Below are 131252 nucleotides of genomic sequence, written 5' to 3'. Positions count from 1 at the left end.
GCATAATTACAGAATCCAATCCAATCCAACTTTATTTGTTGAGCACTTGAAAACATCCACAGAGGACCACAGGATAATAAATAAAAGTACCAGAGACAAAGACACAGCATCAAAAATTACACATATAAAAAAAAAGATAAAATAATCTAACAGGCATATAACATGGGTAAAATAATAGCCGTGCAATAAAAGGAACAATAAAATCAGATAAAAAACTAATCAAATCAAGTCTAATCCAGCCAACGTATAGGGAACAAAGGCCAAGGAGAAGAGGTGGGTTTTAAGAAGAGATTTAAAAACCGGCAGAGACGAGGCCAGCTTAATGTTTTGAGGGAGATCGTTCCATAGTTTTGGAAGCAGCAAATGCACGGTCCCCCCAGAGCTTCAGCTTAGTTTTTGGCACAGTCAGGAACAGCTGATAAGCAGACCTGAGAGTGCGGGTGGGTGTATATGGATGAAGAAGCTCGGAGAGGTAGGACGGGGCAAAAAAAAAGAATCCTAAAATGTATGGGCAGCCAGTGAAGTGAGACTAAAATGGGGGAAATGTGGTCGTGTTTACGTGTGCCAGTTAAAAGACGTGCAGCGGCATTTTGAATCATCTGGAGGCGGGCGATGGATGACCCACTAACCCCCACGTACAGTGTGTTACAGTAATTCAGCCGGGTAGTAACAAATGCATGAATTACTGTCTCAAAGTGCTGTTGTGTAGGCTTTATTTTGGCCAGCTGCCTTAAATGAAAGAAACTTGATTTAACAACTGCCCTGATCTGGCTGTCAAATTTTAGATCAGAGTCAATTTTAACCCCTAGGTTTGTGAGTGGGTTTAATGTACTGGGCCAAGGAACCAAGATCTGCAGGGGGGGTGGGGTCCCGGCGGTACTACCAAACACCATAACTTCAGTTTTATTTTCATTACAATTTAAGAAGTTCAGAGCCATCCATACCTTTATGTCCTCGAGACACTTCAGTAAACCACTGGCCGAGTATGTATCTGTCTTTTTAAGGGGCACATACATCTGACTGTCATCTGCATAAAAATGGAAAGAAATACCATGTTTCCTAAGTATGGAGCCAAGGGGAAGCAAGTAAAGAGAGAAAGGGAGAGGGCCAAGGACTGAGCCCTGTGGTAGAGGGCTGCATTGGGATTGGGTCCCGCCGGGTCCCGCGGGACCCAACCCAAATCTCACGGGAGCGGGCGGTTTGAACTTTTGGGGCTCTTGGGGCGGCAGTGGCTCAGGTGGTAGAGCGGCTCGTCCAATGATCAGAGGGTTGGCGGTTCGAATCCCGCTCTGTCCCGGTTGCTGCCGTAGTGTCCTTGGGCAAGACACCTTACCCACCTTGCTCCTGATGGGTCGTGGTTTGCGCCTTGCATGGTAGCTTCCGCCGTCAGTGTGTGAATGGGTGAATGTACTGTAAAGCGCTTTGGGTATCGTTGAGATGGAAAAGCGCTATATAAATACAGACCATTTACCATTTACCCTGTGGGACCCCACATGAGAGAGGAACAGAAGAGGATACAGAGTCACCAATACATACACAAAAAGTTCGATCTGGCAGGTACGACCTAAACCAATCCAATGCTTTGCCCCGGATGCCAACAAACTGCTCCAAACGAGAGACCAGGATTTCATGATTTACAGTATCAAATGCAGCAGTTAAATCCAAGAGCACAAGGATAAGACAGTCACCTGAGTCAGTGGCTAAAAGAATATCATTAAAAACTCTTAAAAGTGCTGATTCAGTGCTGTGCAGGGTTTTAAAACCAGATTGGAAAGCCTTGAGAATATTATGCTCCTCCAGAAAGGCAGTTAGTTGACTATGAACTATCTTCTCGAGGACTTTGGAGAGGAAAGGTAGTTTAGATATTGGCCTGGAATTAGCAAGGAATACAGAATAATCGCAGCCTGTGCGAGAGGACGCTGTACAAACTGGTCCTGCTGCATTCCTGGCACTCGCAGCATAGCCTACCTGACGCGGTGCGGCACATCTGAAGCTCAGCAGCATACCTGACAGGTAGTAGGCCTTTACTCAACATACATACAACACAATGACTGCGTGTTTTTGTCAGACATATTATGGGAGTCATTTCAGGTCGTCTTTAGTGGGAAACGAAAGTCTAAACCCAGGACTCAACATACCATTGTTGACAACTCCGCCCAAAAAAGCTACAGATATAAATAGATGATCATACACGGTTACATTCAGAAAACTACTGACAACAGCTGGAAGATGAGGTTAGTTGCTGCTTTTTCGTACCTGTACTCAGTGACATCATTGATATTACATTTTCTTTCTTTCTTTCCTTCCATTTTTCCTCTCATTTCACTCATTTTACTCTCTTCACGTCCTTGATTTCAACATCTACCATATCTTCCCTTTTTTTCTCTTATTCCGTAAACCCCTATTTCATTCATTCCTTATTTCCTTCACTCTCAGTCATTTGTTGATACTGAATCTCTTGTTTCTTCTATCTGTACTATTTTTACCCTTGTATTACATTTATTAATCAATTGCCATACTTATATTCCATTCCTTCTTTGTTTCCTTATTCATTTCTAATATTATTAAATCATTACATGTTTTATTTTCCTCCTAATACTTTGTTCTCCTCTTCAGGTTTTCATCTTCCATGTCTTCCACTCTTCTTTACTGTTATACTTCTCTGTTCTGATATTTTCTCCTCTCATGCATGAATTTCTTACTTCATTCCCCCATGAATGAATGAAATTGAATATTCCTCCTTTTGTTCTCCACCAGTTCTGCTCAGAGTGAAACAACACTGAAGGACAGACTGGAGGCCCTGCAGTGCCACTTCACCTGGGGCCTGGAGCCTAAAAGGCACAAACTTTGCAGGCTCAGGGACACTCTGGAAGACATTGGGACTGAGGGGGGACATAGTTGGTTGGGTCACATTTACAACCTGCAAGGGTTCACCCATTACAAGCTGGGGTGCATCGAACAGGCCTGGAGTTTCTTCAGCAGGGCTGCAGAGGCTTTCTGTCAGATGAGAAAATCAGACGAGGGCCCCTGGTTGGTGGTGAACTATGGAAACAAGGCTTGGCTGCACTACCACCAGGGAGAACGAGCTGAGAGCCAGGCTTGTTTGTCAAAGGTTGACGAGCTAATGAACAAGTATCCATCTCCATCACAGGATGAGCTCCACCCAGAGATCTACGCTGAAAAAGGCTGGACTCTGATGAAGTTTGGCTCAGACAACAGGCTGCTGGCTGCAGACTACCTCCAGAGAGCCACCAGGATGCAGCCGGACATGGTGGAGTGGCAGACCAGCCACCTGATGGCACTAGTAAATCCCTTAGATAGGCGCATAAACCTGGGGGATGACATCTTGGAGAAAATGGAAATGGCCAAGCAACAGGACCCAGAGAACCTGTACCTCGCTGCTCTGTACCTTGAAGCTTGTGCCAAGAAGGGTCGAAGAGTTAAAGATGAAGCCCGTGAGCTGGCCACAAAGGTTTTGAGAAACCCAGTTGGCAACTACAGTGGTATCGGACCATTACTGAGGGTCTACAGCAACTACATATCAAAGGATGAGGCTATTAATTTGGTAGAGGGGGCAATGATAGGACACCCAGAGAATCGTTACCTGAAGAGGTGTGCTGCAGTCTGCTACTCAGTCAGGATCTTATCCAACAGTAACGGTCCCCCGATGAACAACATGATCGACAGAGCGATCACTCTCCAAAGGGAAGTGATTTCTCTTTACCCTGATTCTTCACTTAAAAAAAAAATATTCCTTGCAAACATTTGTGCAAGATCAAACCACAACCAAGCTGAGGCTGACCAGATATATGAGGAGCTGCTACAAAGCGTTTCTGATCTAGATCCTAAACGGGCTCAGATGCTCTACAATCACTACGCAAAGCATTTGTATTTCATCCATAATAGGAGCGACGACTCCATAAGATACCACATGAAGGCAGCAAAGATACAGGCTGAATCTTACTTTCGTGGCAACAGCATCAGTATTCTGCGGAGGATTGAAGAAAGAGGGATAGACCGAACAAGTAGACAAATTGAGGATTTTCTTGCAACTTTGCAACTCTAAGAGCCGATAATGAAGAGGAACATGTTATAGCTCAGTTTCACAAATCACCAGTCGGCCTCCAAAGGTTTTAACATCAATCTGAAGACCTTCAATTTAGAGAAAGAGAAAAACATTGAAAGAATAAAAATGATCTTGAAGTGATTATTACCTTTTGAACACAATCAATGATGTGACTAAACCAAATCTTTCTGTGAGCAATTAATAATTATGTTTTAATATGAATAAGTCTTCAAACTAATATGTTTGTAATTGTATTAAACTCTATAACAGGTTTTGTTACTGTATCCTTAATATTATAGCTAGCCTAAGTTATTTTACTCTCCTAATTATTGTATCTTTATTTTTTATTCTATTCTTTTGGAGTTGATGTGACACAATCATTTCCTGCAAAGGATTTATGTTTACAATTCTATTCTACATTTAATGTTGTTTAAACCTCTGCTGTCCATTGAGCTTAAATAATATTGTAATGTTTTGTGTGAGCAAATATCAAATCAAGAGCTTATGAACTGACTGCAGTGAGCAGGTAGTTCAATAATAATAAAACAATAATAAAACACACCTACCCACTGTTTTTTCATTTGAAACAAATATGAGATGTGTCTCAACACAGATAAAAGAAAAACAGATGACACATTGAGAGGACAGGCCTGACACACAACCGACCTGCTGAAGAGCTAAATTTGATTTTACTGTAAAGTAACTTATCATTAAGCTAATGTGAATATCAGACTTTAAAAGATAAAGTGTGCAACGTTTTATGATTGTCTGAGGATGTTTTAGACTCTTAAAAAGACAATTTACTTTCCAGTGCAGTAGAATAATAAACACATCAGTTTCAATATGGTCGTCACAGTTGTTGGTGCACAGTTCATAATAAACCTGGGTTAGCTTTTAAAGCCAACACTTCCTCATACAACAAACCTGTGCAACATCTGATAATTTTGCTTCATGTTTTATCAGTGCATCAAATCACAGGACACACTAACTGCAGTAAAATATCTTCTCCATTCACAGTTAAGAGACAAAAACCCCACCTGTCCCTGTCTCCATAAGGTAGCGTGTTACACAGATCTGTGTGTGGTCAGTGGAGAAAAGAACAGTAAAGCTTTGGTGATCATGTCACCGTACCTACTGATAATTTCTCCCCCTCTCTATTTTTTATTTCTTATATTACAGCTTTAGAAATTAATACAATTTAAGGATTCCGGGTTTTGAAGATGATTTATTAAATGTCAAATGTTGTTGATGTTTGTGGTGAAGCTCTTGGACTAACAAAGTCCCTCTGGTGTAGTCTAATAATCGAAAGTGTTGTGCATTGTGTAACTCAGTTGGTCTGGTTTTCTGCTCAAGTTGAATTATGGACTGTGCTGCCCCCTAGTGAAGGCTTCCCCCTAGTGAAGGCATGTTTCATATTTGAACTCTGGTATTGCAGCAACATCACCGGCCTGTTAGTGGCAAAAATGGTGCTCAAATATTGCCACATTATTTCAAAATGGCTGCCTTCCTGTTGCGTTAAGAGCAGGGCCGCATGTCCATCTGCTCAAAAGTTCTGGCAGCAAATAGTAGAACGTCTCTCTGATGCACTTGGCTTGGAGATCGACCTCTCTCCAAAATGTATGCTGTTAATTGATGATTCCGGGCAAAACTTTAACCATATGCAAAGGTTGCTGTGGCTATCTTCTAGAGATGGGATTTATGGCTCTTTGAGGGGAGCCGGATCTTGGTGAGCCGTTCCTTTCAAAGAGCCGTTCAAAAAACTGGCTCATTTGGCTGATTTTTATATTTATTAAGTTTTAAGAAGCAAGCCTGGTGGTTACTCATTTTATCTTGGAAATAATGGGGTGAGATTTGGAACAAAATAATATAAAATTAGATATCCCACTAATATCTGAGTTTGAATTATTCTGAAATATTGATTATAACCTCATTTGATATGTGTGGACTAGATTTTAACGTCTGAAATGGATTCATTGTAAATATAAAGACCGCTGTTCTATGTAGTTTTTACCTGTTGGAGGGCTGCATAGCGGCGCATTGAGGAAATAAAATAGACCAGCTGTGCAAAACAACAACGCCCGCGCGGGTGCACGCCACTCACGTGGCCGGTGGAGCAGCTTCAATTGATAGCTTTCATGTGACGTCACGGCCCGTATGGAACGCCCCCCTGGCGGTCAAAACAATCCACTTCCCCGCTGTCCGCTGGTTAGGACAAGGCAGAAAAACACACACTGCTCCCTGCTGCTTCAAAAATACCGGTGTTATGGCCCAACTGGTGTCTGATTTAACTGGTTACCGTACAGAACAACAGCTGTGCTGCACTTCCGTCCGCAGATTTGTCACAAATTCACAAATCAAGCCGCAGTTCACATGTTACTGCAGCGAATATGCTTCTGTGAGTGAACCTGTTCAGGCAACCTACAGTCAGTCAGCGCCACACTACTCTCACTCTGCACAACACTGCACACTATGACAAAGCCTGTCATGTTAAAGTTACGAACTAATGGAAAACACTCTGAAAATACAATAACAACATCGTCCTCGCCGCGCCGCGGTCGGTCCCGACCCCCGTTACCGTGTCGCTGCCGCCGCGGGCGGTGCTGTTGCCGTGTCCGGTGGCGGGCGGTCCCGCCGGGTTACCGCCGCCGCCGCCGCCGCCGGTCCCGCTGCTATCGGACCGCCGTCATCGTTGCCGTCGGTAGCGGTGCGTAGCAAAGCTCCGGGGGGTAAAGGGGGGGCAGCTGGTCACCGTGCAGCCCAGCTAAGGGCTCTGGTTTGTGGGTGAGAGGAGCAGGGAGCCTGGGCTCAGTGGGCTGGAGCTCAGACTGTGGAGCTCAGTGGAGCTGCGGTACCAGGACGGTGTTCCCACACAGGAAAGTTACAGGTACATTTCTACCACTTCAACGAGTTCAGAAACATTATTTTAAGATCAAAAAACTACAAAATGGGGCTTTTAATCAGACACCAGTTGAGCCATAACACCGGAAATATTGTTTGCAAGCGGTGGAGGATGATGGATTCTCCACCAGGTAAATGTAAACATCGCCCAACTCGAGCTTCGGCAGGGAACTGGTCATTTTAAACAGCTGGTATACAGCAGCTGGTGTTGAATATGGGTCACAAGTGCCCAAAACTTCAAAGCTGTTTTTATATCTTTCTTTCTCGGCTGCTGGCAGATGATTTAAGTCATTACTCGGTTGTTTGTCCATAGAAAGTCCATTGCGGGGCCACTTTGGAATGTTGCTTTTGACCGCCAGGTCCCTGGGAAGTGACGTCACTGAAAGCTATCAATTGACTGCTATGAACACACAGAGATGTAAAAAAGAAAAAAGAAAAAAAAGAACAGTTCCCAGCTGCGAGTCGGTTCCCATCGTTCATGTTAACGAGCCGTTCAATAGAATCGGTTCATTCGTGAACGTCACAACACTACTATCTTCATGTACAGTAGCTAAAAAGATGTTGGCAGTTAGGTGGCAACCAACACACTTACTTGCCATGCAGCAATGGATTTACTCTTTAATAGAGATGTTATCTCTGGAGCTCTCAGTTGCCAAGATGAATGGAGCAGGCCAGTGTGTGCTCAAAGCTCAAGGAGGCACTCGATGTAGCTCGATCTATGATTTAACCATTTTTTAAAAATTATTATTTTCTATTTTTATGTATTTATCTGAAATATCAAGCATGTTATGATATTTGGAGAAGGATCTGTGTGAGGTGGGGTAAAGGGGGTAAAAAAAAAAAAAAAAGAGCAGGGCCGCAAGAGATTTTTTTTTTGAGATTTTGCCACATTTCATGTACGGACTGGTTTTCATGCATGGAGGTGAAACTACGGTGGCCTAGAGCAGGGGTCATCAACTATATTTGTCAAAGGGCCAGAATCTTTCTCAACAGACACCTTGGGGGCCGGACATTCAAATAGGCCGAGATTGAAATTAAATTCACCCTTTTGCCTAATAATGTATTTGTTTATATTCTATTTTACCTGTAAACTCATATTTATTGATACATATCTTTGGTGTTTGGTATGATATAAAATGAAAAATCTTGACAGCTGGACTTTCAGATCCTCCCACATGCTGGAGCTTTACACTGCTGACTTGCCCTGTGATTTTCAGCCTAAATATGAAAGGAGGCTGACAATCTGTTCTGATGATACAAGTCAGTAGTCCTGAGTAGTCAGTAGTGTTTCTCTTCTATAATACACATTCTACATCTCGGAGACGACGTTTTTCCACACACAGTCAGAGCTCAGTGGGAAACAGTAGGAGAGACACAGGCCGAGGGGGAACCGGGACAATTGCCCCTCGGGGATAAATAAAGTTTTTTGAATTGAATTGAACACCGGAGGGAGAAGCAGGTCCGTGCAGCTGTGCGCCACGGACGTGCACAAAAAAACAACAACCGAGTGGCATCAAACACGCGCTGCTACCGCATCGTTTTTGGGTTGTGAACGTGCATGACACGCATCTACACTGAATGGGTTTGAGTGCGCAAAAGACGCTACATGGCCCGCCCGTGCACACCCGGTTTAACCAAGGTGGCGGCAGCTCGCCTCTGCAGGCTGGGAAACCCTGCAGTCCAGCCAGCTCCCTAAACTTTCATGCACGGGGCTTTGGTTACCGCGGCGTTTCCTTATCCCAGCACATTGACTTACAGGCGCACACTTTGAGCGTGTCCGTGTCCCAGCGCATTGACTTACAGGCACACACAAACAGAGACCGAGAAATAATAGCTACTTTTTAACTATTAGAACTTAGTCGCGGGCCGCATTGGAAGGTTCGGCGGGCCGGATTCGGCCCGCGGGCCGCCAGTTGATGATCACTGGCCTAGAGGCTCAACGTACAGTAATTTAAGGAAATTCATACTTTTCTACAAATTCAGAAGAAAATCTCATCAATTTGACAACACATGTTTTAAATACAAACACAACAAAAATGCATCAGGGAACACAAAAAAGTGACGCACTCAGATAAAAAACTAAGCAGGAGTGGACTGGCCATCTGGAATACTGTCCCGGTCGGCTGAAGCCTAATATGGACGGCTAGTTGTGTGTCCAATTGGCCAGTTACTGTATGTGGCTGACTGGCCAGCAGTGGTGTAAAGTACAAGTACTCAGTTACTGTACTGGGCGGCATGGTGGCACAGTGGTTAGCACTGTTGCCTCACAGCAAGAAGGTCCTGGGTTCGAATCCCGGGCCGCCCAGGTCCTTTCTGTGTGGAGTTTGCATGTTCTCCCCGTGTCTGCGTGGGTTTCCTCCGGGTGCTCCGGTTTCCCCCACCACTAAAAACATGTCGGCTAGCCTGATCCTCCAGTCAGTGCCCCTGGCTCATAATCTGGAGTTGGTCCCCGGGCGCTGCACCGCGGCTGCCCACTGCTCCTCAGGGATGGGTTAAATGCAGAGAAAGAATTTCACTGTACTAGCTGTATATGTGACCAATAAAGTACCTTTACCTTTACCTTACTGTGATGGAGAAACTGATGGTCTGTCATCACCAGGAGTTCTTGGTTTAAGCCGGTTGAATGAGGAGTTTTCACATCTAAACCTGAGTCCAAAAAGTTTCTATTTGACGAAATTGAAAGAGACTTGCACCTCGACTCATTTGATTACAACGTGTAGCATGAGTCAGGACTGCACTTGGACTTCAGCGTTTTGGCATCTGCTGAAAACTCAGATTCGCACATTCAAAGATTAAATAATGGACTTTGGATTCATTGGTCATTGACAGATGCCAGAAATCCAGTTATCTGATCTCAGATCTGTTGAGCTCTGACAGGCGTTTCCCTGATTGTTTCTAGTGAAATGTTATTTTCCAGCTTTAATTGTTCATTTACATTTTAATATTTGCCAAATTCATCTCAAAAGGTTATTCAAGTATTTATTTATTTATTTATTTATTTTTTTTACATTTTTACATGTATTTTCTCTTCATGCAAAACAATGTAATGTATCGTTTTATGTGCCGCCTGGATGACTCGGGGAACAGCATTATTGGGGCTTTGACTAGCCCTAATAGGAGCTGCTATCATCCAGGCTTAGAAAACACTGGTGGGATAGCCTGCTTATGAATTATGTGTAGAGTTGATAATTGATTCTCTCTCTCTGTGTCTGTTTTATCATGTTTGTTGTTGTTGATATGGACCGCTGATTGTGTCTGCAATAAAGATGAATAATAATAATAATTTCAACAGCTTTATGACTCATCATGGTGTCAACAAATTCCTCCCCAGCTTCGTGTTTTTACATATGACATGACAGGAGCCGTTTCAGGGCATCTTTAGTAGGAAACGAAAGTCTAAACCCAGGACTCAACATTGTTTACAACTCCATAAAAGTTGAACATTAATGATTTTATGGGGCTACGCCCAAAACAGCAGCAGATATAAAGAGCTGAGCATAGAGGTTTATACATTCAGAAAACTACTGACAACAGCTGGAAGATGAGGTACCTGTACTCAGTGACATCATTGATATTACATTTTGTTGTTTTCTTTCTTTCTTTCTTTCTTTCTTTCTTTCTTTCTTTCTTTCTTTCTTTCTTTCTTTCTTTTTCCTTTTATTCATCTTATTTCACAAATTTTACTTTCTCCACGTCCTTCCTTTCTACTTCCACCATATCTTCCTTTTTTTATCTCTTATTCTGTAAACCCCTCTTTCATTCATTCCTTATTTTCTTCCCTCTCATTCATGTGTTGATACTGAATCTCTTGTTTATTCTGTCCTATTTTTTACCCTTGTATTACATTTCTGAATCAATTCCCATACTTATATTCCATTCCTTCTTTGTTTCCTTATTCATTTCTAATATTATTAAATCTCTGAATGTTTTATCTTCCTCCTTCAGTCATTAATACTTTTTTCTCCTCTTCAATTTTTCCTCTTTCATGTCTTTCGCTCATCTTATATCTCTCTGTTCTGATATTTTCTAATCTCATGCATTAATTCCTTCAGTTTTTTCTTCCATGAATGAATGAAATAAATAATATTCCTCCTTTTGTTCTCCACCAGTTCTGCTCAGAGTGAAACAACACTGAAGGCCAGACTGGAGGCCCTGCAGTGCCACTTCACCTGGGACATCGAGCCTGAAAAGCACAAACTTTACATTCTCAGGGACACTCTGGAAGACATTGGGACTGAGGGGGGACGTAGTTGGTTGGGTCACATTTACAACCTGCAAGGGTTCATCCATTACAAGCTGGGGTGCATCGAACAGGCCTGGAGTTTCTTCAGCAGGGCTGCAGAGGCTTTCTGTCAGATGAGAAACTCAGACGAGGGCCCCTGGTTGGTGGTGAACTATGGAAACAAGGCTTGGCTGCACTACCACCAGGGAGAACGAGCTGAGAGCCAGGCTTGTTTGTCAAAGGTTGACGAGCTAATGAACAAATATCCATCTCCATCACAGGATGAGCTCCACCCAGAGATCTACGCTGAAAAAGGCTGGACTCTGATGAAGTTTGGCCCAGGCGACAGGCTACGGGCTGAAGAATGCTTCCAGAGAGCCACCAAGATGCAGCCGGATATGGTGGAGTGTAAGACCAGCCATGTGTTGGCGCTAGTAGATACCGAGGATATGCGCATGAACCTGGGGGATGACATCTTGGAGAAAATGAAAATTGCTACGCAACAGGACCCAGAGAACCTGTACCTCGCTGCTCTGTACCTTCAAGCTTGTGCCAAGAACGGTCAGAGAGTTGAAGATGAAGCCCGTGAGCTGGCCACAAAGGTTTTGAGAAACCCGGTTAGCAGCTACAGTGGTATCGAACCATTACTGAGGGTTTACAGAGACTACATATCTAAGGATGAGGCTATTAACTTGGTAGATGGGGCAATGAAAGGACACCCAGAGAATCGTTACCTGAAGAAGCGTGCTGCGATCTGCTACTCAGTCAGGATCTTCTCCCAAAGCGGCAGTCCCCCGATGAACAGCACGATCAACAGAGCGATCACTCTCTACAAACAAGTGATTTCTCTTTACCCTGATACTTCACTTAAAGAAAAATTATCCCTTGCAAACATTTGTGCAAAATCAAACCACAACCAAGCTGAGGCTGACCAGATATACAAGAAGCTGCTACAAAGTGTTTCTGCTCTAGATCCTAAAGGGGCTCAGATGCTCTACAATCACTATGCAAAGTATTTGTATTTTGTCCATAAAAGGAGCGACGACTCCATAAGATACCACATGATGGCAGTAGAGATACAGGCTGAATCTTACTACCGTGACAACAGCATCAGTATTCTGCAGAAGATTAAAGAAAGAGGGAGAGACCCAATGTGTGGAGAAATCAGGGATTTTCTTGCAACTTTTCAACCCTAAGAGCCGATAATGAAGAGGAACATGTTATAGCTCAGTTTCACAAACCACCAGTCGGCTTCCAAAGGTTTTAACATCAATCTGAAGATCCTCAATTTAGAGAAAGAGAAAAACATTGAAAGAATAAAAATGATCTTGAAGTGATTATTACCTTTTGAACACAATCAATGTTGTGACTAAACCAAATCTTTCTGTGAGCAATTAATAATTATGTTTTAATATGAATAAGTCTTCAAACTGATATGTTTGTAATTGTATTAAACTCTATAACAGGTTTTGGTACTGTATCCTTAATATTATAGCTAGCCTAAGTTATTTTACTCTCCTAATTATTGTATCTTTATTTTTTATTCTACTCTTTTGGAGCTGCTGTGAAACAATCATTTCCTGCAAAGGATTTATAAAGTACAAGTCTATTCTACATTTAATGTTGTTTAAACCTCTGCTGTCCATTGAGCTTAAATAATATTGTAATTGTAATGTTTTGTGTGAGCAAATATCAAATCAAGAGCTTATGAACTGACTGCAGTGATCAGGTAGTTCAATAATAATAAAACAATAATAAAACACACCTACCCACTATTTTTTCATTTGAAACAAATATGAGGTGTGTCTCAACACAGATAAAAGAAAAACAGATGACACATTGAGAGGACAGGCCTGACACACAACCGACCTGCTGAAGAGCTACATTTGATTTTACTGTAAAGTAACTTATTAAGCTAATGTGAATATCAGACTTTAAAAGATAAAGTGTGCAACGTTTTATGATTGTCTGAGGATGTTTTAGACTCTTAAAAAGACAATTTACTTTCCAGTGCAGTAGAATAATAAACACATCAGTTTCAATATGGTCGTCACAGTTGTTGGTGCACAGTTCATAATAAACCTGGGTTATCTTTTAAAGCCAACACTTCCTCATACAACAAACCTGTGCAACATCTGATAATTTTGCTTCATGTTTTATCAGTGCATCAAATCACAGGACACACTGACTGTAGTAAAATATCTTCTCCATTCACAGTTAAGAGACAAAAACCCCACCTGTCCCCGTCTCCAAAAGGTAGCGTGTTACACAGATCTGTGTGTGGTCAGTGGAGGAGAAAACAGGAAAGCTTTGGTGATCATGTTACTGTTAATACTCATAATTTCTCCCCCTCTCTATTTTTTTATTTCTTTTATTACAGCTTAAGAAATAGGATACAATTTAAGGATTCTGGGTTCTGAAGATGATTTATTAAATGTCAAAAGTTGTTGATGTTTGTGGTGAAGCTCTTGGACTAACAAAGTCCCTCTGTCTAATAATCGAAAGTGTTGTGCATTGTGTAACTCAGTCGGTCTGGTTTTCTGCTCAAGTTGAATTATGGACTTTGCTGCCCCCTAGTGAAGGCATTGGTGAACTGCATGTTTCATATTTGAACACTGGTATTGCAGCAACATCACCGGCCTGTTAGTGGCAAAAATGGTGCTCAAATATTGCCACATTATTTCAAAATGGCTGCCTTCCTGTTGTGTTAAGAGCAGGGCCGCATGTCCATCTGCTCAAAAGTTCTGGCAGCAAATAGTAGAACGTCTCTCTGATGCACTTGGCTTGGAGATCGACCTCTCTCCAAAATGTATTGTGACAGCCCGGCTGTCCACGCCCTCATGTCCGCCCTCTGTGCGTTGTGCGGCGCCGATTCGTCCCGACACTAATGGCGCCGGTCTTTTAAATCTCCGCCTCTGCCACTGTGCGGGTTGGATGACAGAGAGTGGGTCGGTTGCGTCAGAGCTCCTATGCTCGGTAGAAATAAAGTGAGCTGTTAATCCTCGCCGCATTACCTGCATGGAGCCCTTCTCCGCCGTCAACACCGACATCCCGTCTTCCGGATCTCTGGATCTCCTCCCGTTAACGTGAGCGTTAATCCTCACCACCGCGGCCTGAGCGGATTCCTTCCTCCACCGTCAACACCGGCAGCCCGTCGCCTGGAACCCTCCTCCCGGCGCGGAGGCTTCACCCCGACAGACAGACAGACAGACAAACCCGACTAGACTGACTGTCCGCCCAGGTACCGAGTCGTTTTTTCCCTCCTGCGTTAACAGGGGTTTTTTTTGCTTCCTTATACTCGGCCTGTGGTTTTGTGTTGTTGTTGAGTTTTTTTCTTCTTCTTTTTTTTCCCTTTCAAAATAAAAGACTGAACATTGATTATTGAACTGATTTTGCGTTGGACTTGATTATTGGATTGCTGCATTGCAAAGATTGTTTTTGTTGTATATGTTGATCAAGTGCTGGTTTTTGGTTGATTAATTGAGCTGTACACTGTGTGTGTATTGCTTTTGTGGGGTTTTGGGTATATGTGTGTGGTATAAAGTGTGTTAGGTCAAAAACAAAATAATATAAAAAATCTTACGTACCAGGAGAGAGACTTGGTTGGCACCCCAACCATAAACCTAAACGCACCCTCACACTGAAACCGTCACATAAAAAATGGCACCCCAGATGGGACCATAAAAATAAATATCAAACCGGAACCTTGTGCTTAAAGGATCGACCAAACCAAAAACAAAGAAACAAAAGCAACTGTGGCAATTGTGGGAAAATTTATTTTGGAGACAAAGGAGGAAAAACAAAACAAAATGGCCACTCAATATCAAATCTTGTCAGAAATGGAGGAATCAGTGGAGATCAAATCTGCACAGGAGTTGCCTCTCACTTCACATTCATTGCTGGATATGGACATGGACCTCACCATACATCCTGACCTCGCAACTCTCCTCATTCCTCAAAATATGGCACACGCAGATGCAGGGAGAGAGGAACCTCAGGCTGTCATTTCCCCTCCTCTGGACCAAGCCTCTAGGGTTGGGATTCAGCAGCAGCTGAAAACCCTGTCAGAGGATGAACGTCGCCACCAACAGGAGCTCAAGGAAAACCTGAAACAAATGACAAAACAAATCACCTCTCACACTGACAAAGTAACAGAAGCACTGACTGGTCACCTACATGAGCAACAAAATAAGGTTTGCAAATACATGGAGCACCAGTTTGAATATATGAGAACACAATTTAACGCAGCACTTGGATGGAGGTTGAAGCATCATCACACTGAACTGCTCAAAGATCTTCACTCTACATTCACCCCAGTAGCAGAGGCCATAACTCACCTGCAGGGGGAGCTCTCCTCTTGTAAGGAAACAATGAAAACCCTGTCAGAGGAGGTGAGCACAGTAAAAATGGCTACCACCTTTGGGCATGCAAGCGTTCAGACCCAACCACAGGCACCACCACTGCTCATCTCACACCGACATAGATTGCACTCCACTGCACATCCCGACCCGCAAGAAGTTCATTTTGGATCGCCTGGAGGATCCACCATACATGATGAAATCAAAAGCAGATTCATTGGAAAAGTGAGCCCTGTAAAGCTTCTGTTTCCCACATTTGGAAAAGTGGATGATACACCGGACCCACTTCAATATTTGGAAAGGTGCGAGGATTTCCTGGCTCTCAATCCGCTTTCTGATGAGGAGCTCATCGCTACCCTGCGTAACGTTTTGCATGGTACTGCAAGAGATTGGTGGGATGTAGCACGCCATAAAGTCAATACTTGGAAGGAATTTCATGAACAGTTTCGTGCCGCCTTCCTGTCGGAGGATTACGAGGACGAACTGGCCGAAAGGATGCGCAACCGAGTGCAAGGTGAAGGGGAAAGCATCAGAGATTTTGCCTATATGTACCAGTCATTATGCAAACGATGGAAACCAAATATTGAAGAAGAGGAAATCATAAAATTGACCTTGAAAAATATAAATCCTCAACTGGCCAGTCAGCTGAGAAGTAGCAGAGTTACCACCGTTGATGGACTTGTGCGCCTCGGTCAGCAATTGGAACGGGACCGGGATAATCAACTGCAGTACGAGCAGAGAAAAAGCCTGCTAAAGAAATCCTCTAAGTCTGGTCCACCTGAGTCCGCTGTTCCACTTCCTAACAGGGAAAACCCTGGTCGTCCTAACCAGCCTGCGCATCACCGGCCACCTCCAGCGTTCTGTTGGCGCTGCAAGGGAAATCATGCACCCGCTTCCTGTCCCCAGTGGAATTCCAATCGAGGTAATAGCGCCTCTTCTCCCAGACCACCTCACCCAGCTACAAGACCTTCTCATCCTCAAGAGGGCCACGCTACCCTGGGGTCCCTCACTCAAACGGGATACCCAGAAGCAACGAGCTCCTTTAAACCACGGTCATGTCCACTCCCCTGCCAGTTGCTGGTACCATTGGACATCGGCCCATGGAAGGGAATCGCCATCCTGGACACTGGATCTTCATATACGCTGGTTAACGAAGATGTGTGGACCGGAGTAAAAGGCCAGCGCGATGTGCTGAAACCCTGGACCAGGGGACCTCTATACCTGGCGGATGGAGAAGGACGACAACCGTTAGGATGGAGTGATTTGACCCTAATCTTACAAACCCAAACAATAACCTTACCCTGCGTCATCATGCCCACTGGCAGTCTGGCTTTCCCTGCTGTGGTTGGACTTAACTACATTTGTTTAGCTGGTCTACAGTTTGACGTCTCTGAGAACTGTTACTGGTTCAAGTCCAACAGGAAACGCAGATACCCGTTTTTGCCAGAAGCTGCGGTGACGTCAAGTGCTTGTGTTTCGCCCCAGCTGTCTTTCTTCTCTGCAGTCACTCCAGCGCGCCTGGCACCTCCGTCTCCAGGTCAAACTCTCTTACAAGCTGCCACAAGCGACGCTCACCTGGATGAGTTTGGGAAGAGACAGCTGTTATATCAACTCAAGGAGAACTCAGATGTCTGCACAGAGAAGCTAGGCTGTACTGGAGTTTTACAACACAAAATATTCCTCACTCATCAGCTACCCATTAAGCAAAAACCTTACCGTGTCTCCCCTTCCAAACTCCAGGTAATCAAAGAACATGTAGAGGAAATGCTGGAAAAAGACATCATCGAGCCATCCATCTCTCCATATGCTGCTCCAGTGGTCTTGGTCCCTAAGAAAAACACCCTGAAACTCAGGTTTTGTGTGGATTACAGGAAACTCAATACTGTCACACACACGGATGCTTATCCATTACCCAACTTACAGGAAATATTGGAATCTCTGGCCGGAGCAACAGTATTCACCACACTCGATCTCAACAGTGGGTACTGGCAGGTTCAGATGGATGAAGACAGCCGAGAAACAACTGCTTTCATCTGTCCCCTTGGCCTATATCAGTTTAAGGTAATGCCTTTCGGGTTGAAAAACGCCCCAGCAACCTTCCAACGGCTGATGGAGCTTGTGCTTGGAGACCTGCGAGGGAAGATCTGTTTTGTCTACTTGGACGACATCATCATCTACTCTGCTACCAATGAGCAACACAGTTTCCACATCCAAGCAGTTCTGGACAGGTTACGCAAGGCTAACCTCACTGTAAACATGAAAAAGAGTCAATTCTTCAGAACCTCACTCAAGTTCCTGGGACATGTCGTTTCTTCTGCTGGAGTGGAGGTGGACCCGGAAAAGACAAAAGCAGTACAAGACTTTCCTGTTCCCAGGAACATCAAGGAGCTCCAAAGATTTCTGGGTATGGCTGGCTGGTACCATCGCTTTGTGCCCCGATTCTCCCAGCTGACAGAACCACTCAACGCTCTGAAACGAAAGGGGGCTAAGTTCATTTGGACACCATCCTGCCAGGCAGCTTTTGAAGCGTTGAAACAACATCTGGTTTCTTCACCAGTGCTGGGTCATCCCGACTTCACCCTCCCTTTCGTTGTATACACCGATGCCAGTGACGTTGGCGTGGGGGCTGTTTTGGCTCAGCAAACTGGATTGGGTGCAGAGCAGGTCCTCGCCTTTGCCAGCCGGGTCCTGAATCAGGCGGAACGCAACTACTCCACCACGGAACAGGAGTGTCTCGCTGTTGTCTGGGCTCTGGAGAAATGGAGGTACTATTTGGAAGGCAGACCCTTTACCGTGGTAACTGATCATTCGTCTCTGGTGTGGGTTTTTAAAACCCCAAAGCCTAGCAGTCGGCTTATTCGGTGGGCACTGCGTCTCCAAGAGTTCTCTTTTACGGTGGAATACCGTAAAGGCAAGTACAACACCGTACCAGATGCTTTGTCACGAGCACCAGTGGATGATACTCACAACCAGCCTGTCACTTGTGCTGTTGTCCTACGGTCCAAGAGAGACACCTCCAAAACCCTCCACATCACAGTAGATCTAATGGCCAGCTCCACTGGTAACCTTTACCTCATTGTGTTCGTAGACTACTTCACCAGATGGGTCGAACTGTTCCCACTTCGGAAAGCTACTGCGGAGACAGTATCCCAGGTTCTCAGGAAGGAGATTCTGACTCGCTGGGGGGTTCCCACCTTCATCCTGTCCGACCAAGGTCCACAGTTTGTGTCTTCTGTCTTCGAGGAAACCTGTGAGCGCTGGAACCTCAAGTGGAAAAGGACCTCGCCTTACCATCCTCAGACGAATCTGACGGAGAGGATAAACCGCAACCTCAAGGCCATGATCGCTTCTTATGTGGGGACAAAACACAAAAGTTGGGACAAACATCTACCTGAATTCCGTTTCGCACTAAACTCAGCAGTGCACGAAGCAACAGGAGTCACCCCCGCAGAGCTCAACCTCAGCCGTCGTCTGAAGGGTCCTATGGATGCTGAGTCCCCAGTTGTGTGATCCGGACTCCCCTGCTTACACCACCGCAAACCAGATTGTTGAGCTCCGGGAACTTGTAAAAAACAACCTGGAAAAGGCAAGGAAAAGACAGAAACAAAACTATGACAAAGGGAGAAGAGAAGGAAGTTTCACTGAGAGTGATCGTGTCTGGCTACGTACTCACCCTTATTCGAAGGCTGATAAATCATTTACAGCCAAGCTGGCTCCGCGATGGAAAGGTCCATATCGGGTGATCAGAAGAGTTGGACCTCTAACCTACGAGGTTGTCCTGGAGGACACGGGAGAGGACCTCCGCGTTGTTAATATGGCCCAGCTTAAGCCATGCTTCCCCACCGCTGAGGAGCTGGATAGGAAGCAGCGGGAAAGGATCCTCGAAATATTCCAGGAAGACAGTGACGAAGAGGATTTTCTTGGTTTCTCCACCTCCATTGTGTACAAGGGAGGGAAGGAAAAATAAGCCTTCCTATGTGCAGGCTTCTCTCAGGGGGGGAGGAGCCCAGATGGGACGTCGGGAGGAGGGTTCCAGGCGACGGGCTGCCGGTGTTGACGGTGGAGGAAGGAATCCGCTCAGGCCGCGGTGGTGAGGATTAACGCTCACGTTAACGGGAGGAGATCCAGAGATCCGGAAGACGGGATGTCGGTGTTGATGGCGGAGAAGGGCTCCATGCAGGTAATGTGGCGAGGATTAACGGCTCACTTTATTTCTACCGAGCATAGGAGCTCCGACGCAACCGACCCACTCTCTGTCATCCAACCCACACAGTGGCAGAGGCGGAGATTTAAAAGACCGGCGCCATTAGGGGCTGTGTCCACCAGACGCGTTTTCAGCTCTGACAGCGCTCTCAGCGCTGCTTTCCCAGCGCTTAGCGCTCTCTCTCCCTCGTCAGAACGCCGCTGTTGCTAGGTTACAAAACGAGTCCTCTGACACTTCCGTGTTCCGGCCTTGTTTAATGTAAACACTACAACGAGTGTCAGAAATACACAATAGCATTAGCGGCAGCTTTTGACATGGACCCTGAGGTCGGCCTACCTTCAACACAAGTGTGGGTCATGATATAAACCGAGCCACGTCTCCGGTTGTGTTGCTGTCGGTAACGTATGTCCCGCAACTTCTTGATTCTGATTGGTCAGTGCGGTGAAAAGTGACATTGACGAGCGCGGCGCTGTTCTAAAAGTTGAACAGATTTCAACTCAAAGCGCTCTGAGCGCCGCGACAAAAAGAAGCAAGCGCCCAGGGCGTTTTACCGCCGAGGGCGCTGAGCGCTGTGAGCGCCCAACTCAATAGGGTTTGAATGTAAAATAGACGCCCAGAGCGCTGAAAACGCGTCTGGTGGACACGGCCCCTTAGTGTCGGGACGAATCGGCGCCACACAACGCACAGAGGGCGGACATGAGGGAGTGGACAGCCGGGCTGTCACAGTATGCTGTTAATTGATGATTCCGGGCAAAACTTTAACCATATGCAAAGGTTGCTGTGGCTATCTTCATGTACAGTAGCTAAAAAGATGTTGGCAGTTAGGTGGCAACCAACACACTTACTTGCCATGCAGCAATGGATTTACTCTTTAATAGAGATGTTATCTCTGGAGCTCTCAGTTGCCAAGATGAATGGAGCAGGCCAGTGTGTGCTCAAAGCTAGGAAGGAGGCACTCGATGTAGCTCGATCTATGATTTAACCATTTTTTTAAATTATTATTTTCTATTTTTATGTATTTATCTGAAATATCAAGCATGTTATGATATTTGGAGAAGGATCTGTGGGGTGAGGTGGGGTAAAGGGGGTAAAAAAAAAAAAAAGAGCAGGGCCGCAAGAGATTTTTTTTTTGAGATTTTGCCACATTTCATGTACGGACTGGTTTTCATGCATGGAGGTGAAACTACGGTGGCCTGGAGGCTCAACGTACAGTAATTTAAGGAAATTCATACTTTTCTACAAATTCAGAAGAAAATCTCATCAATTTGACACCACATGTTTTAAATACAAACACAACAAAAATGCATCAGGGAACACAAAAAAGTGACGCACTCAGATAAAAAACTAAGCAGGAGTGGACTGGCCATCTGGAATACTGTCCCGGTCGGCTGAAGCCTAATATGGACGACTAGTTGTGTGTCCAATTGGCCAGTTACTGTATGTGGCTGACTGGCCAGCAGTGGTGTAAAGTACAAGTACTCAGTTACTGTACTGGGCGGCATGGTGGCACAGTGGTTAGCACTGTTGCCTCACAGCAAGAAGGTCCTGGGTTCGAATCCCGGGCCGCCCAGGTCCTTTCTGTGTGGAGTTTGCATGTTCTCCCCGTGTCTGCGTGGGTTTCCTCCGGGTGCTCCGGTTTCCCCCACCACTAAAAACATGTCGGCTAGCCTGATCCTCCAGTCAGTGCCCCTGGCTCATAATCTGGAGTTGGTCCCCGGGCGCTGCACCGCGGCTGCCCACTGCTCCTCAGGGATGGGTTAAATGCAGAGAAAGAATTTCACTGTACTAGCTGTATATGTGACCAATAAAGTACCTTTACCTTTACCTTACTGTGATGGAGAAACTGATGGTCTGTCATCACCAGGAGTTCTTGGTTTAAGCCGGTTGAATGAGGAGTTTTCACATCTAAACCTGAGTCCAAAAAGATTCTATTTGACAAAATTGAAAGAGACTTGCACCTCGACTCATTTGATTACAACGTGTAGCATGAGTCAGGACTGCACTTGGACTTCAGCGTTTTGGCATCAGCTGAAAACTCAGATTTGCACATTCAAAGATTAAATAATGGACTTTGGATTCATTGGTCATTGACAGATGCCAGAAATCCAGTTATCTGAGCTCAGATCTGTTGAGCTCTGACAGGCGTTTCCCTGATTGTTTCTAGTGAAATGTTATTTTCCAGCTTTAATTGTTCATTTACATTTTAATATTTGCCAAATTCATCTCAAAAGGTTATTCAAGAATTTATTTATTTACATTTTTACATGTATTTTCTCTTCCTTCAAAACAATGTGATGTATCGTTTTATGTGCCGCCTGGATGACTCGGGGAACAGCATTATTGGGGCTTTGACTAGCCCTGATAGGAGCTGCTATCATCCAGGCTTAGAAAACACTGGTGGGATTAGCCTGCTTATGAATTATGTGTAGAGTTGATAATTGATTCTCTCTCTCTGTGTCTGTTTTATCATGTTTGTTGTTGTTGATATGGACCGCTTATTGTGTCTGCAATAAAGATGAATAATAATAATAATTTCAACAGCTTTATGACTCATCATGGTGTCAACAAATTCCTCCCCAGCTTCGTGTTTTTACATATGACATGACAGGAGCCGTTTCAGGGCATCTTTAGTAGGAAACGAAAGTCTAAACCCAGGCCTCAACATTGTTTACAACTCCATAAAAGTTGAACATTAATGATTTTATGGGGCTACGCCCAAAACAGCAGCAGATATAAAGAGCTGATCATAGAGGGTTATACATTCAGAAAACTACTGACAACAGCTGGAAGATGAGGTACCTGTACTCAGTGACATCATTGATATTACATTTTGTTCTTTCTTTCTCTCCTTTTATTCATTTTATTTCACTCATTTTACTTTCTTCACGTCCTTCTTTTCTACTTACACCATATCTTCCTTTTTTTCTCTTATTCTGTAAACCCCTCTTTCATTCATTCCTTATTTTCTTCCCTCTCATTCATGTGTTGATACTGAATCTCTTGTTTCTTCTGTCTGTACTATTTTTACCCATGTGTTACATTTCTTAATCAGTTTCCATACTGTACATGTATTCCATTCCTTCTTTGTTTCCTTATTCATTTCTAATATTATTAAATCTTTAAATGTTTTATTTTCCTCCTAATACTTTTTTCTCCTCTTGACTTTTTCATCTTTCATGTCTTCCACTCTTCTTTACTGTTGTACTTCTCTGTTCTGATATTTCCTCATTAATTCCTTCCTTTATTCATCCATGAATTAATGAATTAAATTAATAATATTCCTCCTTTTGTTCTCCACCAGTTCACTGAAGGACAGACTGAAGGCCCTGCAGTGCCACTTCACCTGGGACATCGAGCCTGAAGGGTACAGACTTTACAGGCTCAGGGACAATCTAGAAGACATTGGGACTGAGGGGGGACGTAGTTGGTTGGGTCACATTTACAACCTGCAAGGGTTCATCCATTACAAGCTGGGGTGCATCGAACAGGCCAGGAGTTTCTTCAGCAGGGCTGCAGAGGCTTTCTGTCAGATGAGAAACTCAGACGAGGGCCCCTGGTTGGTGGTGAACTATGGAAACAAGGCTTGGCTGCACGACCACAAGGGAGAACGAGCTGAGAGCCAGGCTTGTTTGTCAAAGGTTGACGAGCTAATGAACAAGTATCCATCTCCATCACAGGATGAGCTCCATCCAGAGATCTACGCTGAAAAAGGCTGGACTCTGATGAAGTTTGGCTCAGACAACAGGCTGCTGGCTGCAGACTACCTCCAGAGAGCCACCAGGATGCAGCCGGACATGGTGGAGTGGCAGACCAGCCACCTGATGGCGCTAGTAGATAGGAGCGACATCTTAGAGCAGATGGAAATTGCCACGCAACAGGACCCAGAGAACCTGTACCTCGCTGCTCTGTACCTTGAAGCTTGTGCCAAGAACGGTCAGAGAGTTGAAGATGAAGCCCGTGAGCTGGCCACAAAGGTTTTGAGAAACCCAGTTAGCAGCTACAGTGGTATCGAACCATTACTGAAGGTCTACAGAGACTACATATCAAAGGATGAGGCTATTAATTTGGCAGAGGAGGCAATGAAAGGACACCCAGAGAATCGTTACCTGAAGAGGCGTGCTGCAGTCTGCTACAAAATCAGGATCTTCAACAGCGACAGTCCCCCGATGAACAGCACGATCGACAGAGCGATCACTCTGCACAGAGAAGTGATTTCTCTTTACCCTGATATTTCGCTTAAAAGAGAAATATTCCTTGCAAACATTTGTGCAAAATCAAACCACAACCAAGCTGAGGCTGACCAGATATATGAGGAGCTGCTACAAAGCGTTTCTGATCCTAAAGCGGTTCAGATGCTCTACAATTACTATGCAAAGCATTTGTATTTCATCCATAAAAGGAGCGACGACTCCATAAGATACCACATGATGGCAGTAGAGATACCGGCCCAATCTTTCTTCCGTGACAACAGCATCAGTGCTCTGCGGAGGATTGAAGAAAGAGGGAGAGACCGAATGTGTGGAGAAATCAGGGATTTTCTTGCAACTCTGCAACTCTAAGAGCCGATAATGAAGAGGAACATGTTATAGCTCAGTTTCATAAACCACCAGTTGGCCTCCAAAGGTTTTAACATCAATCTGAAGACCCTTAATTTAGAGAAAGAGAACAATAGTGAAAGAATAAAAATGATCTTGAAGTGATTATCACCTTTTGAACACAATCAATGTTGTGACTAAACCAAATCTTTCTGTTAACAATTAAAAACTACATTTTAATATGAATAAGTCTTCAAACTGATATAAACAGATTTTGTAATTGTACTAAACTGTATATTTAATTTTGTTTAAACCTCTGCTGTTCATTGAGCTTAAATTGTATTTGTAATGTTTTGTGTGCAAATATCAAATCAAGAGCTTACAGTATGAACTGACTGCAGTGAGCAGGTAGTTCAATAACAATAAAACAATAATAAAACACACCCAGCCACTGTTTTTTCATTTTAAACAAATATGAGATGTGTCTCATGCTTATGTGAATATCAGACTTTAAAAGATAAAGTGTGCAACTTTTTATGATTGTCTGAGGATGTTTTAGAGTAAACTCTTAAAAAGAAAATTTATTTTCCAGTGCAGTAGAGAAATAAACACTTCAGTTTCAATAATATGGCCGTCACAGTTGTTGGTGCACAGTTCGTAATAAACCTGGGTTATCTTTTGAAGCCAATCGGTACATCTCCTGCCTCTGTGTGCCATATGACAGCTGCACCTGATTGGCCAAACACTGAACCTGGTGGACGGTCTGGGGCCACGAGATGTTAAGATGGAACCAGAGGAAAGATGCACAAATATCTTTGACGGTGGACAGAGTTCCTACATTAAATATTGAATCATTGTCAGTGGAAAATGGGGGGGCTATTTATCCTGCCTGGTTCCCGCCTTCGCTCTCTCTCCCTCCCTCATCCCCAACCAAGGCCTGATGTGTGAACTAGTGTCTCTGCAACCTTTTGTTAAAACCTTGTGTTAATTGTTACCGTAGCCCGTAGGAATGAGAAGCCCTTTCCTGTAACCCTTTTTCTCCTGTTTTTCGTCTGTTTTTCGTCTGAGTTTGGTTAGATACCTGTGTTTTGGTTTTCTTTGTTTTGAGTAGGACAGATCAGGGAGAACTGAGATTTTGTTTGTTGTTTTGGGCAGGATTCTCATCTCCGAGCAAAATAAAGGCTACTGTTTAAATTGAAAACCCTGCTCTTGGCCACTTTTCTTGGGGATGGGAGGAGCGAGGGGGCTCAAGTCATGTTGCACATCCAGTTCCCCTCGGCTGGGACGTAACACTCAAACCAAGATGGTCAAGTGCACTCACAGACTGGGCTCAGTAGTAAGGAAAAAAACAAGTAGATACAATAAATAAATAAAATAGTATATTATCATCCATTCATCGTCTCATCCATTCAGTCACATTCATGCTATCATACACCATACCATTTACTCAGTGTCATTGTATGCATTAAAAACAATCAAATATAAATTGCAGTGCATTGCATGAGGTATTAATATTAATGAGTCATGTTGACAGATATAAGTGGGTTTGTTTTCAAGAGGTAAAACGAAATCTCTAAATTCAGACGCTGCTGGTGTACAGTGCTGAAATATCAGGTGTCATTGTTTGCTACCTGCAGAGTGAAGTCCCTGTACCACTGAGTCTTTCTCCAGAGTCAGTCTGATTCTGATCTAAAACCATTTTCTGCTCAAGTTGAATGTGGGACTTTGCTGCCCTCTAGTGAAGGCATCATTGAACTGCATGTTTTATATATGAGCTCTGGCACTGCAGCGACATCACCAACCTGTTAGTGGCAAAAATGGTGCTAAAAAAATTGCCACATTATTTAAAAATGGCTGCCTTCTTGTTGTGTTAAGAGCAGGGGCGCAAGAGACTTGTTTTGTAGATTTTGCCACATTTCATTCATGCATGTAGGTGAAACTACGGTGGCCTGGAGGCTCAAAGGACAGTAACTTAAGGAAATTCATACTACAAATGCTCTACAAATTCAAAAAAAGTCTCATCAATTTGACAACGCATGTTTTAAATACAAACACAGCAAAAATGCATCAGGGGACACAAATAAGTGACGCACTCAGATAAAAACTAAGCAGGGGTGGACTGGCCATCTGGAATACTGATGGTCTGAGGCCTAATATGGACGGCTAGTTGTGTGGCCAATTGGCCAGTTTCTGTATGTGGCTGACTGGCCAGCAGTGGTGTAAAGTAGGAGTTACTATGATGGAGAAACTGATGGTCTGTCATCACCAGGAGTTCAGTTAAAGGTTTAGGCTGGTTGAGTGAGGAGTTTTCGCATCTAGACCTGAGTCCAAAAAGTTTCTATTTGACGAAATTGAAAGGGGCTTGCAGCTCACAACGTGTAGCATGAGTCAGGACTGCACTTGGACTTCAGTGTTTTGACTTTTGCTTAGCAACAGCTGAAAACTCAGATTGGCACATTCAAAGATTAAATAATGGACTTTGGATTCATTGGTCATTGACTCAGGACGTCAGAAACCCAAATATCTGAGCACAGATCTGTTGAGCTCTGACTCAGTCCTTTTCTTGTGGGACAGACGTGTCCCAGAATGTTTCTAATAAAATGTTATTAATTGTTCATCTGCATGTTGATATTTGCCAAATTCATCTCAAAAAGTTATTTAAGTTTTTTTGTTGTTGTTGCATTGTTACATTAAAATCCATGTATTTTATCTTCCTGGAAAACAATTTCAACAGCTTTATGACTCATCATGGTGTCAACAAATTCCTCCCCAGCTTCTTGTTTTTACCAGATATATGACATGACGGTAACCGTTTCAGGGCATCTTTAGTGGGAAACGAAAGTCTAAACCCGGGACTCAACATACCATTGTTTACAACTCCATAAAAGTTGAACATTAATAATTTAATGGGGCAGCAGATATAAAGAGCTGATCATAGAGGGTTATACATTCAGAAAACTATTGACAACAGCTGGAAGATGAGGTTTGTTGCTGCTTTTTCGTACCTGTGTGACATCATTAATTCTTTCTTTCTTTCTTTCCATTTCCTCCCTTCTCTCTTTTATTCCCCTTATTTTCTCATTTTACTCTCTTCATGTCCTTGATTTCTACTTCTGCTATATCTTCCCTTTTTTCTCTTATTCTGTAAACCCCCTATTTTATTAATTCCTTATTTCCTTCCCTTTCATTCATGTGTTGATACTGAATCTCTTGTTTCTTCTGTCTGTACTATTTTTACTCATGTATTACATTTCTTAATCAGTTTCCATACATGTATTCCATTCCTTCTTTGTTTCCTTATTCATTTCTAATACAGTATTATTAAATCTTTAAATCTTTAATTTTCCTTCCTACTTTTTTCTCCTCTTCAGTTTTTCATCTTTATGTCTTCCACTCTTCTTTACTGTTGTACTTCTCTGTTCTGATATCCCCTCATTAATTGGTTCCTTTATTCCTTGAATGAATTAAATTACTGTACTGTAATAATATTCCTCCTTTTGTTCTCCACCAGTTCTGCTCAGAGTGAAACAACACTGAAGGCCAGACTGGAGGCACTGCAGTGCCACTTCACCTGGGTCATCGAGCCTGAAAGGCACAAACTTTGCAGGCTCAGGGACACTCTGGAAGACATTGGGACTGAGGGGGGACATAGTTGGTTGGGTCACATTTACAACCTGCAAGGGTTCATCCATTACAAGCTGGGGTTCATCGAACAGGCCTGGAGTTTCTTCAGCAGGGCTGCAGAGGCTTTCTGTCAGACGAGAAACTCAGACGAGGGCCCCTGGTTGGTGGTGAACTATGGAAACAAGGCTTGGCTGCACTACCACCAGGGAGAACGAGCTGAGAGCCAGGCTTGTTTGTCAAAGGTTGACGAGCTAATGAACAAGTATCCATCTCCATCACAGGATGAGCTCCACCCAGAGATCTACGCTGAAAAAGGCTGGACTCTGATGAAGTTTGGCTCAGACAACAGGCTGCTGGCTGCAGACTACCTCCAGAGAGCCACCAGGATGCAGCCAGACATGGTGGAGTGGCAGACCAGCCATGTGATGGCGCTAGTAAATCCCTTAGATAGGCGCATAAACCTGGGGGATGACATCTTGGAGAAAATGGAAATTGCCAAGCAACAGGACCCAGAGAACCTGTACCTCGCTGCTCTGTACCTTGAAGCTTGTGCCAAGAACGGTCGAAGAGTTAAAGATGAAGCCCGTGAGCTGGCCACAAGGGTTTTGAGAAACCCGGTTAGCAGCTACAGTGGTATTGAACCATTACTGAGGGTCTACAGAGACTACATATCTAAGGATGAGGCTATTAAATTGGTAGAGGAGGCAATGAAAGGACACCCAGAGAATCGTTACCTGAAGAGGTGTGCTGCAGTCTGCTATGCAATCAGGATCCTCTCCGAAAAAGACAGTCCCCCGATGAACAGCACGATCGACAGAGCGATCACTCTGCACAGAGAAGTGATTTCTCTTTACCCTGAAACTTCGCTTAAAAAAAAAATATCCCTTGCAAACATTTGTGCAAAATCAAACCACAACCAAGCTGAGGCTGACCAGATATATGAGGAGCTGCTACAAAGAGATCCTGATCTAGATCCTAAAGGGGCTCAGATGCTCTACAATTACTATGCAAAGCATTTGTATTTCATCCATAAAAGGAGCGACGACTCCATAAGATACCACATGATGGCAGTAGAGATACCGGCCCAATCTTTCTTCCGTGACAACAGCATCAGTGCTCTGCGGAGGATTGAAGAAAGAGGGAGAGACCGAATGTGTGGAGAAATCAGGGATTTTCTTGCAACTCTGCAACTCTAAGAGCCGATAATGAAGAGGAACATGTTATAGCTCAGTTTCATAAACCACCAGTTGGCCTCGAAGGTTTTAACATCAATCTGAAGACCCTTAATTTAGAGAAAGAGAACAATAGTGAAAGAATAAAAATGATCTTGAAGTGATCATCACCTTTTGAACACAATCAATGTTGTGACTAAACCAAATCTTTCTGTTAACAATTAAAAACTACATTTTAATATGAATAATTCTTCAAACTGATATAAACGGATTTTGTAATTGTACTAAACTGTATATTTAATTTTGTTTAAACCTCTGCTGTTCATTGAGCTTAAATTGTATTTGTAATGTTTTGTGTGCAAATATCAAATCAAGAGCTTACAGTATGAACTGACTGCAGTGAGCAGGTAGTTCAATAACAATAAAACAATAATAAAACACACCCAGCCACTGTTTTTTCATTTTAAACAAATATGAGATGTGTCTCATGCTTATGTGAATATCAGACTTTAAAAGATAAAGTGTGCAACTTTTTATGATTGTCTGAGGATGTTTTAGAGTAAACTCTTAAAAAGAAAATTTATTTTCCAGTGCAGTAGAGAAATAAACACTTCAGTTTCAATAATATGGCCGTCACAGTTGTTGGTGCACAGTTCGTAATAAACCTGGGTTATCTTTTGAAGCCAATCGGTACATCTCCTGCCTCTGTGTGCCATATGACAGCTGCACCTGATTGGCCAAACACTGAAACACTGAACCTGGTGGACGGTCTGGGGCCATGAGATGTTAAGATGGAACCAGAGGAAAGATGCACAAATATCTTTGACGGTGGACAGAGTTCCTACATTAAATATTGAATCATTGTCAGTGGAAAATGGGGGGGCTATTTATCCTGCCTGGTTCCCGCCTTCGCTCTCTCTCCCTCCCTCATCCCCAACCAAGGCCTGATGTGTGAACTAGTGTCTCTGCAACCTTTTGTTAAAACCTTGTGTTAATTGTTACCGTAGCCCGTAGGAATGAGAAGCCCTTTCCTGTAACCCTTTTTCTCCTGTTTTTCGTCTGTTTTTCGTCTGAGTTTGGTTAGATACCTGTGTTTTGGTTTTCTTTGTTTTGAGTAGGACAGATCAGGGAGAACTGAGATTTTGTTTGTTGTTTTGAGCAGGATTCTCATCTCCGAGCAAAATAAAGGCTACTGTTTAAATTGAAAACCCTGCTCTTGGCCACTTTTCTTGGGGATGGGAGGAGCGAGGGGGCTCAAGTCATGTTGCGCATCCAGTTCCCCTAGGCTGGGACGTAACACTCAAACCAAGATGGTCAAGTGCACTCACGGACTGGGCTCAGTAGTAAGGAAAAAAACAAGTAGATAAATAAATAAATAAAATAGTATATTATCATCCATTCATCGTCTCATCCATTCAGTCACATTCATGCTATCATACACCATACCATTTACTCAGTGTCATTGTATGCATTAAAAACAATCAAATATAAATTGCAGTGCATTGCATGAGGTATTAATATTAATGAGTCATGTTGACAGATATAAGTGGGTTTGTTTTCAAGAGGTAAAACGAAATCTCTAAATTCAGACGCTGCTGGTGTACAGTGCTGAAATATCAGGTGTCATTGTTTGCTACCTGCAGAGTGAAGTCCCTGTACCACTGAGTCTTTCTCCAGAGTCAGTCTGATTCTGATCTAAAACCATTTTCTGCTCAAGTTGAATGTGGGACTTTGCTGCCCTCTAGTGAAGGCTTCATTGAACTGCATGTTTTATATAAGAGCTCTGGCACTGCAGCGACATCACCAACCTGTTAGTGGCAAAAATGGTGCTAAAAAAATTGCCACATTATTTAAAAATGGCTGCCTTCCTGTTGCGTTAAGAGCAGGGGCGCAAGAGGCTATTTTTGTAGATTTTGCCACATTTCATGTACCAACTGGTCTTCATGCATGCAGGTGAAACTACGGTGGCCTGGAGGCTCAAAGGACAGAAACTTAAGGAAATTCATACTACAAATGGTCTACAAATTCAGAAAAAAATCTCATCAATTTGACAACGCATGTTTTAAATACAAACACAGCAAAAATGCATCAGGGGACACAAATAAGTGACACACTCAGCAAAAAACTAAGCAGGGGTGGACTGGCCATCTGGAATACTGATGGTCTGAGGCCTAATATGGACGGCTAGTTATGTGGCCAATTGGCCAGTTTCTGTATGTGGCTGACTGGCCAACAGTGGTGTAAAGTAGGAGTTACTTTGATGGAGAAACTGATGGTCTGTCATCACCAGGAGTTCAGTTAAAGGTTTAGGCTGGTTGAGTGAGGAGTTTTCACATCTAGACCTGAGTCCAAAAAGTTTCTATTTGACGAAATTGAAAGGGGCTTGCAGCTCACAACGTGTAGCATGAGTCAGGACTGCACTTGGACTTCAGTGTTTTGACTTTTGGTTAGCAACAGCTGAAAACTCACATTGGCACGTTCAAAGATTAGATAATGGACTTTGGATTCATTGGTCATTGACTCAGGGCGTCAGAAACCCAAATATCTGAGCTCAGATCTGTTGAGCTCTGACTCAGTCCTTTTCTTGTGGGACAGACGTGTCCCTGAGTGTTTCTAGTAAAATGTTATTAATTGTTCATCTGCATGTTGATATTTGCCAAATTCATCTCAAAAAGTTATTTAAGTTTTTTTTGTTGTTGTTGCATTGTTACATTAAAATCCATGTATTTTATCTTCCTGGAAAACAATTTCAACAGCTTTATGACTCATCATGGTGTCAACAAATTCCTCCCCAGCTTCTTGGTTTTACCTGATAGCCTATATGACATGACGGGAACCGTTTCAGGGCATCTTTAGTGAGAAACTAAAGTCTAAACCCAGGACTCAACATACCATTGTTTACAACGCCATAAAAGTTAAACATTAATAATTTAATGGGGCAGCAGATATAAAGAGCTGATCATAACATTCAGAAAACTATTGACAACAGCTGGAAGATGAGGTTTGTTGCTGCTTTTTCATAGCTACCTGTACTCAGTGACATCATTAATATTCTCTTTCTTTCTTTCTTTCTATCTGTCTTTCTTTCTTTCTATTTCCTCCCTTCTCTCTTTTATTCCCCTTATTTTCTCATTTTACTCTCTTCATTTTTGCTGCGTCTCTCACCTCAGACCACATCGCTCTGGTTTTGCTGTAATTCACTGATCTACTGACACTGTGATTGTAATAAGATGTAGAAATATTATTGTTTTTAGAAAGTTAAGAGTTTAATTCTAATGTGAATTCATGATAATGTAATCTGAGACAGAAGAACTGGTTCTTTTTTACAAATACTGTCCATGTTGTGACACTTTAATGAATCTGTAACGCACAAATCCTCCTTGGTTTTATCACTCTGAACACATTAGCAACTTGGAAATTCAAGATGGCCGCCATTTTAGGCAAGGACATTTTTATTTTTTCATGATGAAGAAAGTGAAATTTTGTGTAAAAGAAGCAAAAATATTAGTCACAAAACATCCTGCTAACTAGCCTAGCGCTCACTGGTTAGCTTCGTGTTCGCAAATTAACTTAGCACTTGCAAATTAGCATAGCGTAGGTGAGTTAGCTGAGCGAATATGTTTCCTGTGTGACTTTTCAAATTAAAAGTCCTCAGAGGGATAAACACACCTTTTTTTTTTTTTTTAGTTTTTATATTAGAGCAGTTGACTGTTTTAAAAAAAGAAAAGAAAAGATTGTTCTCTCCCTTTTTTCAGTTGTTTGACAATAAAAACATCTACAACAAGGTTTTTTATTTTTTTATTTTGACAAACTCGTGAGCAGCAACGTCTCCTAGACTTTTGGTTGTCATGGTTGCTATAACAATGGACATAGATAGTTGGCTTTAGGAAAAGTTTTAGGCTATTAGTATTGTTCTTCCTCAACATTAGATAACCTTCATTGTCATAGTTTTTCATAATAACGTGGTTGTGAATAATTAGAAAAACACATGGCCTCTTTGTCTTAAGTTTCACTCCTGTAATAATCACCACGACCACTAGATGTCGCCTAGCAACAAAGTATCACAATAAGCTTTTTTTTATACTGGTAGTCGTATAAAACAAACAAACAAACAAACCTTTGTACTATCAGTTCCACTGCCACTGTTTTAATTCAGACGATCTGTGTCTCTGGAGATTCCTCACCACTTTTTTTTTTTTTTTTTTACCATTTAGGCCTACTGTATTTTTCTTTTTGATTGGCATCTCATTTTCTGCAGCTGTACAATGTTCCCTTCATTTGTGCATTGCATTGTGGGACGACCAGGGCCGTTGCTAGGAATTCTGGGCCCCCTTGAAGAATACTAAAGTGGGCCCCTCCCCCTAACTTTTCCTTTTTTTTTTTCTTAGACTACGTATGTATTATCGTTTTTTATTTAGCCTTCTTTGTTTTGATGCTAATGCAGCATTACACTGCAAAAACTCAAGTATCTTAGCAAGAATATTTGTCTTATTTCTAGTCAAAATGTCATTTCTAGTCAAAACAAATCTCATTCTACTTAAAATAAGACTCATCACATTAAAAGTAGCTTGTTTTTCGACACTTTTTACTTCTTTCAAGCATATTTTCACTTGGAATAAGTAGAAAAAATCTGATAGTGGAGCAAGTTTTTCTTCCTTATTACAAGCACAAAAAACTTACTTTCACAGGCAGATTTTTCTATTTATTGTGAATTTAAGTGAAAATTATCTAAAAACAAGTTAATTTTTAGGTTATGAGTCTTATTTTAAGTGGAAAGAGATTAGTTTTGACTAGAAATGAGACATTTGGACAAGAAATAAGACAAATATTCTTGGAAAGATGTTGAGTTTTTACAGTGTACTATGAGTATTAGTCAGGGTCTTACACAGAATAAATCAGTCATACAAAGATTAGACTACTGGGGTTTTTTATGGGCCCCACTGGGCGCTGGGCCCCTAGAGTTATCATCACCTTTCTCCCCTATACAACGGCCCTGGGGACGACTGCCTAAAACCACTGCCACAGCTTCATTTGTTCTGTTTATATGATCGATAAATCTCAATAATAACTAGAAAATTTCCTCTCGGGAAATTTTGAATGGGCCACGGGAGCTACTGCGGGTTGTGCCATCTCTGTCAACATGGGAATCAAACCCACGATCTTAAGGTGAAGACAGAGCTGATCAGACAGACATGATCATCTTTCTATAAGCACTGATATGGAGGAGCTGTAACCACATTAGGTTAACTGTGTGTGTGTGTGTGTGTGTGTGTGTGTGTGTGTGTGTGTGTGTGTGTGTGTGTGTGTGTGTGTGTGTGTGTGTGTGTGTGTGTGTGTGTGTGTGTGTGTGTGTGTAACTGTAATCACATGAAGCTGGCTCTAGAGTCTGTGTGTGTGTTGTAGTTAGTTAGTAGCTGCATCCTGTGTCAGTCTGATTTAGCTGTGTCTGTGTTTATAAACATTTAAACGAGCGCCAGGTGGATTGTTTATGAAGTTAACGAGCTCTGGCCTGAGGATCAAAGAGGTTACCACGGCGATAGGGGCCCCCGCAGGCTGAGACAGACAGAAACGTGGAGAAAAAAAGCCATTTTCTGCCTCTAAACCGGTCTCACAATTAGGCTCAGCATGACAAAACGGTAACTCCTATCAGAACAAAACACAGATCAACGTTGCTCTAAGGACTTACTGAAAATTTCGGTACGATTTGGTGTTTCTACAGTAAATATTTTGGCGACGCTGGCAGTTTTAAAACATTAGGCCGTTCTGCTCCTCTCAGAAAATATTTGTATTGGACTCAATGAGGAGCAGGGACAGACGTGGCCGCACTCAGAGGCTGATTCTGTAAGTTCTGTAAGTCTCTCTGATATTTTGAGCACATGACATGAGAGATAACAAGTTTGTCTTACAAATTCTGAAAAAATTATGTCTGTAGAGTGTAAATTGTGGCCGTGCTCACAGTTTATCCAGAAAAAATACAGAATGTTTCTTCACTCTCTCCCACTCTAACTGATGATGTCACGCACTCTGACACGAACATTCTATGCAATACACACCCATTATAAACTCATAATTTCTCCAAAAATGATCATGGTCATTGATCAGGGATTGATCAAAAACTATATGACCTATCAAAACGTGGAGTAATACGACAATACACAAGACTTGTGTCTACTGTTTAAAGTTTAAATGGAGTCTCTAGGTGAAAGTATGCCTGAGCAGTAGACTTTTGTTAAACTCCAATGATTGGTCTTTTTCGCTCTTTTTTTCCCGCCCGTCCCATTGACTTACATGCAAAAATTTTGCGCAGTAAATCGCGACTTACGTCGCGAATAATTCGTACACTGTTGAGAAAAGTAATAGCACACCGATCCCGATCAGGACGCACATTTTGATATATAATTTGTCCTGCAACTCTTCGAGTTGCAGGACTAGTAGCGAACCGAAAGTTGGCCGGAAGTGGAAAAATAACTAGGAAAAAATCCACACAATAACAGTAGTGCCCGGGCTTCGCCCGGGCACTGGTCCCTGCAGCTATTTCATAGCTGTAGGGATCAGTGCCCGGTGCGATTGCCCGTGGCCCTAATAACTCTCCTTTATTTCTTCTGCTTCTGTTGAACATAGAGACTCTGAAAATGTTTTATGTGTTTTAATGTTGTGACTCTTCTCAGTTGATGCCCCTCCCACCTCTCAGTCTGAGGATGTTTCTGTTGCTCTCGCTCAACAGCTGGAAATGTCACTTTTGAACTGTGTAAATGTGTAAAGCTGCAGTAAGGTTGTTTGTTTGCAGCTGAATTTGACATCAGACTCATAAACACACATTAATCAGAGGGATTTACTTTTCTGTTGCTTCTGTTTTTCCAGCAAATCCAGTTTACTTTGATGTAGCACTTCAAGAATCAGGTCACAGAGAGTATATTGATTATTGATCACTCTGTATCCGTTTTTAAGCCTCCAGGTTGTCGGTTTGTGTCATTCTTCTGGACACAATGTCTCTGCAACACTGCCCAGTCACATTTGGCACAAACTGAGGGACGGATTGATTAGATTTTGGTCGTCAAAGAACTCATGTGATGTGTTAGGAAACGTTCAGAGGGAGTTTCTTTACTTCTATCACAGACATTTTGACCTCATAAAATCAATGTTTTGCTCATGAAACATTAATTTTGACACAGTTTCACTCAAACGTGCATTAGGATAAAATGAAGTGCGGTGACAGTTTGTATCCAAATGGTCAGAGGTCAGTGATTATCCAACTCTGTAACGCTCCAAGAAGAGATCATGACCATATTTCCTGCAGCTTGACAAACAAACATGTGATGGTGAACATGTGACGACCTCAGTGTGACTGTTTCCAATCCAGAAAATATCTAACCAGTATTAAAACTTGTACTTCAATGTTTACAAACTACAAACTAAAGAATAAAATAAGCCTGATTGATTATGTATCTGTTAGAGCAGGGAAGCTGCAGTGACTCTCTGGTTCTGTGTGGTGCGGATCTATGTTTTTTTGTTTTTAATTCTATTTACGCAACCAACATAAAAATAAACAGATAAAACAAAAACTATACATATATAGCCTATACACACATCTGTTTATTAAAATGGAAATGAAAAATGAGGGGCAGCAAGCAATTCATTTTTTTCTTTATTTCATTATTTTATTTTTGTTTGTACTTGTTTCACATAGCCTACAAATTGCAGCGCTTCAACAAAATGCATTTCACATTTACAATCTACACCAGGGAGGAAAGAGTTTACAGTAGTAGTATAATACTGTATAATCATTCACAGATATTAACTGTTTTGATCGCTTTTTGGTCTAAATTAATTTAATAGAATCGATTTACTGCTTGAGCTCATTGTAAAAAGCAACAAAAGAAGGTTTTCTTTGTGTAAACTTACATTTATGAATATGAAATTTTGCCATCAGTATGAGGAGGTTGATAATATAGGCTATGTTTCACTGGGCTTTTACTTATTTTTTTATTTTTATTTTTTATAAGAGTCCAAACAGCACGTCCCTCCAAAACAACCTAAATTCTTTATCAACATTGTTAGAAATAAAGTTAGAAATGTAAATCCACAGACTTTTTTTAATTTATTTTTTATTAAACATTTATATAGGCTACAAACATACAAATATTCAAACAATAAACATACAATGAACAGACAAACAAAAAATATATACATACATGTATATACACTGAAAAGGGTACCAACACTATATTATATACTGTATTATATATTATAGGTATTATTAAATAGTTGTTTGCAATAATTTATAATATTCTAAGGTTTTTATAGCTTTTCTGTCTTTCATATTTTGTAATAGCTGCATGTAATATCTGATTTCTATTTTAAACTCATAAAAATGTGTTTTTTTGGATGACCATTTACATGTATGGATATAATATTTTCCTTGTAAAATAAAAAGATTAAATCCACAGACTTTTTTTTTTTTTCAACTTTATTATTGCTTTACAAAATACATAAACAGTGCATAAAACCATATGAGCATCATATTAATAGCAATTGGATAACAAATAGATGTGACAATAAAATAAATACATACATAAATAGAAATAAATAATAGTAAAAAAATAAATAAAATAAAATAAAAAGGAGAAGAAAAAAAGTAAGACACACCAGGGGATATGAGCAATGGAAATTAAATTGAATTAAAGATATTAAAGTGGGAGCACAGATTTATAGTTTTGATAGCTTTCTTGTTATTAGCAGAGGGAACTGACTTGAAATACACCTTGAGTTCTTTCATGAAAACACAAAAAATGGGTTTTACTTTGGCAAATTTACACTTGTGGATATAAAACTTTGCAAGAATTAAAATGAGATTAATTAAAAAATATTCTTTTTCAGCTGGAGCGTCACTCTATATAAATCCAAAAAGGACATTTTGCCAGAGGAGCTCAAAATCACAGCAGATATTATCTAAAATGAATCTACAAATATCTTGCCACAGTTTATATTCACATTTCCAAAACAGATGAATAACAGTCTCCGTATGGGAGTCACAAAAGGCACACTTCAGATCTAGGTCAATAAATTTGAATTTGATAAAGAAGGATTTAACTGGGTAACATCTATGAATAATTTTAAATGACACTTCTTTCACCTTATTAACCACAAAAAATAATCCATAGACTTTGAGCTGAGCTGATCTACACGTCACAGATCTATGACGCTGCGATGACGCACGGGTCTAAACAGGAAGTGGACGCGGAGCACGCTTCATTTCTGTCCCCACATGATCATCGCACGTTTCAGCCGCTGTCTGTCACCAACATAAATGCCGGTGAGTTGATTTACAGCATTTACAGCTTTAATATAACATGTTTCCATTGCTACAGTAGCGGAGCTTTTCCACCGTCAGCAGCAGCGGTGCTTCAGCCTCCTCTGTGTCCGAAAACAGCGCTGCTGCGGCGGCTACAGTGTTAGCATCCACCGGTCCCATAAAACACAGTTTACCATGTTTAAACCTGAACTCTTTCCTCCCAGAGCTCAACTCTAACTCTTTAACTCATCACTACCACCACGGTGTTTATTCGGCTTGTGATTCTTTTTGCAAATTAAACGCATTTATATTTTAAAATAAGATAATTAATTAGGAGTTTTTATATGGACGCAGTGTTAAAAGTTGATAGTATGTTACTGTGGATCAGCTCTGCACCATCGACATTTGTGACTTTATTTCTAACAATGTTGATAAAGAATTTAAGTTAAAATAGAAATAAGGAAAAGCCCAGTGAAACATTTATTATCAACCTCATACGGTACTCCTACATAATTCATAAATGTAAGTTTACATGAAGAAAACTCTCTTTAGTTGCTTTTTACATTGAGCTCTAGCAGTACAGCGATTCTGTTAAATTCTCTAAGAACCAAAAAGCATCAAAACTACTGTGAATGATTTAAAAAACTACTGTAAACTCTTTCCTCCTGTTTGTTGAAGCTCTGCATTTTGTAAGCTTCCTGTGTCTATAATACAAGTTCTAATATAGTTTTTTTTTTTAAATTAAGAAAATTTGAATTGCTAGCCACCTCTGATTTTTCATTTGCCTTTTTCATAAACAGACGATATGTATATGTATAGTTTTATCTGGTTTGTTTGTTTACTTTTCTGTTGGGTGTGTAAATAGACTTAAAGAGATGTAGATCAGCAGAGTCACTACAGCTTCCATCCTCATCTAACATCAATCAGGCTTATTTTATTCTTTAATCAATTAACTTTTCAACACATGAATCCACATTTAGATTGTTTTGCACATGTACGGTAACTAAAATATTAAATATGGTGCAGTCTCATCACTGTGTCTTTTATGTGCATTTTAATTTTCCACAAAAAAAATAGAGAGTGTAGATTATATATGCATATGTTTTGTTGAAGCTCTGCATTTTGTGAGCTTCCTGTGTAGCCTATATGAAACAAGTTCTGATAAAGGTGGAAAAAGGACAAAAAAAGAAAAGAAGCTCTGAACTGGAAACAAGAATAAACTCTGTAAAGTCAGATTTACATGTGTAACGTCTGAGTGTGATTGTCGGCTGATTGTCTGTCCTCTGATCAATAACGACCGTGCACCCTGACCTCTGACCTCTGACCTCTGACCTTTGACCTGTGAGCAGCTCTGAGCCGGCGCGATGGCAGCAGCAGCAGCAGCAGCAGCAGCATCGGGCGGCAGCGGGCTGAGCTTCAGGGGCATCACCGCTCTGGCCCCCATGGTCCGGGTCGGCACGCTGCCCATGAGGCTGCTGGCGCTGGACTACGGAGCGGACGTGGTTTACTGCGAGGTGAGGAGGAGGAGGTTAACGGGATAGTTCACTCAAAATTGAAATTTCCCTCATTATCTCCTCCCCCTCATGTGGACTAAGGGCTGGGAGAAGTTTCAGAGTCACAGGGGGTCTTGGCGTAGCAGTATTTGTCCATATGATGGTTGCAAATGGATACCACTTTTCTTCGTAACAAAAAGACACACCAAAAAACATCCAAATACCTCCATGCTGCTCGTATGTAATGTCCCTCTTGTATTGAAGCCCCGACATGAGAAATTGTTCTGAAAAAAATTAAATAAGTCTATATTTTAAGCTTGTTTGTAGCGGAAGCTCCCAGTGTCTCAGTTCACTGCTCTTCCTGTGTCTGTGCAAATCTCGTGTGATTTGCACAGACCGGCTGAATAATTTCTCATGTTGGGGCTTCAATACAAGAGGGACATTATAGACGAGCACTATGGAGGTATTTGGATGTTTTTTTGGTGTGTCTTTTTGGACGAAGAAAAGTGAGCTCCGTTCTCAACCGTCATATGGACATGCAGTGCTGCACGGAGCCCCGCTGTAACTCAGAGAAGCCACGGAGGACTCTGAAATTTCAATTTTGGGTGAACTATCCCTTTAAACTGAGCTCAGGGTTCATGTCAGTGCTGTGAACTGTGTCTGTGTGTTGTTTGTTCCAGGAGCTGATCGACATCAAGATGGCCCAGTGTCACAGGGTGGTGAACGGTAAGACCAAGACAAGTCCAAAAACCTACTGAATATACGAAGATAAGACAAAAAAGCCACCCCCAAATACAAAGAAAAGAACTTTAAAGGTACATTGTGTAGGAATTCCTCCCATCTAGCGTTACGGTTGTAGATCGCAAGCAACTCAGTCGTATTTTTCATGCTGCATTCACCTGAAATCGGGCAGAGGGCAGACGGACGACAGCCACTGCACGTAGCGGCATAAACAAGCCTCTATGTAAACAAGTGGTCCGTCAGCACGAGGCAAAACAATACACGTGACAGTGTGTTGTCATGGCGATGTCGTATTGTTTTACCGGCTTTCTCTGGACTTCTGTGACTAAAATTACATCTGGTTCGTTAGCGACGGCCGTCTGCCCGACTGCAGGTGAATGCAGCATCAGTGTAACGCTCCATTCCTCCTCCTCACTGCACCGCACGGGAGAAGTTACACAACGTCCCTTTAAAACTTTATTGTTACTGTAGGGAAACTCATTTTGGACTCAGCTGCTGCACACGACTGTCTCCGCGATACAAGACGAGACAGAAAAATCTGTATAAATGCAATGTCAAGTCTAAAAAAACAAATAAAAATACGAAGACAGGGTTAAAAACTGACTAAACATATAAAGATAAGACAAAAAAATGTAATAAAAGTGTAAAGATCAGACAAAAAAAATAACAAAAAACACAAAGACAAGACTGAAAAACAACTTAAAACACTAAACACCCAGAAACACTGATGATGTTGAACAAACCCCCGAGGCTTCATGTGACATCGTGTAAAAGCTTCAATAATCTGAAATGAAGCAGCGTCTTTGTCTGACTCACACACACACACACACACACACACACACACACACACACACACACACACACACACACACACACACACACACACACTGCACATCATCAGTGTGTTTTCACTGTGTGTTTTACCAGAGGTGCTGCAGACGGTGGACTTCGTCGCCCCTGACGACCGAGTGATGTTCAGGACGTGCGAGAGGGAGAAGGACCGAGTCGTCTTCCAGATGGTGAGACAGGAAACGTCCTCGTCGTTATGGAGACAGAGACAGAGAGATGGAGAGAGAGACGGAGTGAGAGAGTGAAGCTGTGTTGTGTTTTTTCAGGGAACAGCTGATCCGGACCGAGCGCTGACCGTTGCACGACTCGTGTGAGTACAACTAGTTACCAACTGGTTTAATAACTAGTTACCAACCAGTTCAACAACCAATTGCCAACCAGTTACCAACTTGTTACCAACAAATTCAACAACCAGTTACCAACTAGTTACCAACCGGTTTAATAACTAGTTACCAACTAGTTAAACAACCAGTTACCAACTAGTTATCAACTGGTTTAATAACTAGTTACCAACCAGTTCAACAACCAGTTACCAACTAGTTACCAACTGGTTTAATAACTAGTTACCAACTAGTTAAACAACCAGTTACCAACTAGTTTAATAACTAGTTACCAACCAGTTCAACAACCAATTGCCAACCAGTTACCAACTTGTTACCAACAAATTCAACAACCAGTTACCAACTAGTTACCAACAAATTCAACAACCAGTTACCAACCGGTTTAATAACTAGTTACCAACCAGTTCAACAACCAGTTACCAACTAGTTATCAACTGGTTTAATAACTAGTTTAATAACTAGTTACCAACCAGTTACCAACCGGTTCAACAACCAATTACGAACGAGTTACCAACCAATTCTATAACCAGTCACCAACCGGTTTAATAACCATTTACCAACTAGTTATCAACTGGTTTAATAACTAGTTACCAACCGGTTCAACAACCAGTTACCAACTAGTTACCAACCGGTTTAATAACCAGTTATCAGCTAGTTACCAACCAGTTCTACTACCAACCGGTTTAATAACTAATTACCAACTAGTTCAACAACTGGTTACCAACCAATTACCAACTAGTTACCAACCAGTTCAACAACCAGTTATCAGCTAGTTACCAACCAGTTCAACAACCAATTACCAACTAGTTACCAACTAGTTACAACCAGTTCAACAACCAATTACCAACTAGTTACCAACCAGTTCAACAACCAATTACCAACCAGTTACCAACCAGTTCTACTACCAGTTACCAACCGGTTTAATAACTAATTACCAACTAGTTCAACAACCAATTACCAACTAGTTACCAACCAGTTACCAACCAGTTCTACAACCAGTTACCAACCGGTTTAATAACTAACCACCAACTAGTTCAACAATCAGTTACTAACTAGTTCAACAACCAGTTACCAACTGGTACCAACCAGTTATCAATTAGTTACCAACCTTTTTAATAACTAGTTACCAACCAGTTCAACAACCAATTAACCAGTTCAACAACTAGTTAACAACCAGTTTCCAAACAGTTCACCAACCAATTACCAACTAGTTGAACAACCAGTTCAATAACCAGCTATCGGCTAGTTATCAACTGGTTATAACTAGATACCAACCAGTTCAACAACTAGTTACCAACTAGTTACCAACTAGTTACCAACCAGTTACCAACCAGTTCAACAACCAGTTTCCAACTAGTTACCAACCAGTTTAATAACTAATCACCAACTAGTTCAACAACCAGTTACTAACCCGATCAACAACTAGTTAACAACCAGTTTCCAAACAGTTCACCAACCAATAACCAACCAGTTGAACAACTAGTTAAACAACCCGTTCAATAACCAGCTCAACACCCAGTTAGAAGATGCATTAGCACATAAACAAATAAATGACATCATCCTTACATCTGGGAGGAGCCAACCAATCAGCTGTCGTCCTGCCGGCCCTTTAAGAAACATCAGAGTGTGAGGTGATATGGATTTCCCATGATGCTCTCTGACTCTGTGTGTGTGTGTTGCTCAGGGAGAAGGACGTGGCCGCTGTCGACGTGAACATGGGCTGTCCGAAGGAATACTCCACTAAGGTGAGTTTACCTGTCGCTGCTGCAGCTGATCTGACCTTTGACCTCTGTTTGACCTCTGACCTCTGCCATCTGCCATCTCCCAGGGCGGGATGGGAGCTGCTCTCCTGTCCGATCCCGACAAGATCGAGGCCGTGAGTGTGTTGTGTTTTATATTTGATTATTGAATATTAATGATGTTGACCATATATGGGCGTAGACAGTGGTTTTAGCTCCGCCCCCTCCTCCTCTCTCTCTGTAGATCCTCAGGAAACTCGTCACCGGAGTCTCGATCCCAGTGACGTGTAAGATCCGGATCCTGCCGTCGGTAAAACCAGAACTCTTCTCCTTCACCAGATTCTGTTTCTCATCTTTATTGAATTTTATTTTATTTCTTTATTCCTTCCTCCTTCCCTCCGCCATCTTGTTTCCATTTCATTCTAGTGGTCAAAGGTTTAGCCACTAACTCTAATCAGGTCACAGTGAAGAAAAACCCTAAATTTAAAATTGAAATAGGAAATTTATCAAAATGATACGACGGAGTATTAGGGCCACATTGACAAATAAAAAAAATCACAAACTTCAAGAATAAAGTCGTAAATTTACGACTTTATTCTCGTAGATTTACGACTTTATTCTTGTAATAGTATTACTTTTTTTGCGTAGGAAATGTATGACTTTATTCTCGCAAATTTACGACTTTATTCTCGTAAATTTACGACTTTATTCTCGTAATGTTATGACTTTTTCTCGTAGGAAATGTACGACTTTATTCTCGCAAATTTACGACTTTATTCTCGTAAATTTACGACTTTATTCTCGTAATATTATGACTTTTTTTCTCGTAGGAAATGTACGACTTTATTTTTGAAAATTTACGACTTTATTCTTGTAAATTTATGACTTTATTCTCGTAAATTTTACTACTTTATTCTCGTAAATTTACAACTTCATTCTCGTAAATATATGACTTTATTCTCAAAGTCTGTGTTTTTCTCAATGTGGCCCTAATACTTGGTCGTACAAAATGATGAACTGATTTAAGTAGAAATAAATATTGTAACTAGTTAAAATTTCAAAATAAAAGCCTCGGCACAGCTGTGTTTGCGTCTCCCAGTTTCCTCCTCTGACTGGTTTCTTGTTCTCCACTGGTTCCAGCTAGAGGAAACCATCAGTCTGGTCCAGAGGATCGAGAAGACGGGCGTCGCCGCCATCGCCGTCCACGGCCGGTAAACGCCTCGTTAACCGCCACCTCGTTAACGTCTGTTGTTGTTGTTAATTCTGATGACTTCTACTCTGTCGTGCTGCAGGTTTAAGGACGAGCGACCTCGACATCCCGTCCACTGCGACTACATCCAGGCCGTCACTCGAGCCGTCGCCGTCCCCGTCATCGCCAAGTAAACAACATCAACAACACTGTTCCTGTTTTATTTATGGTGCCATGTTGCCCTCAGGCAGCAACATACCACTTTTTGGCCTGTCACATCTCCACAATTCATCCCATTTAAAGCTGTAATACTTTAAAAAAGAGAGGAGACCTTAGAGAACCAATAACAATGCTTTAATTTATCACATGACTTTCAGGAAGCCACTGAAACCCTTTTTTGCAGACTTTTTCAAAGGAAACAGGTTTGCCATTTTGCTCCACTGAAAACATACAGTAACTTCCTGGCTCTTTTTCATCTGGAAAAAAATATATTTACACTAATAGATTAGTAAAGTTACATTTTTAATAGTTCCATGCAATTTATTTACTTGGAAACTTGTTAAAATGCACCTGTTGCCCGAAAGCAACAACGTACCATTATAGAAAGTTGCAATGTTGCCTTGAGGCGACAGTGGAACATTATGGAATCAATTATGAGTCTATGGTAGAGTGTGTTTAGGTGTCAATATAATGTTCAAAAACATATAATTCATCATCATTTTGTTTTTTATCCTTAATAAATTAGATTTTGGATGCAGTAAAGTAAACATCAGGCTATTATGACGATGATGAGGAAGATGAGGATGAGGATGAGGCCAGTGAAGGTGAAAGTCTACAGAGACTGCTGTTTCTAATACAGTAGATGATGAACCGTAATGGTACAATGTTGCCTACAGGAAACAAATCCCCAAAACTTCCAAAAATAAATAATTTTAAAAATGTCTTTAGATTATGTTTATTTAGTCTATTTTGAGACATAAAAACACTCCAAACATTTTTTCCCCCCCTGGCATCATAATGCAGTGTACCATAGAGGGTTAAAACACCAGAGAGGTCAAAGGTCATAATAACACTGTGTGTTTGATTCCTCCCCTCGCTGCTGCAGCGGCGGATCTCTGGACCTGGTGAAGACGAACGCCGACGTGGACGAGTTCCGGACGGCGACCGGAGCGTCGTCCGTCATGTTGGCGCGAGCCGCCATGTGGAACGCCTCGGTGTTCAGCCGCCAGCCGCTTCCTGTGGAGACGGTGATGGAGGACTACCTCAGATACGTGAGTGATGACGTCATCGATACTGACACTGTCTTTAGAGTCTGTTAAAGGAGATCTTTATAAGCTGCTACTAACAATTACTTTACATCATTGATCAATCTATTGATAATTACTGAATAATCAATTAATTTTAGTTTATAAAGGGTAAAAAAAAAAAAGTTCTATTTTATAAATTCTCTAAAAACATTAACTGCTGAAAAACACTCAATTTAATATCTGCTTTTGATAAAGTTCAGCACTTGTATCAATTTAACCGTAATTGCGTATATATTTTTATATAACTTTCCATCCAAACAATGTCACACAAAGTGTTGTGCGGAATAAAAATTATAAATATGACTCACATTTACACACAGGAATAAATGATTCATGAATAAAAAGTCATATAGAAGAGAATAATATAAGAATAAAGTTGGAAGGAAAATAAATGTAGAATAATAAATGCGGAGTCAAATAAAATAAATAAAAATGTATTCGAAATGTCAAAGATAAAGTGATGGAATACTCAAACTGAGGATGTGGGAGTGAAATAAAAGTAGAAAAGAAAAATAAAGTTGTCATAGAACAAAAAGAAAAAACAAAGAAACGGCTTAAAATGAATAAATAGATAAAACTGAATCAATATTCAGACTGAAAATGAAGATGTTGGGTTTGTTTTGTCAGTTTTAAATCTGTTCTTAGGTTTTATTTCATCTCCATGTTATGACACATGTTTTACTGTAATTCCACCAAAAGGCAAGGCATCTTTATTTATATAGCGCATTTCATACCAAGGCAACTCAATGTGCTTTACATAAAGACAAAAAAAAAAAAAAGAGAAGCATGAAAATAGAATAAAAACAAACAAACACTAAAAACAGAGTTAAAAGCAAGAGTAAAATTGTAAAAGAAAATAGATAAAGTTTTAAGTTCTTAGAAGAGCTCAGCTATAAGCACATGAAAAGAGAAATGTTTTTAACCTGGATTTAAAAGTGCTTACAGTTACAGTTACAAAAGACTTTATCCCCAGGGGGAAATTAACCGCACATTGGCAGCAGCATCAATATCAAAAGGTGTAGAATAAACAATATACAACTATGTAGAAAAATATACAAACTAAATGATAAATATATATATTGTACAGTGATCAATAATAATAATCCTAATGAATAACGGATGAAGTGACGGTGGCTGTGATCGACAGGCGATCCGGTACGAGAACCACGCCTTCAACACCAAGTACTGTCTGTGTCAGATGCTGCGGGACAAAGTGGAGTCTCCGCTGGGGAAGCAGCTGCAGGCGGCGCAGACCACCGCGGAGATCAGGTACACACACACACACACACACACACACACATTTTAAATATTTATTTATGCCCACATAATAAAGAAGTACAAGGGTTCTTGCACAAGGGACATAAACACTGCCAGTGCAGTTGACAATGGAAGACGGTCAGACACAAAGCGCCTGGGCAGCTGAACACAGTTACATACATGATGACCTACAGGTCAGATAGAAAACAGACATTCAAGGATACAAAAAACAACGTCTCCTCCAGATTGAGCGGCTACCAATAATAACTGAGACTGAGCAGCACCTGGCCAACTGTTTAGCTCTTCTTTTAGGGGGGCCGGCCATCTGAAGGCCCCTCACAACCAACTTATGCGCATGCCCCAGACTACCAAATATAAAGACTAGAAGTTTACATCTGTAGCCCAGCTGAGAGATGGTCTGCTTCAGCTGCTGATATTTCAGCACTTTGGTGAGAAAGGCCTCCTCTAGGCTGTAATCAAAGGTACAGCCGACCTCCAGAATGAATCAACACCTCTCTGTGCTTTTCATTAACAACAACAACATCAGGAGTATTAGCTGTTACATTAGAGAACATTGAGACTAGGGCTGCACGATTATGGCCAAAATGATAATCACGATTATTTTTGTCGATATTGAAATCACGATTATTAATCACGATTATACATTATGTTAGATAAAACATGTTTTTATTGCACTTTCTATTTGAAACAAACAATAGGCTATGTGAACAAGGCTTTCAGTTCAAAATAAAACGTAAAATAAAAATAAATAATAGCCTAAAATAAAATTTACCCAAGACAAAGGGCTAGCGAAAAATAAATGCCATTGCAGAGTGCAGAGGTGTCATTCTGTACAGTAGCGTACAGATACTTGTGTAAAAAACAAAAAATAAAAAATAAATCTGGTAGAAGTAGCTGCTGATTCAACTCCTTTACTCAAATAAAAGTAAGAAAGTACAGGCTCTGAAATGTAATTTCAAAGTAGGCTATAGGTAAAAATTAATTTTTGCCATCAATGATACACAGAGATGTGTGGGCAAGAGTCTGTCTAGCATGGACCAAAGCACAGCACGGGTGGTTCAGCAGCAATTTGGAACGAATTAAAAACATTTAATGAACAGACCAAGTGTTTTCACACAGGCAGCGTCCAGCAGGTCGGCCTAGCGCAACTGTGCTGCCACCAAAACGGCCATAGATCGCCGTTACCGGCCGTTATGATCACGGTCGGAACGTTTTAATTACACAATGTAATATGTAATTAACACCAAAACGGCCGCGTGGGGTGACGGGGTCTCGGTCCAGCTTCGAGACCACCCCGCAGCCCGACCTCGATCCGATCCAGAGCGAGACGGCGACAGTAGACAGCCTGAGGTGCTGACTGACCAGACACACGTCATGTCTACTGTCACCGTCTGCTGCCGACATCGTCTCACTCTCACTGCAGAGTGAGATCCATACAGTCTGAGTGAGACGTAACACCGGGCGCAGAAGGTGACAGCTACAGCAGCATTTGAAGGCGCAGACCGGCCGGGACACACACTCTGGACTGTAAACAACATGTAAAGGGAGGATGCGCTCGCTTGTTAGTTAGGCAGCTTCATGGAGCCCTGACCTCTCGTTCGCCCCCTGGTGGTTGGCGGACTATTGGTTGAAAAAGCACTTGATTTGATATGCAGCACAGCCCGTTTTTTTACATGTTAATAATCGTGACGATCATCTTAATTTAATCGTGGCAGCCAAAATCGTGATCGTGATTAAAATTCGATTAATTGTGCAGCCCTAATTGAGACATCGTTACACAGGCTGAACATACTCGGCTTCACAGTAGAATGTTTATACAGCATGATGGAAGACCTGAAGATAGAAGAGATATCTGCTGATATCAAATCCACAATTCTGTCACACACACACACACACACACCATAGCATGTGTGGTGTCAGGTGATGACGTCCTGCTGTCGTGCTGCAGCGAGGCGTACGGGCTGCAGCCGTTCTACCAGCAGGTGCAGCAGCAGCTGCAGGGCCGGAGAGACGCTCTGCAGAGCAGCAGCACCACGGACCGACCCGTCGTCGACGGAGACGTCACCACCATGGCCCTCAAGTTTGAACGGTCAGTACATCTGGATTAAAACATCTGGATTAAAAACATCTGGATAAAAACACCTGATTAATAAATGTGTTAAATGTGTTAAAACGTCTTTAAGCTACAGGATTCATGTTTTTATCTCTGGTGCTTTTGAACGACGGGAAGTTGTTTCTGGAGGACACAATAAAGTGACGGACCAGGATGACACTGAGCGACCAAAGCGTCCAAAGCTTCACCAGACCAGAAGTTGAGCCCTGGTTAACTTTAGGGTAATTAGTTATGATGCGGTTCAGCAGCTACCTAGAGACGTCCTCTGTGTGGTAGCGTTGTGTTACTATCTCATAGCGTGGTGAATGTGCAGGTCACAACTTGTCCACCAGAGCGTTGTGGAGTTGTTGGATTGTGTATTTGATGAGTTTGATGATGAGGGAAACCAAGAAATCCCATAATGAGCCTCCGTAGCGTAGCTCTGAGCAGCTCACGGCTCTGCTCCGCCGTTCTAAAAAACAGCTTGCACCGACAATTAAAGGTAACAAACCTACTGCTATGACTATAGGGATTATGGCAATGGGCCAATTTGCCAAAATGTTGAACTATCCCTTTAAAATCACGGATAATTTTAATCATGTACTTTTTTAAAATAAGAGTAACATTATGCAAATAGTTAAATAGCTACATACTGATTTATTTTTCAGAGTTATGAGTAGTTTTTTTAGTGCAGATGACTGGATCACCATCTACTGCTCTGTTACGTAACTGCAGCAGAGTCAGAGTGAGTTGCCCCTTCCAATATGGCCGACTGTGAGTTACGCCTGCGTGTAGTCCGATCCACCTACTTGGTTTCAGGCGCCAGAAGGTCCGTTGCTTTATCGTGTCCCCAGAAACACTTCCTGGTGTTTTGACGGCCAGAACTTCATCGTAATACAGAATAAGACAACACGTGTGTTTGTGTTGTGTGTGTTGTGTTGTGTTGTGTGTGTGTGTAGGAGGGAGTATCCTCCTCACATCACTCCCAAGATGTTCCTGCTGGAGTGGAGCCGCAGAGAGAAGCTGCAGCAGCCGCTCTACCACACGGTAGGAGAGAGAGACTGACCTGCTTAATGATATCTACACTGTTTGTTCATTAGTATCATCTTTATTATTATATTATCTGTTTATTTATTTATGTTGCATGTGTTATTTTACCATTTTTGTAACGCTTTGGCAATATTGTAATGACAGTCATGCCAATAAAGCTTGTGAAATTGAATTGAGAGAGAGAGTGACCGTCGTCATGGAAACGCTCAAGTTCACACCTGTTACCTGTCGCTTTGTGTGTGTGTGTGTGTGTGTGTTGTGTTCAGGTGCAGCGTTCTCAGGACCGAGGCTTCCAGTCGACGGTGACGGTGGCGGAGAAGAAGTACAGACCCTCACTCTGGTCAGACACACACACACTCTCTACTCCTCCTTCTCTCTCTATCTCTCTCTCTCTCTACCAGAGGTGTGGACTTGGACTCGAGTCCCGATTTTGATGACTTACGACTCGCTTGATCAAATCAAAAAAAGACTTGGACTCGCTTGGGGGGGGGTACACGTGCTTTTGTTGTGGTTTATTAACGCCGCTGTCGGCACGAGCGGACGAGGCAGCACGCATTCGGTTTCTTTTCTTTTTTTTTTCTTCCGTGCATGTCCGCGTCCTCTACGGAGAATGCAGCCATTGCATCCACCTGTTTTGCCCTTTTTGCGGAGCCGGACTCGTCATCAACAGCACCATCACCTAGACTGCAGGGAGCCCGGACAGCTGATCTCTTGACTCTGTGGCCTGTCAGCATGCAGCGCACGCTCCCGTCACATGTGAAGCAGAATGAGGGTCAAGTAGCTATCCCGTTTAGAAAAAGTGGATTTGTTTTATTTAAAATATTTTATTTCATTAGGGGAAAAGTGGCACTTTCTGCTGTTTATTTGAACAGGAAATATTGAAAGACAAAATGCAATTTACACATGGAAATCCCACAAGCCCCGCCCCCTCGACATTTCGACACTCCATTATTTTTGTCGAGGGGAGCATGTGTCGATTTTTTGTCGATTTGTCGACAAACAGTCCCATCCCTACTTGGGACTTGATGCCAAAGACTTGAGACTCTACTTGGACTTAACCCTCTTGACTTGAATTCAAGTCAAGTCACATGCAGCTAGCACAAATATTAAATAATTTTTAAAAAGTGTCACATCAATGTTACTGTAGCAGCCAGTCAGAGACGTTCTATATAGAGCCCACTCCTGTTATCAGTCTTGGCTGTGTAGGCTATAATTAATGCCAACACACTAATTCCTACCACACACATAAAGATAATCGGGCTGATTTTGCCCCGATTTTCCCCCTTCTGACCAAAGACAAAAATCGCCCGATTATCTTAGGCTCTTGAGATTATTTTATGAGATTCTCCTGTGGTGTGTGGTGTGTTCAGAGTTAGGCTAAATGTGGGGGAACACGACAATCCTGAGTCACCGTCTCCGCAGAATGTGACGTGAAATTGAATGTAACCAATAAAGAAGCAGCTGACTGCAGCACACGTAGCATAACAAACCAGTGTGGCTAACGTCTCCATGGCTACCACCAACAGAGTACGTCACGCGAGGTTTCTGGCGTGTTGCTGTACGTCAATATTAAATATCTTTATTGGCATGAGAAGGCAGTGCTTATATTGACAAGGCATATTACAGAATAGAATATTAATAAAAATAAACAGATGACTAAGTGACAGAACATTAACAATAAAATATAAACAACTTAACCCTCTATGGTACGCTGCATTATGATGCCAGTGGGGGAAAAAATATTTGGAGTGTTTTTATGTCTCAAAATAGACTAAATAAACATAATCTAAAGACATTTTTAAAAATTATTTATTTTTGGAAGTTTTGGGGATGTTTTGCCTGTAGGCAACATTGTACCATTATGGTTCATCATCTACTGTATTAGAAACAGCAGTCTCTGTAGACTTTCACCTTCACTGGCCTCATCCTCATCCACATTCTCATCTTCCTCATCATCATCATAATAGCCTGATGTTTAGTTTAGTTAGTTATCAAATTTATTAAGGATAAAAAACAAAATTATGATGAATTATGTTTTTGAACATTATATTTACACCTAAACACACACTACCATAGTCTCATAATGCAATTTTGATTCCATAATGGTCCACTGTCGCCTCAAGGCAACGTTGCAATTTTCTATAATGGTACGTTGTTGCTTTCTGGCAACAGGTGCATTTTAACAAGTTTCCATTATTTAATAAGTAAATAAATTGCATGGAACTATTAAAAATTAAACTTTACTAATCTATTAGTGTAAATATATTTTTTTCCAGATGAAAAAGGGCCAGGAAGTTACTGTATGTTTTCAGACCGTTTTAGTGGAGCAAAATAGCAAACCTGTTTCCTTTGAAAAAGTCTGCAAAAAAGGGTTTCAGAATGGGTTCTTGAAAGTCATGTGATAAATTAAAGCATTGCTATTGGTTCTCTAAGGTCTCTTCTCTTTTTTAAAGTATTACAGCATTAAATGGGATGAATTGTGGAGATGTGACAGGCCAAAAAGTGGTATGTTGCTGCCTGAGGGCAACATGGTACCATAGAGGGTTAACAATTGAGGCGTGGTCATGATCTTTATGTATCATGTGTATCATAATCGATTCGTTTGGGACTCGAAACAAAAATCTTAGGACTTGGACTTGACTTGGGACTTGAGAGCAAAGACTTGAGACTCTACTTGGACTTGCAACATAGGGACTTTCTCCCACCTCTGCTCTCTACTCCCCCCTTTTCTCTCTCTACACCCCTCCCCCCTCCCTCCCCTGTCATTTCATCATTCTGTCTGTCTGTGTTTTTGTTTCCAGGGAGAAGTCGAAGAAGTTTGCGGAGCAGGCGGCGGCCGTCGTGTGCCTGCGCGTCCTCGGCGTCCCCGAAGGCCGCATCGGCGAGGAAGACTCCGGTCTGGTGTGCAAGAGGAAGAGGGAGATGGACAGAGAGATGAAGGAGAAGGAGAAAGAGAAGGAGAAGAAGGAGGAGGAAGGGAGGAGGATGGAGAACGGCACCAACACCATAGAAGAGGAAGAAGAGGAGGAAGAGGAGGAAGTCGAGACGAGCAGGAAACGACACGTAGCTGAAATCAAACAGGAAACCTCACAGACGGCCGCGGTTTCCAACGGCGACCGTCCTCAACCAGAGCAACCATAGATGATGATGATGATGATGAAGATGAAGATGAACACTACGTTTAGAGAAGCTGCTGTTCGCTGCTGCTGCTTTCACATGTCTGGACTTTGTTTTCATTTTATTTTATTTTTGGTAACACTTTACTTGAATAGGTCATAAATAATTCATAAAACAGACATAACAGCTGTCATAACCATGAATGAATACTTCTGACAGCTGTGGTTAAGTGTCATTCGGTAAGTTATGTTACTTTTGATGCAAATTGATTTATCAGAGGATAAGAGTCCATGGTAAGATGATGACCCTGTAGGAGAGTGTAAAAGTTCAGATGAGGAAGAGCCAGATGAGGGAGATCAAGACACAGAGCTGACGTGGTGCACCATTGGTTTCTATGGGCTGAAACCAAAACATAGGGTTTTGAGGTTTTAAATCAGTGCAAAATGAATGCCCATGGAAATATACTCCAGAAAACAGGTACCTTGATTTTGTTCTTGACTCTAAATAATGATTAATCAATGAAAACTGTTCATGGATGGACAACAAGCCTTTTGTTGAGGCATTAATCATAATAGCATAAGATCCAACCTGTTTGTCTTTTGCTCTAAAACGTCTGAATGGTCCTACCATCTCTAATGATGAAATCACAAAGATAAAAAGTGTAGTTGATGAAAAAGAATGAAAACCCTATAATTGACATTAGTTTTTATAATATATTACTGTATTTTACATGATAATTCTAGTTTTTCCATGTACATTATAAGCATCAAAATATTACACGTTTGAGAACAATATAGTCCTGTTGTACACTACAGTGCACAGGTTATAAAATTCAAATAAAATTAAAATTTCAGATTTTTTTCTTTGCAATTTGTTCTTTACCATCCCAACACTTAATTTATGTAAAAAAAAATCAATTTTTTTCCCTGGGTCTCAGGAGGTTATATGAGATGTCCTTGTTATGAGAACTTGACATAATTTTTAAAGTTTGGCAATTAGGTCTGCTATGACAGTTTAAATTGTCTTTATGTCAAGTTGTCAGAACAAAAACATCTAAAATAATGTCAACTTTGCATTAAAAGTGACATAACTTACTGAATGACACTTAACGACAGCTGTCAGAAGTATTCATTGATGGTTATGACAGCTGTTATGTCAATATTATGAATACCTATTCAAGTAAAGGGTTACCTTATTTTTCAACTTTTCATTTCTGTTCCAACTGGAAACTTCCACTGGTCCAAACGGGGACGAAGGAGGAGGAGGAGGAGGTGATGAAGAGGAGGAGCCAGCAGGGGGCAGCACCGCTCTCTCACATTAAGACGTCTTAATGTCTCATATGTCAGAAAAAAACATGGTTACTTCTTTTTTTTTTTAACCCCGGTGCCTTAAAGAGGAACTTAAGTTTAGTTCATTTTAAGAAATTTAGATTTTTCCTTTTTTTTTTGGTGGTCCTTGAACTCATCATGTGTTTCTGTGCCCAAGAGGCTGTAAATCAGATTAATTAAATGAGTTTAACTGTGTTTGTCCTCACCACCGTTTGATTATCTCCTATTTCTGCTGCCAAACGATCTTATTTTCATGTATTCAATCAACCTGTTCTTTTATTTTTATTCCTTTTTAATTATTGGTGAAAGTTTTGAGCTGAGAAACGTTACAAAAAAAATGTATTTTTCATTTTCAAACGTGTCAGGTTTTATTATTATTTTTATTTTCATTTTAATTTGACATAAATATCATTTTTAAAAAGGTGGATTAACCCTTTCAGAGCCGCAGTGGCGCTCATTCATCGTCACCACCTGTTGTAAACGCAACACTGGAGATGATGATGCGTTCAGGTGCCTCGATCCTAAACTGGGACAAACAAAACTCCAGTTGTAGGATGAATAATCACATTCACCTGCTCGGGTATTTTTTTTTTTTTTTTTTAAGGTTTAATAAGTTTTTAAAATCCTGAACTGAACCTGAGAGACGGAGAGTGAGACACCCGCCGGCTGACGTCATCACCGGGCCGGCTGATGGTGCGTTCAGGTGCAATGGGGAAAAAACAAGACAGTTGTACTTAATCACTGTGTGAAACGGTTTAATGCAACTTTTTTTGGTTTTGTTTTGTTTTAATTCCAAAAATAAACTTAATGCAACACACAGAGTGGTTACAGATGTTCACTTTTTATTTAGTTTGTGTCGTTTTTTTCTTTTTCTTATTATTTTTTAACAAAATTAAACCAAAAATCAATAATCATAAGTGTAGTTTTCTGTATTTTTGTGATCGATTAAATCCAGATGTTGCTCTTGAACTTTAAACTTTATGTCTGAAGGTGTCACCTTGAGCTGTGGGAATTTACACCGGCCACAGCGTGTGTTGTTGCCATCGAGGTATGAAACACCGTAGAAGAGCTTCATCTGAAGTTAGTTAGTACATCAGAGATTTGAAGCTGTGACACAAAGAGCTGATGGAGGAGACACGTAAAAACAGTTGTGAATGATGCCTTCAGGTGCTTCTACATCACATACATACAAACTGAACCTAAATCTAAAAAAAAATACTGCAGTGCAAGTAAAAACCCTGTAGACAAACTCTCAAGAAAATTTACTTTTCAAAGCAAAAGTATTGGGTAAAGGTTGTCCAAAGTGCCACCAGATAAAATTCAAAAAAGCTTTTTTTTTTTTGCATGAAATATTTATTTATTTAGTTAGTTTTAATTGATTGGTATAGAAATGGTGAAGGATGAAATCTTGTTTAAGTCAACTTTTAATCTGAAACAGGTGCAAGAGGTCACATAACAAAACAGTTTTGTATTTTTATACTTAATATAGTTAAAGCAGAAGTAAGCGATCCGGTCGTTTTGGCTAATGCTGCGTTCCAGGCAGGCTATTGAAACCGTAAGTTACAGCTTCAAGTCACAACTTACGACTTTGTAGCGTTCCAGGCAACACACTCGTGTTTTTCCGACCTGTTTTACCTGTGAAAGTCACTATAACGGCCACTCATAATTTCCGACCCGTGAAGTCGTACCAGATCGAACTGGTACGACTTCACAGGTCGGAAAAACACGAGTTACGGGCTGCCTTGAATGCACCATAACGTCTTGTCAGCCGATGGAGTTAGCAGCCCCCGCCCTCGTCATGGATCTATTGGTCCTCGTCCCTACGTCACCACATTCAGGCGCATCCCTTGGCTGCACACACAGAGAGGACTGCCCCTTTATGCCGTTCTCTCTCCTCATTGGATAAAACTTGTAGGATACGAGAAATGTTTTCTCCTCGGCTCAGAGCAGAGCAGAGGGACTGACAGACCCGTGTTTCGGTCCAAACACTCTATGTAAGTGATTGCTGTCGGAAGATATAACTATTTAAGACTTATATTAACACAAATATATCGCTTACTTCTGCTTTAAGACTTATACTAACACAAATACTCCGCTTACTTCTGCTTTAATGTATTTAACAAAGATCTTTATTTTGGGGCTCCATGATGAAATATTTTGAGTAATTTTAGTGTCACTTTTAATTTTTGGTAACACTTTACAATAAGGGTCCCTTAATTAAAGGGACAACGAGGAGTTTTGGAAAAGCGAAGCGTTTTCACACTACATTTATGAGCCTCCGCGCGCACCGTAAAATTCTTTTGACCGGCGCAAGACAGACTCATGTTTTCATTCATCAAGAATTAAAGTCAGAGGTTCAAAGAGGTTCAGATACCACCGTAGTTCCGACCATAAACGGCGATTCAGCTACGTTATTCTCATGACTCGTTGCGAAACCGAAAGTAAAGAAACGCTGGTCGGCTCGCCCAGCATCTCCGCCACCACTAATAATAACAAAATAACCATAGAGACAGAATGATATATTTATCGAAAATGGAGCCATTAACAAGTGTGGGTAGCGGAGATTCATCCACCACATTAACGTGAGACTTTTTTATAACCGATTAGAAACTCCTCGTTGTCCCTTTAACGTTAGTTAGTACATTGAAACAGGAGAATATTTCCATCTATAATAAGAGAATAAAGTAGCATAAATGTGATTATATAATTATACTTCAGAGTTGTTGTTATTGTTTTATTTTCATTAGTTTCCTCAACGTGGCTCTCATCAATGTGAAGCTGAAGTGTCCGAGGCGGCCGTGAACGCAGCAGCAGGCAGGATCAACCTGGAGAGGAGTCAGTCGAACTCAAACCGCGAACACACACACACACACACACACACAGCGACTCAACTCCAACAACAACAACATGGCTACAACAACTCCGCTGCCCGCGAGGAGCCACGGCGCGCGGGACCGTTTCATAATGAGCGCGTGGATGTCGGTGAACAACTTTTAGCGTCGACGTGTGTGTGTGTTTCTGTGTGTTTCTATGTGTGTGTTGTTGTCAGTTGAGAACAGTTGAGTTGTTCTGCTTTCGGTCGGTCGGATGGAAGAAGAAGCAGCGCGTGAGACAGGTCAGCGTTAAGCAGACAGACAGGTTAACTTAACGGCTGCTCCTCGCGGGAGTTTCCGTCCCCCGGGCCAGATGTCGGCGCTGAACCGCTGCGCCGCCGCCGAGGAGCTGGACTTCAGACTCATGTTCGAGGACGACGGCGGCGGCAGCGGCTTCACAGGTACGTACGTGTCATTTTGGCGACGTCAGTTTAGCGCCAAGCTCGCGACAGGCAGCGCAGCCAGCGGCCGGCGGCTGCACGGGCGAACCGGAAGTAAGTAGAGCTGTCAAAATAAAACGCTCAACCATCATAGCATAATATAAACCACATGGACAAACTAACTGGTTCCTTGTACGGTTTATTATAGAGCCTAAAGTTTGACAACACTTACTACAACTGTTAGAATTTAGTCTCTTTGTAAAATTACACATTTAAATATAAAATATGGTTTGTATGATGTAAATATAGTCCAACAGTGCCTAAAGTTAGACCCAGAAAACAAAACTTACTACAGGAGATAGATGTTAAAGCAGAAGTAAGCGGAATGTTTGTGTTAATAGTTTGTGTTAAAAGTCTTAAAGGTTATAGCTACAACTTTTTCATCAAAAGGATTAATTTTTCAAAAATCATGCATCCACAGAAAGTCTAGAGGGGAGCAGAATAAAAGTATTACTAATTTTACAGATTTAAAAAAAAAAAGGTATACAAATAATTGTTTAATAAATTTTGGCGGGTCCGAAATATGTAAATATTTACATCTGGTTACGTTGGCAACGTTGGCATAGACACAGTCGGCAAGCAAGGAAACGTCACTTCCGGTTAGGGCCGTGGGGGAAAACAAACCGTTTTCCCCATACACACTCATGCAAAAAGGCGGCATTTTAAACCTTTGTCAAACGCTTGTTCGCCGTCCTGTCTTAGTTTTAATCACATGTATATGCTGACAAAGAGCTATATATTAGAAAACTCATCACGATCTGGGTCGATTGCTGTCCGTACATCTTAAAATATAAAGTTTTCACAGCCATAGCCTACACCGAGTCAGCAGGGTCGGCAACCTTCACTTCCGGTCAGAGCGTTACACGTTTGGAGAAGATGAGCGAAGTTCCGATATAAAAGTTCAGGTTGTGGTTTTTGAATTTATTTGCGGTGCAAAATAATACACAATAACTCAGGCAGTGTCTACGAGTGTCTAGAGCCGGCCGGCGGCGACTAAGAGAGCGTCAGAGCCGTGGGGGAAGACAAATATGACTGACTGTGAAATACCTAATATTTTTAAATGTACGGACAACAATCGACCCAGATCGTGATGAGTTTCTAAAAATATAGCTCTCTGTCAGCATATACATGTGATTAAAACTAAGACAGGACGGCGAAAAAGCCTTTGACAAAGGTTTAAAATGCCGCGTTTTTGCATGAGTGTGTATGGGGGACACGGTTTGTTTTCCCCCACGGCCCTAACCGGAAGTGACGTTTCCTTGTTTGCCGACTGTGTCTATGGAATGATCTCTGACGTGTCATTTTGGCGACGTCACGTCAGCGATTTGTCGGGCGCCGCCAATAAGCTTGCAACAGGCAGCGCAGCCAGCGGCAGCACGGGTGAACCAGAAGTAAGTAGAGCTGTCAAAATAAAAGGCTCAACCATCATAGAGTGCCGAAGCAGAAGCAGGAAGTAACGGCCCCATGGGTCCTCAATTCTAAAAAAATCTCCATACAAATGAATGGGAGTCCAAGTTTTATTTCGTGATCCGTTTGAATTGTGCCATGACAAAAAAATATGTCCTCTACCTGTTTAAAACATCACGTTTCATGAAGAGAAATCAGCAGTTTGTTGTAAAACTATTGTAAAATAAAATTCCGATGAGTCCATAACCAGAAAGACTACAAGTCGCGTAGGTGACGTCACCATGGCGACCACATGGCGTCCTTTCCCGTGTCAGTTGGTGACGGATTTTTTGTGGGACACCAGATCTGTAGTCCGTAGAGCGTTGTCACACAAAATACATTCTTCTGTTGCCGTTTTACGACAAACTGCTGATTTCTCAGCATGAAACGTGATGTTTTAAACAGGTAGAGGACATATTTTTTTCTCATGGCACAATTCAAACGGATCACGAAACAAAACTTGGACTCCCGTTCATTTACATGGAGACTTTTTTCGATTTGAGGACCCATGGCGCCGTTACTTCCTGCTTCCGCTTCGGCACTCTATAGCATAAACATAGACAAACTGGTTCCTTGTACGGTTTTATAGAGCCTAAAGTTTGACAACACTTAGTGCAACTACGTACTAATTTAATCTTTGTAAAATTACACATTTAAATATAAAATATGGTTTGTATGATGTAAATAGTCCAACAGTGCCTAAAGTTAGACCCAGAAAACAAAACTTACTACAGGAGATAGATGTTAAAGCAGAAGTAAGCAGAATGTTTGTGTTAATATAAGTCTTAAATAGTTGTATCTTCCGACAGCAATCACTTATATAGAGTGTTTGGTCTGAAACACGGGTCTGTCAGTCACTCTGCTCTGCTGTAAGCCGAGGAGAAAACTTTCCTTGTATCCTACAACCTTTATCCAATGAGGAGAGGGAACGGCATAAAGGGGCGGTCCTCTCTGTGTGTGCAGCCAAGGGATGCGCGTGAATGTGGTGACGTAGGGACGAGGGCGGGGACTGCTAACTCCATCTGCTGGCAGGAAGTTAGCCAAAACCACCGGATCACTTACTTCTGCTTTAAATATAAAATAAAGATAAACATAGTAGTTTGTATGATGTAAATATAGTCCAATATTGTGTAAAGTTAGACCCAGAAAACAAAACGTAGGCCTACTACAGCTGTTAGAAACTACGTACTAATTTGGTTTCTTTGATTATGTATTGTAAAATTACACATTTAAATATAAAAGAAAGATAAACATAGTAGTTTGTATGATGTAAATCTCATAGTGCCTAAAGTTAGACCCAACAAAACTTACTACAGGAGTCAGGAGATAGATGTTAACAGTTAGAAACTATGTTTTTAATTTCAACTTAACAATATGAAATATATGAAATATGTAGTGGTATGTATAATGTAAATAGTTCAAAAGTAAAGTTTGACCTAGTAATACAAGTTGACAAACTTGACTTGGACAGCAAACAGTTTTAAAGAACTATAAATAATACAAAAGTTTGACCCAATTACAAAACTATTACACAGCAAACAAATGTTAGAAGTTATATTTTAATCTTATCACTTGGTTTCTACACTGTAAAATTACTGCTTCAGCCTAAACTAAAATAAAAAACAGTATTATATATGGTACAAATAGCCCTCAAGCGCAAATGTTTGACCCAGTTACTCAACTTTCTGCAGCAAACATGTTAAAAATAAAGAATTCACTTGTTTATTTACTGTAAAATTACTGCTTCAATCAAAACTAAAATGAAAAACAGTGGGTTTTTATGGTACAAATAGTCCAGAAGTGCATAAGTTTGACCAAGTTACAAAACTATGATTATGCTTTTATTTTATAAAGTGCTTCATTTACATTTATTGTAAAAGATAAAACTATAAATATAGATATATAGGTCATAAATTTGATCTGGTCTCTGTCACAAGTAAAGACAGACACGATGTGCTTTAGGACGGTGGGTGTGTCTTTATTGAACGCAGCTATTAAACAGGAAGGAAGCTTCAGATTTGATTATCAGCTGAACCCTCAGGGAGGAGGGGGAGGAGGGGAGGAGGGGTGGAGGTAAAACATTAAAACATCAGAGACACCCTGGCTTCATCCTGATGTTACACCTGACTCTCCAGATGTTCCCTCCCCCTGGCTTCACCTTTTCCCAGATGTTTTCAGTCATGTTCCTTAAAAACATTCACTCTCAGTCTCATTAAGTCCATGAAACACTTTATTTTTTAATGAACATTAGATTGTGTTTGTTCGTTAATGTCACTGAGACAAAGATTAGATAATTTTTAGGTTGAATAAATGAAGATACAAATGCAAAGGGTTCAAATATTAGGCTATTCCTTAGCACATCTGTAAACGACTGACTGATGGAGTTCAGGGATGAAGCCACACCATTGGTTGGCCAGACTTGTGGGTCTTTTCCCATTGGCCCGTTCAAAATGATGGTGATAGTTTATTTCTGGAATGAAATAAAGAAACGAAGACCAAAATACATTTTATGAAGTATTTAAAATTTTAATATAAAATGTTAATTTCTTTTATCAACTTTAGTGCTCAAAATTATGCACATAACACAACCAAACAATTTTACGCAAAGATTTTATCATTAAAATAATTCAACTAATGGATGGAACAGATATTGATGAACTAATGTTACAAGAAAACCAGAAGAAGCTTCATGTTATTAAGATTTAATTATAGGATGAGGTATAATAAATGTGGTAATTATACCAAATGGCACATCATGGTGGTTTTCAGTCATAAATAAATATTATATGTTTGACGTCAGTGTTTACATTTAAAGTATCTGTTGTATATTTCTAACCTCCTGTCAGTCTAAATTTAGACGAGTGGTTTTTAAACGTGGTAAAAAGATGCGTAGCGGATGTGACTCGTACAGTACAAACCATCGACAGGTTCATTTACCAGCGTCTGGTGACGTCTATTAATAACCAACTGTTACGTGACTAATGCTGATTTTCATTTCCACCTGACGTCCTGTTGGACTGACACTGATTTTATTCACCAGTCAGTTCCTGTTCGCAGCCCCAAACCAATCAGATACCGTATATCCATTGGAATTAAAGGGATAGTTCACCCAAAATTCAAATTTCACTCATTATCTACCTACAGCGGGGCTCCGTGCAGCACTGCATGTCCATATGACGGTTGAGAACGGAGCTCACTTTTCTTCGTCCAAAAAGACACACCAAAAAAACATCCAAATACCTCCATAGTGCTCGTCTGTAATGTCCCTCTTGTATTGAAGCCCCGACATGAGAAATTGTTCCAAAACAAATTAAATAAGTCTATGTTTTAAGCTTGTTTGTAGCGGAAGCTCCCAGTGTTGCTTCCGCTACAAAATAGCTTAAAACATAGACTTGTTTAATTTTTTTCGGAACAATGTCTCATGTTGGGGCTTCAATACAAGAGGGACATTACTAGAGCTGACCCAAAAAATTCGAAGCTTCGAAGCTTCGTTCGTTGCCATGGTAATCGATCATGAAAGTCTGTGATCGATTTTTTTTTTTTCCCTCCTATTTCCCTTTTTGACACCAGTTCTCATCGGCAATTGTTACATTAAAATGAGTAGGCCACTTGGCATCCTGGAAACCTGCCTGATTTTGGAGAGATGCAGTGTTTGTTTGCCATTACTTTCATTATTTCCACTCGCGCACCCCTCCCCACCCCCCCAAAGACGTTACGATCACGCACCCCGCCGGCTGCCGTAGCTTCGATTAAAATCGATTTTATGTCCGCGAAGCTTCGATTATCAAAATATGATAATCGGGTCAGCCATAGACATTACAGACGAGCACTAGGTATTTGGATGTTTTTTGGTGTGTCTTTTTGGACAAAGAAAAGTGAGGCCCATTCACAACCGTCATATGGACATGCAGTGCTGCACGAAGCCCCGCTGTAACTCAGAGAAGCCACGGAGGACTCTGAAACTTCTCCCAGCCCTTAGTCCACATGAGGGGGAGTAGATAATGAGTGAAATTTCAATTTTGGGTGAACTATCCCTTTAAACGTTATATAATTTCACAACTCTCATGTGAATATGAATTAATTATGCTCAATTTTTGCATTTTTAAGCATCGTATATGCAGTTGTATGGCCTCTTACTTTGAAAGTCCCAACAGGAAGTCGTGTTGTCTTATTTTGCAGAATTTAAAAATGTGGATCGGTCAAGTCGGTCAAGAAGTGAATAAATCTATCGTCGTCCAAGCGGGACCAGCCGATCGCCACGGAGACGATCAGCTGATCAGAGTTATCGATCAGGAGGCTGAAGTAGTGTTTTAAAGTATTGATCGGGACGTGTTGCTGCTGCTCAGCTGATTAGCTTCAACTAAAACACTGTGACACCAGCTGAGTCCCGACCACATGCTCTTACATAAGGAGTGTTATACTTATTGATTAATCGATTGGATTGATTGTTTCTTCTATACAAGTAAGAAACTAGAGAGACTTTGAGGATCTGAAACCAAAATATTATCAGTTTTATATCAACGAATAAACTGGTGAATATTCATGTCTCAGAAACTGCAACTGAGGGTCAAGTGAGAAGTTGATTAAACGATCGGAAATTGATCAATCAACTGATGGCGTGTTTGTCATAAAATCAGTCAGATTATCAGAAAATTATACAGCAAATATTTGAATTCCCTGTTAATCAATAAAGACATTTGATAGTTCCAGTTTATATTAGAGAAGTCATTGTTGATCAGTTGATAATGAAAATAATTGATTTGATAGATTCAGTCTTGGTTTGAATCGGTGATTTGATTCATTTATTTTTTTTAATCAGTCGATCAATAAATGATAAAATGCTTTGATCAGTGATCAATGGATCCACTGGTTGTTGTGGCTGTGAGGGATCTGTTGTTGTTGTCGATCAGTGTTTACTGTGTAGTTACAATGATGAAGTTCTTTTACTGTGGTAGTATAACTAAAGGAAGTACTTTTACTTTGAAACTTGGGATGGATGGATGGATGGATGGATGGATGGATGGATTGGTTAATGGATGGATGGATTGATTGATTGATTGATGGATTGATTGATTGATTATTGGATGGATGGATGGATGGATGGATTGATTGTTTGATTATTGGATGGATTGGTTAATGGATGGATGGAGAATGGATGAATGGTTAATGGATGGATAGATGGATGAATTGATGGATGGATGGATGGATGGATTGATTGATTAATGAATGGATGATGGATTGATTGATTGATGGATGGATTGATTGATTGATTAATGGATGATTAATGAATGGATGGATGGATTGATTAATGGATGCATGGATGAATGATTAGAGGGTGGATGAATGATTAATAGTTGGATGGATGGATGGATGCATGATTATTGAATGTATTGATTGATAAATGGATGGATGGATTGATTGATTGATTGATTGATTGATTATTGGATGGATTGATTGTTTGATTATTGGATGGATGGATTGATTAATGGATGGATGGATGGATGGGTTGATTGTTTGATTATTGGAGGGATGGATGGATGGATGGATGGATGGATTGGTTAATGGATGGATGGATGGATTGATTGATTGATTGATTGATTAATGGATGGATGGAAGAATGGATGAATGGTTAATGGATGGATAGATGGATGAATTGATTGATGGATGGATGGATGGATTGATTGATTAATGAATGGATGATGGATTGATTGATGGATGGATTGATTGATTAATGGATGGATGGATGAATGATTGATGGATGGATGGATGGATGGATGCATGATTAATGAATGTATTGATTGATAAATGGATGGATGGATTGATTGATTGATTGATTGATTGATTGATTAATGATGGTTGGATTGGTTGATTGATTAATGATGGATGGATGGACAGATGGATGGATGTATCGATTAACGGATAGGTGGATGGATTAATGTTTAATTAATGGACGGATGATTATTTGATGGATAATTAGTGGATGGATGTATTGATTAACAGATGGATAGATGGATAAAGGTGTTCAGGCTGTGTGTGTGTCAGACTTTCTGTTGCCCTGTGTGTGTGTGTGTGTGTGTGTGTGTTGGCAGGTTGTACTTCCTGGTTTTCTAACTGCCCCCTCCCCCCACCCCCCGCCCCTACGCCCCCGCCCCTACGCCCCCTCCCCCTCCGGGTTATGACATCATCACCGGCCGTTTGCCTCCGTTCCCTCGTGAAGGTTTTTATTTGCACAGAAGCAGCGAGTGGAGGTGGCGAAGCAAATCGCAGCAGCTGCCGCTCCGACGCCTGCTTTGCATGTTGCGTGCAAAGTGTGTGTGTGTGTGTGATATTAATAGTGAGGCTGTGGTTAGGTGTGTGTGTGTGTGTGTGTAGGTGTGTGTGTGTGTGTGCAGCTGTGAATGAACTTACTGAACTGTTGAAGTTCATCTGTCACTATAATAAGTCCAGTAAGCTGAAACAGTGTGTGACGGTTCATCATCCACTCTACTGTACATGTCACTACACAGACAGACACATACAGTATACACAATTCAATCGATACATGTTATTGATGATTATATTAATAATATTATTATAATTAATAATCAGATCGGTGCTGTCAATCAACCGGTCAGTGAATCTGAACAAACTGTTTTGGTTTAAATAGAAGAAGCTGAAGAATAAGAGGAAGAAAGACGTTTCCTGTCGACGCCGGGAAACAGAACAGGGATGAAAGGCAGTCGGACGCTTTGAAGAGCATCATCTACTCTGTGTGTGTGTGTGTGCACGTATAATATGTGTGTGTGTGTGTGTGTGTGTTGGTGAGAGATAGATTTTCACTTCCTGGTTTTTTCGTTGAGTTCAAGTCTATTAAAACGCCTCGACTCTTCGGACTGAGCTGAAATAAAACACAGAATTAGAGAAATTCTCACTTCATACATAAATACCAACATAGTATTTTCTCTGTTTGCTTTGTAGTTATGTCATAAACCAAATTATTATTATTATTGTATAAAACACACAATACAAGAGCAGGGATATAACAACTAAACTAAACTAAACTGAACTGAACCGCCCAGGAAATGACTCATTTAACTACAAACAACAAATATCTGACACTGTGTCGAAATTTCGGGTTCAGTTATCAACATTTTTTTTTTTTTACTAATTTCATGTTTCCAGATGAGAAGACGGTAAATATCTGAACTATTATAAGAAACCTCACAGGTCCAACAGGAAACGGAGAAAATCTGCAAATCTGAACCAGTCGCTGAGTCAGAATGAACTCGACCGAAAACAAACAAGTTTTACACCAGAGAGAGAAAACAGTGTTTCTATTAATAAAACTCCTTCAAAATAAAGGTAGATGTTTGTGTTAAAGCTCCTTCAAAAATAAAAGTAGATGTTTGTGTTAAAGCTCCATACAGTATAAAGGTAGATGTTTGTATTAAAGCTCCATACAGTATAAAGGTAGATGTTTGTATTAAAGCTCCATACAGTATAAAGGTAGACGTTTGTGTTAAAGCTCCATACAGTATAAAGGTAGATGTTTGTGTTAAAGCTCCATACAGTATAAAGGTAGATGTTTGTATTAAAGCTCCATACAGTATAAAGGTAGATGTCCATGTGTAGTGTGATTATAAAGCAGCTCTAGGTTCTATATTAATACTGTGAAAGTATCAAAGCCTCAGTCCACAGAGAAATGCACACAGCCTGTATTCAGAAACTGAGCCTTAAAACCAGCCGTCAGGACTTCCTGTCACTTTGTGATGTCACAACTAAGCCCCGCCCCCTCACCTCCTGGACAACACCATCCATCCAACAACAACTTGCAGGATTTGGTTTCTCTGAGTGTTTTATTCTGAAATCTGCTCTGTTTTTTTTATTGGATCATTTTAGAAAACAGTCAGCCAATCAGAAGAGATGCTCAGAGCCTCCTGCTCTCTTCTGATTGGCTGACAACCGACCTGTTGTTACTAGAGCTCCAGAGAGAAGCTGAGAGAGAGAGGAGATGGAAAACTACACTGAGATTTTATGCATCAATCCTTCAAAATAAAACACCAGTTCCCTTTCATGTGTCTCTGAGCTTCTGTTAATGTTTGATTTAGTCTCGTGTTGATGATGTCACAGCAGGTGGGTGTCACTTCCTGTTGGGTGTAACTGATAATAACTGATTGTTAACTGCTGCTGCCGCCGCTGCTGCAACAATAAACCTCTCGCTGCGTTTGCAATGCAAATGTTCTCACATCCCTCAGTACATGTACATGCAGAGCTTAATCCAGCTCTGCTCAAAGTCGGACTTCTGTCCTTGTCTCAGTTTACATGCAACTGAGAAAACCGAATAACTGACGGGGTCCATCGCCCCCTCATGCGGCGTCACCCGTTGCTTCAGCGGGTTAATACGCCCCCTGTCCTGTTGACTTCTCTGTCACCTCGTAAAAAACTGAATATAAACAACGTAGTAAGCTTAATAATAAATTCTCAACTGCAGTTCCCGACCAGACGCACCAGTCTGGGCCGGATTCGCGCTGAGAATAGGATACGGGCTTCCTTCCTTTCTCTCTCTCTCTCTCTCTCTCTCTCTTTTTTATTTTATTTTTTTAATAAAACACTCTTGCTGGTCGCGCTGTGTGAAATGCATTGAATCTGCGCTGACGTTGGGTTTTTTTTTCTTTACTTTGCCGGGTTCAGGCGGCTTCTCTGTTCCACTTGGTGCCGTCTCTACTGTTGTGGAGCATGCGCTCATGTGTTATCCAGTTATACTCCGACTAAGGTGTGTACATGATGGAGAAAATCGAATTCCAATCGCATTATCTGGGTGTCTTAATGTCTCCGAGTTCAGTCAGACTAACGTGTTTATATGCACTTAAGTTGTCCAGTTATAGTCGGATTAAAGCAGAAGTAAGCGATCCGGTCGTTTTCGCTAATGCTGCGTTCCAGGCCGGCTTTTGAAACCGTAAATTACAGCTTCAAGTCACAACTTACGACTTTGTAGCGTTCCAGGCAACCCACTCGTGTTTTTCCGACCTGTTTTACCGGTGAAAGTCACTATAACGGCCACTCGTAACTTCTGACCCATGAACTCGTACCAGATCGAACTGGTATGACTTCACAGGTCGGAAAAACACGAGTTACGAGTTGCCTTGAACGCACCATAGCGTCTTGTCAGCCGATGGAGTTAGCAGTCCCCGCCCTCGTCCCTACGTCACCACATTCACGCGCATCCCTTGGCTGCACACACAGAGAGGACTGCCCCTTTATGTCGTTCTCTCTCCTCATTGGATAAAACTTGTAGGATACAAGAAAAGTTTTCTCCTCGGCTCAGAGCAGAGTGACTGAGAGACCCGTGTTTCGGTCCAAACACTGTAAGTGATTGCTGTCGGAAGATATAACTATTTAAGACTTATATTAACACAAAAATATCGCTTACTTCTGCTTTAAGGCAATAATTCGTTTTTTTCAAGTGTCATGTAAACGTACTGACTGATTTACATGTCATCTCCTCCTCCTCCTCGTCCTCAGGTCCAGACCTCAACGTGAGGACGCACCCCCACCCCTCCTCATCTGCCGCCGCCGCTCAGGCTCCGCCCCTCGCCCCCCAGGAGCTGCTGTTCTACCCCCCCACAGCCACAGACTCCTACCAGCACCAGCACCAGCACCAGCACGCCGCCTGCCTTCTGCCCCCCCAGTACGGCGCCCAGAGGAACCCCCGGGCCTTCGACTGCCCCAGCATCCAGATCACCTCCATCGCGCCCAACAGCAGCCATGTCGGACACGAAGTAGGGCTGGGACGATACGCTTTTCTCCCGATTCGATTCTTCTACGATTTTTTTGGATGGCGATTCGATTTAAATTGCGATTCTACAATATTATTGCCGATTCTCTTGATTTTTAGTCTTTAGCATTTTTAACATTTATCTGCACACTAATAACCCTAACCCTAGCCTATAAATTAACATACTCCATTATAAAGTGAACTTAAACCCTTTTCAAAACCTGTACTCTCTGTATGTAAAAAAGCGCGCGAACAAATGCACATTGCACAATATTTAAAGGGATAGTTCAACATTTTGGCAAATTGGCCCATTGCCATAATCGCTATAGTCATAGCAGTAGGTTTGTTACCTTTAATTGTCGGTGCAAGCTATTTTTAGAACGGCGGAGCAGAGCCGCGAGCTGCTCAGAGCTACGCTACAGAGGCTCACAGGATTTCTTGGTTTTCCTCATCAAACTCATCAAATACACAATCCAACAACTCCACAACGCTCTGGTGGACAAGTTGTGAGCTGCACATTCACCACGCTATGAGATAATAACACAACGTTACCACACAGAGTTGTTTTAGAGGGAAATACATCCAAAACCGCTGATGTGTGTTGCGTTCAGGGACAGTTTTTCAGCAAGCAGACTCTGTATTTACCTTGAAAACGGCTCAGTTTCGTAATGTTCCATTGTTATCTCATAGCGTGGTGAATGTGCAGGTCACAACTTGTCCACCAGAGCGTTGTGGAGTTGTTGGATTGTGTATTTGATGAGTTTGATGAGGGAAACCAAGAAATCCCATGAGCCTCCGTAGCGTAGCTCTGAACAGCTCACGGCTCTGCTCCGACGTTCTAAAAATAGCTTGCACCGACAATTAAAGGTAACGAACCTACTGCTATGACTATAGCGATTATGGCAATGGGCCAATTTGCCAAAATGTTGAACTATTCCCAAAATCGATTTTTGAAAAAAAAAAAAAAAATCGACCCAAAAAGATACCGCAATATTTATGTGAATCGATTTTTTCTCCCACCTCTAACAGGAAGCGTTGGCGTCCGGCGGGGCGGAGAGAGGCGGCGGTTACCCAGACACGGCAGCGGCGGCGGCCTCCTCCTCATGGTCGCGGGGGCAGCTCTACCTGCCCCTGGACCCGTGCTACCGCGACCCGGCGCTCTGCCCGAGCCCCTGCAGCAGCCTCTCGTCCCGCAGCTGGATGTCCGACGTCTCGTCCTGCGAGTCCTTCTCCCACGCCGCCGCCGCCGCCGCCGGGGCCGGGGCCGCTGGCGCCGCCGGTTACTACGACGACGACCACGAGCTGTCGGACGCGGCGCGGCTCGCCCTGGGCTGCTCGCCCGTCGGCTCGCCGCTGGGCTCGCCGGGCTGCGGCGGCGGGGCGTTCGGGGTCGAGCTGTGGCAGCAGAAATACCAGCACCCGTCGCCCTTCAGCCCGGCGCTGTCGCCGCATCAGTCGCCGCGCCAGTCGCCGCGGCAGTCGCCGTGCCACTCGCCTCGCACCAGCGTCACCGAGGAGACGTGGCTGAGCCGCCGGCCCACGTCCAGGTATGACATCACCACACACACACACACACACACACACACACCTGATGAATGAACGTTTATCTGAACACAGAATAAAAGAAGAACAAAAATAGAAGAGGAAAAACGCAAAATAAACTATTATTTATTGAAAAGGAGCAGGAAGAAGCCAACGCTTATTAAATCCAAGTTAATTCGAGTATATAGAATAATAAGATATAAAATAGTAACAATAGTGTGATAATATAAATACGTATGTATATAAATTTGCTGAATGAAATGCTAAATCTTTTCTTATTTATACGTATTCTGATGACTTTTACGTTATTTTACCCCATTAATTGATGATCCCCATCTCGACCCTTGAAGAAGTTCTGTATATTAGCCTATATTATTTGGTAGTAGTATAAGTTATTAGCTACCAAATAATATAATATATTATTTGTGCTGTTTGAATTTACCGCTGCCTTTAAATTAATTTAACATTTAATTAAATTTTTATTGTAAGAAAAGTGAGTATGTTCCAAGCAGCCTGCATTTTGAAGAATAAGTAGTGGTTTAATTGAACTCATATAATTATTGCCCCATATCTCTGTTCAGTAATTGAAATATGGTCATATTATATTGTCAACCAGTGTTTCCTAAACCACCAGACGACGTCCTCAAATGTCTTGTTTTGTCCACAAACCAAAGAGAGACTCAGTTTATTGTCATAAAGGAACAAAGAAACCAGAAATATTCACATTTAAGAAGCTGCAATCAGAGAATTTTGACTTTTTTTTTCTTAAAGGGACAAACTTCTCCCGTTGATGCTGCATTCACCTGCAGTCGGGCAGACGGCCGTCGGTAACAAACCAGATGTCATTTTAGTCACAGAAGTCCAGAGAAAGCCGGTAAAACAATACCACATCACCATGACAACATATTGTCACGTGTATTGTTTTGCCTCGTGCTGACCACTTGTTTACATAGAGGCTTGTTTATGCCGTTACGTGCAGTGGCTGTCGTCCGTCTGCCCAATTTCACGTGAATGCAGCATGAAAAATACGACTGAGTTGCTTGAGATATACAACTGCAACGCTAGATGGGAGGAATTCCTACACAATGTCCCTTTAAAGAGCTGTTCAAACTGATTATTCGATTATCAAAATAGTTGACGATTAACTTAAAGGGATAGTTCAACATTTTGGCAGATGGGACCATTGCCATAATCCCTATAGTCATAGCAGTAGGTTCGTTACCTTTAATTATTGGTGCAAGCTATTTTTAGAACGGCGGAGCAGAGCCGTGAGCTGCTCAGAGCTACGCTACGGAGGCTCATGGGATTTCTTGGTTTCCCTCATCAAACTCATCAAATACACAATCCAACAACTCCACAACGCTCTGGTGGACAAGTTGTGACCTGCACATTCACCACGCTATGAGATAATAACACAACGTTACCAGACAGAGTTGTTTTAGAGGGAAATTCATGCAAAACCGCTGATGCACGTTGCCTTCAGGGACAGTTTTTCATCAAGCAGTCTCTGTATTTCCCTCTTAAACAACTCTGTGTGGTAACGTTGTGTTATTATCTCATAACATCCGTAGCGTAGCTCTGAGCAGCTCACGGCTCTGCTCCGCCGTTCTAAAAATAGCTTGCACCGACAGTTAAAGGTATAACAAACCTACTGCTATGACTATAGGGACATCATTTGCCAAAATGTTGAACTATCCCTTTAATAATCGATTATTGTTCGATTGATCAATTAATTGTTGCAGCTCTAAGTGAAATATGGTAATACAATGGTCTAGAACCTGTTTTGCTTGAGAATACTGATTAAATGACGTCATCCTTGTTTTAACTTCCTGTGACTTCCTCCTCTTCAGGCCGTCGTCCAGACCGACCTCCCCGTGCGGGAAGAGACGCCACTCCGGCGCCGACCCTCACGCCCGCTCGCCGTCGCCTCACCACTCGCCCAGCCCGACGCCGAACGCCTCGCCACGGGGCAGCGTGACCGACGACACCTGGGTGGGGAGCCCCGCCAACGTCTCGGGGGGCCTCGGCGCTCTGCTGATGTCCGGCTACACGGAGCTGGACGTCCCCTCCAAGACCAGGAGGACGTCGGGGAGCCAGCTGGGCGGCGGCTTCCTGCCCGGCCAGCCCGACGCCGCCGCCGCCGCGCTCGACCAGTACCAGGACTCGCCCGGCGGCGGCGAGGACGGGCGCGACCAGGACGGGCTGGAAGAGCTCTTCCTGCAGGTCCCCTCGCACTTCAGCTGGAACAAACCCAAACCAGGAAACCCCCCGCTGTTCAGGTCTGTTAGTGCTGCATCACACGTTTTCACAGAATCGGAAAGTCGGAAAAAAACGAGCTCCAAGTTGTAGAAAATTAATTGAACGGCATCGTACTCGGAAATTGCGGGTCGGAAACTCGAGTATTATTTCAGAGCTCCGACTTTCCGACTTGACGTCACAACAACATCAAAACTTAAACTTAAAAGTTCTTTATTGTCTTTAAAGCAGAAGTAAGCGATATATTTGTGTTAATATAAGTCTTAAATAGTTCTATCTTCCGACAGCAATCACTTATATAGAGTGTTTGGTCTGAAACACGGGTCTGTCAGTCACTCTGCTCTGCTCTGAGCCGAGGAGAAAACTTTCCTTGTATCCTACAACCTTTATCCAATGAGGAGAGAGAACGGCATAAAGGGGCAGTCCTCTCTGTGTGTGCAGCCAAGGGATGCGCGTGAATGTGGTGACGTAACTAACTCCATCGGCTGACAAGAAGTTAGCTAAAACGACCGGATCGCTTACTTCTGCTTTAATGGAAAACATGGCGCCGGCGGCTAACTCTGAAACATCCCAGAAAGACATTACTATCCGATCACAGAGCGCCTGCTCTCCCCGCCATAGAAACAAACACTTTTTCCTTGTTGTGATGATTTCTTTACAAAAATAAACGGTGGAGCAGAGCAGTGGTAATGTCCAAAATATCTCCGACCGTTTATTTTTGATCGGTTAGTAATGTCTTTCCAGGATGTTTCAGAGTTCGGCTATCTGAGGTGAGTGACTACATGCAAAAACACAAAGTTTATACTGTTCACTATATGAGTTCAGTGGTGTCTCTAAGGATTCCAGTCATGTACCAGAGATATTTGATTGTTTTTTGAGTGTTTGTTGTGGTTGAAAAAATTGCCCCCATGCGTTGTCGCTATCCCTAGCGCCGGGTAGCCATGGTGTAACTCTGGTTTGTCTGCATCAATTTTAGTCGCGTTTTTTGCATCAGGACAACGATTTAGGGGTCAAAAATAACCGGAATTCTCCTTTAATCGAAACACAAACACTAGTGAAGGTGTGTTTACAGCAGAGTCTGACCATGATGCATCTTGTCCTGTCTCCCTGCAGCGCCGGCGCCCCCCCGCCCCTGGACTGGCCGCTCCCCAGCCGCTACGACCAGTGCGAGCTGAAGCTGGAGGTGCAGCCCAAGTCGTACCACCGGGCGCACTACGAGACCGAGGGCAGCCGGGGCTCCATCAAGTCGGTCGTGGGAGGGCATCCCGTGGTGAAGGTACGACGACACGACACGACAACATCCCATAATTGAGATTTGAGATTTATTTATTTTTGTAAAAATGGGAACAGTAGGCTACATATTGATGGACATTGACATGTAAATATGTGGGATTGTAGCCAAGAAGTGGCTAATTTCCATCCCCAGTCCCATTGGCAGGTTGATGTTAGACATAAAAAACAATGACGATAAAAGGTACAAAAAGTAAAAAGTACAAGAGGCAGGACTAGGACAACAAAACACCTTGACATCTTACACAAAACATATATGAACGACATACATAAACCACCAGTTAACTGACCAAAAATGGTTAAAATAGTGGGTAAGGGGACCAGAAGATTACTGAGAAGTTATAAAGTGCTATTTAAAGTTTTAAAGTTTTTATTTAAGTGCTAGTTAAAGTGCTATGTGCTAAAGTGCTGTTTGCTAAAGTGACGAGTGCATAAGTGCAAGATTGAATTGAATTTGATTGCACGATGCCCCAATAAAGTGCAGGATCATCCCATAGCACACGATTGCACATGCAGATGTGTGTCCAATATTGCACAAAGTTTGTATACATAAATGTATTATGTACACACCATTGTATGAAATTGAGATATATATGTTTATGTATACACAATACAGAAAAAAAATAAAAAAATAAAAAATAATAATCACCACCCGTCCCTCTGGCCAGATGTGTCTCTATGTCATCTGTGACGTAGAAGAACAGACACAGAGAGAGAGAGAGAGAGAAACTGAGGTGTGAGGGTGTGAAGTGAGAATCAGTTTGAACAGGAAGTGAGTGAAGCTGCAGCAGCTTTGATGTTAAAGCCCCAGTGTTTTAACTTAATTTGGATTTTTTATTAGCAAAAATCAAATATTGCTTTGTTCTTTGTTCTTTTTATTTTGCACAATTTAAAATAATACAACATAAAACATAATTGATGATAATGAAACACGTTGGGCTTATCTGAAGCCTCCACTGGCACCTTTTAATAATATTAATGATAGAATTTAATGTACAAAAGCACAAGATAACATGAAAAAAATGATAAAAATAATAGTGACTAACAACAATAATATAGAAAAAGAAACAAAATTTAAAAAAACAGAACTTTCATAAATCCGTATTTCACTGAAGGTGAATCACAGCTGCATACAAATGAAAGCTTTCTACCTTAGAATGAGTTGTTACAAGTCGTTACAAATACATAAGTGGGCGACGCACCGAACCGAGGCGGCCATGTTGCATGTTGGACCACTTGTTTACATAGACGCTTGTTTATCCTGTCCAGGGTTCCTACGCAAGTATGGAAAGTATGGAAAAGTATGGAAAATGGAAACTATTGTATGGAAATATATTTATTTTATTTATCTTATCTTGGTTTGGTCTTATCTGAAGTTATTTGGGTTAACTATTTTGTATGTGCTATTGTACTTAGCTACAATCTTCTGGAAATTACAGTATTTGGTTGCATAATGCCATACACATTCAGAATAATGAAAACAAGATAAATTGCATGCTTTTTTTATATTATGCACATCTATTTACTTAAATATCACAAATTATTTGAATTTTTTTACAGAGAAGTCTGGAAATTAGGGTCTGGAAAAAGTATGGAATTTGGAAATTTGTAGGAACCCTGTGTTACATGCAGCGTCTGTTGTCTGTCTGACGTCTGCCCGATTTCACGTGAATGCAACATCGAGAATACGTTCAGATATGCAACCGCACCTACGCATTACACCTTTAAAGAGTAAAATACTGATTACCTATCAATATGTGATGACATCATCGTTATCAATGGTTCAATCAATGATGATGTCAGATACAGTCAGTGTTGTTGGATGTTGGATAAACAACAAACAGAAACATGGTCCGTGTCACACACACACACTGGGCCAAAGCAGCAGGTGTGTATGTGTGTGTGTGTGTGTGTGTGTGTGTGTCCGTCAAGGCCTCCCGTGTAACGGACACCAGCAGCTTCTATTCTGGGCGCCACATTTTCACGCGGCCGCTGAAGCCAGACGGGTTTCTGTCTGAGAGAGAGAGAGAGAGAGAGAGAGAGAGAGAGGTGTTGCTGCTGCACAGGAACTGAAAATCACACTCATGTTTTCTGCACCGTGAACAACATCATCGTAACTAGTAGCAGTCGTTGTTGTTGTTGTTTTAATTCACCTAACGCAGCAAATCTGACTTCACTCAACTTTTATTTTAGAGCGATGAAAACAAAACTCTGCTAATTACCATGAAAAGTAACTATTGTGTTACTTAAAAAATAAAAAAAAAAGCTCAAAGATGTAGGTAGGAACACTGAGTGAGTTGGTTAGTTCCAGTTAAACGCCTTTTTCCCGACCAGTTGGACTGAAAACAAAAAAGTCAGTGTAAATGTCCTACACTTAAAGGGATAGTTCAACATTTTGGCAAATTGGCCCATTGCCATAATCGCTATAGTGATAGCAGTAGGTTTGTTACCTTTAATTGTTGGTGCAAGCTGTTTTTAGAACGGCGGAGCAGAGCCGTGAGCTGCTCAGAGCTATGCTACGGAGGCTCATTATGGGATTTCTTGGTTTCCCTCATCAAACTCATCAAATACACAATCCAACAACTCCACAACGCTCTGGTGGACAAGTTGTGACCTGCACATTCACCACGCTATGAGATAATAACACAACGTTACCACACAGAGTTGTTTTAGAGGGAAATACAGAGACTGATGATGAAAAACTGTCCCTGAAGGCAACGCGCATCAGTGGTTTTGCATGAATTTCCCTCTAAAACAACTCCACTGTGTGGTAACGTTGTGTTATTATCTCATAGTGTGGTGAATGTGCAGGTCACAACTTGTCCACCAGAGCGTTGTGGAGTTGTTGGATTGTGTATTTGATGAGTTTGATGAGGGAAACCAAGAAATCCCATAATGAGCCTCCATTGCGTAAAATAAAAACAGCTTGCACCGACAAATAAAGGTAACGAACCTACTGCTATGACTATAGGGATTATGGCAATGGGCCAATCTGCCAAAATGTTGAACTATCCCTTTAAATTTGTTGGTTGTGGTCTTTTTTTTTCCAGTTTATTTCTGCTTTTTATGTTTATTTGTTCAATTAATCAATCATCATTGTCTCTCCCTGTGACCCTGCAGCTGAGCGGTTACAGCGAGCAGCCCGTCAGTCTGCTGCTGTTCATCGGTACGGCCGACGACCGCTACCTGCGGCCGCACGCCTTCTACCAGGTTCACCGCGTGACGGGGAAGACGGTCACCACCACCTGCCACGAGAAGATAATGGGCTACACCAAGGTGCTGGAGATCCCGCTGCTCCCTGAAGGCAACATGTCCGCCAGGTACGGTACAGTACAGTAACCCAGGGCAACGCTTTTACCGATAGCGAGTCGCTTTAGCGCCCAGTTTTGTTTTTATAACCTGTCAGCTGTTTAGTCTGTTTTAGAAACCTGTGTAGTTTACATCTTCCTCCGTTTTCTTTCTTCTCCTTTGTTGCTGCTTTTTAGATTTATTTATTTATTTATTTTTAAATTTTATTTTGATCAGGGAGAAACATACAAAGTCATTTCAGTACCATTACACTCATACAGAGCAAAACAAAAACATGTATTTGGACAATTTTGTTAACATTTTCTCCAAGCTATTACTCCCCCTTTCATTTTACAATGTTTTAAATAAGAACATTTGAACAAAAGAAGTCACATTTACTCATTTTTCCATTTAGATTTATTTTATTTAGGTTATTGTCAGTTTAATCTGTCAGTTTTTTCCCACAGTTTGGATAATAACAGGATGATAATAGTATTTATAATAATAATTAAACATTTTCTGTATCTATCCAGCACCTTTCTAAGAACAAACTGACAACAACAAAACCAAATGTGGTGTAAAAACCTGACGTAAAAACAACAAACTCTACTGTGTAAAGCTCAACGAAGAACATAATTATAACCTTTATTTAGGTAGTAACCTCATTTAAGTAGCAGAAGATCACATAAGAAACAAATTAACCATTAGCAAGATAGTTTTTTAGTTTAGTGTGTTTATTTTGGACTTGTAAAACCAAGTGCAATAGACAAATCTAAAAGTATAGATAAAAAACAAAACACTTTGACTGAAAGGGTGTAGGCTGAAGCATTATGAAGATTATTTTGCCGACCCTTCTTAAATTAACATTTTCCGTTCACTCATTTTAAACACTTTGACAGAACAAAAAACCTGTGTATTCTACATACAGCAGTGTATGAGCACAAATTCAGTTTAATATTTATTAATAATATTATTTTTAAATACGTTTTTGAATATGTTAAGTGTACCACACAGTTTGATTTCTAATTCTAGATTATTCCATTGATTGACTCCTTTAATTGATATACATATTTGTTTCACATTTGTTCGTTTACCTTTGCTTTTGTATACACATAAATCCCTCTTAGTGCATATCTACTGGTTCAAGTCTGAAACATCCTCTGGACACCTTCTGGAAGCATATTATTATTTACTTTATACGTAATTTGAGCAGTTTTATAGTCCGCAAGATCATTGATCAATTGATCAATTTTACAGTCTGTAGGTTTATGCAGCAACTGGAGGTAAAATAAATATGATAAATTATGGATTTAAATGGCGCTAATGATAAATATGAGGTAAGTTTTAGATTGTTCTGCATAGTGTTACAAGCTGCAGATGCACAGTATAATAAAAAACTAGACTTTTTCCAAGTTCAGTGAAAAACAAACAAACAGCTGAGACCTGCAGTGTAATCCACATCGACAGGACAAACACCAAAGAGTTGATATAAGACGGTAAAAGACCAGTGATGGCTTTAAAAAATGAACATGTAGGATCAAACCCACTAGTAATTATGCATTTTCTAGATCCAGCAACTTTTCTAAACAAACTTACAACAACAAAATCAAACACGGAGTGAAAGCGTGACTTGACAACAACCAGTTTCCAGTGTGAAAAGCTCAACGTTCAACAATATAACATGTAGATTCAACTGCAGAGAGGCCGAGCTGAGATGACTGTTGAGATCACAGGTGGATAAGACGATGAGGTTTTATTTTGGAGTTGCTTTCAGGAAGTACAGGATTGCACAACTGTTTTATTTAGATACAAAACTACCAAGTGTGCAGGAAACACACATTAACGCTAAACTTAAACTTCTGCTCCTCTTTTTAGAAGGTTTAATCTGCAACGATTGATTTCTAATAATGATTTTTACATGCAAAACCGCTGATGCACGTTGCCTTCAGGGACAGTTTTTCATCAAGCAGTCTCTGCATTTCCCTCTAAAACAACTCTGTCTGATAACGTTGTGTTATTATCTCATAGCGTGGTGAATGTGCAGCTCACAACTTGTCCACCAGAGCGTTGTGGAGTTGTTGGATTGTGTATTTGATGAGTTTGATGAGGGAAACCAAACAATCCCATGAGCCTCCGTAGCGTAGCTCTGAGCAGCTCATGGCTCTGCTCCGCCGTTCTAGAAATAGCTTGCACCGACAATTAAAGGTAACAAACCTACTGCTATGACTATAGGGATTATGGCAATGGGCCAATTTGCTGAAAAAACTGAAATGGCAGCACTCACAAACTAAACTTGAAATATTTATTTAACGCACAGCAGTGCGTTTCAGCCCTTGGCTTTCTTCAGCGTGGGCCAATTTGCCAAAAATGTTGAACTATCCCTTTAAAACAAACAAAAGAAGGGATAAAAGCAAGGATACATTAAAACGGGGGAATAAAAATGGAAAAGGAAAACAGTAAGAGGATAAAAAGAAGAGGATGACATCACATAATTTGGTTTTTAAGAATGTTTTAGCAAAGATTAATAACTCTTTATTGGATCTGTTCGTCTTTATCTTTCATTTTGTTTGTAAACTGCTTTTGCTTTTTGTTAACCTAACCTAAAACTAAAGAACCAAGCCGTCCCGCTCTCTGCTCCTCCGCAGCATCGACTGCGCCGGCATCCTGAAGCTGAGGAACGCCGACATCGAGCTGAAGAAGGGAGAGACCGACATCGGGCGGAAGAACACCAGGGTCCGTGTTGTGTTCAGGGTCGCCGTGCCTCAGCCGGACGGACGGATGCTGTGGCTGCAGACGACCTCGGTTCCCGTGGAGTGCTGTAAGTGTCCCTGTGTCATTATTAAAGGGATACGCCAACATTCTTGCCTCACTCCCGAGTCCATGACCAGCAGATAGACACCATCCTTTCGACTGTGTGTGCAGTAACAAGGGAGATAGAGCCGTATCACCCGTAATTAGCTTAGCTCAAACACTGGAAGTGTATAGGTAGTGTTAGCCTGCCTCCACCTAAAGTCATCAGAGAAACTCTTCAGCAACTCTAAACGGAAACCGGCGGGCCGATCTTCGTCTCAGAGCCAACAAAACTCTCCGGTAAGGCATCTTGAGTGGTCAAATGCCGCTAACGGGGTGAGATCGGTCAAAACGGAGGGTTCAAGCTAAGACGGTTTATTTTGGTTCAAGCTACATCGAGGGTAGGTTAGCTTCCTATTTCAAAGTAAAAGCACAAATCGTCATGGTTTTCTGTATGTAAAGGGCAATGGGTGTTTTATTTTGTGAAAGTAACCGGAAGTGCGTTGGTCTAGCTAGCTAGCTTGAGTAGCGCTGAATTCGTCCGAACAAAATTGTAAACGTACAAATTAACGACACACTGCTGATCTAAACGGCTACTTTCTCGCCTAAACATGTTTGAAATGTTGATAAAGTGATATATTTACAGAGTTTAGTGCTAAAATTAGCTTGGGTAGGAGGCAGGCTAACTCTACCCATACACTTCCAGTGTTTGAGCTAAGCTACCGTATTTTCCGCACTATAAGGCGCACCGGATTATAAGACGCACCTTCAATGAATGGCCTATTTTAGAACTGTTTTCATATATAGGGCGCACCGGATTATAAGGCGCATACCGTAGATGACCATTTAGTAGCCCGGGCGTTTATAAGAACCAGGCGCGTATTTGCAACAGGCTACAATTTATTTTTGCAATGAGCAGCACCAGACCATCATGCAAAGAACAAGGTGGTCACCCGCTGGAACAAAACTACTCCCGACATCGTTATTGACATCAAACAACAAAGACTGTGTTACCGCGACACAGGGAGCTGATCATATCAGTGTTATGAACGATAGCGGGAGGGGGGGTCGATCGCAGTAATTTCAACATAGCGCATTTATCTATTTGTCTTTGTCTATTAGTAGTCCAGCGCGACCTATCCCGCTGGCGCACCTGTGTTTGTGTGTCTGTGTGTGTGTGTGTGTGCGCCTGCATGCGAGAGAGAGCGAGAGGAGGGGCTGACTGATAGAAGAGGTGAGAGCCGGTGATACGCTGTTAAAAAAACTGCGGCTGTTAGAGCACAGGCGCGTATTTGCACGCGGGCGAATATTTGGTCATCTACGGTAGAATAGAAGATACTGCAGTCAAACTGGGGTTACGTTATGCATCCCCTAGATGGAGCTGAGTATGAATCAACCAATTAACCAAATGATCCATATATAAGGCGCTCCGTATTATAAGGCGCACTGTCGTTTTTTGAAAAAAATTAAAGGCTTTTAAGTGCGCCTTATAGTGCGGAAAATACGGTAATTACGGGCGATACGGCTCTATCTCCCTCGTTACTGCACGCACAGTCGAAAGGATGGTGTCTATCTGCTGGTCATGGACTCGGGAGTGAGGCAAGACACGTAAAAAAAAAAGTTGGCGTATTGCTTTAAACACACAGACAGAGAGAGACAGAGATGAGACATGAGATGAGAATCTGCAGAACGAGCCGAGCAGGAAACAGAAGGGAAGTGAGATATTAGTTAAGAACTGGTGCTAAAAGTTGATCAACACAGATCATAATCAGTGTGAGGTTTTAGTTTCTTCTTCTTCTTCTTCTTCCTGTGTAAAAAGTGAACGCCTGAACATTAGTTTTATGTTTATGTTTATGTTTATGTTTATTAAGATCCCCATTAGCATCCACTATTCTGGACATTATAGACCAGGGATGGACCGATTATCGGCAGAAGCAGATAATATCGGCTGTTTTTCCACTAATAACCAATAAAGTAAATGTATTTTGGCTCTAATGCAGCCGTCTCTCTGAGCCTGAAAGTCATGACTCTTTGCTGTGTAACAACGTCCCGCCCACTGAACCAAGATCTGTGATGTGTTTGGAGTTTAAGTGTCAAAATTTAAGGTCTTTTCATCACAGATTTTCACAGCGTACAAAAAATGTCTAATCCCAGGTGTGTTATTCTAAATTCTGACACCAATATTTTCATTTTTACTGTAAATGAATATTGTTCTAAATATCGGTTTCCTTAATTACTAATAATCGGTATCGGTATCGGTAATGAGACAAGACAGCTCCGACTGAGTTTTTATAATATAATGATAACTTTACTGTATATCAAGGAAAACATCTTAATTAGCAAAAGTTCTTCTTTAAATAATGTTCCTTTAGAGCTTTTTTACAAGCATATAAACTATTGTGTTGTTTAATGTACTCTCTGGTACTTGCATTGTTCTGTACATGAATGTGTTTATAGTTGAAGTAGTTTTATTATGGTAAAGTAAAACAACCGTCAGCTACAGTTAGTCTGCACTAACAGACAGTTAATGGCATGCATACTTAAAAAGATCAATCCAAGGATTTTATGAATCGATATCAGATCTTTCTAATAAAGATCGATATTAACCAGAAAATCTACTTTTTAAACCCAGCCCTAGGAAATATATGGACTCTTTGTGGTTATGACAGTTCTTAAGAAAATCATTAAGGAGTACAAAAGTCTATTTTTCCACATCAAACCAAGAACAAGAGTCATGTTTTTTTTTTTTTTTTTGTATATTTTTCGGCTTTTTGCCTTTATTTGATAGTGATGACAGTAGAGATAGACAGGAAATGGGGAGGTAGAGAGAGGGGGAATGACACGCAGGAAAGGTCTGCCCGACGCGGGATTCGAACCGGGGACGCCTGCGGCGAGGACTGTAGCCTCTACATGGGGCGGCCGCTCTACCCACTGCGCCACACACCGCCCCAGAGTCATGTTTTAATCACAACAACAACAACAACAACAACAACAGTGTGAATGTAGAATGAATGTAGAATGAATGGATAATGGTTTCTGTACACAATTTGGGTATCGGATATCAATAGTAAAGCGCTATATAAATGTAAACCATTATTATTATTATTGTTATTATTATTATTATTATAATTATTAACGGCTCTCCCCTGCCTGCGCCTGCAGCCCAGCGCTCGGGGCAGGAGCTGCCCCACGTCGACAGCTTCAGCCCGGCCAGCGGCTCCACGGACGGAGGAGACGAGCTGCTCATCACCGGCTCCAACATCTCCACGCAGTCCAGGGTGGTGTTCATGGAGAAGGGGCCCGGTACGACCACATCGCCTCTTCATCATCATCATCATCATCAATCCGTGTATCATTCGTTCATTCGTTTTTCAAAATAAAACCAAAAATAAGAAAGCGAAAAAAACAACTCTTTTTCTCAGTATTCGTTTCCAAAACTGAAATGAAAAACGCACAGCGACTTGTTTTTTCAGTTTTCGATTTTATACTCAAATGAATAATGGAAAAAAACGGATAACAAGCGTTTCTCGTTTCATGTTTCATGCAATTTTGATCTGAAGCAAGTTCGATGAACCGTGTAATAAGCAGGATAATGTATAGTTGGTCGGTTGTTATGGAGAAATAAACCCCTTCAGGTTCTGAACTATACATTATCCTTTACTTTGCGGGCTCTAGCAGTAAAGGCAGAGACGGTCACTTCCGGATCACGGTCATTTCCGGCTCATTGAACTTGCTTCAGATCAAAATTGCATGAAACATGAAACGAGAAACGTTTGTTATCCGTTTTTTTTCGATTATTCATTTGAGCATAAAATTGAAAACTGAAAAAACAAGTCGTTATCCGTTTTTCATTTTAGTTTTGGAAACGAATACTGAGAAAAAGAGTTGTTTTTTCGTTTTCTTATTTTTGGTTGTTGTATTCAAAACGAATGAACGAATGATACACGGATTATCATCATCAGTCACATGTTCATTTGTGTCGTTTTGAACCCGAATGACAAAAGTTTTTTCTGTTGCTCCTCAGACGGACGGTCGCTGTGGGAGGTGGAGGCCAGAGTGGTGCCGGAGAAAAGCAGCGGAGTGAGTATCATAAACATAAACAATAATATGTAGATTAAATATGTTATAAAAAGTCACGTTTCGCCCTGAAAATCATTGAACACTACAAACGATTTGATATTCGGACATGTTTCTCTTTGGTTTGTGAAGGAGCAACACCAAAAAAACAGAGGGAAAAAAGAAAAATCTAATCAAATCAATGACATTTTACACACAAAACTCCTAAAATGGACAGAGAAAATGATTGGCACCTGTTAAAAACTGAAAGAAATCATTGGGTTTCAAGCTTTTTAACTGACCTACAGGGAATCACACTTGCAATCAAGGTTTCTTTGTGTAAAATGTCAAATGTTTTGTGTTTTTCCACCTCAAACTAAACAAATACAAGTCTGAGGACCAACACATTTCTATCTTACAGTGATCTTCAGGGAGAAATTGGGGCAATATCTTTAAAAAAAAGTGCAGGAGTGCCAATATTGTTGTCCATGACTGTATAAAAGTATGCTTTACATTTAAAAACGTCGCTGATTACATATAAAATGAACAAGAGGAGGGTGTGTGGAGAGGAGGAATAAAATAATAATGTGAAAACACTGGTTCTAAATGACGGCAGCTGTTAATTAACAATATAAACAATAATAATCATTAAATGAAAGAATATTAGTCAGTCCGAACAGCAACAGGAAACTGACTCTTAGTGAAAGTAGGTCACCACCAAACTCCAGGTCAACGCCAGTTCACCGTCTCTGCTCCAATCAGATCAACCACAGATAAAATGAGTGTGAAAGTTTGAAAGGAGGAAGAAGAGGAGGAGGAGGAGGAAAATGATAAACCCAGATGATGTGAGTGGGAGGAAGAAGAGAAGGAGGAGGAGCTAAACACAGACTTTAAAGGTTGGGTCTGGAGTTGTGTCCAAAAATAAACACTAGACTTCTACAAATGAAATCCGTCTTAATCGTCACCTATGGGCCGTTATAGCCAAAGCAGCTCTCTTCCATGAGTCCAGTGTAGAGCTTTTAGCTTTGTTCACCCGTGCTGTAGAAAGGTCTAACATGACCACATCCTGAAAGTATTCCAGCCATTTCCCAGCATGTAGGTTGTGAGGAGCTAGCCAACGTTGTAGGCCTACTATTAGCTTTTTGGCAGCCGTCAAACCAGCCGGCCAAACTTTGCGTTGTTTCTCATTCAGCCCCAACTGTGAATCATCATTGAGCAAGAGGATAGTCGGCTCCAGAGGTACAGGTTTATCAATCATATTAGATAAAGTCACTGTTACCTTCCTCCAAAAGCCATAGACCTCTGGGCCGTCCCATAGCCTACCATATGTTTAAATATTCCTGGTGTATTCAAGGAGCACATGCCACAGTTTGGGCTGGTTGACAGCTTCATATGAAATCTCACAACTTAGTGGCGTCAGATAGGCTTTCTGACACAGCTTATAATGAATCAGCTGGTGATTAGGGTTCTTGGACGAGTGAAGTGTGTTCTTCCAGACACTTGCCCAGTTTATGTCCTCTTCCGCAACAGCCAAGTCTCTGGACCATGCCTTGGCCAAGGGTAGCTCTTTCTGTGTATGTGTTTGAAGTCGTGAGTACACAACTGATACGAGTCCTCTAGTGTTCGTTGTGGATAGCCAGAGAGAGCATATAGATATCTATGGTGAGAGAGTCGGTGTTTTCTCTCCAGCCAATGACGGAGCTCAGGTGAAGCTACGTGCAGCAGAGTAGAGGAGGGCTCAGGGCTGTTAGCCGCACTAGCTGTCTGATGCTACCAAAGATATTCAATATGGAAAGATACTCCATGAGAGGCTGCTCCAGTGATAGAAATGGTTACACTTCCTGTCTCTCTAAATGGGCGTGGCCAACCGTCACCACCTCGTCTGTGAACGTGTGTGTGGATTTATACAATTTGTAGGTAGATGAAAGTGAGATGTTTATATTTTCTTATGATAACATTAAATATTTACACCACTAACAGTCATATTTAGCGTGACGAAAACAATTTAAATCATTTTCACAGGAGTTCGATCGCGGCCGTTTGTTTGACGTTGCCTAGGAGATCTGTGCCAAATCTGGCGAGAGTGTGTCGTAGAGACAGAGACAGGTCTGGAACAAAGTGGATTTTCTCCGGATCTCTCCGTCTGAAAGTTGACATTTTCGTGTCAAACTGTTCAGAAGAGATGTGGCTTGTGAAAAATGAGTCCAAAATTTACTTCAGTGACTGTGGGGAGAAAGAATCGACCATAATCTGTGTTCACGATTCCCCGACCGTCACCGACACTGGTAACAAGTAGGGGGCCGTTGTAGTGAGCTAGCTCGATGCTAACTTCGACTAGCGGTAGCGGTTAGCATCCGCCGCCGTATATTGTTGTCAGCAGCTCATCAACGCTGGTGTCTCTTATTTGTGGCGGCTGCCAGCGCCACACGGGCTTTGTCTTTCAGCGATCAAGCGCTGCCTTCGTCTTTGTTAAAAACGGTAACAGCAACAGCGGTAGCAGCTGAGATCGCTGTGCTGTCACCATAAGAACGCAAGACGCTTACGTCCATCTTCCTCAAAGTGAAGTCTCACGGGGCGAGAATTAGAGACTAGATTACGGCTCATTCGTAAAACACCTTTCAGCGGAAACACCCGCAAATAGCAATTGCACTTTTTCGAAGTTTCAGAAATATCGCTTTTATTTTGTGAAAATCTGTAAATTGAAACGGACCTATAGTAATGCCCAATCCCTACTTATTTTTTATTACTAGTTTAGCTTAGTTTTTTTATTCATATTTATTCTAGATTGGTATTTTAGATTCACAGATTGTTTTATTGTTTTTAAATGTTTATTGTCTGTCGGTCTACTGTCTGCACCGAGGGTCTAAGAGTAACACAATTTCGATTCTCTTATGTCCCGTACATATTGTGGAATTGACAATCAAGCGAACTTTGAACTATGTTTGTAGCTGCAGCTCAGTGGGAACCGGGATGAGTTTGTGACTTTGTGAAAACAAACCAAATTTACCTGAGGGTATAAATAAAGTAACCAAGACAGAAGAGGCATAATATTGTTGAAATTGCACACATCTTTGTAAAATAATAGTAATACAGAACTGTAAATGTCTTATACTTGTGCTTCTTTGCACTAAAACAAAGGGAAACATTTAGACATCTCGTTATTTATAGGTTATTATTCTGTTTTTATAATCGTCCGACCCACTTGAGATTGAATTGTGCCGGAACTAAAATGAGTCTTGACATATTCACATATTGTGTGATTACCTGCGATACATTTCTTACATATAACCAACGGTTCTTCTGATTGTCAGATGTAGACGACGGAGCAGAAACACCTCGAACCTGGTTTCAGACTGTCAGGTGTGAAATCGCCCTGAATCTGTTAAAAAAGTTTAAAAAGTTCGTATATGCAGCTTTAATTTTGCTTTTTTTTTGTCGTTTATGTGTCGCGTGACGTTCATTCATTGTGTTGAGGTGCGTTCAGGGTCGAGTCGAGTCGAGTCGAGTCGTCCCACCCTGAGTTGAATCTCACCCCAAAAAAAAAAAAAAACCCCAGTCTGGTTTTTTGAAGCTCGTTTCAAGATGGCGGCGAGGATTCCCACAAGAGGAAGCACAAAGAGGAAACTGAAGAGAGCTTGTTAAAACCACAGAGTCTTAGACCGTGTGTGTGTGCAGCGTTCATCACGTCATCGTTTAAAAAAAAAAAAAAAAGTCAGTTTAGTCTTTTTCTTTTTTTAGAGTTTCAGGTTAGACTCTGATTTAAGGTGGAATTCGATGATGTGTGTGTGTGTGTGTGTTTCTGTCAGATTTAAGTGGAGTGTTTTTTGTTTTGTTTCATGTTTGGTTTTGTTCCTGTTGTCGTGAAGATATTCTGCTGACACATGTGGCACTCAGGGGTTAAACATGGCAGAGGATGTTTCAAACCACAGTGCTGTGTGTTCTTCAGACTTGATGCAGCCGTCAGTCAGTCAAAGTTTTATGTTTTTACACCTTCAACTGTTCGTTCTGCTGTTTTTCTGTCCAGACTAAACATGAATATCATCAGGTAGAAAACTCATCAACTTACGTAAAGGCTAAAACAAGATGTTAAATAAACAATCATCTACCTTTATTCTGAAGGAGTTTTAATACAAACATCTACCTTTATTTTGAAGGAGCTTTTTACATAAACATGTACCTTTATTCTGAAGGAGCTTTAACAAAAACATGTACCTTTATTCTGAAGGAGTTATAATAGTAATATCTACCTTTATTCTGAAGGAGCTTTAACACAAACATGTACCTTTATTTTGAAGGAGCTCTAACAGAAACATCTACCTTTATTCTGAAGGAGATTTAATACAAACATCTACCTTTATTCTGAAGGAGCTTTAATACAAACATCTACCTTTATTCTGAAGGAGATTTAATACAAACATCTACCTTTATTCTGAAGGAGCTTTAATACAAACATCTACCTTTATTCTGAAGGAGCTTTAATAGTGACATCTGCCTTTATTCTGAATGAGTTATAATAGTAATATCTACCTTTATTCTGAAGGAGCTCTAACAGAAACATCTACCTTTATACTGAAGCAGCTTTAAAACAAACATGTACCTTTATTTTCAAGGAGCTTTAATACAAACAGGAGCTTTAATAGTGACATCTACCTTTATTCTGAAGGAGTTTTAACACAAACATCTACCTTTATTCTGAAGGAGTTTTAACACAAACAACTACCTTTATTCTGAAGGAGTTTTAACACAAACATCTACCTTTATTCTGAAGGAGCTTTAACACAAACATCTACCTTTATTCTGAAGGAGCTTTAATACAAACATGTACCTTTATTGTGAAGGAGCTCTAACAGCCCCTGTGTCTCCGTGTCTCAGTCCAGCCTCGTGGTCGACGTTCCTCCGTACAACAAGAAGGCGTCCGGTCCGGTCCAGGTCCAGTTCTACGTCTCCAACGGGAAGAGGAAGAGGAGCCTGACGCAGAGCTTCACCTTCCTGCCCGGAGTTCGACGACGAGGAGGAGCAGGAGGAGCAGGAGGAGGAGGAGGAGGAGGAGGAGGAGCAGGAGGAGGAGGAGGAGCAGCACATCTGGTCAAACAGGAACCGTGGGAGCTGGACCACATCTCCCACAATGCACCTGCTGGGTTCAGCCCCGATTTGTCTTACTACGACTCCTGCGACCTCCTCCTCCCGGTGCATTGTGGTCCTCCTCCTGCTCCTCTTCCTCCTCCTCCTCTTCCTCCTCCTTCTCTTCAGACCTCCTTGATGTTTCCTCACTCCTCCTCCCTCCCTCGACTCTCCTCCTCTCCCTCCCCCTCCCCCTCCTCCTCCTCCTCCCTGATTCCTCTTCAGACCTTCACCATCCCTCCCCACCTCGCCTCTTCTTGCTCCTCCTCTTCTCCTTCTTCCTCTTCTCTCCCCCTTCACACCTTCTCCCACATCCCCCCTCAGACCTCCCCCTCCCACTCCCTCTCCTCCCCCTCCTCCCCCGTCGTGGTCGTGGTCGGGCCTCAGAGGGATCCCTCTCCGAGCCGAGGCTTTGTGGCGCCGGCCGACCTGAACATCAAGCAGGAGCCGGAGGAGCGGCCGAACCTCGGCTCGCTGGGCCTCCAGGAGATCACGCTGGACGACGGTGAGCACACGGGGTTTTAATTTTTGTTTATTTTATTTTATTTAAAGCAGAAGTAAGCAGAATGTTTGTGTTAATCTAAGTCTTAAATAGTTGTATCTTCCGACAGCAATCACTTCTATAGAGTGTTTGGTCTGAAACACGGGTCTGTCAGTAGTTGGGTTTCCATCCACCTTTTCTTATGCGCATTTTGTGAAAATGCGCATAAATACTTGAATGGAAACGCCAGAAATTCGAATAAAGGCAGTAAATGCGCATAAAAGTTTATACGCTTGGAGGGGGTGGATTTGTCAGCGTATCGATTAAAGGAAATGCGACTTTTTGTGATGGAAACAGAAGATGCGAATTGAGGCAAAGTTTGTGGGTGAAGCTGCTGGACTTCACCCAGCGACGCCCCGGTGTCCCAGCTCTCCTCTCTGCACCCCGCGACACAAACGCGCTCCGTAACCCATAATCTTTTGTTTATGACGGTTAAGACGACACAATCACACGCCGTAACATCGTTATGTAACTTATTGATTTTTCACCGGCTTCGTATGTAAACAGATGCACATGGAGGAGAAGAGCATAACCAAAACAGCGGAAAAGCGAGCGGACTGCCACAGTTCCTACTGTCTTTCTGTGTAAATATCTCATGTTACAACATGAAAACCTGCAGCTTATATTCAAGTGCGGCCTATACCGTATATGTATTTTCTTTTAAAATGTAGCTGGTGCGGCTTATACAGGTGCGTCTATAGTCCGGAAAGTACGTAAATTGTCCATGATGTTGAGTGTCAGCTGAGTGTCAACTGTTGGATACATTCACGCTCTCTTATGACGTAATCTCACGGTGCACTCCTCCTAATCGCAAAACACTAATGAATGGAAACGTTCATAAATTCGCTTTGCTTTTTGCGCATTTTCACAAAATCCGCTTTTAAATTCGATACGACTTGGATGGAAACCCAGCTAGTCACTCTGCTCTGCTCTGAGCCGAGGAGAAAACTTTCCTTGTATCCTACAACCTTTATCCAATGAGGAGAGAGAACGGCATAAAGGGGCAGTCCTATCTGTGTGTGCAGCCGAGGGATGCGCGTGAATGTGGTGACGTAGGGACGAGGGCGGGGACCATCTGCTGACAGGAAGTTAGCTAAAACGACCGGATCGCTTACTGAAGCTTTAATAACAAAAAGAAACAAAAAAATAGACAACGACTGACAACAAGGAACAAGGAAAACAAACAAAAAAGAAAAAGAAGTCGACCACTTTAAAGGGACAACGAGGAGTTTTGGAAAAGCGAAGTGTTTTCTCACTACATTTATGAGCCTCCGCGCACCGTGAAATTCTTTGACCGGCGCAAGACAGACTCATGTTTTCATTCATCAAGAATTAAAGTCAGAGGTTGGAAGACGATCACATACCGTCGTAGTTCCCACCATAAACGCAGATTAGGCGGCGTTATTCTCATGACTCGCCGCAAAACCGAAAGTAAAGAAACGCTGGTCGGCTCGCCCAGCATTTCCACCACCACTAATAATAACAAAATAACCATAGAGACAAAACGATATATTTATCGAAAATGGAGCCATTAAAGGGACAATGAGGAGTTTCTATTTGGTTATAAAAAAGTCTCACGTTAATGTGGATGAATCTACGTTACCACTTGTTAATGGGCCCATTTTAGATAAATATATCTAAGAAGAAATAAAAGAATTTCACGGTGCGGAGGCTCATAAATGTAGTGTGAAAACGCTTTGCTTTTCCAAAACTCCTCGTTGTCCCTTTAATGACAAAAATAGACAACAAATGATGTTAACAGGAAAAAAAGGGGAAAAAAAGAAAGAAGTCGACCACTTTTAATCTGAAAAATCTGTCAGCAGCTTTCTCCTGCGACAGGAAGTGACAAATGAGAGACTATAACGATATGAAAACTTTTATTGTGACACTCTAACGACAGGAAGTTGATCAAACGTGAATCTATAACCGCAGGAAGTACTTTAACTGTGATACTTTAGATGCAGAAAGTACTTTTACTATGACGATTAATCACATCAAGTGCCTTTATTGTGACAATTTGTGACAGGAAGTACTTTTCCTGTTATAATGAATGACAGGAAGTACTTTTATTGTGATACATCAGTTTCAGGAAACAAAAAGAAAGAGAAAAGGGCAACGACTGATAATTACAGAAAATAAAAAAAAGAAGTCGTCCACTTTTAATCTGAAAAATCAGTCAGCAGCTTCCTCCTGCAACAGGAAGTGACAACAGATGCTTTTACTGTGGTAACTGCAGGAAGTGTGACACTGTGACACCAAGAAGTACTTTCACTGAGAATCTACAACCTAAGGAAAACTTTTATTGTGATACTGCAACGACAGGAAGTTCATTAAACATTAACCTATAACTACAGGAAGTACTTTAACTGACAATTAATGACAGGAAGTACTTTTATTGTGATAATTAATGACAGGAAGTACTTTTACTGTGTCAATTCATGATGGGAAGTACTTTTACTGTGATAATTAATGAAAGGAAGTACTTTAATTGTGATAATTAATGACAGGAAGTACTTTAATTGTGATAATTAATGACAGGAAGTAATTTAACTGTGATAATTAATGAAAGGAAGTACTTTTACTGTGTTAATTCATTATAGGAAGTACCTTTACTGAGTTAATTCATGACAGGAAGTACTTTTATTGCGATTATTAATGACAGGAAGTACTTTTACTGTGATAATTAATGACAGGAAGTACTTTTACTGTGTTAATTCATGACGGGAAGTACTTTTACTGTGATAATTCATTATAGGAAGTACTTTTACTGAGTTAATTCATGACAGGAAGTACTTTTATTGCGATTATTAATGACAGGAAGTACTTTTACTGTGATAATTAATGACATGAAGTACTTTTACTGTGTTAATTCATGACGGGAAGTACTTTTACTGTGATAATTAATGACAGGAAGTACTTTTACTGTGATAATTAATGACAGGAAGTAATTTAACTGTGATAATTAATGACAGGAAGTACTTTTACTGTGTTAATTCATGACAAGAAGTACTTTCACTGTGATAATTAATGACAGGAAGTACTTAAATTGTGATAATTAATGACAGGAAGTACTTAAATTGTGATAATTAATGACAGGAAGTACTTTAATTGTGATAATTAATGACAGGAAGTAATTTAACTGTGATAATTAATGAAAGGAAGTACTTTTACTGTGTTAATTCATTATAGGAAGTACCTTTACTGAGTTAATTCATGACAGGTAGTACTTTTATTGCGATTATTAATGACAGGAAGTACTTTTACTGTGATAATTAATGACAGGAAGTACTTTCACTGTGATAATTAATGACAGGAAGTACTTAAATTGTGATAATTAATGACAGGAAGTACTTTCACTGTGTTAATTCATGACAGGAAGTACTTTTACTGTGTTAATTCATGACAAGAAGTACTTTAACTGTGATAATTAATGACAGGAAGTACTTTAACTGTGATAATTAATGACAGGAAGTACTTTTACTGTGGTAATTAATGACAGGAAGTACTTTTACTGTGGTAATTAATGACAGGAAGTACTTTTACTGTGGTAATTAATGAAAGGAAGTACTTTAATTGTGATAATTAATGACAGGAAGTAATTTAACTGTGATAATTAATGAAAGGAAGTACTTTTACTGTGTTAATTCATTATAGGAAGTACTTTTATTGCGATTATTAATGACAGGAAGTACTTTTACTGTGATAATTAATGACAGTAAGTACTTTTATTGTGATAATTAATGAAAGGAAGTACTTTTATTGTGATAATTAATGACAGGAAGTACTTTTATTGTGATAATTAATGAAAGGAAGTACTTTTATTGTGATAATTAATGACAGGAAGTACTTTTACTGTGGTAATTAATGAAAGGAAGTACTTTAATTGTGATAATTAATGACAGGAAGTACTTTAATTGTGATAATTAATGACAGGAAGTAATTTAACTGTGATAATTAATGAAAGGAAGTACTTTTACTGTGTTAATTCATTATAGGAAGTACCTTTACTGAGTTAATTCATGACAGGAAGTACTTTTATTGCGATTATTAATGACAGGAAGTACTTTTACTGTGATAATTAATGACAGGAAGTACTTTTACTGTGATAATTAATGACAGGAAGTAATTTAACTGTGATAATTAATGACAGGAAGTACTTTTACTGTGTTAATTCATGACAGGAAGTACTTTTATTGTGATACTTCAGCTGCAGGAACTACAGGAAGTGATTTAAGCATTTTTTTACAGCATTTTTTTTTCTCATGCTGTGCTTTTACTTTGGAAGGGTGTGAATGCAGGGCTGCCATTGGTCCAGACCTGGAGTGACTCTGATTCATTGATAAAAACAAACAGTGTATTGATCTTTAAAAATCATTAGTTGAGACTCAGACTGGTTCTGAATCAGTTTCTACTGGACAGCTGTGTGTGTGTGTGTGTGTGTGTGTGTGTGTGTGTGTGTGTGTGTGTGTTTACACTCTGTTGCTCTGTGATGCTGGTTATTTATATGTCGTGTGTGTGTGTGTGTGTGTGTGAGGGCTATTCTTAGCTGTGTGTGCTGGTTGCTGCTCTGAATGATGCAGACGGAGTTAATTTAGAGTCTCAGTCGGCAGCAGCTGTCGTCGGCCGCCGACCCTCCATCTCCATCTCCGCCTCCTCACACACACACACACACACACAGACACACACACACACACACACACACACACACACACACACACACACACACTCTTTGACTTTGGCCGTGAACCGCCGCTCGATCGTCTGTGGATAAATGTCACGGAGGCCGCGGGCGGCAGCTGTGATAGGACGATGGAGGATCCTTCATGACATCACAGAGTAGAAATACAACGTTACAATAAAACAACCAGAGCTGGTGTTGACGTTGATCAATAACCGATCAATAACCGTACAGATGAGATAGTGATTAACGATTTTATCATCATCATAGTTTAATGACACACATACACCTGAAGAAGAAGAAGAAGAAAAGACATTTATTGGCTTAAAACATTGAGAGAGGGGGGGGGACTTGTTATAATGAGCTGTGTGTGTGTCTTTAAATCAGGTGACGCAGCAGATTTACTGTAAAATTCGGAATATAAGTCGCAGTTTATTCTTGAGGGTCTCAAACTGGGAAAACAAGGTTTTCTATTCCTTTTTTTTTTTATAAAAACGTTATACAAGTTATTCCACAAGTCTACAACATGAAGTTTCTGTGCTGTATTGTTGCTCACGTTATTTTAAATTTAAAAAGAAAAAAGAGATTGCGGGGTAATTTGAATACTGTACATTTAGCGCGATATAGTGTGTGTGTGTGTGTGTGTGTGCCGGTACGTTAGAGAGAGGCCGAGTCCAGCAGGAGGAGGGGCTGACTGACGGTGAAACGCTGTTAAAAAAACATGACAATAAAGCCGTTTTCCCACTAAAATTAGCGGGTCGACGCAGGTTTCGACGCAGGTTTGTATGACGGACGTCCGCGGCACAACACGTCACTTTAAAACAGACTGTCGCTTCTTTTTTTTTTCAATCGTTTTTGGTCAGTGTTCTGTGATCTTTTAATAAGGTCCACTCCAGGTTGTAAAAAACGGAAATGATCCTTTAAATGGGTTTTTTGGCCAGTGAGAAAGGGGTATGAGATTATTTTCTGTGAGAGACTATGGCGGACCCAAGCGAGTCTTGTTAATTAATCAGACGCTCCCGTCACATGTGAAGTCGAGTGAGGGTCAAGTAGCTATCCCATTTAGAAAAAGTGGATTTGTTTTATTTAAAAAAATGTATTTCATTAGGGGAAAAGTGGCACTTTCTGCTGTTTATTTGAATAGGAAATATTGAAAGACAAAATGCAATTTACACATGGACATCCCACAAGCCCCGCCCCCTTGACATGTCGACACTCTATTTTTTTTGTCGAGGGGAGCTTGTGTCGAATGTCGGTCGTTTTGTCGACAAAAAGTCCCATCCCTAGTTTACACCGGTCACAACGCGGGTGGTTTGGCCGATCGGATCACTGTACTTTCATGTGGTCAAGCTCCATCTGATGGCTGAAAACGCACCGGTGTGTAACCCGCACCCAACTTTTTGGATGAAAAAAAAGGGGGAAAAAAGTGTACACCGAATTTTACGGTACACGTTTATTCATCGGAAACATTCAAACCCGATGAACTGACCTGAGTTTGGTGTTTAAAGGTCAAAGGTCACTGTCTGTGTGCTCAAACACACACACACACACACACACCTGGAGTTTGAGTTGTGCGTGTCCAGATGCAGGTGTACTGTGTGTATGTGTGTGTGTTTGATGGACTCCCTGCTGCTGCTGATGGTTATCACTGTGTGTGTGTGTGTGTGTGTGTGTGTCAGGTTTCACAGCAGCTATGAATAGACTGAATGAAGTGTGTGTTCTGCTGTAAATAGACGAGGAGCTGAGCAGCTTCTACTACTACGACCACACACACACACACACACACACACACACACACACACACACACACACACACACACACACAGCCAGACACACACACACACACACACAGCCAGACTCCCATCGATCGATCAGGTCGTTAATCATCAGTTAATGGATCAATGAGTCACGGAGAGGAAACAGTTTCCATGAAGCTTCCTCTTCCTCTTCAGATGAAACAGTGAGTGCAGCAGCTGCTCCCTCTGGTGGCCGAGCACAGAACTGCACCGATCAGCTTTCTGTTGTTATTATTATTATTGACGAGTTATTGATCCATCTGCCTGCAGGGACTCTGACCTGGTTTTACACAGCACAGACCAGGAAGTAATAAAACACACAGAAACATAACAACAACAGCTAAATATAAATACATTATTATGTTTTTATCTACAGTTTTTTAAGGGGAGACACTACAGGTGAATAGAAAAAAATAACAGATATCACCATGAAACTTCCCAAGTTCATCACTCACATTAAGACAAATATTTTTTTGTATTACACGTTTTGTCAAATTTTATGTTTAAATATGTAAATGAGGTCATATCTAATGAAATATGCACTAATTTGCATACATTTTCTAGAACAGAAATCTGACCAATGGATAAAGCTACTTTCAAAATTCTTGTTTTATTTTGTTGACATACTAGAGTCAGAAGTTTTTACAGAGGAGGATTTTGGATATCTCTTTTTAACACTCTGTAAATGAGGAAAATACTGTCACCAGCCCTAAAAAGAATCCAATTTCCCCATGTTTTTAGGAATAAAATGTTGTATAAATCAGGCTGTGGATGATATATTAACAATCCCCTCTGTAAAAACCTTCAGAATATAGAAAGGGATCAGACTGGAAGGTTTGGTGTCTGTAAGTGCTGCTGAAGTGGAGATTTCTAGCTCAGAGTCTGAGTCTGAAAAACACTTTTTGAGAAAACGGCCTTTAAAGACTTGTACTGTAAAATTCCAGATTGTTATTGTCAATCTACTTTTACAATTTGTTGCTGATACGGAGGAAATGACAATTTTTAGAGCCCATATTATTGTTCAGGAGAGAGAGAGCTTTACAATGATACCTGACATGACATGGGTCAGACTAACTTTTGGTGAATTTAGTAGAAATCTACTGACGAAAGAGACAAAATGAAGTAAAATAAAAACCTTCATGTGGATTTTCTACCATTTATTTTGACTTTTCTGAAAGAAGACATGTTAAGGAAGAGAAATAGCCCAAAATCTCAAAATGGATCAAAACCTGGCTGTAGTGTCTCGCCTGCCGACCTCTGATCTAGATCTAGATAAATTGTTGTATATTGTAACAAGATTGAATCAGCGATGCATCATTTTGCTTCAGTTACAGCAACACAACATGTATTATTGTGCTTAGTGATTTACAAAGTTCTTACAAAAAATACATTTTACTGTAAATACGTAAAGAAAAAAAAAGCATCACAAAACCACAAAACATCTTCACCGCCTCTCTTCTGCATCTGGCCACGTTTGGTTGAATACCACATTATAAAAACAATGTGTTGTGTTTCTTCCTCAGCCGTTTTACTTTTTCATATTTTCATATAATTTTTTATTTTCAATACTTTTTCATATTTCATTTTACATATTGTCAGTATTTTGATTTGAAAATCCGTTGACTTCAACATGGCTGCAGCAGAAATGCACAATGTATTTGTTTTTTGTTTTTTTACCATTTTGAACCAACGAGTGTGTTAGCATTTGGAGAACGAGCCGTAAAAGTACAGTGTTTCTCAGGTTGTGTGAAGAGTTTTCTTCTCGGTGTAAAAATAAATACGTTTAAGTTTAAGTTTAAAGGTTGACTATGTAGAATTACAAGAACAACAACAGAAAAAGAATTCCAGCAGTCGATTGCCAGACCGTTGCTAGGTAAAACGGGCCGTTGCTAGGGACTCCGCTCTGATCAGAGGACAGCAGAAGAGGAGGACTAAGCAGGAAATTTACCTTATGTTTCATTTTTACCGTCATTAACAGCATAATAAATGACTTGTAGCTTGTTACAGGGAGAGTGGAGACTCTCTGCCTTCACACCGCTGCTGCTCAGAGCCTCAGAGCCTCCGCAGTCACTGCTCTCCTCAAGTTGGAAAAAAAAAAAAAAAAAAAGGAGCTCCGTGGCACCGAAAGTCCGCGACGATAAACGTGTTTATGACAGATAAGACTACACAAATACACCCATCCAAACAAGTATATGATAATCCATTGATCCACCGATTGATTATTAAAAAGGCTTGGTTGGAAACAAACGCATCCGACCGGGAGGAGGCAGGAAAACAGCGGAGAACTGAGCCACATGTCGGCTACAGGCAGGTACGAATGTAAACAGAACGTTGACAGAAAGTCATTGTCGAGCCCGTCAAAAAAATTAAAAATAATAATTCAGACTAAAAAAAATTTTTTTGTGGAAAAGCAATACTTTCATTCTTTACCCCTCTAAAGGCCCCATGGATGTATTATTTTTGAAAAAATATAGCTTTTAATAAATATTCTACATATTCAACCTTTAATTTATTTATATAGCACCTTTAAAAGCAAAGAGCATTTGCACCAAAGTGCTTCACAGACAGCAGGTCACAGGATAAAACAACATCAATGCAACACAATATGATATACTTCAATTAATCAAAGGAAGAGATACAAATTATTAAATCCCAGCATTATATAAAAAACAAAACAAAAAACAAACAAACAAACAGATGAAGTGCTAGTTAAAAGCCAAAACATAGAAATGGGTCTTAAGGAGCTTCTTGAAAGCCTCAACAGAGTCGCCTTTTCTAATGGCTTCTGGTGGGCTGTTCCAGAGTCGAGGGGCTGCAGCAGAAAAGGCCCGGTCCCCTGACTTTTTTTTTCTGTGAACGAGGCACAGCCAACATGCCACGATCTGAGGATCTGAGGGTTCTGGTGGCAGTGGAGGGGGTAAGAAGTTCGGAGATATATGAAGGGGCGAGGCCATGAAGGGATTTGTAGACGATCAAAAGAATTTTGAAGTGTATTGTGAAGTGAACAGGGAGCCAGTGTAATGATGCCAGAATGGGAGTCATATAACCGAGCTTCTGTTTCCTGTTTGTTTGTGTTGCAGTGAACGAGATCATCGACAGAGACATCTGCAGCCTGAGCGCCGTCGCCGTGGGCAACCAGCCCGACCAGTTTGACCAGTACCACCAGTACATCGGAAGAGGAGGAGGAGGAGGAAGAGGAGGAGGAGGAGGAGGAGGAGGAGCAGCTCCGTAGCTGCTGCTGCTTCCTTAGGAGACGACCGCCGTGTTGCTGCTTCTTCCTCTCCTCCTTCTTTTTCTTCTCATTTTCTATTTTTTCTCCTCTTTTTCGTCTCCTTTTTCCCTTGCCCTTCTTCTCCTTTTCCCCTCTTTTTCTTCTTCTTTTTCCTTCCTCTCCTCCTCCTTTCTAATTATTCTCCTTTTATCTCCTCATCCTCCTTTTTCTTCCTCTTCTTCTCCTTGTTTTTTCTCCTCCTTCTCTTTCTTTTTTTCCCCTTCTTCTTCTACCCCTTCTCATCATCTTCTTCTCCTCCCTTTTCTTTCCCTTCTCCTCTTCTTCCCCTTCTCTTTCTTCTTCTCCTTCCCTTATTTTTCTTTCCCTCCTTCCTTCTCCTCCTCCTCCTTCTCTTTCTTCTTCTTCCTCTTCTTCTCCTTTCTTCTTTTTCTTCCTCTCCTTTTCTTTCTCCTTCTCCATTGTTCTTCTTCTCCCTCACCATCTTTTTCTACCCCTTCTTCTCCTCCTCCTTTTTCTTCCCCTTCTTCTCCTCTTCTTTTCTTTCTCCTTCTTCTCCTTCTCCCTGTTATTTTTCTCTCCTTCCTCTTCCTCCTCCTCCTTCGTCTTCTATTGTTTGCTGTTTGGACAAAGACGGTCGAACTCATCTCCAAGTGCCTGGAAAAAAAAAAGACAAAAAAAACAAAAACCGACAAACCAAAAACGAACCAATCAGCAGCCAGGACGGGTCCACTCAGGCTCCGCCCATCAGGGTCATTACGTCACGTCTCCGTCGCCGTCTCAGGAATCTTCGACTTCGACTCGTACCTCACGACAGAAACCAAAGAGTTTTTTTTCTGTTTGTTTCTTTGTTTGTTTTTTTTAGATTTTCTCGATAAATTGGACAAAAAGAAAAACGACAACGAAGGGCTGAAAATCACAAAAAAACTTAAAAAAAAAAACTTTGACGTTGACACAATCAGGACGTTAAACAACATAAAATCATCCTGTTGATATTTCATCGGCCAGTTCATTCAGAAGAAATCTATTTTTGATACTTTGGATCAAGTCCATGTGAAAAAAAAAAAAAACGTCCTTCAGCTCATCATTTACATTTATGTTTTGTTTGTTTTTATAGCTGGTTTTACTCTGTTTACATTTTCTTTCTTCCGCTGAGTTTTTGTTGTTATTATAATTATAATTATTATTATTTCTGCTGTTCAACCTGGACTGAGTTGGTGTGAGTGAGTTTCATTATTAATGTATCGCAAAGGTTGAAGTAAAAACAAAAACAAACGTCTGAGCTGTGTGTTTGATGAAAATAACAACTAGAAATTGTATTTCCTGAAGGAAATGCGTGTGAATGTTGAAAGCAGCTGAGCGCCATTGCTGAAATAGCAAACGCAATTGACAAATAGTGCAAGTAGTGATCAACATGCAAAGGTACGACCAAGGGAGGAATCGAACCCACGAACTCATGGTCAGTAGACATTTAGGATCATCAGCCCAGTGATCTAACCACTTGACTACAGTTGCATTCAATGAGAGGCAGGTAAAAGAAACCCCTGTATAAGAGGCTCACTGACTTCTGCTTAAAAAAAGAAAGAAAGAAAAGTGTAGATAGAAAGAGGTAAAGATAAAAGGTGGTGGGGGCATATGCATTATCAAGGTTGCTCATGCATCACATAATATGCAGAGTTTCTCACTGCCATGAATTATTGACTGTGGAATGATAGCTGAATGGTAGAAGGTTTTCAATGAGTCTCTTAACAAACACCTGTAGCTAATTGAAAGCTGGGGAGAAGAGGTGAATTCTGTCTGTGACGTCCACTAGTGGGCAGCGCAGGACAAGAAATGATGGATACAAATCATTCAAGACTTTTGCTTTGTCTCTGCTGCTTTCTTGGTTTTCACAGTTACAGTGCATTTAAATCTTAAAGTAGCGGTATAAACAAGAAACATGTTAACACAAACCAAGATAGAAAGAGGTAAAGAGGAAAGGTGGGGGTGGGGGGGGCATACGCATTATCAAGGTTGCTCATGCAAGCTCAAGATTTAAAAATAAGCCAGACCAAGTGGTATTAGTTAAAGTTCAAAGAGGCTGACACACTAACAAGACTGCTCAGACGGGATTTAAACCAGTGACCTTGGGGTTGGCTTTATTCACACTAATAATAATGATAATAATGAGACGAGACCAAGTTGTCAAAGGAAAAATAACTTTAATTCTAGTAACGATGAACTGTTTAGTTTTAAGGCACAATAAGGAGCAGCGTTATGTGATCACAGGGAAACGAACTTTGTTGTTCAGAGCTTCTTCAGATTTTTCACACAAATTATTCAAAATATTTCATATGATTCTGTAGAAACAGGATTTTTTAAATGTGAATTTTTTGTAATTTATGGGTCATGTGACGTCTAATTTGTCCAATATTTTTGATACTTTGGATCAATGCCATCAAACACCAGAGAGACGTCTCTACAACATCTGATATTGAATCTCCCATGTTTTATTCAGTTCAGTTTTCTCAAAACTTTGGGTCTCATTCTGTTTTCAGGCTTTTTTTGTTTTGTTTTCCAGGCTCCAGGGACTAAAACTCTGGTTTAATTAGTTTGGATCTGAATCTGAAAAACTGGAACCAGCCACTAAAAATCTTCCTCAACTCATTCATCCTCACAAAAATCAACCTTATTAACCTTTTAAATCACTGTTTGGAAATGATTCAGATTTGACCTGAGAGACTCTGGTTTAAATGTGAATTTTTATAATTTATGGGTCATGTGACGTCTAATTTGTCCAATAAGAAACAAACCTGTGGTAGAATTTCAGAAACAAGACGCCAACATGACGTCTGATGTTGAATTTTCGTGTTTTGTTTAGTTTTTCCATCTGATCAGTTCAGTTTGCTGTGAATGTTTTCTCCAAACTTTAGGTGTCGTGCTGTTTCCAGGTTCCAAGGACTAAAACTCTGGTTTAATTCGTTTAGATTTGAGTCTAAAATCTTCCTCACCTCACTCATCCTCAGTGTGAGTAACACCTTGATCAGAAAAAATAACCTAAAATGAACCTTTTAAATCACAGTTTGGAGTTATGATTATAATCTATGACATATGTCATGTTTTTAAGCCTCAACTCAAGACTTCACACAACAATTTCACACAAATGGTTCAAATTTTATAGGATTCTGTTGAACAGGATTTGACCTGAGAGACTCTGGTTTAAATGTCAATTTTTTATTATAATTTATCATGTGACGTCTCATTTGTCCAATAAGAAACAAACCTGTAGCAGAATTTCAGAAACAAGACGTCTGATGTTGAATCTTCATGTTTTGTTTCCAGGCTCCAAGAACTAAAAATCTGGTTGAATTAGTCCAGATATGAGTCTAAATAACATGAACCAGCCTCTAAAAATCTTCCTCAACTCTCTCATGATCACAAAAATTAACCGATGAACCTTTTAAATCACAGAATTATGATTATAATATATGATATAGATATAAATATATATATATATATATATATATATATATATATATATACACACTATATCATATGTTTGACACAAGAATTAAGACTAAATTTTACACAAATGGCTTCAGTTTTATATGATTTGATTTGACCTGAGAGGCAGAGACTGTAGTTTAAATGTGAATTTATAATTTATGAGTTGTGTGACGTTTAATTCGTCCAATAGAGCTCCGGACCCCACGTGACCTCCAGCGTTCGAGCGGCCATTTTGGCAGGAAACTGGCCAGCTCCGAAGCATTGACTGTAAGCGCCGAAGCCGTCTGAGTTCACATGATCTCACTTTAATTCCAACACATTGGACTTAATATAAAAAAAACTAAATGGATTAAATATTACCGACCCTTATAATGCCCCCGGGGTGCTTTTCAAAAATATTTTTGCCGAACAAGACGTCCTAGATCTGCAGTATCTGGACACAGCTACCTGATCAACTACTCTACAAGCATACACAAGCCGGCTTTATGCTCTTTGTGCTCCACAAAATGACACAAGCAGGAAAGACGGTGACAAAAAGAAAAGAAAGAGGCAAACACATATAAGATGTGAGTCTCCTTCGCCTCCAGCCTTTCCAAGCTGACCCAGAGCCGGTCGCAGCGCACCGCCGCATCCGCCGCGGGCTGATCAGCACCGGGGAGAGCTCCCGGTCGGCACCCCGACAGCACCCCGGACAGCTACGAGCTAACGTTAGCCATGCTACACTGCATTAACTGGGATGATACGACACTTACCCTTCTAGTGAGGATACAGCAGGTTTCTGCTGGTAGATTCCACAGCTGGACGTTCATCACAAAGCCAGACTGCGTCCATGTGTAACCCTCCAGGCTTCTGTATGCTTTTAGAGCAGCGCGATGCAAAGTTGATCAGGTAGCCTAACTTAGCTGTGTCCGCATACGGCACGTCTGGGACGTCCGCCGGCGGCCGGAGATACTTTTGAAAAGCGCCCCGGGGGCATTATAAGGGTCGGTAATATTTAATCTATTTAGTTTTTATATATATTAAGTCCAATGTGTTGGAATTAAAGTGAGATCATGTGAACAGACGGCTTAAAATCTTCCATTTTACTGCCTAATGTTATGCAGCTGTTCTCCTGGTCCACCGATCCACGTCTGTCCTCCCGCACTATCTACATATACAGTCACATTGTTTACGTTACGTTGTGTATTTTAATTAATCCTGTAACACACAGTGTGATCGCGGTACCGACAGAGTGACAGGCAGGTTCATTGTCAATGTGCAGAGGGATGAAATGACAGCTGTTACTCCCCACAGTGACTCCCCTCACTTAAACCTAGTTGCTTCTATACTGAAAAACCCTGACATGTCAAGCTTTAGGGTGTGTTAGAGGACTAATTTATCCGTCTAACCCACAGTCTATGGTCTAACCATCATAACTATGACACCTGAAACGGTAAACACAGCTGATCGATCGAAAAAAATTACGCCGGAGTGAGTTTTTCTGTCACTGAAAACGGCTGGTTCTTGAACGTAACTCGGTCAAAGTAAGACGTATCCTCAATATGTTTAGCAGTTCTGTTAGGTCATACTTCATGCTGACAAAGTTATACATGTGAAACTTGTATGAGCTCGGAGAAAATCGCTTTGTTACTCTCGTTCCGCACCAGGCTCTCCCCTGTATCTACTCTACGAAAATCTGCTGATTCCTGCCAAAATGGCGTCGCTGTCAGTTTCGGGGCTGCGTGACGTCAGCGTGACGTCAGCTCCCGGAGCTCTATAAGAAACAAACTGTAGCAGGATTTCAGAAAGACCGATGCAACCCAACACCAGAGAGACGTCTCTCAAACATCTGATGTTGTGTTATCTTCATGTTTTGTTTTGGTTTTCCCATCGGTTCAGTTCAGTTTGGTGTGACAGTTTTCTCCAAACTTTAAGTCTCGTGCTGTTTCCAGGCTCCAAGGAACTAAAACTCTGGTTTAATTCATCAGATTTCAGTTCAGGTCCAACAACAACAACAACAACATCTCTTCTCCTTCTCTTTCTCTGCTTCCAAAGTCTCAGGTGGGAAACACATGAAGCCACGCCCACCGATGATGTCATGATGATGTCATTTGAACAGCTGCTGGTCCGGGTCGCCCTGCACCAAGCAGAACTCCTGCAGCGCCGACCGCGACCCGGCCGTCCAGCAGCTGTTCATACAGGTGTAGACCAGAACCGTCCCGAACTCCAGCTGCTGCTCCTCCTGCTCCTCTTCTGTACCTCCTCCTTCTCCTCCTTCTCCTCCTCCTCCTCCTCCTCCGTCCTCCGTCCTCCTCCTCTTCCTCCTCTGCAGCTGACTGACCAGCGCCGGCATCAGCTGCAGCTCGAAGGCGCGCGCTCCTCCGCAGGCGCCGCACGCCGGCACCGCCCGCGCCATGTCTGCCGGCGGCTCGGAGATGAAGCGCGGGTTGCCGTGGTGACAGTACCTGTGTATCACAGTAGGGATGTCACAGTTATAGACGATTTATTGTCAGAGGAAATAACCACATATATTACGATCATCACGATTATTATGAATGTGTAAATGTGTGTTTATTGTCATGAAGGAGCAAAGAAACCAGAAATATTCACATTTAAGAAGCTGAAATCAGAGAATCTGGACTTTTTCTCTTAAAAAAACTACTCAAACCGATTATTAGATGATCAAAATAGTTGACGATTCATTTAATAATCGATTATTGTTCACTTAATTGATTACTTGTTGCAGCTCTAATTACGAGCTGCAACAAGTCAATTATTATACATGACTTAATTTTACAACAATGTGTAAAATCAAATATAGTTTATATATATATATATATATATATAGTAACTATTAATATAGGACCAATAATTAATCCTCCAGGGTTTTTTAAATTACAAATGACAAGCTAACATTTAAATTCAGTATTCATACCGGTGTGAATGTGTATGAATGAATAATGGTTACTGTACGCGCTTTGGGTATCGGGTAACGGTAGAAAAGCGCTATATAAATGTAATTCATTATTATTATTATTATTATTATTATTATTATTATTATTATTATTATTATTATTATTATTATTACGTTAAAGGGATAGTTCAACATTTTGGCAAATTGGCGTAGTGTAGCTCTGAGCAGCTCACGGCTCTGCTCTGCCGTTCTAAAAACAGCTTGCACCGACAATTAAAGGTAACGAACCTACTGCTATGACTGTAGGGATTATGGCAATGGGGCCAATTTGCCAAAATGTTTAACTATCTCTTTAAGTAAATGGACCAGTATCTGTGCATTTACTTTTATAATCTTGTGTAACCAGGTAACCATGGTGACGTGACGTGTCCGTACCTGAGGACTTGCCGCGGACACAGAGACAGCTGCTTCATGAACCTGGAGAACACCTGGTCTCCGTGTCTCGCTCGGCTCTTCTCGTACTTCTCCTCCTCTCCTCCTCCTCCTCCTCCTCCTATCGTCATGGCCACCGCCCCCTCCCGGCTCTCGTAGTCCCTCAGCAGCTCCTTCACGTGCTCCTCCTCCTCCTCCTCCGCCGATCGCAGGTCCGACTCCTCCGCCACGCTGATGAAGAACGGACAGAAGACCGGAACGCCGACCGGAACGCCGTCCTCGGACCGACCCAGGCTGAGGTCCTGGAGGCGGCTGCTGACGTCCGGCTCCACGGGACGCTCTGAGGGAGGACCCAAACCTCATTTAGCTGAAAGGGTTATGTCATTAAAGGGATAGTTCAACATTTTTTGCAAATTCGCCTATTGCTATAATCCATATTGATAGATATTTTTGGAGCAATGAAAGTCCATCCATCCATTTTCATCCGCTTGATCCGGAGTCGGGTCGCGGGGGCAGCAGTCGGAGCAGGGATCCCCAGACTTCCCTCTCCCCGGACACTTCCTCCAGCTCTTCCGGGGGGACCCCAAGGCGTTCCCAGGCCAGCCGAGTGACGTAGTCACTCCAGCGTGTCCTGGGTCTTCCTCGGGGCCTCCTCCCGGTGGGACATGCCCGGAACACCTCACGAGGGAGGCGTCCAGGGGGCATCCGGTACAGGTGCCCGAGCCACCTCAGCTGGCTCCTCTCGATGTGGAGGAGCAGCGGCTCTACTCCGAGCTCCTCCCGGGTGACAGAGCTCCTCACCCTATCTCTAAGGGAGCGCCCTGCCACCCTGCGGAGGAAACTCATTTCCGATCCGCCTGTCGGTCTCGCGCTCCGTTCTCCCCTCACTCGTGAACAAGACCCCAAGATACTTAAACTCCTCCACCTGAGGCAGGAACTCTCCCCCGACCTGGAGGGTGCAAGCCACCTTTTTCCGGTCGAGAACCATGGCCTCGGACTTAGAGGTGCTGATTCTCATCCCAGCTGCTTCACACTCGGCTGCAAACTGCCCAGTGCGTGCTGAAGGTCCTGGCTCGAGGGAGCCAACAAGACAACATCATCTGCAAAAAGCAGAGATGAAATCAAGTGGCTCCCGAACCGTACCCCCTCCGGCCCTTGGCTGCGCCTAGAAATTCGGTCCATATAAATAATGAACAGAACCGGTGACAAAGGGCAGCCCTGCCGGAGTCCAACACGCACCGGGAACAGGTCTGACTTACTGCCGGCAATGCGAACCAAGCTCCTGCTCCGGTCATACAGGGACTGTACAGCCCTCAGCAGAGGGCCTCCGACCCCATACTCCCGGAGCACCTCCCACAGGATGCCACGTGGGACTAGGTCGAAAGCCTTCTCCAAGTCCACAAAACACATGTGGACTGGTTGGGCAAACTCCCATGCACCCTCGAGCACCGTGCGGAGGGTGTAGAGCTGGTCCAGCGTTCCACGGCCAGGACGAAAACCGCATTGTTCCTCCTGAATCCGAGGTTCGACTATCGGCCGAATTCTCCTCTCCAGCACCCTGGAATAGACTTTCCCCGGGAGGCTGAGGAGTGTGATCCCCCGGTAGTTGGAACACACCCTCCGGCCCCCCTTTTTGAAGAGAGGGACCACCACCCCGGTCTGCCAGTCCAGAGGCACTGTCCCCGACTGCCACGCGATGCTGCAGAGGCGTGTCAGCCACGACAGCCCTGCGACATCCAGAGACTTGAGGTACTCAGGGCGGATCTCATCCACCCCCGGTGCCTTGCCACTGAGGAGCTTCCGGACTACCTCAGTGACTTCAGCTTGGGTGATGAATGAATCAACCTCTGAATCCTCAGCCTCTGCTTCCTCGACGGAAGGCGTGTCAGTGGGATTGAGGAGATCCTCGAAGTATTCCTTCCACCGTCCGACGATATCCCCAGTCGAGGTCAACAGCTCCCCTCCTCCACTGTAAACAGTGCTGGCGGAGCATTGCTTCCCCCTCCTGAGGCGTCGGATGGTTTGCCAGAATTTCCTCGAGGCCGACCGGTAGTCCTCCTCCATGGCCTCCCCGAACTTTTCCCAGACCCAAGTTTTTGCTTCCGCGACCGCCGGGCTGCCGTCCGCTTGGCCTGCCGGTACCCGTCAGCTGCCTCGGGGGTCCCCCGAGCTAGCCAGGCTCGGTAGGACTCCTTCTTCAGCTTGACGGCATCCCTTACTTCTGGTGTCCACCACCGGGTTCGGGGATTGCCACCGCGACAAGCACCGGAGACCTTACGGCCACAGCTCCGGATGGCCGCGTCAACATGGAGCATGGTCCATTCAGACTCACTGGGCCTCATTCACGAACCGTTCTTAAGAACAAATTTGTTCTTAAGTCCTACTTACGAAGTTTTTACGAAGATTGTGGCATTCATGAATGTTTTCTTATCCAGAATTTGTTCTTAACTAAGAACAAAATCTACGAACAGTCAGGAGTATACTTACGCACTTTTAAGTGCTGAGACTTCTGGAAAAATAACCGATTATAGTGTTTTCTTTTGTTCTGCAGTTGTATGATATTATATGATTTGAATAAGAATTATTTTTTCATCAGAGTTTTAATTTTTTTTTTCCTAATTGCGGGCTGCAACAGTGCACTTACTGTAAGTGTTCACACTACACACAACTGTTTTTTTTCATATGTGATATAATATGATGATATTTATGATGGCACACGTGAAAGTGTGGTCACTCAGATAACAACCCAAAGAGCTGCATCCACTGCTGACGCTACTAAATATAGCCTAAATATAAATATAAAAATATAAACTAAATAAAAGCCTTTTGTTTGTTTCTTTGTTTCATTCCTGCCGCAGTAGCGCCACTTCACTACGTAAGTTCTTTTTACGTTTGGTGTCTGGTGCTCCCTCCCAGATTTTCATTTGAGCATTTCAACTTTCTTTCTCACTTCACCTTCTCTGCTCATTGCCTGTGGGTTCTGTGTGCACACGGCCCTGCAGTCTCATGCCCTTTTACGGGCATTGATGGGGCGGTTACCTATGCTAATCACATGTTAATTAGACTCACCTGGCACACGCCCTCAACTTACGAGGAGATGGCATAAGAACACAGCTGCGAACAATTCTGAGGCTTACGAACGCGTTGATGAATCTGACGTAGGGTTTTCTTAAGGAACCTCTTAAGAACAACTTAAGAAAGAATCTAAGAAGGTTCTTAAGAAGATATTGGTGAATGAGGCCCAATGTCTCCGGCCTCCCTCGGAATCCGGTCAAAGCTCTCCCGGAGGTGGGAGTTGAAGACCTCCCTGACAGGGGATTCTGCCAGACGTTCCCAGCAGACCCTCACGATACGCTTGGGTCTGCCAAGTCTGTCCAGCTTCCTCCCCTGCCAGCGGATCCAACTCACCACCAGGTGGTGATCAGTTGACAGCTCAGCCCCTCTCTTCACCCGAGTGTCCAAGACATACGGCCGGAGATCAGATGACACGACTACAAAGTCGATCATTGACCTCCGTCCTAGGGTGTCCTGGTGCCACGTGAACTGATGGGCACCCTTATGCCTGAACATGGTGTTCGTTATGGACAAACTGTGGCTAGCACAGAAGTCCAATAACAAAACACCGCTCGGGTTCAGATCGGGGAGGCCGTTCCTCCCAATCACACCTCTCCAGGTAACACTGTCGCTGCCCACGTGGGCATTGAAGTCCCCCAGCAGAACGATGGAGTCCCCAGTTGGGGCACTTTCCAGCACCCCTCCCAGGGCCTCCAGGAAGGCCGGGTACTCTGCACTGCCGTTCGGCCCGTAGGCCGAGACAACAGTGAGAGACCTATCCCCGACCCGAAGGCGCAGGGAAACGACCCTCTCGTTCAGTGGGGAGAACTCCAACACATGGCGGCTGAGCTGGGGAGCTATGAGCAAGCCCACACCAGCTCGCCGCCTCTCACCATGGGCAACTCCAGAGTGGAAGAGAGTCCAGTCTCTCTCAAGGAGTTGGGTTCCAGAGCCCAGGCTGTGTGTGGAGGTGAGCCCGACTATCTCTAGTCGATACCTCTCAGCCTCCCGCACGAGCTCAGGCTCTTCCCCCCCCAGCGAGGTGACATTCCATGTCCCTAAAGCCAGAGTCGTTGTCCGGGGATTGGGTCGCTGGGGCCCCCGCCCACGGCTGCCACCCAAAAAACACGGCACCGGCCCCTCATGGTCCTTCCTGCGGGTGGTGGGCCTACTGGAAGGCGGGCCCACGTCGCTCCTTCGGGCTGGGCCCGGCCGGGTCCCGTGGGCGGAGACCCGGCCACCAGGCGCTCGCCTGCGAGCCCCAACCCCAGGCCTGGCTCCAGGGTGGGGCCCCGGTGACGCCGATCCGGGCGACGTGAACGTCCTTGATATTTTGTCACTCATGAGTGGTTTTGGAACCGCTCTTAGTCTGAGCAATTAAAGTTTATTCCAAAAATACCCTGAGGTACTGAAACGGCCCCTCTTATAAAAGTGTAAAAAAAAGATATGAAGTTATCTATTTTACATATTTTTTTATAAATTTATGCCCCGTTTGTCAGAAAAAAACATGATTAGTTTCAATGAGAAAAACACAAAATATGCAATATTTTCTAAAAAAAGAATAGAGGTGCAAAGTGAAATATCTGGGATGAGGTTATTACAGTCTTGACTCGCTCTCATTACAAAAATAATAGCCTAATGCATCAAAATCAATGTTGTTATCAGTGATTGGCCTAGTCAATGCTGTAATAACCTCATCCCAAATATTTCACTTTGCACCACATTTTTTGGGAGAATATTGCGTATTTTGTGTTTTTCTCACTGAAAAAAAAAATCACGGGCATAAAAAATAATAATTAAAAAAACGCTTAATATTTATGGTAAGTTGTTAAAAAGATTTGATGTGGTGAAAGTGACAAAAATAACATTTCTATTGCACTTTTATGAGAGGGACCTCATCCCAAATATTCCACTTTGCACAGGGGTTCTACTGGAAAAAAGGGCATAATACATTAACAACAACAACTCTAATCTATGGTCTGGTCTGAGGTTGTTGAAAAGATATGAGGTTAAGTGAAAGTTTTTATTACACTTTAAAAAAATTTTTTTTTTAGAATAAACTCTCATTGCTCCAAAAATATTAGGCTAATGCATCGAAATCATACACAAAGGTCAATTACTGACATAGAGTCAAGGATTTAATGTTCTACTTTGTCACCTTTATTTTTTATTTTTTGAAAATGTTGCATATTTTGTTTTTCTCATTGAAAAAAACAGGGGCATGAAAAATAAAGAACTTTATATCCATGATTTGATATAGTGAAAGTGAAAAAAGAGAGAGAAAATATATAGGCTATTACATGTTTTATTATACTTTTATACTGATACTGATGTGGTTCGGTCTTTACCTGAGCTCGACTGAACAGGCTGAGGAACTCTTTTGTCCCTCAGTCTGTCAAACTGTTAAATCAGAGTTTGGTCTCTAAGTCGACTAGACCCTAGGGTTCATGTACAGACTGAGCACTGGCAGTTGCACCAAAGACACATTGTAATGTTGGATTTATGTTGTGAATGAAGTTAGGAGGTAGTTTGTTTGTTTTTCTTTAAATGTGACCTTTGAGGGTAACATTTATGCTTTTTTTTGTAAATGTATGTTTTTAGTATTTTGTTATTATTTGTGTGAAACCTTGGACGTCATGGGACGCAAGACAAATTTCAGAGTGATCTGACAATACTTTACTTTATTTGTTTATTTGGGTGGGACAGTGCACATCAATGTACATATAAAAACATGTAAATGTGCCAGATTATAGCAGCAATGCTCATTTCCATCCGGAGTCCCAAAACATAAAAACAGTACAGTGACAGGATAACACAGTTATATAAGCGACATGACAATGCAGACAACAAGATAAAAAACAGGTCAGATAATCAGGCCAGTAGTGGAATCTAAACAGTTTGAGAGATAAAGTGCAAGGTGCAAAAGTGCTGGGCCAAAGTGACAAGTGCTAGAGTGCAGGAGACTTGGGTACCAAGTTGTATTGCACGGTGCCCTAAAGTGCACATCAGTTTAAAGTGCCAGGTGTATTGCATCAGATATTACCACATATTATAGCAACTAAATATTTTATCCATATTCACGTTTTTGTTGCCCGGTCTCACTCAGACACTGCAGGTATTACACAACCGCATCCTGACTAATTACTGCACACGAACCAGCCATAAACATTCGCACATAGTAACTATACCTCCATTATTTCAGACATACACAACACAAACATTCGCAATAAAGTGTAATCTTATCTTAATCTTACCTTCCACCTCCACCTGGACCTGTGTTTCCTTCTTCACTGCCCCTCCCCACCCACCCTCCTCCTCCTCCTCCTCCTCCTCCTCCTCCATGCCCCAGTCCTCAGCGGTGCTGCACCAGTCTGTAGCCGACAGAGGAGGCTCCTGAGGCGGATCGGGCCGGGCCGCCGCCTCGGTCTCCAGCCCCTGGGAGCGGAGCACCGTCCATCCCGCCGAGGAGCCGCTGCAGTCCGGCGCGAGGCAGGCGAACAGGTGCAGGTTCCGGTGGTAGGGGCTCGCGCCCAGGGGGCAGTACACCTGAGCCACGAGGACCAGCGGGGCTGTTGCGCAGCGACCGCAGCGCGTGCAGGGCGGCGCGAGCCCCGGTAACCAGTCCGGCCGCCCCCCCACTTTGTTGGTGAGGAAAGAGGAGCGGTGTCTCCTCGGGTCCAGCTCCCCGTCACACACACCGATCAGGTTCGATTCCCCGGTGCCGCCGCCGGGTGAAGCCATGGTCGCTCACATGTGTCGGTGCAGAGCCAGAGGTCCGTCACCAAAATACCTCCGCCCCCACAGACAGGACAGGAGGGAGTGAATGTCTTATAAATAAAATACAACCACACGACTGCACACATGCCTTAGAGATATAATGTATGAAAATGTTTCAGGTGTTAAAATACACTTTTAAATGCAACACGGTGGTTAAAATAATGTAAAGTTAAGTTTTTACACGTCAGTGAACGAGGAAGAGAAAGGTTCCGACCGGAAACTTCTTCTTCTTTTTTTTTCAATGAGCTTTATTGAAAACATTGCACATACAAAGGGATGTACAGAGAACAGGGTTGTAGCTACATACAATCAAACATGAAACATCAGACAGGTGCTCCAATATGTATCAATAAACATAAATAATAAATACATCAAAAATAAAATCTGGTTGTTTTAAGCAATATTAGAAAACATAAAATCATGGAAAAAAATAACATATGGTATGGTAGCCTATAGAAGAAAAGGAAAAAAAGGGAAATAGAATGTGTAAGCTTTATTCCACTTCTTTATTCTTTGAAAAATCTCTCATAAATATCTATGGATGTGATGCTTTGTTTAGTGTCAATTAGTGTAAGGGATTTCATGTACTCTTTGAACTCATGCAAGAAACTTCTGAAGTTGGGTGAGGTTTTGGAGTGTTTACATTTATGTATGTGAAATTTGCCATACAAAATGAATACGTTTATAATAAAGGTGATGTCCTTTTCTTCCGACCGGAAACTTCACGAACAGAATAATAATAAACAGTGACATCATTTCCGTTTCACGTATGATTTTTTATTTTTTTTTGTTCAAAACTTTGTTTCACATTACAAAAACAGTTTTTCATAATAAAATGCAATCTGTAAAGCATATCTATATTATACGCCAGGGGGAATTTACAAGTTTACAAAAAAATGTTCAAGTTTTCACACATATTGAAAGTCTTAATCACTTTCTGGTTGCTTGAACATTTGATGGAGGTTATGTATTGCTTGAGCTCACCGGTAAAAGAAGTTTGTCTTTTTTTTCAAATGAACTTACATTTGTGAATATGAAATTTTGCCATTAAAATAATAAGGTTGATAATAAAAGTTATGTTGGCTTTTTCCTTGTTTTTTTCAGGTCAGGGAGCCCAAACAGTAGTACATTCCTCCAAAACAAAATAAAATCACCATCAACATTGATAGCAACAAAATTACAAATATCACTCCATAGTTTTTCACGTGTGATTAAAAAACTAAAACTGACAGTTCTTGCGTTTATTCATAATCTCTTGTTCGACAACACATTCACTGTAAAACCATGAAAAAAACATCCTTTTATTGTAATTTGCGAAAATAAACACTTTCATTTTGGAATGTAACTGAGCCTGACACCTAAATAATATTTATCTTTTCATGTTGTTGTTCTGTATGACTACATGTTGAGTCTTGAAAGAGGAAATATTGAAAAAGAAAAAAAAAAAAAAAAACGTACAGGAAATGGTATTTGATCTACATATGTGTGTGTGAAAAATGAAGGCTAGGGTTTCTTTTGTAAATCATACTTATCAATAATACTAAATAGTTTAATTAAATGGCATCTTTCTGTTTAATAAGACTGAGGGCGAAAAGAAGAAATTCGTTATAAAACATGTATTTTGGTCTTTTGCTGTGTTTTGTTGTGCACGACAAGTGGATGTGGCAGTAGCTACTAACAGTAACACAGTAAAAATACTTACTGTATTTACAGCACAACAATAAAGGTAGTTTCTGTAGACAGTATCAGAGTAAAAGTACTTCTTTCAAGGTATCACAGTGAATACTATAATATAGGAGCAGAGTAAAAGTTCCTATAATGACAGTATCACAGTAAAAGTATTTAGTTTGGAGTTAGTGGAGTAAAAGTACTTCCTGTACTTGAGTGACAGGTGAAGCTCATTGTTCCTGTTTGACTCAACACCTTTACCTGTGACTGGATCACTGATGATTGACACATTGAAGCTGCTGCAGCGTTTTCTGAGTCTGTGATGTCATAGATGATGTCATGTGTGATGTCACATCCTGACAGGTTCACCTGCTGCACTTTACACTTTATTTCACTCCCACAGTCTCATCAGCTGTGGAAACAGCTACAGATCAGACTCACTGCAGAGTCTCCAGTCGAAACTCTGGACTCTTCACAAGATCATGAAGCTGCTGCAGAGATGAAGAGCTCAGGATGTAGTTTCCTCTCAGGTCCAGGTGTCTCAGGTGGGAGGGGTTGGACTTCAGAGCTGAGACCAGAGAAGAACAGCTGATGTCTGACAAACTGCAGTTGTACAATCTGAATAAAGAATAAAAGAAGAAGATGAAATGAAGATCACACACACACGCACGCACGCACGCGCACACACACACACACAGCTGCAGTGATCAGGTCATTGATTATTGATCACACTGAGTGAAATGAGCTGAAAGTGAAGAGTCATTGTCAGTGTGAGAGAAGAACAAGTGGAAACATGAGACAACAACTATTTCAAACGTCCTTCATTCATGACATCAAAGTCAATGATTCAAGTTCTGAGTGAAGATCAATCAGGTTCAGTTGTGGATCAAAGATCTAAGATCTACAACAGTAACAGTCAGTGAACTGACCTCAGAGTGTCCAGTCTACAGTCTGGACTCTCCAGAAAACCACTCAGATGCTTCACTCCTGAATCCTGCAGCCTGTTTCCAGTCAGGTCCAGTTCTCTCAGGTGGGAGGGGTTGGACTTCAGAGCTGAGACCAGAGAAGAACAGCTGATCTCTGACATCCTGCAGTACTCCAATCTGAATAAAGAATAAAAGCAGTGAGTTGAGGACAAAGCTCCTTGTTGACAGCGTTCAGTGTCTCATCATCTGTTCAGAGCTGAAGAAGCTTCAGAAAGAACAAGTTTAGAAAATCAAAGTCCAACAGCTGAAGCAACAGGAAGCAGGTTAAACAGTCACATAAGCTGTGTCCCAATTCAGGGGCTGCAGCCTTCGGAGGACCCAGCCTACGCGGTCTCCGGAGGCAACGGCTTCGGAGGCTCCTCCGACGGCCGCATCAACGGTCGGTAAATGGGACGGTCTAGCCTTCGGAGCATTTCCTGATCCGAACGTAAACAACGGCCTAACGTAAACAACGGCCGGACGTTAAACATTTAAAAATGGCGCTTACAACGGCTCTACCGCTCCTCCGCTCCACCGCTCCTCACTTTTTTTTTTTTTTTTTAAAGAAGTAGAATCAATACAAGGGCAGTTATCATTAATATACACAAACCATTGAACAGCAGCCAGGGGGGGGGTAGGCTTCAGGCTATTAAGTGAATAGAGAATAAAGAGCACAAGTAATGTGTTTTCATAGCTTTCTTATTAAAAGTTGTCACAGATGCTTTGCCTCCGCTCCTCACCTGTGCAGCCAGAGCAGAGCTCAGCAGCAGGCAGCCACACCTCCGCGCCGGCCGTACAGCCGGGTTACCGTGGCTACAGCACAGAGCTGCTACCGTTCGATAGCTAGCGGCTAGGTTGCTAATAACAACAACGGTGCAGCAAAGCATCTTGGGATACGGGAGGCCGCGAAGGATAGTAGCGATGCATCCTCCGAATGCAGGGGAAAGGAGGACGCATTTGGAGGCTGCATTTGGAGGACCCTTCGAATTTAGACGAATTGGGACAGCCTTCGCGCAGCGCTGTGACGTAATTGGCCTTCAAATCCACCCTCCGAAGGATGCAGACCCTGAATTGGGACACAGCTATAGAGAGAAAACAGCTCATTAATATTCATGAGAAGCTGCTGCTGCTTCAACACAGACGCAGTGACTCCGCCTCTTCACCTGTCAGCTCCACCTGTGGCTCCATCCAGACAAACTCATGTTGAGCAGCCACATTGATCAGAGATTTACTGACCATGCTCAAGACAACAAACATGTGAGGCTGAACTCTGTTACCATGACAACTAACGTGTAGAAACACATGTTGAATGAAGCTCAGAGACAGAAAAACCTGAAACCTGCTTTTTATGGGATGTTGGCTTTGAATGTTTCACTATAAACTGTTTTTTTTCCTCTTTTATCCTGTTGCTACTTGTTGCTGCTGCTGCACAAGTGTAAATTTCCCCACTGTGGGACAAATAAAGGAATAAAGGAATCTTAACATCACAGAGCCTCAGGAAAGAGGTGGAGCCAGCAGCTATTGATTATAGATCAGTTATTGTCTGATACATCACATGTGTTTCTGTAGTGGAGGTGAAACATGAAGAGAAACAGAGACTGGACTAAAAACCAGTGAGGTGCAGTCAGGGCTTTGATTTATTCACTTCATCTAAAGTTGGATTCTTTTGGACTTTCAGATAACTTTACTACAAGTTCAATGTGTCAGAATGTGGTGATTTTCATGGTCTAATAAAAGCCAGTAAACAGAGCTAGCTTCTGTCCAGGCAGCAGCTGCACAAACCACTCAGCCATGTGTAGTATTACAGAGCAAAGGCCCAGAGCTGCTCTGCCTCTTCTGTCAGTACGGTGTGTATGTGGCTGTTTGCACATGTGCAGTAAGTTCCCACAGAGAGTTCACATGGAGGTGAAGAGGCACAACGCTACGCTGCCTCTTAACTTAACTGCACCATGTCTGAGCTGCACTTCTGTTCACGTTGCCTTGGTGAATGGTCAACACACAGACGTGTCCCCTGGCTTTTTAGCCTCCAGCAGTTTAGCAGCTAATTCAACTGCAGTGATGCTCCACTGGAGAGGTGAACACCTTAATGAGCTTTCATCTGAAGAACAACAGCAGCTTTTATCTGACGGGAGACCAACGCCTGAGGTACGGTGGCTAACAGTTAGCAAGTTTTAACCTACTCTCTCTCTGACACTTAGACACTTTTACACACACACACACACACACACACACACACACACACACACACACACACACACACACACACACACACACACACACACACACACACAGAGAGAGCTGCAGTGATCAGGGGGTCTCATTTATAAAACTGTGTGCGTGGGATCGTTACTAAAAGTGTACGCATGCCCAAAAGCCAAGTTTTCATGCGCCAGTAAATATTCAGACTTATAAAACCCTGCACACGCACACTTGCAAGCAAACTTCCCTTTATAAATCACAGAGTTCCTACAAGTGTGCGCAGCTGAATCCGCTTCACGTTCCGCCCTGTACACGCCCTGTTTTAACCGTAGATGGTCAATGCAAACCACCACATGAATGTGATCTGCATGTCAATGAGCCTGACGTGCTCTTGTTCTGTCGCTGTTGTGAATTAGCTGCAGGTGTGAAAGTGGCGACGTGACGTGTTGCTGCAGCTGTTAATGGCGTCAGCGGCTCAGAGCGCACGCGGTGTTGTTTTGGTGCGCTGCCTCTCACATGCTGGACCCGGTTCGGCACATAGTTACAACAATGACAACAGTTCTAATCTGAAACGAGTTATTAACCATTCATCATGGTCTCCCTCTCCCTCCTTTCTCCTCCAGCGGTGCCGTGGTGCAGAATTACGCACGGGGCTCACCGCTGTATTATTTACAGTAATTAGACTGATCGATAAAACTTTGAATAATTAGCAGAATCAGTTACATTCTGAGGAATGATCAAACATGACACTTATCTTTATAACAAGAAAACAGAATGTAACAATTGTGCGAACGATTACTGGATTTTATTCCCCAGGGTTTGAGATTTAATTGACTCGCGATCATATGTTCACAGTATCATAGGAACATATAGTTATTTACACCATGTATTTATTTATTATCCTATGCAGCCGCGCCGTCCTCTCCTCCTCCTGCGCTCTGGGAGTGGACAATATGACGGAGAGACGGTGGTGATTAAATATAGAGAAGGAGAGCGGACTTCCGGTTATGGAGTGCGACTGACAGACACGCAGTAACTTGGCTCGTCACTGACTTTCTGAGAAAATACTAAAAGGAACGGCTAAAAGTTAACTCAAACTCAGTTTTATACTTGTAAAAGTCCCGGGGATTATGATGACACGGAAAAACAACAAACAAGGACAACAATCTCCGAGTCAAACAGCAGAAAACAACACAGCTATGACCGAAGCTAGCCAGGATGCTAACGACAACCACGAGGAGGCTCATGCTAGCGGCGGACCGTCAAATACTGAGATACTGAATGCAATACGCTCTCTGAAGAAGGATTTCGTCCAACAATCAGCTGACATGATGGGGGCTGTTAACAGTATCAAGGGAGAGTTGTTGTCCCAGTCGAGGAGAATTGGCGAAACTGAGAAGAGAATATCGCATGCAGAGGATGATGTCACTATTCTCCAACAAAAAGTGAAACAACTGGAAGGTACAACAGAGATGTTGCGCAATAAAATCCAAGACCAAGAAGACAGAGCAAGACGCTCCAACCTGAGACTAATCGGTCTCCCTGAAAAAACCGAGGGCCCTGACATGTGCAGTTTTCTGGAAAACTGGCTCCCCAAGCTACTGGGCGACACTCTGACCCCCACCCCTGTGATTGAGCGTGCACACCGGGTCGGCCAAGCTAACACAAGCCGGTCTTCAGCGCCCAGACCAATTGTTATTAAATTTCTGAACTATAAAGACCGTGAAAACACACTCAAAGCAGCCAGAAGACAGAGGGAGGTGCGCTACAATAATCAGCGGGTCAGCTTTTTTCCAGACCTGTCAACTGAGACCAGACAGCGTCAGCGTCTATTCGATGGCGTGAAGGCGAAGCTCCGTGCCATGAACATCCGCTACGGGCTGCTCTACCCCGCTCACCTGGTCATCACCCATGACGGCAGGCGCCGCGTCTTCACGTCCGTCACCGAGGCAGAGGATTTCCTTCGTAACAATCCACCACAAGAATCCACCGGCACCGGCACTCCGCAGGAATGCCCAAGCTCCGAGAGCCGATGAGTCTATTTTCTGGACTAAATCAAGTAAATAAGGTAACGGTAAACCTGAAAACCACTACGATTATATGACGGAGGACTTCTGTTTTGGACAAACCGTCTTTGAGTACCTTTATTTTGAAAATCCTCACTAGACATTTAATGAAACTAACATGTTTGAGAGGTGTATATGCTTTCTCCATGTGAGTTTTGAGTTATAACCAACTGTGACTTTTTGTTTGTTTGTTTGTTTGTTTTGTTTCCTCCTTTTTCTTTTTTTCTTTATTCTTTTCGTCTCTCTCTCTCTCTCTCTCTCTCTCTCTCTCTCTCTATCTATCTATCTCTCTCCCTCTCTGATTTATTTGATTTATTTATCTATTTCTTTGGATTATTTTTGATTAATATTTCATTTATGTTTACCTTAAACTTATTTGGTTGAATTTAAAGTCCGTTTTCAATATGTCAGTGAGCCCTATGACACTGTAGCCTATTAGTGCATGAATCACGTTGCTCCTCATTGTGTGGATCAAACGTTGATCATAACCAGAGTTAATTACTCATTTTGTAGTTCACATGTACTTCGTTTGGGGAAGTGCATGAAGGGTTTTTGGGAGGGAATAGGATCTCGGTGCTATGTCTTTGGTTTTGTGAAGTTTTTTTCGGTCAGGTCTTTCGAATGTGCAATTTTATTTTCAATATAGATGACTACTAGATCAGAATTAAAAATCTCTAGCTGGAACACGAGAGGGTTGAACAAATTGGTAAAACTGAAACAGGTATTGAATAGGATTAAGCAAATGAAGGCCAATATTATTTTCCTACAAGAAACCCATTTGGTAGAAAATGATATAAGTAGAGTCAAGAATAGATGGCCAGGGCAAGTTCATTCTGCTTTCTTTTCTTCTCATGCCAGAGGAGTCATAATATTAATTCATAAATCAATCCCTTTTCAATTAAAAAACAAATATATAGACCCATCAGGGAGGTATATTATACTTAACGGTACAATAGTGTCCACTCAAGTCAGTTTAATATGTGTGTATGCTCCTAATGGTGACGACCCGTCTTTCTATCAAAATCTTTTTCTTTCTATATCATCCTACCCTGGTCAATACATAATTGGTGGCGATTTTAACTGTGTGTTAGACCCGACACAGGATCGTTCAACTGGTATTGATACCTCTCATCAACAAACAAGAAAAATTATCAAAAAGTTCATGAGTGATCTAAATTTGACTGATATTTGGCGATATCTTAATCCTAACAAAAGAGACTATTCATGCTTTTCAAGCACATATAAGACGTACTCGAGAATAGATTATTTTTTAATTTCACATGGGCTACTGTCAAAAATTGAGAAATGTTGGTATGACAGTATATTGCTGTCAGACCACGCACCAATCTCCTTGATAATGCAACTACCTGATGTAATGGCTTCACCGCCTAGATTTCGTTTTCAGTCTAGATGGCTTCAAAACCCAGACTTTGTAAAGTATATTGATGGGAAAATAGATGAATACTTCTCTCTAAATACTAACCAAACCAGTGCGTCTGTAAAGTGGGAGGCATTCAAGGCCTATTTAAGGGGGAGATCATAAGTTATACTACATATAAATCCAAAAAATATAATTCACAGCTTAACACTCTTGAACAAAACGTTAAAAAATTAGAGGGAGAACTTCATCACAATGATACCCCAGAAAAACAACAAGAGCTCCTCTTGCTGAAATCTCAGTACAATGAGCTAACAACCAACAAAATAGCCTCCAGTTTGTTGTGGTTAAAACAATCATACTATGACCAGGGAGAGAAAGCGGGAAAGCTGTTAGCATGGAGGTTGAAAAGGATACAAACTGATAGAGCTATAAATTCAGTTAAATTACAAGATGGGAAAATCCTGATCGATCCATCTGAAATAAACACTGCTTTCAAAGAGTTTTATGAGAATTTGTATAAATCAGAATATAGCTCACTGAACAGCTCAGGAAAACAAAAGGAGTTTTTGGATAAACTCCAGTTTCCATCATTAACTGAAGAAGCTAAAACTGATCTTGATAAACATTTATGTGTTGAAGAATTATCAGAAGCAATGAAAGGCTTGAGCAGTGGAAAGGCACCTGGGCCTGATGGCCTGCCTATAGAATTATATAAAACATTTTCAGGAAAATTGTTACCCCATCTCTTAGAGATGTTTAATGAATCATATGAAAAAGGAATGTTGCCCCCATCTTTAAGAGCTGCTGTTATTTCGCTCCTTTTAAAGCCGGGCAAATGTCCCTTAGATAGAACATCGTATCGACCCATATCTTTAATGTCTTGTGATACCAAGATACTATGTAAGGCTCTGGCCAAGCGGATAGAATTACTAATACCCAACCTGATCGCCAACGACCAGAATGGATTCGTACTTGGCAGGCAAGCTTTTCACAATACGCGCAGGCTGTTGAATATTCTATATGTCAAACAAAATACCAGAGACCATGCGATCCTGTCATTAGATGCCGAAAAGGCGTTTGACAGGGTCGAATGGAGCTACCTATTTGACGTCTTAAAAAGATTTGGTTTTGGGGAAAAATACCTTAAATGGATTCAATTATTATATACTGACCCAGTAGCAGAAATCGCGACTAATAATCAAATTTCAAAGCCTTTTAATCTTAGTAGATCTACACGCCAAGGCTGTCCTATGAGCCCTTTGTTATTTTTATTTGCTGTTGAACCCTTAGCCATGGCAATCCGTCAGTCATCTGACATTACGGGCATGACTATTGGTAGGACAGAACACCGTTTGTCTCTTTTTGCTGATGATATTGTTTTGTTTTTAACAAAGCTAGGAACTTCACTTAAGGCTCTTAACCATCTGCTGAAGATATTTGGACAGTTCTCTGGTTATAAAAACAATGATAAAAAAAGTGCTTTGCTACTATTGAACAAGGAAGAGAGAGAAGGTCCCCAGATCCACACTCAGTTTACTAATACTCCAGAAGGATTTACTTACCTAGGCATTAAAATATCACCTGTCATTGAAGACATAATACCAATCAATTATAACCCACTTGTTAAATCTATAGGAGAATCTCTAGAGAAATGGAATGTGATGCCCATCTCTATGATAGGACGTATAAATATCATTAAGATGTCTGTCCTGCCCAAGTTTTTGTATCTTTTTCAGGCGATTTCACTTCCCCTGCCTTTCTCTTTTTTCTCAACTCTTAAGAAAAACATTACCTGCTTTATTTGGAGCAACAAGCGCCCTAGACTACGTCTTTCTCTCCTTTATCTGCCCTATGAACGTGGCGGGCTTAAATTGCCTAATATGAAGCTATATTACTGGGCAGCCCAACTCCGAGCAGCCATATATTACTTTCATACAACAGAGGTTCCAGCTTGGGTAGAGATAGAAAATAATGCAATAGAACTTCCATTGTGTCAGTACCTTTACTCATCGCAAGCTAAAATACTTGGAAAACGCACACAAAATCCTTTCCTCAAAAACACTCTGATAGTATGGCATGAAGCCCACACCTTTTTAAATGACATCCCCAAACTTTCTTGTTTCACACCTATATGGGGAAATGAAAACTTCACTCCTGGGAGGCGTGACATGGGATTTAGACAATGGATGGAGAGAGGATTAAGCAAAATAAAAGATCTTTATGAAGAAGGCATTTTAATGTCATTCTCACAATTAAAGAATAAATTTGACCTACCTGGGAAACATCATTTTAAGTACATGCAACTAAGAAGCTTCATATACTCCCAAATTAAAACTACCTCAGAACCCTCATTTTCTACTATTGAACGACTCATGGTAAACAATCTACAGGGCAGAGGTCAAATATCCATCTTTTATCGTTTGCTATTAGCAGGTTCTAAAGAAAACTCTCTCTCTTATCTATCTGCATGGAAAAATGATCTTCAATCAGACATTAGTGTAGAGGACTGGGAGAAGGCATGTCTTTTGGCTCAAACTCAAACTATAAACACAAGATGCAAACTCCTACAGTATAAATGGTTGCTTAGAACTTATATTACACCTGTTAAATTGCACCGCTTTGATCCCAATATTCCTGACTACTGCACCAAATGTATGGAAGAAGTTGGTACCCTGCTACATTGTATGTGGAGCTGTCAAAAACTGCAGATATTCTGGAACGAGGTTCTTGACTTAATTTCTAAACTCACAGAAGAGGTTGTTCCAGTTGAAGCTAAGATATGTTTGTTGCACATATATCCTGAGAATTTCCCAGTGACGGTGAAAAAACGTAAACTAATTAATTTCTGTCTGTTGCAAGCTAAACGTGTGATTGCCTTAAAATGGAAGGAGATTCAGGGACCTACCGTGGGCCAATGGATTACAGAGCTGTCATCTAATTTGGCACTGGAAAAACTGACGTACATGGCAAGAGGAAAAGTTGAGGACTTTAACAAGATGTGGTCGTCTTTCCTAACCTTCATGAATAATCTGAATGTGCAACCTAGAACTGGACAAGATCTGTTGCCACCACCTTTATGATCTTAAAATGGCTCAATAATGGTTCCATGGCTGGAGTATTAGTACTGTGAAGTAGAAATAGAGATGAAGAGATGGACTGAATTGTGGACCTATGTTGTTTTGAATAAATGTTTCTGTGCATAATTGCATATTGATGTTCACAGGAATGTATACAGGCTAAATATGGAATGCACATTTTGATACTGTTATCAAAACTTTTATTTACCGTAGATCTTATTGTGGGTGGGAGGAGGGTGGGTTAGAAGGGTTTTTGTTTCTGTTTTTATGTGTTATATTGTTGTTGTTATGTGTATGAACGTTTGTTCATTAAAATGGAAAATCAATAAAGAAATTGTGAAAAAAAAAAAAAAAAAAAAAATATAGAGAAGGAATTTTGATTTAGAATTTTAAGTTAGATTCTAAGAAGATGTTTCTGAAACACCAGTCCGATGCAACATAAGGGCGCTGTTGAATTAAATCACCGTGGCAACATGGATCTAACGCATACGGGTTGAAATTAAATGTGTGACGGCCGATAATAAAACAATAATCGTTCTTCTCAATCATCATTTCCTGAGTCTGACTTCAGTTCATAAATGAGACCCCAGGGGTCTCATTTATAACCGTTGCGTACGCACAAAACGGGGCTGAAAGTGGCGTAGGGGAGAGTGGGGTAATTTGTGCCATGGGGCAAGTAGTTCCACCCCTGTTATCTAGAAAACCATAGAAGAAGTTGGTCATGTGACCACATATTTTTGAAGGGGCATCCATTTCACTCATCCTATCAAGAAGGGAGACACATGGCTTGAGAGGAAAGCACATTTTTGTTCAAAAAACAAGTTTTTGCCCTCCAAAGTAAAATTTCTATGATCAAGGTTTTTTGATTGCCATGTTTGAACAATTATAGATAACTTTGAAAACAGTTCACACATGTTTTAGTGCTTTATTAAGCTACACGATGAGTCTATACATTTAGCATGATGCCAGCTCAAAACAGCTGGGGAATCCTTTTTTCTCAAAATGCTGGGCTTGGGGTAATTTGTGCCAAAGGGCCTGGGTTAAGTTGTGCCAGTGGCAGTGCTGTCTGTGTATAGGAGAAACATGGCAGTGGGCACGGATTTGCTTGAAAGTTAACATGTGTGATGAGGGACCGCCCCTGAACACACCTGCCCAGTCTGGTTGTGCTCGTAGCGCCACCTGGTGGATGAACAAAACATGGCGTTTCTTTGCGCCACAGCCCCCAGCGTGCCTCAGGCCCCCGCGACTGCATGGGGACAAGCGAGGGCCCGATCATCGCCGCTTCTGGCTTTAATTTTGTATTGAATGTCTTGTTTTTATATAGCATTAACATTTGTGAGATTAAAATGATCTGTTTTACTTCAATTATCAATGGCACAACTTACCCCAGTGTATTCTCTCTCATGGCACAACTTACCCCGCACCGGGGGCAAGTTGTGCCAGATTTTTTTTTTTTTTTCTAAAGCTATATTTCTGAAACGGTTGATTTCAGATTCAAAGTGATTGTTCCCAGGGATGCACAACATCCTAAACTATATGTACATATATTAGTTGGGGGCATTATTATAATCCCCTTGCTTTAAAGGCAGTTTAAGTAAAAATTGGCACTACTTACCCCGCTCTCCCCTACGTGACTTTTCACGCCAAGGTTGTGATCTATAAAAAACAAACTTGACGGGAGAATGTGCGCAGCCCTAAGCAAACTCTGACCGATGCGTACGCATGGTTTGGAGGAAAAGGGGAATTGGCGACACAGACGGTGTGGTGGTGAACTGAAGTCAGATTCAGGAAATGATGATTGAGAAGAACGATTATGTTTTTATTATCGGCCGTCAAACATTTAATTTCAACCCGTATGCGTTAGATCCGTGTTGCCACGGTGATTTAATTCAACAGCCTTATTTTGCATCAGACTGGTGTTTCAGAAACATCTTCTTAGAATCTAACTTAAAATTCAAAATCAAAATTCCTTCTCTATATTTAATCACCACCATCTCTCCGTCATATTGTCCACTCCCAGAGCGCAGGAGGAGGAGAGGACGGCGCGGCTGCATAGGATAATAAATAAATACATGGTGTAAATAACTATATGTTCCTATGATACTGTGAACATATGATCGAGAGTCAATTAAATCTCAAACCCTGGGGAATAAAATCCAGTAATCGTTCGCACAATTGTTACATTCTGTTTTCTTGTTATAAAGAGAAGTGTCATGTTTGATCATTCCTCAGAATGTAACTGATTCTGCTAATTATTCAAAGTTTTATCGATCAGTCTAATTACTGTAAATAATACAGCGGTGAGCCCCGTGCGTAATTCTGCACCACGGCACCGCTGGAGGAGAAAGGAGGGAGAGGGAGACCATGATGAATGGTTAATAACTCGTTTCAGATTAGAACTGTTGTCATTGTTGTAACTATGTGCCGAACCGGGTCCAGCATGTGAGAGGCAGCGCACCAAAACAACACCGCGTGCGCTCTGAGCCGCTGACGCCATTAACAGCTGCAGCAACACGTCACGTCGCCACTTTCACACCTGCAGCTAATTCACAACAGCGACAGAACAAGAGCACGTGAGGCTCATTGACATGCAGATCGCATTCATGTGGTGGTTTGCATTGACCATCTAGGGTTAAAACAGGGCGTGTACAGGGCGGAACGTGAAGCGGATTCAGCTGCGCACACTTGTAGGAACTCTGGGATTTATAAAGGGAAGTTTGCTTGCAGGTGTGCGTACGCAGGGTTTTATAAGTCTGAATATTTACTGGCGCATGAAAACTTGGCTTTTGGGCATGCGTACACTTTTAGTAACGATCCCACGCACAGTTTTATAAATGAGACCCCAGATCATTGATTATTGATCAGACTGAGTGAAATGAGCTGAAAGTGAAGAGTCATTGTCAGTGTGAGAGAAGAACAACTGGAAACATGAGACAACAACTATTTCAAACGTCCTTCATTCATGACATCAAAGTCAATGATTCAAGTTCTGAGTGAAGATCAATCAGGTTCAGTTGTGGATCAAAGATCTAAGATCTACAACAGTAACAGTCAGTGAACTGACCTCAGAGTCTCCAGTCTACAGTCTGGACTCTCCAGAAAACCACTCAGATGCTTCACTCCTGAATAATGAAGGTCGTTTCTGCTCAGGTCGAGTTCTCTCAGGTGGAAGGGGTTGGACTTCAGAGCTGAGACCAGAGAAGAACAGCTGATCTCTGACAAACTGCAGTACTCCAATCTGAATAAAGAATAAAAGCAGTGAGTTGAGGACAAAGCTCCTTGTTGACAGCGTTCAGTGTCTCATCATCTGTTCAGAGCTGAAGAAGCTTCAGAAAGAACAAGTTTAGAAAATCAAAGTCCAACAGCTGAAGCAACAGGAAGCAGGTTAAACAGTCACATAGAGAGAAAACAGCTCATTAATATTCATGAGAAGCTGCTGCTGCTTCAACACAGACGCAGTGACTCCGCCTCTTCACCTGTCAGCTCCACCTGTGGCTCCATCCAGACAAACTCATGTTGAGCAGCCACATTGATCAGAGATTTACTGACCACGCTCAAGACAACACACATGTGAGGCTGAACTCTGTTACCATGACAACTAACGTGTAGAAACACATGTTGAATGAAGCTCAGAGACAGAAAAACCTGAAACACACCTGCTTATTATGGGATGTTGGCTTTGAATGTTTCACTGTAAACATCACAGAGCCTCAGGAAAGAGGTGGAGCCAGCAGCTATTGATTATAGATCAGTTATTGTCTGATACATCACATGTGTTTCTGTAGTGGAGGTGAAACATGAAGAGAAACAGAGACTGGACTAAAAACCAGTGAGGTGCAGTCAGGGCTTTGATTTATTCACTTCACCTAAAGTTGGATTCTTTTGGACTTTCAGATAACTTTACTACAAGTTCAATGTGTCAGAATGTGGTGATTTTCATGGTCTAATAAAAGCCAGTAAACAGAGCTAGCTTCTGTCCAGGCAGCAGCTGCACAAACCACTCAGCCATGTGTAGTATTACAGAGCAAAGGCCCAGAGCTGCTCTGCCTCTTCTGTCAGTACGGTGTGTATGTGGCTGTTTGCACATGTGCAGTGAGTTCCCACAGAGAGTTCACATGGAGGTGAAAAGGCACAACGCTACGCTGCCTCTTAACTTAACTGCACCATGTCTGAGCTGCACTTCTGTTCACGTTGCCTTGGTGAATGGTCAACACACAGACGTGTCCCCTGGCTTTTTAGCCTCCAGCAGTTTAGCAGCTAATTCAACTGCAGTGATGCTCCACTGGAGAGGTGAACACCTTAATGAGCTTCATCTGAAGAACAACAGCAGCTTTTATCTGACGGGAGACCAACGCCTGAGCTACGGTGGCTAACAGTTAGCAAGTTTTAACCTACTCTCTCTCTGACACTTAGGCCGCGTTCAGACTGCAGGCAAATCTGATTCAAATCTGATTCCTTCTCATATCCGATTTTTAGGGCTGACTGTCCACACTGTTTTTAGCAAGTGTCCAAATCGCATTTGGCTCTGTTCAAACTGGGCCACATTATTGACCCATATCTGACAGGTTGCTGTAGCAACGACGTCGGAGCAGAGGCTACGCCGTGTGTGACAGGCGATGCCTCGCGGACGCGGCGGCTACTCTCGCTGCAGCACGGTGATCTGCCCGGTGCTGCAGCCGCACGACCCAGCTAACCTCAGACCGCCTGGTGTGTGTGTATGTGTACGTGTACGTGTACGTGTACCGGAGACTGATGTGTGTGTGTGTGTGTGTTTGTATGTGTGTGTGGCCACAGAGACGGGAAACTCCAGCACCCCAGAGCTGGGAGCACGCCGTCGCCGTCACTCCTGTCGCCGACAACACGGTAGTTTGCATAAAAGAAAAGTAACAAGAAGGAAACTGATATTTAACTGGAGCTCACGGGACCTGTAACACAGTGACAGCGCCGCGGAGAGTGACGTCACGGACAGTCAAAACCGATCTGAGTGTTTGGAGCTGTTCAGACTGAGACGCATCTGTCCAAATGCGATCTGAAACTACCTCCCGGAGGTGGTTTCGATCTGTTTAGCAAAAATCGGATTTCATGTGATTTGGGACTGTTCAGACTTAAAAAGAGTCATCCAGTTCCAATCTGGATGGGCTAAAAATCGGATTTTTGCTGGCAGTCTGAACGCGGCCTTAGATACACACACACACACACAGCCCAGGTTGTGTGTCTTCTCTGTTGTAAACCTTGTAATAACAGCTTGTTGTGTACAGTTAACATCCTTGTTGCTCAGGTCTGAGTGTGGATGTTGTTAAAGGTTTGTTGTGTGATGTGAGCGGTGCTCCAACATGTGGGGAATTTCTGTTGCAGGAACATTGAAATATATAAAATGTCAAATCAAAAATATTTTATTGAATAACATAAATAAAAATATTATGCAACTCCAAACACAGGTGAGGTTAGTTTCCAGCTCAAAACTGATCCAGGTGATCTGTGTTTGGCCTCATTAGAAACCATATAAAAAGTGTGTGTGAGGGGGGGGGGGGGGGCTTCTGGTTGTTTTTTCTTTGGAAATATGGATCACATGGTTTACAGTAAACTTTTTATTTTTTGTAAGGTCCCTTAGTACCTATGCAAGGGCACAGAGAAAATACATTTTCTTGACGTAAATTGCTGCATTCCTGATTCATTCTTACAGTAAATATATTATATTATATTATATTATATTATCTAGAACACTCAAAGTGCAAAGATATTGCAGTATTTATTTTTAAAATAAAACTGATTTACTGATTTTGAAAAAAAAAATAATTCAAACTTCAAAGATCAAATTTATTTTAAGTAATGTTCTTTGTTGTTAGTGTTTTGTAGTTCAGTGTGCTAAGAGTGACAGTGTTTGTTTCCACAGTGATACTATGTGCTAGTGTTGTGGTTGAATGAGCTTATTTTGAGACATGTATGAAGTGTTTTGTTGGTGAGGCACCGTTTTGGGGAAGAGATTAACTGTTTAGCTGAGATGCCTGATGAAAACGCAGTCTGTGTTAAGAGTTTTGAACATGTGACTTCAGTTTCGACCACTGCTTGTTAGCGATCGAAAAAAACTGTAATAACAGCTGATGTCAGGACGGCATGGATTGTGGGGGAAAGGTGTTGCACATGTTGAAGACTTGGATCTGTGTGAACCATTGTGCATAAATGTGTTTGTTGTGAGGTTGTTGTGTGATGAGCTGTCTGAGGTGCCGACCCCCCACAGCCCTGGTCTTGGTCTGTGAGC

The 131252-nt window shown here is 41.7% G+C and overlaps 8 protein-coding genes across 11 annotated transcripts in view; 6 read left to right on the top strand and 2 right to left on the bottom strand.

The window, feature by feature from the left end:
• The first annotated feature begins 2229 nt into the window (after positions 1-2229).
• On the top strand, positions 2230-4066 carry LOC146986501 (antiviral innate immune response effector IFIT1-like). Its single transcript, XM_085780491.1, has 2 exons — positions 2230-2234; positions 2758-4066. The coding sequence occupies exons 1-2, from the start codon at positions 2230-2232 to the stop codon at positions 4064-4066; spliced, it is 1314 nt and encodes a 437-aa protein (XP_085636617.1).
• Positions 4067-10505: 6439 nt separating this feature from the next.
• Positions 10506-12382, top strand: LOC146986500 (antiviral innate immune response effector IFIT1-like). The gene is made up of 2 exons (XM_085780490.1): positions 10506-10510; positions 11074-12382. Exons 1-2 carry the CDS (start codon positions 10506-10508, stop codon positions 12380-12382), a joined length of 1314 nt encoding a protein of 437 aa, XP_085636616.1.
• A 6976-nt stretch (positions 12383-19358) lies between these two features.
• On the top strand, positions 19359-24406 carry LOC146986499 (protein IFIT1 homolog B-like). The gene is made up of 2 exons (XM_085780488.1): positions 19359-19486; positions 23050-24406. Exons 1-2 carry the CDS (start codon positions 19359-19361, stop codon positions 24305-24307), a joined length of 1386 nt encoding a protein of 461 aa, XP_085636614.1. The 3' UTR covers positions 24308-24406.
• A 2855-nt stretch (positions 24407-27261) lies between these two features.
• On the top strand, positions 27262-29149 carry LOC146986498 (antiviral innate immune response effector IFIT1-like). The gene is made up of 2 exons (XM_085780487.1): positions 27262-27266; positions 27795-29149. The coding sequence occupies exons 1-2, from the start codon at positions 27262-27264 to the stop codon at positions 29101-29103; spliced, it is 1314 nt and encodes a 437-aa protein (XP_085636613.1). The 3' UTR covers positions 29104-29149.
• A 9143-nt stretch (positions 29150-38292) lies between these two features.
• dus2 (dihydrouridine synthase 2) lies at positions 38293-53684 on the top strand. Of its 4 annotated transcripts, none has more exons than XM_085780244.1 (16): positions 38293-38396; positions 39749-39885; positions 40545-40590; positions 41533-41624; positions 41721-41764; positions 43480-43540; positions 43624-43671; positions 43779-43844; positions 44675-44745; positions 44827-44913; positions 45829-45994; positions 47178-47299; positions 49257-49397; positions 50360-50447; positions 50717-50790; positions 53252-53684. In XM_085780244.1, exons 1-16 carry the CDS (start codon positions 38387-38389, stop codon positions 53589-53591), a joined length of 1593 nt encoding a protein of 530 aa, XP_085636370.1. In that variant the 5' UTR covers positions 38293-38386; the 3' UTR covers positions 53592-53684. The 4 variants fall into 4 exon arrangements, with proteins under 4 accessions (XP_085636370.1, XP_085636369.1, XP_085636368.1 ...); XM_085780243.1 differs by having other exon boundaries at positions 38327-38392; positions 39721-39885; XM_085780242.1 differs by having other exon boundaries at positions 38331-38396; positions 39743-39885.
• A 4397-nt stretch (positions 53685-58081) lies between these two features.
• On the top strand, positions 58082-100684 carry LOC146986496 (nuclear factor of activated T-cells, cytoplasmic 3-like). Its single transcript, XM_085780486.1, has 11 exons — positions 58082-58169; positions 69156-69412; positions 70438-70955; positions 72801-73229; positions 74320-74482; positions 77617-77816; positions 80430-80602; positions 83737-83877; positions 84599-84654; positions 89503-90256; positions 99847-100684. Exons 1-11 carry the CDS (start codon positions 58082-58084, stop codon positions 99996-99998), a joined length of 2931 nt encoding a protein of 976 aa, XP_085636612.1. The 3' UTR covers positions 99999-100684.
• Positions 100685-102361: 1677 nt separating this feature from the next.
• On the bottom strand, positions 102362-113643 carry pdcd2l (programmed cell death 2-like). Its single transcript, XM_085780241.1, has 5 exons — positions 113115-113643; positions 109562-109578; positions 106810-107132; positions 105250-105925; positions 102362-102787 (listed from the first exon to the last, which is right to left on the bottom strand). The coding sequence occupies exons 1-4, from the start codon at positions 113599-113601 to the stop codon at positions 105568-105570; spliced, it is 1185 nt and encodes a 394-aa protein (XP_085636367.1). The 5' UTR covers positions 113602-113643; the 3' UTR covers positions 102362-102787; positions 105250-105567.
• A 14261-nt stretch (positions 113644-127904) lies between these two features.
• Positions 127905-131252, bottom strand: part of LOC146986482 (uncharacterized) — a gene marked incomplete at its 5' end in the record, with an annotated part of 532005 nt that continues 528657 nt past the window's right edge. Inside the window, one exon of the mRNA XM_085780485.1 lies at positions 127905-128231. Coding sequence (XP_085636611.1) covers positions 128045-128231 — 187 coding nt within the window. The remainder of the gene's footprint in view (positions 128232-131252) is intronic.

This window comes from Trachurus japonicus, chromosome 6 (assembly GCF_045865225.1).
Source record: "Trachurus japonicus isolate A0001 chromosome 6, Traja_1.0".
Taxonomy (NCBI): domain Eukaryota; kingdom Metazoa; phylum Chordata; class Actinopteri; order Carangiformes; family Carangidae; genus Trachurus; species Trachurus japonicus.
The sequence above is the reverse complement of the archived record's forward strand: the minus strand, read 5'-3'. Positions and strand labels throughout refer to the sequence as shown.

Coding starts and splice junctions, on each gene's coding strand:
- LOC146986499 (XM_085780488.1), top strand. CDS start 19,359: ATGGCCCAGCTTAAGCCATGCTTCCCCACCGCTGAGGAGCTGGATAGG. Junction 19,487..23,049: donor GGTTTCTCCACCTCCATTGT/GTACAAGGGAGG, acceptor GTTCTCCACCAG/TTCACTGAAGGACAGACTGA.
- dus2 (XM_085780242.1), top strand. Junction 40,591..41,532: donor GTGTCACAGGGTGGTGAACG/GTAAGACCAAGA, acceptor GTGTTTTACCAG/AGGTGCTGCAGACGGTGGAC. Junction 49,398..50,359: donor ATGGCCCTCAAGTTTGAACG/GTCAGTACATCT, acceptor GTGTGTGTGTAG/GAGGGAGTATCCTCCTCACA.
- LOC146986496 (XM_085780486.1), top strand. CDS start 58,082: ATGTCGGCGCTGAACCGCTGCGCCGCCGCCGAGGAGCTGGACTTCAGA. Junction 69,413..70,437: donor GCAGCCATGTCGGACACGAA/GTAGGGCTGGGA, acceptor CACCTCTAACAG/GAAGCGTTGGCGTCCGGCGG. Junction 73,230..74,319: donor GGAAACCCCCCGCTGTTCAG/GTCTGTTAGTGC, acceptor GTCTCCCTGCAG/CGCCGGCGCCCCCCCGCCCC.
- pdcd2l (XM_085780241.1), bottom strand. CDS start 113,601: ATGGCTTCACCCGGCGGCGGCACCGGGGAATCGAACCTGATCGGTGTG. Junction 105,926..106,809: donor TGTCCGCGGCAAGTCCTCAG/GTACGGACACGT, acceptor TGTGATACACAG/GTACTGTCACCACGGCAACC.